Source organism: Melozone crissalis, unplaced genomic scaffold, assembly GCF_028551555.1.
Source record: "Melozone crissalis strain CALT ecotype California unplaced genomic scaffold, PUWL_Pcris_2 ptg000061l_1, whole genome shotgun sequence".
NCBI classification, from domain to species: Eukaryota; Metazoa; Chordata; class Aves; order Passeriformes; family Passerellidae; genus Melozone; species Melozone crissalis.
The window spans coordinates 16,805,585-16,948,450 of record NW_026535839.1 but is presented as its reverse complement, the minus strand read 5'-3'; positions in this window follow the sequence as shown (position 1 = coordinate 16,948,450).

The following is a 142,866-nucleotide window of genomic DNA, read 5'->3' as shown; positions in this document are numbered from 1 at the left end:
GCTGGGTTTTCCCAGAGAAAGGAGCTCTGCAGCCTGGCCATGGTTAGGAACTCATCAGTGATTTGGGAGGAGGGTGAAGGTGGTGCTGGCAAGGTTTGGGGTGACACAGAATCAGCTGGGACAATCCAGTGTGACCCTTGGAAGAGCAGCAGATGGTTCCTGTGGCTGTCAGGAGCAGCAGGTGGAAGTCAGAGCTAAGAAATGCAGAATAGTTTGTCTATTCAATTCTATTTTATACTTAATTTAAGAGCATTATTATCACTCAGAAATAGACCTGCTGTAGGAAAACTCCATGAAAACATTGGAGCAGTGGCCCCAGCACTAAAATATTCCAGCTGAATGAGAAAGAAAATTTCAGCAAAGGGGGAAAAAAAGGAAAACACGATTATGTGATCATGTCACTGTATAAATGTTTGGCAAACCCACCTATTGATTAATATCTGCAGTTCTCCTCATCCTGTCTCCATAAAGAATAAAACAGAGCTAAAACGGATGGGTGGGAGTTCTTTAGCTCAGAGATTGAGACTCCTAAATTTAGGTTTCTACCTGGAGGTGTCAATCTATGAGGTAGAGCAACTCCAAGAGGAAATCAAAGCTTTTTAATCTGAATTCCACCCACAGAAAATAGGTGAGGGCAGAATGGTTTTGGGAACAGGACAGGAAATAGTCAGGAATGGGACAGAAACCTTGAGGTCTCCTAGCTAGGAAAAAATAAGGGGGAATGGGAAAAGTTAAAATAAGAATAGGAAAAGTTCAGGATACCCCATGAAATTATGAGGCATCAGGTCTAAATCAGAAAGTCAGATGTTCTCATATAACTGATTAATAAATTGTACTGCCTCGGGCTGCTGTGTAGGTCAAAAGTAGAAATGAATTAGGAATTCCTGGGAGGCTGATGGGGACTCACTGTCCTGCCAGATAGAATTAGGGAGGCTCCTTCAGCTGCCAGAAGCCAAGCAGAGGGACCTGGGAAGGGCCTGGAGCAGGTGAGGAGGACAATAAAGGCAATTTTGGGGGTAGAAGAGGCACTGTGAGGGAGGAGCTGGGGAGCATCCCACCAGCAGTGGGGCACCAGGATGAGAGAAGCAGAGCTGGGATCTCGGGAGCAGAAGTGTGGGATGCTCCAGCATGGCCTTGGGGAAGAAGAGGGAAAAGCAGGGAGAGGAATCCCGTGGAGAGGTTTAAGAAAAGGAGGGAAGACCAATGGCAGCCATAAACCAGCATTCCTTGCAGAGGGAATGTCTGAATGTGGGATCAGGAGTGTTTGTAGCCGGGATTTCAGCACCTTGGGCTGCCTGGACTGACACCATCAGGAGCAGTGCAGCTCTTCCCAGGGATTCCCAGCCTGGAGATGGGAATGCAGCCCTGGAACTCACCTGCTAACTCTGGGCTGTGCCAGGTGCCTTTTGAGATTGCTCAAACCCATGTTCAGCCCAGTTTGTCTCTCTCTCTCCAAACTCCTTGGTTTCTCTGGAGAGCAGAGTTCCATTATCAGATGTGATGGTGGCCACAGGGTTTTCAGGTGAGGCAAGAGACGAGAATGTTGACTCCATGTTCAGAAGGCTTGATTTATTATTTTATGATATATATTACATTAAAACTATACCAAAAAGAATAGAAGGAGAAGTTTCATCTCAGAAGGCTGGCAAAGCTAAGAACAGAAAGGAATGAATAATAAAGGTTTGTGTCTCGGACAGAGAGTCCAAGCTAACTGGGCTGTGGTTGGCCATTAATTCTAAACATCCAAGATGGGCCAATCACAGATGCCCCTGTTCCATTCCACAGCAGCAGATAACCGTTGTTTACATTTTGTTCCTGAAGCCTCTCAGCTTCTCAGGAAGAAAAATCCTAAGAAAGGATTTTTAATGAAAAGATGTCTGCAACAATCAGAGAATCACACAATCATTAAGGTCAGAAGAGAGCCCACGGTCATCAAGTCCAGCCTTTGGTTGAACTCCCCCATGCCCACATCACCAAGTGCCACATCTCATTCTTTGAACCCTGCCAGGAACAGTGACCCCTGTCCCAAAGCTCCTGTCACTGAAGGGAACTTGAGTACAATCCAAAATGATCCAAGCACGGAGATTTTAGATGGATTGGCTCAGAGGAGCAGCTAACAAATTGTGCAGGGCTGTGGAGAGTAAGGCTGGAGAACATCTCCAGCTCCTCCACATGGGGGAGACCTGAATTATGGATGTGGCTGCAACCGTAGCTCAGTTGGTTCAGTCTAAAACTGCGTTTAGCGATCCCAAACTTTCCTCTCTCCATCCTGCTTTCATTTTCCATGTTGTTCGGCTGTATTTTCATCCTTCATTTCATGCTTTAGAGGAACACTTGTTCCTGTTTGGAGTTTCTGTGCCAGCTGTCCCCAGGGTGTTTCCACCTGCTCAGAAATGGTTGCAGGTATTTGCTGTGTGCTTGGGCAGCCACAGGTTTGGCTCGGGGAGCTGAGAAGGACATGGAGTGCTCTGGGAAGCAGAATTCCTCATCTGCAGGGTGCAAACTCAGGGAATGATGATTTAATTAGTTTGGGAGCACTACTTAAAAGCAAAATTGGGATCTAATGCAGCTGCCTTTAAACTGCACTCCAGTGTTACATAAGGAGCCCATTATAACATCAGAAGTGGAAACCTTTAAATGAAGGGAAATTGGATGGCAACTTTATTGTAAAGTAGGTCAAACTGCAACATGCTAAACCCACAGGATCAGGGAATATCCTCAGCTGGAAGGGACCCCAAGGATGATCCAACCCCAAGGATGGTCCAGTCCAACCCCTGGTTCTGCCCAGCAGTGCCCCCTGTGCATCCCTGGTGTCCAAAGGCTCCTGGAGCTCTGGCAGCCTCAGGGCTGTGCCCATTCCCTGGGCAGCCTGGGCAGTGCCAGCACCCTCTGGGGAGAGAACCTTCTTCCAAAATCCAGTCTGGCGCTGCCCTGGCCCACCTCCAGCCATCCCTGGGTGCTGTCCCTATCCCAGAGCAGAGCTCAGAGCTGTCCCTCTGCTTTTCCAAAATCCTTCAGTACTTCGAGGATTTCTTTTTTTCAAAATCAGGAATTATTCATCATGGGATTCTTGGGGTTGTCCTTTGCAGGGCCAGGAGCTGGACTTTGATGATCTTTGTGAGTCCTTTCTGACTCAGGATATTCTGGGATTCTGGGATCCTCCTATCCATCAGCTCAAAGGTGAAGTTCCTGTACACTGTGCTGCTGCTGATGGAGGAGGTACCAACCTCTCCCAGAACCCCCCTGGTAGGAAAGCACTGCAGCTTCCCTGTCACACAGGAAATTCCTGCTTTGGTAAGGAATATTTATTTATTTCTGTTTTATTTATCAGCCAAATTCCACCATTATAGATCCCTTTCTCCCACTGCAGGATGAGACTTAAGCAGTTTTCACTCTGTGCCCAGTCCCCTTTGACGACCACGAAGCTGCCCAGGAGCCTGGGACAGATGGAGCTGCCCAAAAAGTCCTTTTTCCCCCAAAAATGGGTGGGATCCACCCTGATCTGGTGTAGCCCCAACACAGCAGAACTGTCACAACCGTGGGGGTGTCGGGGAGCCTCTTACACTGAAGAATATTTCTTCTACAGCCTCTGAAAGGAAAAGATTTGTAATTACAGGGAAAAAAGGGAGTGCTGGGAGTAATCTCAGAGCTTTGCTATGCATATGGATGTGCTTCAGTCTCTGGGTAGGGATGATCTGCTTTACATGAGGACTTGTCACCAAAGCAGGACTCTGAGCTTACTGCCTGATGCTCCGTGTGAATCCTGGCACTGCAGGACCGTGCCTGGCATTTCTTGCCTTTCCTGACCTAGAAAATATTTACTTCTTTTTTTTTTTCTTTTCCTATAAATCAGAACTGCTATCCCTCGAAAAAATTTAATAAGGTATTTTGGTGCCTGCCAGGGAGTTGCCAATTGAAATCGGGGTCAAACTGGTAGCATGGTTCTGGACTTAATTAGATAGGCTGCTGCTTTTGGGGAGAAGTTATTTTAAAGAGTTGGACACTGGGGAATTTTCTGCATGGAGTTAAGAGGAAAACAGCTTTAAAATGTGTTTCTCCATTTCCTAGAAAATGAAGTTTCTACACGGTTTTGGATTGTTCAGCCAAATGTCTCTGCTTTTTCATGATATGTTTCACAACATATTTGTTACGTCCAGACATAGAAAGTTTGAATTAATCAAACCTGAAATATTTATGGAGAAAGCCATTTCACGTCCATCTCTGTCATGAGACTGGCTGCTCTGATAGGGATTAGAGGTTGTTACACTAATGACTTAGACTTTTGTCTCATTGCCAGAGCAGTTTCCCAATTTAGAACCTTTTCTTCTGATTAATATTTGTATTCCTCCCACAATTCCTCTTCTTATAGGAACTCGTACTGGGAATTATTCCAGACCTACATAATGTCTCTAAAATCTTTTTATCCCTCTGTTTGCTGATCAGTGGAAAGGATTTTAATGCCAGGTTAGGTAATCGAGATAAATCCGAACTTCATCTAACTTTATCCCTCGACCATGTCTTGGATATTCTGGAAACATTTTTTGTGATCCATAAATAAATTCATGTAGGGTTTTGATTAATCTTTTTTTTCTGCTCCTCTGTTTTTGGTGAAGCCTCATTACGTTAATGGGAGATCCAACAGTGTTTTACAACTTCCACTCTGCATAGCTTTGTTTAGGGCAACGCTTTTTGCGGGGGTTCAAAACATCAGGGACTTGCAAAGGGGAAGTTTTGTGCCCAAAATGTTTGGGTTTGGGGTGGTCTTTGGTGCTGCCCTGAAGCAGAAAAGGCTTCTGGTATCTCTTAAATCTTCCCAGCCCCCTCAGCTCTTTGGAGCTTACACAGGGGTGTAAAGTGAACAGTGATTTCATTCACTTCCCTTCTTGCAGAAGAGCACAGAGTTAAACTTGTTTAGAGCAGCTCTGGAGCTGGCACTTGGAGCCAGCAGAGGTGTGGGTTTGGGAGAGGGAGGGCTCCTGGCTCTGAGAGCCATGGCACAGCACTGCTGGCTCTCTGTGTGCCCATTTTGGGGCATTTCATGGCCACAAACCAGCTTTGCACAGTCACTGGGACCAGTGTGCAGCCAGGGAACAGCTTCACAAAAATCCTGGTTAGAAACTCCTGCTTTTGGGCAAGAACAGAGCACAGCTTGAGCCCACAGCTTTTTTTGTTTGACTCTTACCTCCAGCAGAAAGTTTTGAGCTGGCCAAGAGTTCAAGGTTTTGTCATGGAGAAGAAAACTTTGGTGTGAGTGAGTGCCAGGTGACATCCCTGTGCTACAGAGCCACCAGCCTGGGAAAGAGGGTGGCTCCAGTTTGTCCAGAACATTCTGGACTCAGTGCTGTGTGCTCTGGGGTGACCCTGCTGGAGCAGGGGATCAGCTGAGCCCTGTGGTCCCTCCCTGCCTTCCCCCTGATTCCGTGTGGCTCCAAGCTCCCCTTGCCCAGGCTAATGACAGACAGGCTGGAACAAACCCTCCCTTGCTGTGACCCAGAGCTGCTCCTTCCTCCCATGGTTCATTGATTCCTGCTGCTTCCCTTCTGCTTGAGCAGATTTTGATAAGTTGGGCATTTCCAGATCTGCTGCTGTTTCCATTCAGCATCAGCAGGGCCCGAGCTGCTCTGCCAGCGGTGCTGGTTTCACACTCCTCATTGCTGAGAGATCCTCACATCCCTCTCAGCTCCTAATAGACTGGAAAGTATTTCATCATCTTCCAGCAATGAAAGCAAATCATCCTTCTTTCCAAATACTGACTAAAAGTCTGTTTGAATCCTTCTGCATTTTCTGCATAATCCTTCCCAATTCTCCTGTCTGCACCGAGCAGTGACCCCGCACTGTTGCTAGGATTTCTTCTGCAAACACAACTTCCCTGTGCTAAGCTCTGTCAGCCATGGATTTTATTCTGAGGTTTCTTTGTTTCCTGCTTCTGTTCATGTAGGTCAGGAGTTTTTCCTGGCGATTGATTTACAACCAGCTCGATGTCATAGCAATGTTTGACATTTTGAGGCTTTGTTTTCCTTTGCTGATGTCACCACCAAACTTTGACCACGCCAGTCAATTTTTTTAAGGTTTCACATCGAGTGTTTGACTCTGTGATATTTTTTAAAGTGTCAGGTGAAATGGCAAGAGGATTAGGGAAAAGACACCATTTTCCCAGTGCTTTTGATACATATCTATCTCTGTATAATGTGTTATTATGTGTTATCCATCAGGAGCTGCAGTGGTAGGACAAGGGTTCAGCCTAAAAGAGGGGAAATTTTTTCGTTGGATATATGGAAGAAATTGTTCCCTGTGAGGGTGGGGAGAGAGAAGCTGTGGATGCCCCATCCCTGGAAGTGCCCAAGGCCAGGTTGGACATTGGGGCTTGGAAGCAACCTGGGACAGTGGCAGTGTCCCTGTACATGGCAGGGGTGGCACTGGATGGGCTTAAAGGTCCCTTCCACCCCAAACCATTCTGGGATTCTGTGATTCCCTTTTTAATAGATTTATTTATATTTATTATGTAAATAACTCCCCCAATATCAATGCCAAATTTGCCAAGCCAGTCTTAACATTTGAAGGCTTGACATTTAGGAAAGGAATAACCCCAGTGAAAAATGTGCATTTTTTTTTTCCTTTTCCTCTGAGATCTGCCTTGTTCTGAGGCTCTCTCCATGCCAGGCTGTGGATGTTCAGCTCTGGATGCACAGAGCCCCTGTGCAGCAGCAGCAGCCCCGTTCCTGGCTGAGGCAGGAGCAGCACTGCCCTGCAGGGCAGAGCACAGGAGCTGGGATGTGCCAGCAGAGCCCACAGCCAAGGCAGGAGGGAGCATTTAGAGGAGAAACAGATGTAAGGTAGGAAGAGAAACAGAAATAGCTGGAGAGGCACAGGTGGGACCAGGGAAAATCTGCAGCACAGAGGTGGAAAATTGGTGCTTTTCTATGTGTGATGCCTGTTGAGAATGTGGGATGGAGCCCAGAACCACCCTGTGCCTCCAGATTTGGCCAAGTGAAAGTCTTTCTCGAGGGTGACAACCTCCTGTTGATCTCAGAACCCCCTTTATTTGTACATCCCAGGCCACAGAAGAGGTTGAGGACACTGCAATGCCATTTTCCTCCTCAGCAGTGTGTGGGGAAGAGCTCAGGGCTACCTGTGCTCTGCCCTTGGCATCCTGATCCATCCCCAGCAGGGCTGCAGGTACAGGAGATCATCCCTGAAGTTCAGGTGATTCCTTTCCAAACCCTTCCACGCTCCCCAGGCTCTCCTGTGCCTTGTGCTCCATCCCCAGCTGGAGATTCTTTCTCACATCTCATTCCTTTATCAGAGCTCTTATCTCCTCCTCCCAGCAGCCTCCTCATGGAGTCACAGAATCCCAGACTGGTTTGGGTTGGAGGCACCTTAAAGCACTGGAGGAGCCATGGCAAGGACACCTCCCCTAGCCCAGGGTGCCCTGTCCCCCTGGCCTGGCTGGTTCCCTGTGCTGTCCCTGGGCTGGGTGGGCAGAATTCCTGCCTGGACAGATCCATGTGTGCAGCTGCTCCTCCATGGCCCAGCAGAGCCCTGTGCTCTCCCTCCCTTCGCTGCTGTTTGCTTTGGGCTGCAAATGTTGGTGGCCACAGGCCAGGAGCTGATACTGAGACAATTAGCCAGGAGCAGTGTGTTTATTTGTCCTCTCTGTCAGGCTTTCCCACAGCACTCACTACAGGCCACAAGATGTGAGCAGGGAGAGCCCCTGGTCCTTTGCTTTGTCTGAGCAGGAGGATTTTTGTGTTCTTTGCACCTGAAAGCCCCCGGCTTTCTTTTCTTACAGCTCCACTAGCAGCACTTCCAATCTACAGGGCTTTTCCTTAGTGAACCTTTGCTTGTTCTCCCACCACTGTGTCTCTTCATTTTCATTATTAGCAGATGGAGTGTGAGTCCCAGTTCTTCCCTCCCATCCTTCCTGCCAAGAGGTCTCTGGGTTTATTTTCTGGATATTTAATCTTGTGCTGCTTTTCTTCCACTGGTTTTGATTAATTTTATTCAGGTACATAAAATTATTTTGTGAGTGACACTCACCATTAAAAAATCCTGTGGAAAGCTAGAGATGCTCTAACCTGATTCCAGGGAGAACATTTCAGACATCCTTCTTCTCCAATCTGAACTCCATGATTATTTTTCTGTAATCCATTTTTAATTGCCAGTCCCCTGCACATGAGGTGGCTGCTGGGGAATATGGAAATTCCATGGAAACGTGAGGCCCATCCTGTGAAACAGCCTCTCCAGGCAAACCCATCTGGGGTGACACATCCTGCCACGTTCAGAGGGAGCTGCAGCGCTGCTGGGCTGGGGCTGTGCAGCTCTAATGAGCCATTGCAGCAGCCAGCAGCTTCCCACTGCATTTGCTGCATATTCATGTGCCTTCCTTCCCATTGCTCCAAAATTCTTTCCGGTAGATTAACCAGGAATTCTCAGTTGTTCTGTCAAGTGCTGTGGTGCCCAAGGATGGTCCTGTCCTCCCCAGCCTTGGCTGGAGAGTGGGGCTGGTGTTTGGAGAGCACCAAACACTTCTGTGGAGCCTGGGAGAGCTGGGGGCGCTCACCTGGAGAGGAGAAGGCTCCAGGGAGAGCTCAGAGATCCTCCAGGGCCTGAGGGGCTCCAGGAGAGCTGGAGAGGGACTGGGGACAAGGCATGGAGGGACAGGACACAGGGAATGGCTTCCCACTGGGATGGATGGGATATTGGGAATGAGGAATTGTTCCCTGTGAGGGTGGGCAGGCCCTGGCACAGGGTGCCCAGAGCAGCTGTGGCTGCCCCTGGATCCCTGGCAGTGCCCAAGGCCAGGCTGGACACTGGGGTTTGGAGCAGCCTGGGACAGTGGGAGGTGTCCCTGCCCATGGGATGGGATGGGATGGGCTGTAAGTTCCCTTCCAACCCAAAGCATTCCATGACTCCATGAAATTGGAATTCACTCCTGTCTCATCCTGCCCATCGCTCAGAGCTGCCTTCAGGCTGGTGCCCAGCTCCCACCATAGTTAATTGGGGCATTAATGAAGGGCCAGGCTGCCCCTGGGGCTCAGGCCTTTGGGATCCTTCTCACCCATCCAGAGCAGTGGGTTGAATACCCATTTTCCTTTTCTAGTGGTTCTGGCAGGAACAAACCTCTCTGTGCTGGAACCAGAGCCTGCTGAAGGTGCCTGTGGTGCCCCTGTGGCTGCCCTGGGCTTGGGGCTGAGCTTTGGCACAGATTTTGCCTTGCCCAGCTCTGTGTCCTGCTGAAGAAGGGAAGCCTGGGCTGGGCTGGGGCTGCTGGAGCAGAGGGGCACAAATCCACATTCACATCTTCCCCTGGCTGGCTGAAAACAGATCTTTCAGTCCTATTGTTTGGAAAGGAAAAGTTCCCAGAGTGTCTTTGCTGGTATTTCTCTTTTCCTAGGTGTTAAATTGATAGGAATAAGCTGCTGCTTCACCCCCTGCCCACCCTCCAAGCTGCTTGGGGCCAGCATTTCAGACTTTAGCTGGAGCTGCAGAGAGTGGGTGACCTTGTTTTCCAGAGAGCTTCCTCGAAGGAGCAGGAGCTGGGTTTTGCCTCCATTTCCCCTGAAGGAGCTGCCTCAGGGGGGAAAGGCAGCTCCTGGCTGGGGTGTCACACCCAGGAGGCCTGAGCAGGAGCCAGCCATGCTGGGATAGTTTTGCTCTTGGAAATCAAAAGTGGAGCGAGCCACAGGCTGAGACAAACTGATTTTTGATTTATTTAATGTGTTATTTGCTTGTAACAGATCTCTGGAGCAGGCCTTGCCCTCCTGCTCCTCATCCTCAGCCTGTCCCACAGCCTGATGCTAACAGACATCCAAAGCAAAGAAATGAGAAGCTGTGGAGGAGCTTTGGGAGAGCACAAACTCTGCTGGTTTGGGTCCTGCCCCAGCCTCGCTGCTGTGAGATGGGACTGAGGCTCCCAGGGGCCCACAGAGCACATGGGCAGAGCTCCTGAGGCCACCAAAGCACAGATTTCCAGGGAAAAGCAGCTTGAGAGCACTGGGACACCCTGAAAATCACATCAAGGCCTCTGTGGGCACTGCAGAAGAAACTGAGGGGCTCCAGGGGTACCCAAATCCTCTTGAGGGGCACAGTTGGAGCAGGACAAACAGCAGGGCTGGGGTCCCTCTTGTCTCTCCCTCTTGCCTCTTCCCTTTCCATCAAGGGAACACAAAAGCAAACCAAGAGCTGAGGGAAGCAGAGGGAGCCAGAGGGATTGAGAGCACAGAAAAGCAGATGGAGGGATTTGAGGGGCCCTGGTGGCACCAAAATCCATATGGAAGCCCAAGAGGGATCACCATCAAAGAGCAGGAGCCTCTGGGGACACGGGAGGGGCACCAAACCCAAATTAATTCCATATGTGAGAGACCTGGTGGGGTTTTTTCAGCCTGGATCTGTCCTCTTTCCTCCCTGTGCTGGCATCCAGGTTTCAGATGGATTTCACGGTGCGTGAGCGTCCCGGGAGAATTTCCTGCTTGTGGGAGAGCAGCACTCCCGTTCCCACCCGCATCTCACAATGCCTTGTCAGTGACAAAACATTCCCAAATCCTCTCATTTATCAAATGGCCAATCCTGTTAACAGCTTAAGAAACATAATTACCTGCAATCTCTTCTGCTATTCATTTTGTGCTTGTACTTCCCTTCCCTGGCAGCTTCCCAGGAGCCAGGCAGGAGCTGCAGCCTCAGCACTGCAATTCCCCCTCAATTCCCCCTGCAGTGGCAGCCAGGGTGCTCCCAGGGGCTCTGCCTCCCTGCTGGGGGCTGCAGGACCCAGGGAGGGGGGAAGGCAGCAGCTGGGAGCAGCTTTCCAGGCATTGGCTGCCTTGGAAGTGCTGATCTGATCCCTCTGGATGGTGGGAACATCATGGAGCAGGATCTACTTCTAGGGTGGGAGAAATCCCAGCCAGATTTCATGGAATCGTGGGGTGGTTTGGGTTGGAAGGGACATTAAAGATTAGTCCCATGGGCAGGGACGCCTTCCGCTATCCCAGGTTGCTCCAAGCCCCATCCACCCTGGCCTTGGACACTTCCAGGGATCCAGGGGCAGCCACAGCTGTGCTGGGAAATCCATTCCAGGGCCTCACCCCCTCACAGGGAGGAATTTCTTCCCAATATCCCATCCATCCCTGCCCTTTGGCAGTGGGAAGCCATTCCCTGTGTCCTGGCACTCCAGGCCCTCTCCATCCTTTTGGGGAGCTCCCTATAGGGACTGAAATGCTGCTACAAGGTCTCTCCAAATCCTTCTCTTCTCCAGGCTGAATTCCCTTGATCCCACCCTGATCTGTGGTGCAGGTGGCTCTCGCAGAAGCAGCAGGAGGGGCTGGGACACCTTTGGTGCTGGAAGGGGCTGTGGGAGCTCCAGCAGCAGCAGAGCCTGAACCATCAGGGGACTGTGAAACACCAGGGGAATGGTGAAAGGGGGAAATCAGGATCAGGTGGAGCCAGCACAAGCTCCTCATCATGGCACTGCTGAAAGGAGCTGGTTTCCTGATTTCCTGATTTTCCAGTGCATTTCCAACTCCTGAGAGACCTCCCAATGCCTGGTTTGGCCCAAATCTCAGGGAGGACTTAGAAGAGCAGTGTTTGCAGGCTGCAGATTTGCTGCCTTCCTAAAAGTTGGTTCTGCATGGAACAGCTTGATCCAAGGAGAGCCCTCCAGGACCTCAACAGCTTCTCCCAGAATCAGACAATCCCCAGCTCTGTCCTTGCCACACTTTTTGTGCCTTAAAATCTTGTAGGACCACTCTGGCATCCTCACTGTGCATGGAGTGGCCAGGACAAGCCCTGGCTCCTCTCTATGTTCAGACCTGCCTTGGGTTGGAGAGGATTTTTCTGATTCCTGCTCCCCTCCTCTCTCAGCTATTTTGGATCCTCAGTGTTTTGGATAAATGATACACATTCCTTCTGACACTTTCATATGTTATTTTAAAGCAGTTTTTAATGCTGCTTGCCAACATTTTCTCCTTGCAGTTCTTTGAATTTTGTATTAAAAACCCCATGAATAAACTGTGTACAAATCACAAGGTCTTTTAATACTTTTTTATTTTTTTAAAGTCGGGCGACATCTTAGGGGATTTGGGGCTTTTTGATCCTAAGATGCTGAATTCAAGAATATTTTGGTCAGTATTATAGAATAACCCTTTCTTAAGAACAGTTTGAACCTCGAATACTCTGTGTGGCCAGAAATGCCTAAAAAACTGTTTTTCCTTTTGGAAATAGTTTAATTCATATCTCAAAATTCAGCCACTCACAGACCAAACATCAGCCAGACCCAGAGATTTTGGATGGCTCTGGGTACCTGCCTGGAGCAGGGAAAGGAGTGGGATAAGAAAGTATCCAAATCTTGAGGAGTGATTGAAGCAAGCTGGATTCTTGTATTTAACAAGATATAATTTATATATAGGGAGATGAAGAACTGCAAGGGAATAAACTGTACCAAAAAAAAAAAAAACCAAAAGAGAAAACTGCCCCAATAATAATAATAAAAAAAAAGTAGGACAGCTGTGCTTTTCTAGCAGAACTTGCTATTTCTTTTATGACATTTATCTCAAATCATGCAAACCCTTCAGAGCAGCAGTAATGCCCAGTGGAGTTCTCCAACCTAAATGTCTCGTTGTCAGTGCAAGAAACAAAGATAATGGAATTTGAATGCTGGATGCAACAACAGGGGCTGCTTCTCCCTGCTCCAAGTGGGAATGATGGCTCCAAAGAGCCTCACCAGGGCAGGCTCAAGAATAGACACCCGATTTGGGAAGAAATGCCTGAGATCTCAGCTATTTTTCCCCATGATTTGTTTCTTCCTGGAAAGAAAAATAATAATAAAAAAAAACCCCACACAAAACAGTTGCATAAAGACGCTGTGATTTCAAAGCAAAATTTGAAAACATTTCTGATTTGCAAATGGCATCTCAGCATTTTCATGAGAATAAAATGCTGCTGTGATGCCATGGTTAAATATTTCATTCCAGCTCCCTGAACAAACTTAAAATCTTATTAGGAGGCTTTTTGACATAAAAGTGAGCTTCTCTGTGGTGCCCAGAGCTGAGACATCTCCAGCTCCAAGTGCAGCTGCAGGAGCCCTCGGTGCCAGGGAATGATCAAAGGTGCCACCGTGGGCCCCTACTTGTCCCCACACCCAGCCCAGGAGGAAAAACACATCCTGAACATCCCCAGGGCTGGGGAAACAGCATGGAAAATCCATGGAAAACACATGGAAAACACACACTGCTGTCAGAACCCTCCTGTGAAAAGGTTGGGTGAGTTTAGCAAACAGAAATGTTCTGCCTGGGTTCAAATTGTACTGCAACAAAACCTCAGCCAGAGCTGGCTGCTCCATTTCTTGTGCAGCTCTGGGAGAGGGAAATGCTGGAGAAAGGATTAGGAGAAGGAGACATTCCATGAGGGATTTTTCCAAAGCTCCCTGCAAACCCCACACGTGCTGCCCTCAGATTTAGGGGGTGGCTTGTGGCAGCTCCCAGGATGTCCCTGGGGTAATGGGGTGGGATAGAGGTGATTCCCAGGGGAATTACCTGTTGTGGGAGCAAGGAGCTGTTATTCCCCTCTCAGAGGCTGGAGCCCATCTCCCATGGGAGCTGCTGGCTTTGCTCTTCCCCATTGTGGGTGTTTAACCCCAAACTAGCCATTGCTGGCCTGCTGATGGGAGCAGGATGTGGGAGCTGCTCCATCCTGTGCCACTGCTGGAGCTGGAATGGGGATGTTGAGCAGAACTCCCAGTTTCCCATGTTTATTCCATTGTTCCTCATGGCTCTGTGCCACACTGCTCCTGCTGGGGCTGAGATCCCCAATGCCACCATGGCAGCTCTCCTGGAGGATCTGAGCACCTCTTTTGGGACTCTGAGCATCCCCATACCTCCTGGATGTTCCTTCTGGTGCCTGGCTGCCCTTGGCACGGCCTGGCCCATGGGGTGGCTGCAGGGCTGAGCCTGCAGAGCTGAATTTGTGGCTCTGGCTGTCCCAGAGCGGGATGTGCTGCAGGACACGCCACAGGAGGGGACAGGGCTGCTCTGCTGGCTCCTGCTCTTGGGGCACACAGCCCCAGAAGTGCTCCAGGCTGGGCCAGAGGGGCTGGGAACAGGTGAGGTCCCTCAAGGGCTGTGTCTTGTTCTGGGCCCTCATGGCCACAGAGCCCTGGAGGGGCTGGAGCCTGTCCAGGGCAGGGAACGGAGCTGGGAAGGGGCTGGAGCCCCAGGAGGGGCTGAGGGAGCTGGGCAGGAGCTCAGCCTGGAGCAAAGGAGGCTCAGGGGGCCCTTGTGGCTCTGCACAGCTCCTGACAGGAGGGGACAGCCGGGGGGGTTGGGCTGTGCTCCAGGAACAGGGACAGGAGCAGAGGGAACGGCCTCAGGCTGGGCCAGGGCAGGCCCAGGGTGGGCACAGCAGGAATTTCCCCATGGAAAGGGGGCTCAGGGATTGGCAGGGGCTGCCCAGGGGGGTTTGGAGTGCCCATCCCTGGAGGTGTCCCAGGAAGGGCTGGAGGTGGCACTGAGAGCTCTGGGCTGGGGACAAGGAGGGGATCAGGCTCAGCGTGGACTCGAGGCTCTGGGAGGGCTTTTCCAACCTCAGTGATTCTGAAATTCTCCCCCTAGGGCTCCACCCAGCCCCCAGGCAGCCTCACAGAGGCTCTGGAAGCACCAACGTGTCTCTGAGCAGCTTAACCAGCTCTTGCTGCGTGAGTGAGGCCCCATCCTCACGCAGGGAGGGTACGAGCAAGTGGAAATCAGGGCTTATGTTTGCCACTGATAAATGTATTAATCTTTAGAGCAGAATTTCAACTACAACCCTTTTCCAGGCACCTTAGCGCTCCCTTATTTTGCAGGCCTTGTAAGGGAATGTGATTTTGCCTTTTAACTGGAGTGTATCTTATGCTAAGCAGCGAGATTAAGCAGAGGGATCCAAAAGAAGTTGCTGAATGGCAGAATTGCCTTTATAAATAACATTAATAATTTATCCGATCCAGGGGTTTTTTGGGTAAATGAAATACCTGCCTCTGTATAAAGCCCACTGAATAGGAACACATCTCTGCTTTTATGAGGCTGGGATTAAAGAAGGGAAATGCTAAGGGGCTTATCTTCGCTTCAATTTGCAGCCCTTCCGGCTAATGGCAAACTCATTTAAGGAGCTGCTGTGTTTGTGCCAGCTCTGGCTTTGTTCTCGGTGCTGGAGCTTGGCTGCATTTCCCACCACGGCGCTGGGGAGAGCTGGGAGGAAGCACTTTGTTTTCCTGACCTCAGATTACCAGACAAAAGCCAGCAAGAATCGTTTTCCTCCGAGCCCTCCCTGCTCTGAGCTGGGCCAGGACCCCCTGTGTCAGCCCAAGGAGCATCTGCCAGAGTGTGCTGGGACACTGCCCCGAGTGCTCCTGCACCAACGGGCGTGAAATGGCAGCGTTCACCCTCCCCAAAGTCCACGAGCTGTCACTTCTCAGCTTTTCTTTCATGCCCGGTGAAAATCAATAGCTTCAAAGTTCACTGAAGGTGAAGGCAACGTTTGCGTTCCATTCAGGGCTGAGCCATCTTCAGGAGCAAAACTCTCGAAAAGGGAGAATAGCAAAAATCAGCAGAAAAAAAGAGCTCTGAATAATTCCAACTAGGCAAGGGAAAAGCAATTTGCTCCTAGTTATTCCTCAGACAAAAGTATGAATATAAAAAATCATCGGCTATTTACCCTGCCTGGACTGTTTGCATGAGGTTTGTGCCATTCCAGCTTTGCTTCACCGACCCTCAAAGACCTCATCACCAGATCCTCGAGGCATTTCAAGAAATCAAGGGGCTTGGGGGATTATTTTTTTTTTTTTTTTTGCATCAGCAGGGCCCAAAAGCAGAGAAAACAAAAAGGGTCCTAAAATCTGACCCAAGCTGCTGCTTGTGTGTGCACTGACCTGGATCAGGCTCTGACCGACTCTACCAGCAAGAAAATTTTATCCAAAATAATGTTACAAGCTCTGTGCTTTGCATTCGGAGAGTGAGGCTGTGGCAAAGGCAGGTGGGAATTTACAATCTGCTTTAGCAAAAGCTCAGATTGTCTTTAGCTGGGTGTTTAAAGGCAGTTTTATGTCACCCACATCTGCTACTGCCCAGACGGGCCCGCAATCCCCAGAGCTGTGCTGCTGCAGCAAGGAGAGGAAACAGAAAGGGAGATGAAGACCTCCTAAGCTTTATCAAACCCCACCAAAAAGTCAGGAGATTTGGGGATTATGCCGTGTAATTACATTACCTGCAGAAAAAAGTTGCCTGAGAATTTCCTGTCTTGTGCTGCCAGCGCTTTTCAGCCATTAGTAACACACAACTTCCCATTGTCTTCTCCTGAGGCACAGATGGGCTAATTTTCAGCTACCTGATAATTACACATTGTTTGAAACTATATCAAAAGCTTCCACTCCTGCCATCCTGCAGCAGCCATTCCTGCCGCTCCCAAAGTCCCTGGCTGGGGCGGGCAGGAGTCCCCATCCATCCCTCAGTCCATCTGTCCCTCCAGCACTGGAGCTCTGGAGCCTCCATGCTCCCACTCAGGTTCCCCAGGCTGCTTTTGTAGGCATTTGCACCTTCTCCAAACGGGTTGGAGTCACTGAAGCTCCACCAAAAGCGTCTTCCCTGCTCCTTGCCAGCATGCCAGGTTAATATGGGATAATGCCACATCAAGGTGGTTCTGCTGGAACGCTCGTGGGGATGCTGATGTTGTGGGGAAATGAAGGATAAACCAACATGAGAGGCTAAAAATCAGCACAACAAAGGTTCAGTCTCCATTTTCCTGGGCAAAGCTGGGGATTGCCTGGCTGGAGAAAGGCAGGATGGAGAGGGAGGGTGACAGCCTCTCCTCTAGAGCCAAGGTGGGGGCTGAGAATCTCCTTGTCCCCTGATCCCTCCTCTTCAGGAGTGGTTTCTCTGCCAGTTGTGCTCTGATTGGATTTTGAGGGTTTTTTTTTAGTGGGAAAATGCAGAAGTCCTCCTCACTCGTGTGTTTGCTGCTCCCCATCATCAGGTCCTCCTGTTCCCTTATCAAAGAAGGAAATTAAATGGGGTTGACATGACTGGCTCTTGACAAACCCATGTTCTTTGATTTTATTCATCCTTTTACAAGTTACTCATTTAAGCCTTTCCTCCAGCCTCTTTCAGGGAATTTAGACTAAGATGATTATTCAGATTTTTTTCTAACCTTTTTTTTTTAATTTTAAGTATCCTCTTCAAAGAGAGGCGTTTCTCTCATCTCCAGGGACCTCTGCACCTTCATCAGTTTTGAAGATAACCGCTGAGGGTTCAGTGTTTGTTCCAGGGTATTTTTCATCAGATCCTCTCATTTTGAATACATCTGACACATCCAAATGGCTCCAAACTCCTTCCCTTCCTCTGGCCTTCCCCACAATTCCCCTCAAAGCTGTTTCATTACCTTTCATCCACAATTAACCTTTGGATAAAGACTGAAGCAATGGAGATGGGACAAACCCTGCCTAGAATGCTCAGTCTGTTCTCCCTCCCCAGACATTCAGGGCTCTCCACATCTTCCTGTTCTTGTTTTACATCTGATTTATTTGTGGCCCCTTCTGGTTGCCTCCAAAACCTCATGAGCAGCTCTCACTGTGTGAACCTGTATTATCCTTTTTTTTTCCCCCAGGAATGTGCCTGCTCCCACTCTCCACATGATTTTTTTTTTCCAGCTCCCAGACGCTGCTGCTGCCATAATTCCATCTAATTATGCTCCTTATCAGCTTTCCCGGGAACCAGTTTGTTGTTGTGCACCATCTTTGGTGTCTTCTGGGAGCTGCCAGTTCTCCTGTGTTTCCTTCTTGCACATTCCCATCCAGGAGAGCTCCTCCAGCACAGCCCTGATCGCTGGCAGCTGCTCATTATTTTGTTATTTCTATCATCCTGCCTCGCTGTGCTGCTGGGAAGAGATGCTCAGGTGATCCAAAGCTTCTCCTATTCCCAAATCTCTTGGGATGAGAGTTAAGCACTGGCCTGATAACGCTGCAAAACTGAGGGGAGGGGATGGCTGAAAGCTTCTGAAATCCTGGTGGTGACCCTGAGAGGGGAAGGTGTTCCCTGGGGGAGAGAGATCCAGAATTGGCCGATTTTTCCATGTTGGATTGTGTGTGGGAAGTGCCAGAGCCTGGCATCTCCTGTTGTTCTCCCTGCACATGGGATGGGATGGAAAAGTAGCTCTGCCCATGCCCTGGATCTTCAGGACCTTCACATCCTCAGCTCAAGAGGCCAAAGATGTCCCCACCTCCACATCCCCATTTTTGGGGTCCCTGCCTCACTCTCCTGAGGTTCCACACTGGCCCAAACATCTCTTTGTGTTTCCTGTGGCCATTTGGAGTCAAGAGCCACTGGCAAGGCATCTCCTGGAGGGAGGAGTTCCAGATGCCCTGGAGATGTCCCACGCTGGGCTCTGGGTGTGATTTAGTCTCAGGTTTAAGGGGTGTGATTGAGTCTCAGGTTTAACAAGTCTCTCCCTCTCGCTTGCTTGCCTTGAGTAACGAAGCAGCGAGATAAAAGGCAGGGCCATGGAAGGTTGTCAAAAAATGACTTGCAAATTAACGTGAGGACAAAGTGTGTGAGTTAATATCATCTAAAGACCCTTGAAAGCGGCGTTGGCGCGTGCACCCTCCGAGCACCGACGTTCCCAGGCACAGCTACACTGGTAAACCGAGCCCAGGGGGCTTGATTAACAGGAAATTTTCAGAATGCCAATTAGAGCAAAGTTTACCGAACAAATTGTTTGCACTTGTACCCTAGAACCATCATGAATTTTAATTCTGCATGGATTTATGTGGCTGAAACAATAATTAAAGATACATGAACGCCTCACGTTCAGGAGAATCCCCCAGGGTTGTGCTGGAGTTTTGGGTGGGGAAGGGGGTGAGGAGTCTGTTTGGGCAGGAGCTGCTTTCTCCTGGGGGACGTGGGGTGGAGAAGGCTTTTCCTATGGGAATGAGCAGTTTTCCAAGTACTGAGCTCTCATATTTGTGCTGTGTTTTGTCTTTGATTTATTTTTTCACTCTTTTTTATTCCTTCATTTCTGTAACCTGACAAAGAATGATGCATGAGATGTTTTCCCAATAAACAGTGGCTTGTCTTTTCCTGCCTTCCACTTTTGGAGGCTGTGGGATCTTAAATCAGCTCCTTGTCTCCCCCAAAACTGGAGCCTTGCCCCTCCCTCCCTGCAGCCTGGGAGGGTACAGAGGAATCCCCTTTCTCTTTATTCCTGCTAAGTTTCTGCTAAGTTTTCTCCTAAGTTTTCCTGCTCAGGCACTTCCAGGTTTGGATATGGGGGACAGGTAAATGGGGATGGATCCCTTTTCTCCTTGTCCCTGCTCAGCTAGTCCCAGGTTTGGATGTGGAGGAAAGACAAATGGAGATGGATCCCTTTTCTCTTGATCCTTGCCCATCCATTCCCGGGTTTGGATGTGGGGGAAAGACCTGGAATGCACAGGGAGCAGCTTTGCCCCCAGGAGAAGTCACAACCAGCGGTGTGATGTCAATGTGTGTCTTCATTTGAATTCCTCTCCTCCTCTCCTGGTTGCTGGTAAATAAGTTACACATATTTTTAGAAGAAGTTATTTTCTGTCACTGCACTTTTAAATGTCAAGCTCCTGGAGAGGAGTCTTCAAGAGAATTTAAGGTCAGTCAGGCTTTAAGGAAGAGATACAGGTAGGGAAGAGCAGAAGTGGTTAGGCTTTGGTCCAGCTGAAGCCTGGCTGTGGTTTAAATGCTGGGCAAGCAGGAGCATCCCACACAGAAGTGACAGCCAGGGGCACAGCTCTCCCTATTCCTTTAGTTATGGAAAAGTGGAAAACTTTGACCAAAAAAATGGATGAAGCTGGATGAAGCTTCTGTGTTGTGTTGGTTGAAGAGCACTGATAAATAATTCATCCCCTCAAAGGTCGGTTGACAAATGATTAATTAACCTTAAGAGAAGTTGTCCTCATTGGCAACATGCACTGTCCTGAACAGCTTCATCATGGCTGCATGGGCTGTTTAAGCACAATTATTTGGGAACAGGCTCAAGGAACCTCCGGGCAAATGGAGAGGGGCCAGCAGCAGCCATGGGGGCCACAGCAGCTCCTCAGGCTTTGCTGGGCCCCTGTGGGGCAAACCCGGCCCAGGCACTGCTGTACCTGCTGAGATGTGGCTGAGAAGGTGCTGGAATCACACAGAGGACAGCTCAGCATTTGTTTTCCTGCTTTAATGTGGGAATGGGGCTCTCCTGGTGGGAACACCACCCCCGGAGCTCCCGCTGGGCCTAATGGCTGTGGGGGCACTGCCTGGGTCTAATGGCTGTGGGGGCACTGCCTGGGCCCGGCCGTCCCAGCGCTCGCTGCATTTGTCACCAGCCATTTCTCATGTGCATTCATTAACAAAGTGCTCCTTAAAAGCTCCTTCGGTGTCTGGAGTCATTCCTGGCTGATGCCTGGATGGCTCCGGTGAGCAGAGTCTCTGCTGGAGCTGCCTCAGCTCAGCAGGGTCCTGACAAACTGCAGCTGCTGGGGACCCCCCACCCCTCTGCCCCCTCATTCAGGCTCCAGGAGAGCCCTCAGCTCTTGCCAGGGTCACTTATGATGCTGATGTTGATTTATTTTAGCTAATGGATGTGTTTTATTTTGGCAGGGGCAGTGGCCGAAGGCTGGGCCCCCTCAGGACTTCTCTCAGGACAAGCGTATGGAAATCTTGTCTACATCAGAAAGTTGCTGTTCCTCCAGCTCCTTCTTCTTCCTTCCCCTCCCAAAATCAGCAGGACAACAGGTTCTTGCACTAAAACCTATTTACCCTCTCCCTTGACACAACTCCTACATTGCACAAAGTTAAGTTGATTTATTCTTGCCTTTTTTAATCCATAAAGTGGCAAAACCAGCACATTCACACCTGAGTGCTCCCTGTCCTAACCTGGGGGAGGTTTCCCAAATGTTTCAGCTCAACTCCACCGTTTCCAGGGGCAGAGGGATCACAGAAAGCACAGGAAGAGCCTGGGGAAGAACACGACAGAGATTCACATTCTGAGCAGTTGGGTTTAGCTTTGTTAAGAGGGGCTGGACACCAGAAGGGGCACCTAAAGTGCTGCTTTAGTGGAGTGTGGAGCCTAAGCTGGGTTCAGTGATTCGTACTGGTTATACTGGTCACTGAACTGGGAATTTGAGGTTCAAATTAAAAGGGAAAATTAAGTTGTATATATGGGAAGGAATTGTTCCCTGTGAGGGTGGGCAGGCCCTGGCACAGGGTGCCCAGAGCAGCTGTGGCTGCCCCTGGATCCCTGGCAGTGCCCAAGGCCAGGCTGGACACTGGGGCTGGAGCAGCCTGGGACAGTGGGAGGTGTCCCTGCCATGGCAGGGGTGGGATGAGAGGATTTGAAAGGTCCCTCCCAATCCAAACCATTCTGGGAGTCCCTGATTCTGCACAAGCATCTGTGGTATGCTGATGGACCCTCTGGATTTAGCCCAAAAAGATGGAGAACCCGTGCACAGCTTGATGTCACCACTCAGCTGCCAAACCACCAAGTTTTTCCCACCTGTTCGCTCCTCTCCCACATCTCCTGGCTGCCAAACCCTGCAAAATCCCTCTCAAAGTGCTGGAACTGGGAGCAGTGGGCTCATGGGGACCATCCAAGTGACGCTGGAGTTGCAGCACCCGCTGTGTCAGCTCTGCCTGGTGTTCCTCCAGCTCAGGCATCTCCTGGAGCTCCAGCTTTAATCCTCATATTTCTGCATTTGTAGGGCTTTTTTTTTTAGAAGCATGAAAATGATTTACAACATTTCACATTGCATTTTTTTTAATCCCTTGAAATGAAAACAAATCTTTTCCCTACTTCGCCCGATTTCAAGGCCTCGCTTTTGTTTGTCTCTCGCCAAAAAAAAAACTATGGGTGGGAGAAACTCCTAAAATCCCCAACCACTGGAAAGAAAATTGGTATTTTTCCAAGTTAAGTACTCTGACAGAGCGAACATACATGTTTAATTTGAAAATGTTGATTCCAAATGGATTTTTGTTTAAAAAAAGCTTTCCTCAAGCAAGTCAATATTTGTAATCAAATTGAAATTTCCTCTGGGAATTATTTATTTTCATGAGGTCTAATTTTTGCAAGGAAAAATTCTATGCAGGAAGGGTTTAAGGCGCTTTAAAGCAGCTTTAGGAATCTGGGAGATGGGAGGGGGCTGGGAAATCCCACTCAGGCTGAGCCCACTTGCCTTTGATGAGGGTGAGCTGATGAAAGAGTTTAAAGTGACTCTTTCTTCTTTGAAAAGGGAAAAGAGTGAGCAGGAGGAAAGGGGAGGAATTGGAAGGGAGGAGATATCCACCACCAGTTCCCTCCCAATCCCCTCCTTTATATTCCTCACAAATAAAGTATAAAAATCCATGTGGCCCTGGGATTCCCCTTGGAAATGTTGGACAGAAAAGTGAGGGACCTGAGCTGGGCTTGTGGGGTTTCTCCGTGGCCAGAGGGGACAAGGGGCACTCTGGGGAGGTGGGAGCTCTCCTGCCCTCACCTGGTACCTGCTGCAGGAGATGAGTTGGACAGAGTTCATCTGCCTCAAACAGATGAGCTGAGGGTGGCAGGTCCATGACCACCATGGTCCATGTCCACCACAGGTCCGTGGCCACCACTGGTTGCTGTAACCACAGATCCATGGCCACCACAGGTCTGTTGCCACCACAGGTCTGTATCCACCACTGGTTCCTGTCCACCATAGGTCCATGGCCACCACAGGTCCTTGGCCACCACTAGTTCCTGGCCACCACTAGTTCCTGTCTACCACAGGCTCCTGTCCACCACATCCTTCAGGGAAAATTGTCACAGCACAACCTCAATATGATTCCCCTGCAGAATCTCTGTCCATTTTAGAGCAACAGTTGGGGTTAATGATGTGCATAATTTACATTATTATGCCTTTATTTTTATTATTAAAAATTGCCTGCTTTCATGTTTCTCATCATGATGATGCTCTGGGAACACGATGGAGTGGTAGGAAACAACCAGAGAGCCCTGCAGTGTCAGCCTGGAGCCCAGAGCCAGCATTCCCGGGCTCCAGACACTCCCAGGAGCATGGAACCATGGCAGATCCACAGCCAACCTGCAGCTTTACTGGGAATGGAAACAAGGGAATTCAGGGTTTCTTTGCCCTCCAAGAAAGAGGCAGGACCAGCCCCCAGCATCTCCTGACACTGCTCTTCTGCCTGCACCCATGGGCTGGGGGTTTTGGGGACCTCTTCCAAAGGAGCAGGATTTCCCTCCTCATCCCCAGGTGTACGCAAGGAGATGGAGAGGGATTGACTCCAGTTTTGCTGTAGCTGGAGGGGGATAAGGAGACTCCAAGCTGTGGTGGCTGCAGGCACATCTCCTGGGGCATCGTGGGTGGCTCTTCACCACCATCCTCAAAGCTTTTCAAACATGCCCTGATTGCTTTCCAGCTCAAACTATTCCTTACCTTCCCAATCTTGCTGCTTCAGCCCCTTTTCCCACAGACTGGGGTGAACTGATCACCAAACAAAACCTTTTCCATCCACCAGCCTCTGTTTTTGTTGCTCTGCCCAAACACAATCCCTGCCTGGGCTTGGATACCTGTGTTGACAGGCCCTGCTGAAAACATTTAGGGACTGGCAGGAAAATCATCAGAATGATTGGGGTGATTAATTTGGAGTTGTTGAAGACTCTTTTAAAGATGCCCTAAATGTGTTCCTAAAACCCACACTGATCACAGAAGCAATGAAGAAATGCACCTTGATAAGATAGGAGGTGAAAGAAGCAATAAAACCAAATAAAGCAACCTATATAAGAAATGGGATAAGAGCAAGCTGACAGCAACAATCACTGGGCAGAAAAGAAGGGATGCAAACAGGGCCTGACAAGAACCTGGGCTGGCAAAAGAGCCTCAGTGGAGATGGAGAGGTGGTTTCCCAATCCAGTGTTTGGATTCTCAGGTGTCCTGCAATTCCTGCAAGGAGGGAGCACAGCAGGGCTGCTCCAGAGGGTCTGTGGTGGTTATTTTAAATGGAGAATTCCTGGTTTGGACAACACTGAACTGGAAATACTCCTGCCTCCCCTCAGACCAAACTCTTCAGCTGGAAAGGCTTCTGATCCATCTGCTTTAGCTCTGCTATCACTCCTGAGGACATGGAAAACCACCTAGTGGTGTTTTCCTGTCATCCAGAGCACTGACTCCCCTGGCAGGACCTAAACTTGTTGTTTTCAGGGTTTCAGGAACAAATCCAGCATTTCCCAGGGCTGGAAACATGATGGGAACATGCGGGACCATCGTGGCTGCTGAAAATCCCTTCCTCAGGGTGCTTGGGAGCTTTGGCTGCACATGCACAACCAGCCAGGCACCACGGAAGAGAGATGGGAGAAATTCCTGCTGCTTCAGGGCTCTGTCCATACAATGGGGTTTTCCTGTTTGTTTTAATTAGTTTTGCTCTATCTGAGGTTTGGATCCAGGTTTCTCCAGCCTGGAAGCCAGAGGGGCTGGGAAAGGCTTGGCTGGAGGTTCAGGGTCTCCTGTTTCCAGCCCTGGGCAGAGAGGTAGGAAGGATCCCCCTCAAAGAACCAAAATCCCAGGAACTTTTGGCTTCTGCTGACACTGGCACAAAACCCACGAAAACACAGACTTCCAGGGGGAGATGCAACCACAAGGAACTTCCAGTTGGCCAAAATCCCATCAAACCTGACCTGTGATGAGCTGCAGCCTCCATGCTCTCACACAGCCCCTGCTCAATATTGGCACTGCAATAATTTCCCTTGAAGGGCTGGAGGAGCAGCAAAGCCTGCAGGCCCCAGAGATGTTTCACTCCCAGGATTTCTGTGCCTGTTCCCAAATGCAAACCCCATGGGGAGAGCCCAGAACTGGGGGTTTGGGGTTATCAGAGCACCTGAACCTTGTCAATTAGAGAAAATCCAGAGTGAGACAGAAAGAAATGATCTTTCCCAGCAGGATGGACCTTTCCCTCAGGTTGGTTTTCAGTCTTGGAACCCCCCCCAAGGAAAAGCCTCCAGGAAAAACTTTTCCTGCCTTTGGAGCAGGGCGGATACCCTAGGGAATAAACACTGAGTTAGAAATAATGGGAAACCTTGGGGGAAAAAATAATATGAGTTTGATGATAACCACCAAGGAAGAAATGGGAGTTTCTCTGCAGGATTCCTCACCTCCCAAGCCAAGGATTTCACCAGACCTCAGCCCTGTTCAGCACTACAAATATATCAACAATTTATTACCTTGCTCCCTGGATTACTCCAAGCTTTTTGGAACCAGTCTAAAGCACAGGCAAATCCATTAAAAAATTGATTCCTTGTATTTCTTTATACCTGCCTCTAACCTGAGTCCCTTCTCTGTTAAACCCTGACTGCAGCAAATTCACCCTTTGCTTTCTCTCTCCCCAGCAAGGTCTTACTGACATTTTTGGGGTGTTTCCTTCATCCTGCCCTCAAGTGTCCTGCAGCCATGGGGTGGGAGATGCAGCTGCAGCTCCTGGGAATGGGAATGGGGGGATAAAGTTCCTCCTGCCTCCACTGCAGGATTGCTGTCAGCACTTCCAGACAGGCAGATTGTGCCTGACTCCACCTGCACCCCAAACCCCAGGCTGTGTAAGCTGCTGGGGCTTACACTGGACTGAAGCTACTTCTGCCAAATCTGAGCCTGGAGCAGAGCTCCTCTTGCTGTGGGGTTTATCCAGAGCTGTGGCAGAAGCTGCAGCTTCCCATCCCAACTCCACAACCTGAGATCTGCCTCCCTTGGTGCTTCAAATCCAGCAAATGGGAAGCACAGCCAGAGGTGGCTCAGGCTGGATCAGGCACTAAACTGTTCCCAAAAATCTGAGAGCAGCCTACAACAATCACCACTGCCAAACACCTTGAAAATCACAGAATTTCACACAGTTCCTGAGCAGCAGGAGCAGAGGGCAGAGTGTTCCCAGCTTAGAGCTCCCTCCTGCAGCCCTGGCTTTGCCCTGGGGGTGTTTGGTGTCCCTCCAGCCATCCCCATCATTCCATGGTATTCGGTTCCATTCCATGGTGTTCCATTCCATTCCATTCCATTCCCACCATTCCTGCCAGGCCACTGCTGTGCAAAGCCCTGGCACCACAGGGCAGCAATGCCAAATCCTCCAGCTCCAGGGTGTGCTGCCAGCAGGGTCAATCCCTTCTCCAGCAGAGCAGGGACCTTCCAGGCCAGGTCACTGCACAATTGGGCTGGGATTAAGCAAAGCTTAAATAACTCCTGCGAGCTGGGCTCCAGCTGATCCCACTGAGGTTGGCACAGGAAGGTCCAGGATTGCAAAATGTTCCTTCCCACCCAGATAAGCTCCCAACAAAGCAAATCCTGCCAGCAATTCCTCATCCCTCTCCTAGAGCAAAGCATTCCCAGCCTGGCCAAGGAATGATGGAAATGCTGTGCTGAGAGGAAGGACATGCTTGGAAAAGAGATCCCACCTGGATTCCTGCTTCCAGATCCGGGGGCTGCAGCACAGGAAGGACCTGGAGCTGCTGGAGCAAATCCAGAGAGGCCATGGAGGCCATGGAGGCAGGCTGGCAGAGCTGGGGGTGCTCACCTGGACAAAAGAAGGCTCCAGGGAGAGCTCAGAGCCCCTTCCAGGGCCTAAAGGGGCTCCAGGAGAGCTGGAGAGGGACTGGGCACAAGGGATGGAGGGACAGGACACAGGGAGTGGCTCCCACTGCCAGAGGGCAGGGATGGATGGGATATTGGGAATGAGGAATTGTTCCTGTGAGGGTGGGCAGGCCCTGGCACAGGGTGCCCAGAGCAGCTGTGGCTGCCCCTGGATCCCTGGCAGTGCCCAAGGCCAGGCTGGACACTGGGGCTTGGAGCACCTGGGATGGTGGGAGGTGTCCCTGCCATGGCAGGGGTGGATCTCAATGACTTTTATGGTCCCTTCCAACCCAAACCATTCTGTTGTTCCATGAAGGCTCAAGGGAGTTATTCCTCAAAAACAAAAAGTGGTTTTGAACCCAAATCCCCTGAATTTCCCTTTGGTTCCCTCTGGTTTCACAGACAGAGGCAGAATCATCATTTCCCTGATTAAACATCAATTCACTTGCAAGGTCTCAAGATTTATAATAAAATTAAGGGCACTTAATTAAGGACCCTGCAACTTTATTTTGCTGATATTCTGCTGGAGCTGTGGTGATTTCACTCAGAGCAAACCCCTGAACGTCTCAAATCACCCTTAATCCCACAAATCCAGCATCAAACCTTCCACCTGCTGGGAGCCAACAAATTAAACAGCTCCAAACTTTTCCTGGAATAACAAGGACAATCAACTTCAGCAGCACAGAGAACCCTCAGGATCACAAGATGCTTTTGGAAACAATTTTTATTCCCCAGCTTATAAAAAAATATGTTTGATGCCAAGGGGAAAACAAAGGAGGGGGGTTTATAGGAAAGGCCCAGCCTAAGATAAAGGGGAGGAGGGAGGAGAAGGAGAAGCTTTAGGGGACAGTGGCACTTCCTGCTGGGGGCTGGTAACAAATCCCAGCCCTATTTTTCACCCTCTTTTTCACCCTTTTTTTTTTTTTTTTTCACCCATTTTCACCACCACCTCGACACCAGCTTTATTCTTGTAAAATATTTAGTGATTTCCCTCCACAAATTTCCAAACAACTTGGCTGATCTTGCAGGTGAAAACTGGTTTAAAAATTAATTGCAAGCTTTTAAAAATTAATAATTATTTCGCTTAATTAAGCTTGCAGCCTCACAGATTTTTAAGCTGTGAACAATTTGGGAGCTGCTGCCGTTGGGATGGAAAATGTTGGGGGATGAGAGCTGGAAATCTGTTCCCTTCATTGTTTCCCAGAGCAGATTTTTGGGCTTTTCTGCATCATCTGCATCGTTATTGATGGCATTCCTGCCCCTATCAAAACCTGGATCTATAACACAGCAATTTTGCTGGAATTTCTTTTGTTCCAGCCTAATCTAAAATGTTTTCTTGTTGTCCATAACACATTTGGATATGGATTTTTTTTTAATGGATACTTTTACTTCTCATATCCATTGTTCTTTATTTCCCACTGTCTAATTTTTAATCACAGCCATTATCTTCCCCCTTTTCCTGATTTGTTACTTATTATCTGTAGGCTGGCTCTTTCCTCTGGCTTCTTTTTTTTTTTTTTTTCTGCCAGGATGTGTTGTGATCTTTCCTTTGTGATCACCATAAATACTCCTGTCAAGAAGGAAGGGAAACAAAAGCCAGCTATTTCAGGGAGAATCTGAGAAATTTCTGCTTTCCAGCAAGGCAGTGGAGAGAGCTTTAACAATTCCTCCGTGTGTGGGGATGGCCCAGCAGATTTTGCCATGGGCTTCAGCCTGATCCCTGCACCCAAATGGGGTTTTTAATCTTTGGGATCTCTGTGGCACATGGCAGGAGCTGCTCTGCACCCTGGCCTGCTCTCAGCCCCCAAAATCCCCTCAATTTCCTCCATCATGATTTAGAGTGGTTAGAAATCCATAAATCTGAATTAATATTGTCCTGCAAGGGTGGATGCATGACAGGACTCTGTATCTTTAATGGCTTTAAGCTGGAAAAAGAGAGATTCAGATGGAATATTGGGAATAAGGAATTCCTCCCTGGAAGGATGGAGAGGTCCTGGGATGGATTTCCCTGAGCAGCTGTGGCTGCTCCTGCATCCCAAACCAGGCTGGACGGGGCTTGGAGCAGCCTGGGGTGGTGGGAGATGTCCCTGCCCATGGATGGCTCTAAGATCCCTTCCATCCCAAGCTTTTCCATGATCTCCCTGCCTGGAGCAGGGATGGAACTGTGGGGGGTCAGGACAGGGGGTGAAATCTGGGAAAAATGTGTTTTTAGTGTCCCCAGGGCAGGAGGAGCAAGGAAGAGCTTTTCCCTGGAGCTCTGTGCCATCCCCAGCTGCAGTGCTGCTCTGGCTGCCCCTTGGTTTGTTTACACTGATTTTGGAATAATGACTTTTCATGAAATAAATTCACTGCAGAAAATAAATTATTTTCGGGCCTGGGCTGCTCCCGGCGCTGATTCCCCATTCCAGCCCCTCATTGGCAGCTCAGCATTTCCATTCCAATGCGAGGCGTTCACAACTTTATGTATTTCCCTTTTCATGCAGAAAATCTGCCTATTTCTACTCAGCACAAGAGGAACTTTTGCTGGGTTGTTTAACCTTGAACAAATGCTGCTTTAACCATTTTCAGGACAGTGGAATGACAAATTCTGCCTCTACCTTTCTGCTCCACTGCTCCGTGGTTTCAACCTGAACGTGGCAGAACACTGAAAGCAAAACACGAAATATATTTATTTTTTCCCCCCAGTGCTGCAGTGGAAATGTGCTTTGAGTCCTGCTGGGGTTTAGAAATGTTCTTTGAAGCTGTGGCCTGTTGTTTGCTGGCCCTGGCTGTGCTTGATGACCTGCCAGCCTTCTTCTCCACACGGGATCCCACGGTGGTGATCCCAGAGATGCCTCCTTGGGTGCAGCCCCAGCAGGGCTCCTCTGCTCCAGGCCTGAAGCTCTCCTGCAGCATGAGGTGAATTTGAAATCATTTTCCTCCAAGGCTGTTGAAGAATTTAAGCCATGAGCTCGTTTCTGCCCTCACAGTGATGGAAGGTGAGCTGATGTGCAGTGAGGAATGCTCTTGGAAAAGCAGATGAATGTCTGATCCATAAGGAAAATCCTTTTCCACCTCAGACTGAGGCAGATTCTGTTCCCAGTTGGTATTAGATAGACACAAACCTGTGCATGAGACCCCATCCTCACCCTCACAGAATTCACAAGCTCTAAATCTGTGTTAGTCCTGAAGTGGTCAGGAAGTTGGGCAGGATGGTGGTTGTAGGTCCCTTTGAACTGAAAATACAATATTTTATTCTATTATGCTCTATTAGGTCCCTCTGAACTGTAAACTATTCTATTCTATTCTATTCTATTCTATTCTATTCTATTCTATCCCATCCCATCCCATCCCATCCCATCCCATCCCATCCCAATTTATTTGTTTTGGGAAGCTGTGGGACAGGCTGGGAGGGCCATGCCTGTGCCAACATGAGCTGCTGGTTCACAGAATTCACAGAATCACAGAATTCACAGAATCACCAGGTTGGAAGAGACCTTCAGGATCATCAAGTCCAACCCAGCCCCAACACCTCAACTCAACCCTGGCACCCAGTGCCACATCCAGGCTTTGTTAAACACACCCAGGGTTGGGGACTCCACCACCTCCCTGGGCAGCCATTCCAGAACTTTATCACCTTTCTGTGAAAAGCTTTTTCCTGATATCCAACCTGAATTTCCCTTGGTGCAGCTTGAGGCTGTGTGCTCTGGTTGTGTCAGTGCTGCTGCAGAAAGAGCCCAGCTGATTGTAACCACTCGAATGAGAGCTTGGCCCAGCCCATTCCAGAAGATTCCTGAAGAATTCCCAGCTGAAGCTTCCAAACTTCAGATTCAAAATTCCAAAAGGAGAATTAAGGGAAGCAAACCTGGCTGGGTGTGGGGAGGCCAAGGAGGCCCAGACCAACCTCTCTGCATCCCCCTGGAGGTTTTGGTTATCCTGCACCCCGCACAGACCTGACCAAATCCTCTGGGGAAGAATTTTAGGGACACAAAATCTGAACAAGGCAGGTTCTTCCTGCCTGTGTGGAATGTCCTGATCCATGTGATATCCCAGTTTCTGAGCTGCAGGAACTGAATTATCTCCCCTGTGCCACCCCTGCCCATCACTCACACTTTGCTCAGAGTGAAGAGTCTCAATCCATGAAATCTCTCTGCCTGCAGAGACATTCCTCAACCCTTATCTTCCCCACTTCTCTCTCCATCTTTCCTTCTTCCTAGGGGTTTTTTTTTTCCCCGTCTTTTTTTTTCTCCTCCAGTGAAGGGAACAGATCTGCAAACAGTTAAGTAGCAGGTGAAATATTGATCTGTGCAATGACAAATTGATCTCTTCCGTTTTGTTTAACATTTTTCCCCCGAAAAATTTCCACACTCAATTTACTTTCAGGCTATCACAGATCACTGAGGCGATTTTTTTCCACCTAACTGTATCTGCAATGTGGACATGCAAGGGAAAAAAAAAAAATCCCATTTCCTGAGCAGTTATAACTTGGTTAAGGCTTGTGACTGGTTCAGCTCAAATCCCAGAATGGTTTGGGGTGGAAAGGACCTTAAAGATGATTTCATGGGATTATTTCATTCCACCCCATGGCAGGGACACCTCCCACTGTCCCAGTGTCCAGCCTGGCCTTGGGCACTGCCAGGGATCCAGGGGCAACCCCAGCTGCTCTGGGCACCCTGTGCCAGGGCCTGCCCACCCTCACAGGGAACAATTCCTCATTCCCAATATCCCATCTAAATTTCCCCTCTCTAATTTTTAACCCATTCTCATTGTCCTGGCTCTCCAATTTCTGACACAAATCCTTCTCCAGTTTCCCGTTAACCCATGCAGACACTGGCAGGGGCTCTGAGGTCTCCACACTCCCCTCTCTGCTCCAGGCTGGGCCGTCCCAGCCCTTCCCACAGGACTCTTTCACCCTCCCACAGGATCTGGCACATTCTGCTCCTGTTTTCCTTCCTGCTGGGAGCTCCTGCCCTGGCTTTACACCAGGAACTCAGAATATTGAAGAATTATCATTGAAGAATTATCAGTGGCTCCATGGTTGAACTGCTTTCCTTTCCTTCTCCTGACCTGGAGGTTCTGCTCCACCACAGGTCCCTGGTGCTTCTCTTCTCTTTGCAGATTTATTCCTGAATTGTGTTTCTTGCACAGTTATGAGATAGAGAATAATTTTCTCTTTAACACCCCACTTTCACACTGCACTTTTGACTTCTTGGAGAGTGTCTGTTGAGGACTTTCCCAAAGCTTTTCCCACATGCACCCCTGCTCTGGAAATTCATGGAGAAGAACTCTGGCTGAAGAAATCACCCAGAACTTCATGGAGAAGCAATCTGGAATAGTGGGGAAGAGTCAATCTCCAGTGACTCTTCCCCACTATTCCAGATTTATTCCTGTGCTCCTGAGGCCTCTGTTAGATTTTCCTGAGCTCAGAGCTGGGCTGGGCCATCCCTGGATTGCTGCTGCAAGCAACCCTGCATTTCCCACCTGCAACTCCTTCAGAACCACCTTATTTTAAATAATTCCTTGCTCAGCATCACTAAATGGCTCCTTCCTGTGCCACATCCTTCAAGCTCTGGGGTGAATTCCAGGTGCTCCTTGGAATATTTTCAATTTCCTCATTTTGCTCCTCCACCTCCTCAAAGACTGCTGATTTTGGGATGGACCCTGCACTGTGGGGGCTCCACAGCTGCTGAGGGGGTTGGCAAAAAGGGTTTATTCATTATTCATAATAGTATATATATTTTATATATATTTCTGAAATATATTTATATATTAAATACATATTAATTTAATATGTTAGTAAGATTTATTAAGGTTTGGTGTTAGATTTATTAGAGTTTTATATTAGATTTTTACAACTCCTCAAAAAACGGGTTTGTCTCTGCTGTCACAGCTTTGTCTTCTCACACTCCTTTTCTCATTTTTCTCCTCTGAACATGACTTCCACTTTTTGAAGGATACTGTTTTACCTCTGACAGCCTCCTTTGGTCTGCTCTTTAATGAGAACTGCTAATTTTTTGCCCTTTTAAGGTCTCTTTTGATAATTGTATAGGTTTGCTCTCATCCTCTAATAGAAGATCTTTAAACAATGTCTGTGTCCCCTGGAAAAATGTCACCCTTCTGGTGGCTGCTTTTAATTTCTTTTTAACAAGCCTCTCCCCTTTTATGTGGAGAGCCTTTTTGAAATGAAGTTGTGATGAACTTTTGTGGGTTTATTTTTAAATTCCTACAATGTTACAGAGTTTAAGTACATCAAGACACTTTTACAGAGCAACCCTTCAGTAACAGCATTTAAAATCAGCCCTGTGGCCTGCTCAGGATGAAATCTGGCACTGCTTCTCCTGGCTGTCCCAAGGAGGAATTCAGTTCTCTCCTGGGTTGTCTCCAGCCATTTTTCCATGGAGTTTTTGGAATTCTCCCCAGTTCTGGGCTGGTTTGCACCCCCTGGTCTCCAGATTCTTGATGAGTTTTATGGTTAAGAATCACCTGGGCAGGTGGGTGCTGGTGTGGCCTCAACCTTTTGCTTTGGTTTTGAATTTAAACTCACAGAGTGAGTTATTTTCCAATATTAATTGTTCATTAATTGTTCATTGCACTAATTAAAACCCAGCCCTCCCCTGCACTCGCCCCACTGCTGCTTTCTGTCCTGGCTCTCATGGGTTGGGGCTTGTCCCTCTGATTTCCACAGAAAACCCAGAAGCTGGGATAAAACCTCACTAGATCCCACTCTGGCCAAAAGGGACATCCAGGATCCCTCTTTCCCTGGACAATTTCCCACTCCAGCTGGGACTGCTGCTCCTGAGAATGGACACATCCAGCTTTACCTGCCTTCGTGTGTGCTGCCAAATAAATCTGCATGAGAAAACCACACCAAATAACTAATTTTAGCCATGGGAAGTTCATGCTGATAATGACAAAGTTTAAGGAGAGCTCCCAGCCTCCCTCATCCCCCAGAACTCTTTCCAAAGAAGGAAGTTATTCCAACATTTGCCATCCCAAAATCAGCAGCCTTTGAGGAGGTGAGGGAGCAAAATGGGGAAATTGAAAATATTCCAAGGAGCACCTGGAATTCACCCCAGAGCTTGAAGGATGTGGCACAGGAAGGAGCCATTTAGTGGTGCTGAGCAAGGCATTATTTAAAATCTGTGAACACCCCGAGGAAGGTGGTGACAATCCAGCATCTTCCCCTCTGGCAGGTTTTAGGCTGGGAGCAGGATTGTTCCCAATCCCATAATTTCCTCTGAGATTTTTAGCACAGCTGAAAACTGCCATGAACACTCAGCAAGGGGAGGAGAGGAAAGGGAGACCCAGGAGCAGCCACCCACCCTGGCTGGGTCTGCCTGAGAACATTTGGAAAGTGAGTCTGCTCTCCTTAAAGATAGCGGGAAAAGCCTTGTCCATGCCAGAAAAATCTGTCCTGAAGTTCAAGGTAGATGCCCTGAGCTCCAAAGGAAAGGCAGGGCTGGCTTTGTTCCTGTCCCAGGAGCAGCACAGGCTCTGCTGGATTCTCCTGTTTCCTCTTGGTCCTTTACATGTGTTGTAAACTGGTAGGAGGTCACTGCCCTATTTCTAAAAACCCCAAATCCTCAGCATCACCCCTAAATCAGGGGGGTTTCTCTGCTTGCCCAGAGCAGCTCTGGCTGCCCCTGGATCCCTGGAAGTGTCCAAGCCAGGCTGGATCACCCTGGGACAGTGGGATGTGTCCCTGCCCATGGCAGGGGTGGAATGGGATGAGCTTTAATGTCCCTTCCCAGCTGTACCTCTGTGATAAATCCAGGCTTACAAAACCCAGCAGGTTTCGCTCCAGGTGAGTGCAGACAACACTTCCCAACATTTCCCTGTTTCCCTGTTAAACCCCCAGCCTGTTTATGCATTCACAGCTGTCACAGTTTCATTTTCCCCCCCATTCTTGCCTCGAGCATCTCCTCTTCTGCCCTGCCCTGCTGCAATCAGGGGGCAGCCACAGCCACATCCCCACTTGGGTCTGCTCCATCCCCTCCTGGAGGCTCTGAGGATTCTGTTTGCACTGCACAGGCTCAGACCCTGGGCTTTAGGGATAAGCCAGATTTTCTTCTGATTAAAGACTTGTGGAAGATTAAAGATACACAGCCGGGGCCCAAGTCAAAGCTGCAAAGCAAAGATCACTCTGCAACTTTGCACTTGGCAATTTGATTATTTTTCTTTCAGTCTGTTCGCCTGCATTTTTAAACAGAGAAATTGGGAATGACAATCATCTGCCACAGAGCAGCACAGTGCCCAGCTCAGGAGCAGGGCTCAGCACGGAGAGCCAGAGTGGAGTCAGAACAATTCCCAGGGTTTTGGCACAGCCAGTCCAGCTCTGCTGGATGCTCTCCCACTCCCTGCACAGCCCCAGGCTCCTGCTTCAGTCTGCCTTTGTTCTGCTCTGCTCCACTTTCCCTTTCCCTGGCATTCCCAGCAATTGTCTCCATCCCACACAGCCAAACCTCTCAATCCATGGCTCTCCCATCCTCTCCCTCAGCCTGCAGGAAGCAGAGGTGCCTCCATCTCCTCCAGCAGGGCTTTCCCCCATCCCATGGGCAGAACAGGCTCTTCTCACACACCTGAAGCAGGAACACAGTGGGGCTGTGACATAGTTTGAAAAACCTACTTCACCTTTCTCCGAATCCTATCTTCCTATCTCACATCAAGAAGAATACATTAAGCAAAAAAAAAAATCTCAAAATTAACAAAAAAATCTCAAACCTAGTAAAATATTACAAAACCACAACACATAATTAGTGTTTCTACCCAGTTTCAAACTGAAACCTGCACAGGCTGGTTGGAAAAAGGGCAGGGGACACATCCACCACCCCCAGAGTGGGCACAGAGCGGTGTCCATGGGAGCCAGGACATCTCTGCAGTGCCAGGGACACAGCCTGGCACACGAGCAGCTCAACTGGATCAGGATCCACCACTGGAGCTGCAAACTCTGCCTCTCCCCCTCCTCCTCCTCCCCATCTCACTGGTGCCCCCTGAGCAGCATCTCCCCAGAGCATGACCTGTGCATCACCCCAAAAACCCTTCTCCAGCCAGGAAAGCTGTCCCCACGGAGCTTCTGCAGTGCCCAGTTTCTGTTTCTGTCATCAAACACACCCAGCAGCCTTTGGCACAAGGGATGGTGCCCTCTGTCCTGTGGGTGACAGGAAGTGTGGGTGACAATGGATTCAGGTGTTCCACCTGCCCAGTGCTGCTCCCAGGCAGGGGATCCCAGTGGGAACAGCAGCACCAGGAACTCAGGGGGAAAATTCCCCAGGTGCAGCCCAGGTGAGGGATGGGGGAAGGCTCTATTCTGCCAAAATAAAGGAGCAAATTGATGATGAAAAAAGATCCATCACCTACTTCCGTATTTCCAGTCTCCTTCTGGGGGGATCCAGCAGATTTGTGCCTCGCAAGGGGAAGATTCCTGCTCTGTCCTTCTGCAAGACCCCTGTGGGGTGGTCTGAGGATCCCCCTGTGCCATGGGGCGTTCAGGGGTACCCAGGAGCCACCTGAGCCACGTCAGTCTGTCCTGAGCTGGAAAAGGACAATCCTGGAGCAACCCAGACAGGGCTCCAGCTGACCCAGCAGCTGCTCTGGGACCTGAATCCCACCCGTGGGAGCTCCTGGTGGCTCTGTGTGACCATGGATTGTCCTGTCCTTCTGCCACCAAGCTCATCAGCAGCTGCCATAGCCCTGAGAAATCCACCCCATTTCCTCTGTGTCGGGAGCACTCCCAAAAGGCTTTTAGAGCAAAAAGGGCCCGTTTTGTTTGACTCTGTGTTAGGTTACTTCCTCTCCTTCTGGAACAAAGATAGCTCAAAGCGACAGTCAAACAGAGAGGAAATAAAGAGAGTTATGAGGAGAAATAAAAAAAGGGTTTATGATACTTTTCCCACCCACCACGTCCTTGCTGGCTGCTCCTTCCTCCCAGCCCAGCTTCCAGCTGCCAATAACTCACAGAGCATTTCCAGCATCACCCTGGGCTGTTCATCCTTCCGTGCCCTGCTCTGGCTGCACACTCCCAGCTGGGCTCAGCTCTCCCTGCACCTGAAGCTGCTCCAGGTCTGGGTTTCCCCTCGCAGGGGAAGGAGCCAGCTCCCTTCAGAGGCATCTCCTGACTCCAGCACTATTGTTGGAGAGACCTGCCACACACACACACAGAGCACCCGCAGATCAAACAGATGCTGTCTGTCACAGAGCTTAGAGCCTAATTACAGGAGATTACAGAAACTATTTATAAATATTTATACCCATTTAAATATATTTATAAACGTATCAGGATTGGATAAAAGTGTATATTGTTGTTTTAGCTTAAGACACACACAAGTATCTTTTATACAATGCTCATACAATAATCATATATTTGTATTAAGCTGCTTTTTGACGAACATGGACAGCAGCTGTTAACATTTGAATCGCTGTTAATACAAAGTAGGTTGGCACCAAGGAGCTGAGGAGGATGGGTGGATGCTCAGGAGCCTGGAGCAGCAGAGCAGGTGTGTGACAGAGCAGGAATCTTCCCCTTGCAAGGCACAAATCTGCTAGATTCACCCAGAAGGAGACTGGAAATATGGAAGTAGGTGATGGATCTTTTTTCATCATCAATTTGCTCCTTTATTTTGGCAGAATAGAGCCTTCCCCCATCCCTCACCTGGGCTGCACCTGGGGGAATTTTCCCCCTGAGTTCCTGGTGCTGCTGTTCCCGCTGGGATCCCCTGCCTGGGAGCAGCACTGGGCAGGTGGAACACCTGAATCCACTGTCACCCAAACTTCCCGTCACCGACAGGTCTCCCAAGTCCCCATTTTGTGGCTCACTTTGGGCCCCAGGAGTGTCCATGGCACCATGACCAGAGCCAGGGCAGGGCTGTGCTGCTCTCTGTGCAGCAGCTTCACTTCCCTGTCTGATGCTCAGAAAAGGCTCCAGCAAAAACATTTGGAAAATCCCCTGGGATTTCATCTTTCCTTTCGTTTGGCCTCCTGAGGGACACCATGTGTGTGCTGTGCAGAGGTGTGCCAGGTATTTGGGGCCACAGCTGGCAGAGGCTGTGCTCCCTGATCCAGATGTGGCCAGGAAGGTTGGGGCATGAACCTTTCAGTGAGTTCTTGTGGAAAACACAACTCAAACCTTGCCTTTGGCATGCAGGAGCAGCCCGTTATCCAGGGCATGTGGGCATGGGGGCCACCAGGCTGGCCAGAGGTCTGGGCTGGCCTGGATATGGGAATCTGGAGAAGGACATTGATGACTCAGGTTTCAGCTTTTATATTATTCAGATTCTGTGCTGCTTTAATGTGTAATTCTGAGCTTCATATGAGGGGATGGTGAGCTCTGTGCACAGAGCAGGGAGACAAAACAATTCCTGCTCCAGCTGGGCACCAAGGACAAATGATCCAAATCTCAGGCCCAGGAGCACAAACACCGTGGGCTGGAGAGAGAAAAACAAGCAGGATGGGACTGCATGGGCTAAAGCTGGAATGGGACAATGAACTGCAGGGTGCAAATGGAGCAGGACTGATAAAAGTGAGAGACCCTGTGACCAGTCGTGCATTTTGTGACCATTTTGGTTCATCTTGGGTGCCCAAGGTGTATCCATTGAGGCCTTTTAATAAATCCCTATTTTATTCTTTAACTTTGTCCAGCCTCTGTTCTAGGCCAGCCTTCACAAGGCATCCCCATGGGTGGAAGAGCAGGAGGAAGCAGCCAAGTGAGATTTGGGAAGCGCTGGAGAAGAGGCAGCTGGAGCAGCAGCAGCAGGGAGCTCCTGCAGTGAGCCGCCCCTCAGTTCCCCTCCTTAGGAGGATGCAGGAGGGCTCTGAGCAGCTCAGATGCTGCTCTCCATCCCAGGATGCTGCTGTGCAGGTCCAGCCCAGCCCTGCCTCCTCCCAGGCACCTTTTCCCCTCTCAGCACAGACCAAGGCAGGGAGGAGCTCGCTCTGTGCTCGGTTCTGAGCAGGACAACCCCCGGGTCAGCCATCAAACAGCAGCATGGGAACCATCTGCTTCTCGACTCCAACACCCCGAGAAAAGCTGCTGGATTGGAGAAAGGATATTAATCTGAAAAGCACACAACAAAGCAACTGCAGGGTGGTTCCCCCCTGAGCCAGAGCGGGCGAAGGAAAGCTGATTACCGTGACACACAGGAGCCCTGATCTAATATTCCACTTCAAGATTTGCAAATAATGTGCCCATTAACATTCATTAGCTCTTTAAATAATACCTGCCAGACCTTCCAGGCAAGGAGGAAAGGCCCCTTCGCCCAGGAATCAATCACCTAACAGCCTCTAATTGTGCGTTTTCCAGGGCTCCGGGAAGTTTCAATGGAAACAAGGCAGGACAGGAGAGCAAAGCTGGAGCTGTCACTGCAGGGAGCTGAGCCACCCTCGCTGCTCTGGGATCCTGGCTAATTAACAGCTCCTCTGCTACAGCTCTTCGTGGCTGGGAGAGGCTCCCTGCAGGAATGTGTCAAGGCACAGCACCCAGAATAGCTCCAGTCCTGCAGCTCCCAGGGCAGCCTGCAGACAGACACACACAATGCCAGGCCAGGGAGGAGCTGGTGCCAGGCCTGTGGGGCCCCACGAGGTGACATTTTGGGAGTCTCCCTTAATCCCAGACATGGATGGGTCTGAGGGGTCTCCTGCAGCCTCAATGGGAGTCGCACTCTGGCAGAGGTGGAAAACTCCAGGTTTGACATCCAGCATGGCCCTGGAGCTGTGGTGCTCCTAAAAACCCCAGTGCTGATTGTCAGTGGGGCTTTCTGCCCTCCCAGCCCTTCAGGGGAGGGAAATCCTCTGCCAAAGGAGAATCTGGGACAGGACCCTCACCACTCTCTGGTCATACAGGTCTTGGATGCCCAAACCAGCCCTCTGGATAAATCAAATTTTCCAGCTTGCATTGAAAACTGCTGTAGCTGAGAGTCTCTGTGTTCAGGCCCTGCCAGGGACCTTGTCCTGTCCCCTCTCTGTGTCCTGTGTCCCCTCTGTGGCCACATCCCAGGCAGCCTGAGGGCTGGCAGTGAGAGGCTCCAGCACAGGAGCGCACAGAGGTGAAGCCACAGGGCTGCTTTTATCCTTGTGGAGATGATTCCCAAACCTGAATCATGGGAAAAGGTCCTTGCAGGATTGTGACTTCTGGGAATTATGGAGTGAAGAGCCCTGGGGAACACAGGGCAGGTGAACCATGACTTTCCTGGGGAGGGTGGTGGGTGGAGAAGCAGCGCCACTGTCACCATTTCCCTGGATGGCCACAGCCCCTGGGGCCATCCACTGACCAGAGGGACCTGGCTCCATCCCCAGCCTGGCTCTGAGCTGTGCTGAGCTCTTTGGACACACTGAATCCAAAACAACCCAACCTGCCAAGGAGAGAAACCTGGGCACGATCAAAGGCTGGCCTAAGCCTGGTGACAGGGCTGTCACCACCCAGCCCAGCTCTGAGTCACTCTGCCAGCACTCAGAAGAACTCTTAGGCACTGTACAGCACAAATTAATTGTCCACACAAGCGCTCTGCATTTTCCTGGTGTGTTTTAGTGCTTTTAAAAGCAGCTACAGCTCCACATAAGTAGGTCCCTGTGCTGAAGGCCACGAGCAAGCCCCGAGGCATGGGGGGGGGGTCTGTGGCACATCCTCGTGTTCCTCAGGAAATGGCTCTGCTTGTCACAGATCTTACAGTCAGGGGGAAAACACTTTGGGAAAGGCACATTTTCCTGGAGAAGAGCTGTGCAGTTCTTCAGAGCTGCATTTAATCAGCCCCAAATGAGCTGAGGCTGTTAAGAGACAGCCCCGAGTGATTTGTGTGGTCTGGGGGCAGCAGGAGAAGGATGGGAACAGCCAAGGGGCTGTACCTGGGCAGGACTGGTGACAACTCTGCCCCAAACAAGAATATTCCAGAGCAAAGAGAGGACTGGAGAAATCCCTTCCAAGTGTGAAGGTGAAATACAAAGAGAGAAGGGGACAAACCCTTTTTGAATGTGCAGATGATCACAGAGCAGCGGGGAAGTGCTCAGGAAAAGGAAATAGTTTGGTCTAAGTGCCTCTCTCTGTAGATAGTGCAAAGAAATGCAAGAGCAGGATGAGTTTATGAGGGTGCTTAAAGGGCAGTGATCTGATGAAGAGGAGAAATGCAGAATTAATGTTCTCTCCTGGATTTCTCCATAAATTTACTATGCAAGATTTGGCTGGATCACTCCACACCTCTGAGGGAAATTAAAGGGAATTTCCAGTGGCAGAGTGAAGCAGTGGTTGTTACCATCACACTGATATGCAAAACACAGTGGCCATCATTGCTCATGGAGAAAAGAGATCATTTCTAGACTGGTCTTTCCCCAGTCCCAGTGTCAGGTCTGCCCTCTTGGAGCCAAGGTCCCCCCAGCTTCCAGGGTGACAGTTCCCACCCCAGACCTGCTCTCCATTATTGCTGAGCCCCCACTAATCCTCCCTGTTATCTCTCAGCAGCTCCCATCTCATTTATCCTACCAGCTTCCACCAACTTCTTTAATCTCAAACTCCTGTAAACTCGAGAAAAAATCCGATTTCTGTTATGTACTCCCCGTTCCCTCCTCCTGCACCTGTGTGAACATGGATAAAATCACTATTTAATAGTGCTGGTCAAGCCTGGCTGCTCCTTCTGGAGCCTCCTGCCAGCCCCTTTGGATCAGCTATTAAAAGTTGGTGTGAAACTTGGGAATATTAAGGAGAGGAGGGAAGGATGGGAATGCCTGGAGCAGCCTGAGGGCAGCCTTGTACCTGGAACTGCTGTGGGGGAGAGAACAGGAGATGGGATCCACCCAACAAGGTCTCAAAATCTCCATCTCAGGAGTCTCCCACATTCCAAAGGCCCTTGGACATGACCCAGCCCTTTCTGAGAGGGGCTGGAGGGGTCCCTTTATCAGGGACAAGGAAATGCCATCCCACGGGAGCTGCTGCCCACCAGGATCCCTCATCCAGCTGCCCCAGCTGGGAAAGCCAAGGAGGACAGAGCCTGGCCAAAGACAACCCTGTGGTGCCTCTCCAGAGTGGGAAATGCTCCACCTGGATCAGTTTCAGGAAGGTTAAATTTATCCCAGAACAAGCACTCGAGCAGTTTTCAGCTCCTTTTCCCCACAGGTTTGGTTTGTTCCCCGTTCCTTCTGCAGTGCCTTGACTCACCAGCCTCTAATTACTGCCTGCAGATATAAACATGCACTTCTCCCAGGAAAAAAGTCCATTATTTTTCCCTAAAATGGAGGGCAGTTTGCAGCTGCTCGGGTAATGTGAACACTTGCAATATGTTATCAAAACAAGCTCTCCCCTCTGTGCTCGCAGGGAGCCGCACACGGGGCTGTCTGCACCAATTTCGGGAGTTTTGTAATCCCAGCCCCCAGTCTGAGGAGCACCAGACTCTGTAATTTTCCAGCACTAAAATCAGGGAGCCGGGGACAATTCCAGAGCAGAGCTAATCCCTCCTGCAGCCATTTGGAGCAGGAGGGGAAGAGCAGAGGCGTCAGGGAGCCCTTTCAGATTTCACAATTATCGCAAATCGCTCGAGTTCGGTCCCTGCGGAGCATCAGCAAACTCAAAACCCAAAGGCAGAAGAACTTCAGACAAAAGGCAGTCCCCACACCTTTCAAACATCAGTACCCGCCACGTTTCAAAGCTGCAGTGATGACTGGATTAAACCACCTGCAACAAATCATCCTAAAGTAATTTCAGTATTAAAAAAGTCCTTGTGTCATTGTTGGCCACGAATAAAAAGTTATGAGAGGAAAGGTTATTTTGAAAGCAAAATTATCATTGTGGCTTTCCTTGATTAAATTCTTTCAGCATTGGAGGAGCCTACTCCAGGTTAAGGCTTAATTTTTGACAAAATAGCACTTTGATAGGAAAAAAAATCTTCTAAAAAGTAGCTGGCTCTAGTGTTGGAGAACCCATAAAAGTGCAGAAAATAAAGTGCTGGTATTAATTTTAATATATAACCTACTAAATGGAAGCAATAAAATGTTAAACAGAAATAAAATATTATATTTTATTATATTATATTATTATTAGCATAAGGAAGACCATCCAAAGTAGTGTTGGATATTCAGGAATGGGTAATCCCAGATTGGTTTGGGTTGGGAGGGACCTTCAAGCTCATCCAGTTCCATGGGTAGGGACACCTTCCACCTTCCACTATCCCAGGTTGCTCCAAGCTCTTTGCCAAATCCAATTCCATCCCAACCAGCCCTTCCCAATCATTTGTCCCTGAGGGTTGGTGGTGACCCCAGGGAAGGGAAGGGAAGGGTCCCTTGCAGCCACCCTGGTGACATTTTGGAGCTGCCATTGACCCTGGGGACACCCAGAGGTGTTTTCTGCCCCAGGATTGGCATCAGCACAAGGGTGAGACAGATCCCAGGGATTTTACGGCTCTGATATTGATGATCCATTTCCATATTAATTCCTAGCCCTGGTGTTATTGGAGCTGGGATAATAACAGTTTGTTACACTTGATTAGACTGTTCAGGCTCCAATCAGACCAACAGTAAATCCCTGGCTCACAGAAACGCTCCCATTCCAGCCCTGTGGAACAACTGGGGTGTGACAGCAACGGGGAAGGGGCAGCCACAGCTCCTGCTCCCTGCAGACAGGGAGACAGAAAATCCTCAGGGACCTTGTTATGGCTTTGAAATGGAGAATCCAGGGCAGGGAAGGGTGGCTGAGGACAGCCCGGGGTGGCTCCAGTCAGCAGGGCACGGATGCTGCCCCTCCTAGCAATCATTAATGGCCAGGGCCTCAATTAGCACCATTACAGCAGAACTTGAGCTGCACAGTTAATTAGAGGTCAGAGACAGCTGGAGTTGTCCCACCCAAACTGAGGGTGCTCCTCCTTTGCCAGGATGCAGCAGGGGCTTTGTTCCTGCTTCCAGGTGGGAATCTCCTCATTTTAACCCCTCTGATCAGTGAGTGCCAGGAGCCACAGGTGCTTCCCAGAAGGGGCTGACTAAACCCACATCTCTAGTCCTGCTCTCCTTTCCCTGGAGCACCAAACACCCCAGGCAGAGCTGGGGGAGCAGGCACCAGTCTTTAAATCACATCCACAAGCAGCATCCCGTTAACCTCCTCTGCAATCCTGTTCAGGGAGCGGCCTCAGAAGGTGTGGAGTAACAACAACGTGACTTTCCTATCACTTGGAGAGAAAATACTTGAATGCACTCCTGGTTTATCTTGGCAAGCAGCCCCTGCCAGTGCAGCAGGAGCTGGAGCTCTCCCTCCCCTGCTGGCTCAGGGTGATAAGCCCCACACGGAGCTGATCATTGTGTCTCCTTTACTCACTGACAAGATGCCTCTTGGTGTCCAAATTCTCCTCTGGAAGCTCCTACCTGAGTGAAAAGCTTGTGAGGGATTTGGGGCTGTCCTGGATTTACAAGGAGGGGAGTTGCTGCGGGGTGGGAGCAGATCTGAGGTGGAGAACAGCCTGGAGCCACCCCATCCTCTGTTTGCCTGCATTTCCCTGTTAATGGTTGTTCTGAGGTGGAGAACAGCCTGGAAGCCACCCCATCCTCAGTCTGCCTGCATTTCCCTGTTAATGGTCATTCAGAACCTCTGCTCTCAATGACAAAACCCTGCTGGCACAAAAAGCCCCAGCCTGTGGTCACAGGGGTGGTGCTGTGGCCACCATGGCCTGGATGAGAGGTCCTAGTTATCCCACTAGGATCCCACACCAGGAAAAATCCCTGGAGAGAGGCAAATCTTCAGTCCTGGGTGTGGGGGCTCTGTTAGGCACGGCCTGGGAGCTTGCTGGTAAAAAGTTCATCCAGGGAATGAGGAACTGCCTGAGCAGAGGGTGAGATTTGCTCCCTAAATTCCCCCAGGGTTATTGCAGGAAGTGTGGAGTGAAGAACTGAGGGATTCTCCAATCCCATGGGTCTGGGATGGAGCCTCCCCTGAGGTGTGTTCTGCAGGGCTTGATGGATCCCACTGGAAGAAGATTGATCCCACTGGGATGAGGCTCAGAGGGCACTGGGATGGAGCCCTGAGCCCTCAGTGCTGCTCCCACATCCAGGGGATGTGGGACAGGGCAGGCACAGCTGGAATGCTGCAGCCAGAAACAAATTCTGGGGTGATGGTGGGGCATCTGAACCCTCCCAGAGCTCCTTCAGCACTGCAGGTACAGCTCAGCCTGCCTGTGGAGCTGTGGGATAACGTGGATTAACTGATTTAATTCCTTATATCCATGTTTCAACAACCACAGTTAAACTCACATGTTCCAGGCATGTTTGGGTGGCCTGTGCTTTATTCATTGTAAGTTCTTATTTTCCTGGTTCATTCTGTTTTGCCTAATAAAGTGCTTTCATTTGCCTTCATTTCCATATTGTACTGTAGCTAAAGAACAGAGATAAAGAGAGCTACGAGAAACTAGGAATAGATAATTGGTTAATTAAAACAACTTCCCTGGTATGTGGTTTATAACATATTGTTCTCACGGAAGCAACAATCTGGTGAACTGCTCTGGATAGGTAATTCCAACTTCCAGCTGCCTTTAATGAGTGTATCCTGTAGAAGGGCTGGGAGTTATGGAATCTGGATAACCAGGCTCCCTTTCCCAAGCAGATTTGAGTGGCTTTGTATTAAATCTGTACCCAATTTTCTCTCCCCATCCGCTAATGACAATTTAGAGTTGTCATGGGAATTTATCCACTGCACACCCACCTACCCTCTGCTGTCACCAGGACTGTGGGAAGCACCTCGTGTGGAAAAGACACACTCCCAGCTGTCTCCCTTTCCTGAAAGAAGTTTGGATTAGGTGGGATACCATGGAGAGAGGGCAAATCCCTGCTCCAGGCAGCAGGAGCTGGAGGGGACAGGATGGGTGGGATCAGGGTTGGGATGCTGCAAACCGGTCAGAGATCCCACAATGAGGGACAGGGATCGAGGAGCCAGGCCTGAGATAGAGTGGGAAGATCTGGGATGAGAAGTGGCTGCAGCAGTCCCAAAATCCATTCATCACTTGCCTAAACCAAGTCTGGAATCAAGGATCTGCCTGCAGGGACACTCTGGGCATGGGAAGAGCTGTTAATAACCCTTTGGAACATTCCCTTCTGTCCCATCTGCTCCCTTTCCATCTCTCTTGGTGTGTTTTCCATCTAATATTTAGGGTGGGTCTTTTCAGAATGGTGGAAGTCTGGCCAAACCCATCCCAAAGCTCTGGACAGCTCTGGATCTGTGTGCCAGCAGCCTGGAGCAGGCAGAGGTGCCCCTGTGGGTCACTTTTTTAGTCTTTTGGGTCACTTTTCTAAACCTCTGGCTGTGACCTGCCCCCCCAAAAATGGGTCTGACAAATGCTGGAACATCCCCCTCTCCCCACAGGAGAAATCCAGCTCTGTTTGAGCTGGAGATGGGCTCTGAAATTCAGCTTCCTGATGTGTCCTTGTGCCCTGTGGACCATTGCAACATCCCTCCAGACACCTGGATCCCTGCAGGAATGTCCTGAATTTCAATTGGAGCCCACCTGTGATGGAGAGGGGGTGGGATGCACACCTGCAGCCAGGTAGCCCCCAGGAATCAGGCAGTGCTCTCTGCAGGGAGCAAAACAGGACCAAAAACTCCCCTCAAAACAAGCAGAAAAAAAGGAGAGAAATAACAGGGAGCTCTGGTTTATTCCTCAGTTCCAGGTGATTTAAGTAATTGGAAAATCATAGTTGTGAAACAACTCTTTGCAAAGCATCATAATCAGCAGCACAGCTCAGCGGGGCTAAGTGCAGCAGAGAGGCTTTAAAGACCCCCTGAGCAATGAGCTTTTGGGGGAGCTGTGTCATTTGGAGATGGCTTCTCTGGGAACAGCAGTTCCCAGCAAAAATATCGAGTCTGCAGGACCAGAAGGAAGCAGAGACTCAGGGAAAGCTTGGGAGACGTTGCCAGCTTGCTGGCAGCCCCCGTCCTGCCCGGGTCCTGCTGCTGCAGGAACACAAACTGCAAATTATCCCTGACATTTCCACGGTGCAAAGAAAACTGTGAGCACGTGGCTGCTCGTCCCCAGCACTTTGGGAAAGCTCTGTGGGCTCGGAGGAGGGAGCTGGCTGCTCCCAGGAGTGCAGCTCAAGTGCCACCTCCATCAGGGCCGTGTGTCCCCGAGCGCGGCATTTGGATCACGCAAAGAACCCTGCACATTATTAATTTTGACTCAGTGCTTTGAGTTCTGCTCTGAGCAATCCATAATCTCCAACCAAATAATCATAAAGGCCCTGCTGGCCTTGAAACATATGTCTCTGACAAGAGCAATAAACCTATTTATTGCTATTGTGGCCACTGCAGAAGAGCTCGTGTGATGTGAGTGTGAGATTTCCTCCTCGGAAAGGGAGCCAGGCCTGGCATTAACTAAATAAAAATATTACTCCAAAGATCTACTGATCATGTATGTGGGCATTTAAATATCAGAGATAGTTACAGCCGTGAAGGCTGGGAGAGGAGGAAAGAAAAAAGACATAAAATGAGATTAAGACAGAAGGATAGAAGATGCTGCCATAAAAGTAACTCAATAAACGAGGCGCCGAGCTCGAGCCTGCACATCCACGAGCATAAACCCAGGGATACTGCAGGATCAGGACACAAAAGCTCCAGGAAGAGGAAAATGTTTCTTTAGCAGGCACAGGTTTGGCCGAAATGGCCCAGCCAGTGGAGCAGGGCACCAATTTGAGAGCTTTAGGAGCAGCCAGGGTCTATCTGTGGTGCTCAGTGGAGCAGAGCAGGCACTGCCCCAGAGGTTCTCAAGCAATAAATGGATTGGAGCAGTGATGATAACGTGTTTGCAGGAGAAAATTGCCTATATTGAGGCAGTGTCATGCTAGAACTCCCCAACAATAACAGGCAGGCTCAGAAAGAGGCAAAGAAACAGATTGGGGGAGATTTTCTGGCTTTTAAAGGAAATTAAACAAGATGGAAACACACTGAAAGAGAGCTGCACAAAAAGAGAGGAGCAGCATGGGCTCCACTGGGGTGTCCTGAGATATTTAAGAACACGAATGTGGACAGGATCAAACAAGTTTTATGGCCTGAGCTCCTCTCCACTGCTACATAAAAATCAAGAGTCTTGTGGAAATGGAGTTAATTCACCATTGCATATGCAGACAGAACAGCTGTAATAAAAGGGAATGTGCTCCTTGGCTGCTATTTATTTTTCAAATGTTCCCACTAAAATCCTGGGGACAGCAGCAGCAGGAGTGCATGAGGACACTCCAGACTTTAGTGGGGGGGAGGGATGAAATCAGAAGTGGAGGGAGAACAGAAGAAATTAAAGGATGGCATTGCCCTGGGTAAAAAATGTACAGGGTCAATGCCAGGCTGAGATTATTACAGATTATAAGAGCAGTTCTAGGATTTTCCCCCTTCTTCACATCATCTGTGGAGGTCATAATCTGCCTGCAGCTGGAATAGGCTCCTGTGGATACCTCAGAGCAGTGGATGCCAGTGAATATTGCTCAGCTGGGGGTACTCAAATCCCAGATTTCCCCTCAACCCTCACTTCATGGCGAGGATAAACACACTGCCATATAAAAATATTGAATCCTAAAGTCAGGGATAGCTCTGACAGATGGAATAACACCAGATTCTGCCCTTAAAAATATCTATTTATTGGCTAGCAAATAACCTTTACGACAGAGTTAATTCCATTCGCTCACTTCCTGCCATAAAAAAAAAGTTTATTCTGCCTAAACCACTTCCCATGAGCTTCTCAAGGGGGATAATATTGATGGGATGAGACAAGAGAGGGTCTGGGGTGCTCCAGGCTCCCCCAATTGCCCCCAAAGGCAGAGGGGGAGCAGAGATTTCCAGAGGAGCCTGGGGCACAGCAGGAATGAAGCACAGGAGGGAGGTGCAGCCCTTTCCCAGCAGTGTTTGGGATGTTAAGAGTGACTCCTCAGCATCAAAGCTGTCCTACTTCCCGAGCCTTATCATGTTTGCCAGAGCACAATTCAGGGAACAGGACTCCAGCACAAATCACATTCCACTGGAAGCCTCGGTGATAAATAAATTACATCCCTCTTCTGGAAACAATTTCCCATGATCAATAATGAATAAAAAAAGTCAGGTCCAAAGCAGTGTTGTGACAGCCCCGCACAGAAGTGAGTGGCAGCCAGGATTTTGCTTCAGCAGCAAAATCAGGGCCTGATAAAACATCACATTTCCCCAGGACTCCAAAGATACTGGAAAATAGGGAGAAAAACTCACATTCCACCCCCTCCAAAGAGCCTGGCAACACGTTTTGTATAAAAAGCCTTCTCCTGCACAGAGCATTGCACAGACAGGGGTGGGTGGGGTAAACTCTGTGTCCTGAGGGCCAGGGCAGCTCCATGTGGGCACAAAAGCTGCTGGCATAGGGGTGCAAGGCCAGGAGAATGTTCCCTGCCAGTCCCACATTCCCTGGAAGCAGCCTCAGCTCAGTACTGGTGAAGCGTGGCTCACAACATGCAGAATTTGGGGCTGGGAGAAGAGATGGGATGTCCTGGTACCCTGGTCCTTCACCATCTCAATCCTCCTGTGTGCAGCCCCTCCTCCTCTCTGCATTTCGGGGACATTCCAAGGTTTAATTGTCTCTTGGTCAAGGCATTTTCAACTCACAGATCCTGCACTTCTAAATTTCAACTCCTCCACCCATCCTGAATACCTCAGTCCAGCAACACATAATGTTTATTGTCTGAAAGAGATGAGGAGAAGAGATGGGAAATAGGAGTCCCAAAACTTGTGTGGAACACACAGTATAAAAGGGTTGCAGCCTGGGGAGGAGCTGCTCCAGTTTACAGCTGGATGACCTGTAAATAAATTGTATGGGGATCAAAAAAGATCATGGAATCCCAGAATGGTTTGGGTTGGTGTTGGGGAAGATGAAACAGGAAAGCCTTATAAATATGATTGTCTGACAAAAGATTTTGAGAATATGGAAACTATAAGTGAGATTGAAATGAAAGCAAGCTTTGAGATCCCTCAGTTACTGAACAACTGGAAAACAATGGTGTGGCCAGCTGAAGGTGATCCCCTTTTGATGGAACAACACCCTCTGCTTGCAGACAGGCCCAAGGGTCAGAGCAGACCCTACAGCTTGGCAGAAGGGCCCAAAGAGGAGTTTTTAGGGTTTAAAATGTAACACAGTATGGTAATGTAATGATTCTTATAGGCTGTATGTAAATGCTATAGGATTTGTAGCTTGTACTGGATTGGTTAGTGAGAATCAGAATATTTAACACAGAAGAAGATTTATTGTATTGTAATGGGAACCTCGCTTATTTACCCTTTTACTCTCTTACCCTCTCATCCTCTCTCCCCCTCTCTTCTCTCAGCCTGCTCTGAGCTGTGTTTGGCAGCTCCCAGCAGGGCCCTGCACCCAGGCCCTTTGCAATAAACCCCAAATTCCTGACCTGGCTGCAGAGATCTCTTGTCTCCATCCATCCCCACCGTCCTACCCCTGTCGCTCCTACAGGTTGGAAGGAAGATTAAAGCTGATTTCATCCAACTCCTGCCATGGCAGGGACACCTCCCACTGTCCCAGGCTGCTCCAGCCCCAGTGTCCAGCCTGGCCTTGGGCACTGCCAGGGATCCAGGGGCAGCCCCAGCTGCTCTGGGCACCCTGTGCCAGGGCCTGCCCACCCTGCCAGGGAACAATTCCTCATTCCCAATATCCCATCCATCCCTGTCTCTGGCAGTGGGAGCCATTCCCTGTGTCCTGTCCCTCCATCCCTTGTAAATATTCCCTCTCAATTTTTCTTGTTGGCCCCTTCAGGCCCTGCAAGGCCACACTGAGGTCACCCCAAAGCTTCTCCTCTCCAGCTGAACATTCCCAATTCTCCCAGCCTTTCCTAACAGCAGAGCTGCTCCAGATCTCTGTGGAGCCATCAGCACAGAGTGATCCTGCAGGGGCTGTTCCTCCTCTAGAAAATTCCTGTGATTTTCTGAGGACAATCTTGGGCCTAACCTAATTCTGACCAGTAGAAACATGGAGCACAATTCCTGGAGCAGCCACATCCATGAGCTGAGACCTCTCTGTCCTGCTCATCTTTGAGCTCTAGGGCTCAGCTAATCACAGAACTCCCAGTTATTATGGTCTTTACTTAAAGAGTGCCATTCCCAACTCTAAAGCAGGCATCAGCTTCACAGATAAAAACAGAATCACCAATGCAAATGTCTGTGCTGACCACAGTCTGCAGCTCCAGTGACTCAGCTCCAAGCAGAAGGAGAAAGTGCAAATCCATCTGGTGAGGATTGCCTTAAAAGCCTCCTAAGGACCCACTGCACAAAGCTGAGAACTCCTGTGCCTGGTGTAGCCGAGAAAAACAACACATTTTAAAAAAGCAAACCTTGATGAGAAGGGGGAGAACTGGGAGCTGTCTCAGGAGCAGTTGCCATGATTCCAGAACCCCCCAATCCCACAGGTTTGGAATGAGCTGTGCTGCTCTGACAGCATTCCTGAGGGCTTCTAGAGCTGCCTCTGTGTGTGGGGGGCTCAGCAGACCCTCAGCTCTCAGCCCCAGGAACCAGAATAACAAAAAAAATTCCACAGATACTGAAAGATTTGATTTACAACCTTAGAAGAAGCTTGGATTGATGTAAAAATACAATAACAGATATTAAGCAAAAAAAAAAAAATAAACTTATGCTTCTGTAGTTGTAGGTGAGAATGTGCCTTAAGTAAGTGAGAAACTGCATTGATAAGATGGTGAAGGTTTATAATGTAAGGGTATAGCTGAATAGAATAAGTTAAGAGTTTAAAAGTTTTAACAGAAGCATATGTGTGGATGTGAGTTAGAAGCCCATTAGATAAAAGTATCCACAGTGCAGTCAAAGTAAGTAAAGGTGATAAGTTAGAAAAACAAAATAAATCCTATGGCAACTGTCTGTTGGTTCAGAAAGTTATATATTACCTTGTAATGAAAAAACTTGTGACTGCTCTTGAGCTATGGCTGACTGCTTGCTCCTCTAAAATCTCATGGCCTCTGAGATTGATGTTTATCTAAACAATAAATCATTCTTAACTTGAAAATAGTCCCATCCCTTCATTTCCCGCAGTGACAATAATACCCCATGGCCAGTTTGGTGTCTGGCCTTCCCCACATACCAAACCCTGAATTAAATCTCAGCTGTGTCTGGGGGATCAGGCCAGGGTGGACTGTCCTGCTCTGCCCTGGGCTGAGGGGGCTTTACCTGGAATATTGTAGGCAGTTTGGGCACCATGGTGGAAGAAAAACCATCAGGGAGTGTCCACAGGAGGCTGTGAGGGTGGGAAGGGCCTTGTGAGGAGCAGGGTCACTGTTAGGTTCAGATGTGACACACACACACATGATCAGGGTCCAAGAAGAAAATGTTTTTATTCTGTGTGTTCTCCAAAACAAAGCGTGATCTTAAGTCATTAATTACATTGGTGCAAAGCAATTAGCATCAATATAACTGGCAAAATTTTACAGAAATTTAATAAGGCACCTATACACATCTACTTATGCATGTAGTGAGCTTACAAAATTTTTCATGTATCTTTTCTATTCTGTTTCCATGCTGATGGCCTTGTCCTCTTCCTGTTATGGATACACTTGAAAATCATCAATTGTTATTTCTTCTACTAACTCAGCTTTGCTTGCAGGCCAGCTGTCAAGCCCCTCCAAAGAGCAGCTGAGGGGAGTTGGTTTGTTCAGCTGGAGAGGAGGAGGCTGAGGGCAGACAGGGCAGTGCCAGCTCCTCGTGAGGGGACAGCAGGGACAGCTCTGAGCTCTGCTCTGGGACAGGGACAGCACCCAGGTGTGCAGTCACATTCTTTGGACAGAGAGAGATAATTCTCTCTCACAGGATGTTTCCTGGAGAAGCACAGAGAGAAGAGAAACAATTCTTATCTCTACTTGTTGCTCCTGTTGTTTTTGCACATGTGGAATGTGTTAGGAAGATTATTTACCTGAAGTGATTTGGCAATTAGATTCTGCTGAGGATTGTTTTATTTCCTTGCCCAATTGGCTTAAAGCTGTGTCTCAGCCAGTCACGAGTTTTTCTTTAGTATTCTTTAGTATTCTTTGCAGTATAGTATCTCTTTAATATAGTATAGTATTAATGCAACATAATGTAGTTTAATAAAGCAATTATTCAGCATTTTGAATCAATGGAGTCAGATGCCAATTTTTCCCTATGTGGGAGGCTCACAGTATTCTATACCCAGGAATGGCTGGAGCTGGGCCAGGGCAGGGCCAGGCTGATTTTGGGAGAAGTTTCTTCCCCCAGAGGGTGCTGGCACTGCCCCCAGGGAATGGGCACAGCCCCGAGGCTGCCAGAGCTCCAGGAGCCTTTGGACACCAGAGATGCACAGGGAGGATTGCTGGGGTGTCAGGAGCTGGATCATGATCCTTGTGGATCTCTTCCAGCTCAGGATATTCTGGGATTCTGTGATTACTCAGGATATTGTGTGATTACAGTGCTGGAGCTCACAGCCAGCTCCACTTTCCCTCACAGGCTGAGTCAGAGCACTCTGAGAGCAGATCAGGGAGGGAGGGAAACAGGAGGAGGAAGCAGCTGCTCCTCTCCCGGCACAGAGCACGAAGCTTTTCAAGTCCCTGTGTCTGGTTTCCTGCTGAAAGCAGCCCTGGTTCCATCTGAGCCAGCCCAGCTCCCTCACAGGGTGCTGTGGCTGCAGGTGGGGCTGGCAGAGCTGCCCAGCCCTTCCCCAGGACAGGCACCCCCAAATCCATGACACCTCACTGCAGACACCTCAGGGCATCCCACACCAGCCCTGGTCCTCCTCCAGACAGGAACCAGTGAGGAATTGTCACCTGCATGCTGTGCCTGGGCTGATCCCCTCCTGCTGCAGAGCCCACAGCAGTGACACATTCACAGCCTCTCCTTTCTTCCTCTGACTCACTGGGTTTTGTACAATTTGGTATTTTAGAGTTGGAATGAAGAGCTTTAAAGTACCTTGGAGGATTATCTGTGGCTTGTGAAGCTCCTGAATGTTCCTCTGAACCTCTGGGTCGAACATGAGGGCTTGAGGGGACATCTGGGTCTATCTAAAGTGGACACAAGGACATGTATTTATTATTCCATAGTAGGCTCCATATAATCCTGAGGGCTCAGGGATCAGGAAGAATTCCTATTTCTGCCACTGGATGTATTACTGGGAGTTTGAGGTTGGTTTTTTTTCCCTTCTGTAACACCAACAAGCAGCTGCAGGTAAAGGCAGATTTGGTTTGCGAAGATGCATCTTGACCTGATCACCAGATCTGGGATCAAGAAGGAGATTTTCCTTAAATCAAGGATCATAGGGATGCCTTTCTGCTTCCCACTTTCTTTATGACATGGGATTGCACTCTCAAAGGCCTCCTGGATGTTTTCGTCAGACCAAGACCCTCCTGTTGCAGGAGCCCACAGCAGTGGCACATTCACAATCTCCCTCTCCTTGTTTTTGAAGTCTTTGATATTTTAGACTTGGACTAAAGAGCTTTGAAGCACCTTGGAGGATTTTCTGTGGCTTGTGAAGCTCCAGGATGCTCCTCTGAAGGCCTGGATTCATTCCTGTGTTGGAGTTGCTGTTGTCCATCCTCCAGCTCCGGGTGTGATCCAGGGAGGCACCCAGGCAAGTCCCTCCCAGGGTTATCCTGCCTGATCCTCAACAATTCACCAGAAACACTCAGAAAATCCTGCTGAGTGGCTGTAATAAACTGTTCTAATAATGTTCTCAATTAATTATCAGCTCTATCTTTTTAGCAGCTGTCCTGCTATTTTATGGAGGAACAGTGTGGAGCAAACTCACTTCAGCAATGTGGTTCTGGTCTGTGTTTCAGCCCTCTCACTGAAGCTTTCCCAATATTCCACATTTTCACAGGATGTGTCATTAAACCCCAAGTTCCCCAGTCGTTTCTCCAAAGCCCAGTGCACAGCATCTCTAATTTAAATGCATTTGCCTCAATAATACAATTTAATAACTACCACAGTTACAGTTTAGAATGAAAAATAACTCCTTAGCTCCTTAAACTTGCAATATTCTGTCCTTTTGGCTTCTTTTAATTACTAAGCAGAAATATTTTTGGAACATATTTAACTTTTCAGCAACACTTCCATCAATTTTATCATTCCCATTTAGCAGCAGGCTTTACACCAGCATTAGATCCCTTTTAATTCCTATTATCAGATTTCTTTGAGTCCTAACACTTGGCTATTTTCTTCTTTTGTTCTTTACTTCCCTAACTAGACTTTCAAATAATGTAATAGCTCAGCTTAAAAGGTAAAGCCCAGATAATTGGGGCTGGATTAATTAATTTCTCTTCCCTCCTTTCCAGAGGTGTCTGCACTCACAGCCACTGCCTGTCACCTGCATTTAAAGGACTATCTTTACCTGGAGCAAGATTGTATAAATGCAGAGATCCTTCATGTACATTTACTGTGGAGGCACTGGTGGCCATCCAGCTGCCAAATTTATCCATAAGAACAGAGGAACTGGAGAGGGGACAAGCAGAAGTTCCAGTGTGATGGCACTCACACATCAGTTCATTAATTTTTTTTAAATGTAGAGACTTTGCAGTACTACAACAAGGCAAATAATCTGTGTTTATTTCTCTATTTTGCACAGCAGAGCTGGGGGTAGGTGTCTGATTGATCAGGCAAGGAAAGCCCTCCTGGGAACCGGCAAGTTCTCCTTCACCGCAGCCTGTGGCAAAACCATCTCCCCAGCCTGCTCCTCCTGTCCCTGCCAGGCCATTCCCATCCCTCTCCCTGCAAAAATGAGGGAACCACTTGAATTTCTGTCTTGGTTTGAAAAGCCAGGTGTCTGCTTTGGAAGGCAGGATCCCCCCTTGAAATGGAAAATGTAAAACTCCTCCTTCTGAATGATAATAATTTTGAAATTAAGGGGCTCTTAGGCAAATATATGGGAATAGGAATGACAGTTCTTTACTAGGAAAATTAAAAATACAAATGCAATAGTACAAACAGAAACCAAACCCCTGCCAGAGTGAGAGCAGTCCCTGCCCGCTGTGTGTCAGGGTGGTGTCCCAGCCCCATCCCATGGGGGCTCAGCCCTCCTGCAGTGCCAGCTGTGGCTCTGCTGCAGCAGGGATCCTGCGCAAGGGGGGAGTTTTCCTCTGCAGCTCCAGGGCTGCTGCAGATGGGCCTGGGCTCCCTCTGGCCATGCAGGGCAGCAGAAAGCTGCTCCTCTGGCAATGCAGGGGGCAAAGGCTGCTGTGCTGTGCCAGGCCCAGATTGGATCCAGGTAGGAATGCTTGGCTCCTCCCCTGGGCGCAGCATCTCCCCATGGGATGCTGGAACTGGATCAGCCCTGCAGGGACACTCAGTGGCCATGGACAGCAGAGATCTCCTGGAGGGAGGATTGGCTGTGGGAGAGAGAAAGAAAAAACTGCCCCAGGAACAGCAGAGAACTGCCCCAGCTCTGACAGATGGGATTAGAATACACACCCCCAGCCTAAGACAATTCCCTAGGAGAATGTGGGGTCTGGATCAACACCAGGCTGTGACCAGCCCCTCACCACATCCCCATCAGCCTTTTGCTGGTGTCACCCTCCCAGCTGTGCCCCCAGGGAGGCTCCAGCCACTCTGTGGCCGGGAATTGTGTCCTGGCTGGAGGAAGGGGATGCTCCTGGACTGAGCAAGGAGAGCTTTCAAAGGCAGCAGAGGTGTCACAGCTCTGGCCACCAAAGGGGCCTTGGCAGCTCCTCCAACACTTGTGCTTCACCAACAGCCCCAGGGTTCAGCTCAGCATCTGCTGCTGCTGGGGTGGGCAGATCCCCCTGGGGTCTGTCCTGCCCTGGCCCTCTGAGCCTGGAGGGGAGGTGGGACTGATCCCCAGGGGGATGTGGGGCTGCAGTGCCTGCTGGAGAAGCCAGGCTGGAGCAGCGCAGTGGCTTTGCCCGTGCCACAGCCTTTGGAAAAGCAGCAGCGTTTCCTGGCATGATGAAGGACTTCCCTGCATCTGTGCAGGCACGTTGAGGCATTGATTTAATAAACGCTGGTGTTATTTGGAGGAGCTCCCTCATGATCCTCTCCATCCTCCCCCACTGCTGTGCCCCCCGAGCCTGATCCCAGAGTGGGGCCTGAGGAGTGCAGGGGGTTGGAGAGGACAGGCCAGGAGGTGGCCAGGAGTGGCCAGGCAGTACCAGGCAGTAGCCAGCATGGCCAGGCAGGCTGGGAGAGCCCTTGAGGAGGCTGAGCCAGCCCTGGGAGCTGCTCTCCCCTCCCCGGTGCCTCCCCCCAGCTCTCCCCACGCTCCCTCCCCTGCCCTGCGGTTCTACGGCTATAATCAAATCATAACTTTTATTAAATTTGAGATTACTTTTTAATGGAATCAATTTCTTGTGTGGTGCTTTTCTCTTCTGCCCCACGGCTCAGCCACGCTCTGCACTTTTGTGGTTTTACTCGGGTTTTTATCTCTGCTGCTGCCTTAATGCCAGGCCCTGGGTGAGCACCCTGACCCTGTCCTGCCTGAGAGGGACACTTGTCCCGTGGCCTGGTGTCCCCAGAGCAGCAATTCCTGCTGAGGGACACCTCAGGGCCAGCAGGATTTGTACCACATTCCAGCTGGCAGTGGGGATGGAACGAGCAAGAAATTTTCCCCTGGAGGGAAGGGAGCCCTCCCCTTTCCCTTTGGATTTGGGGCTGCATTGGATCCAGTGGCTGTGGAGCTCCTGGAGGCATCTCAGGGGATCCATCCTCTTCATCATCCCTTGTAGGAAGACAGAAATTCATCCTCTTCATCATTCCCTGTAGGAAAACAGAAATTCATCCTCTTCCTCATCCCCTGTAGGAAATAGAAATCATCATTCCCTATAGGAAGACAGAAATTCATCCTCTTCCTCATCCCCTGTAGGAAATAGAAATTCACACTCTTCCTCATTCTCTGTAGGAAATCAGAAATTCATACTCTTCCTCATTCTTTGTAGGAAGTCAGAAATTCATCCACTTCATCATCCACTGAAGGAAAGAGAAATTCATCCTCTTCCTCATCCACTGAAGGAAATAGAAATTCATCCTCTTCCTCACCCCCTGGGGAAGTCAGAAATTCAGCCTGCACTGGACACGATGCCTGTGGCTCTGTGAGAATTCCCACATCAGGACAGCCCCACATGGACATCCCCAAGCACAGCAGCTCAAACCTTCCCACCTTTGTGGCCTTTCAGTTTCCTGAGAACCTTCTTGCCCAAAATGGCTTCATCTTTGCAGTTTTATGTAACTTTCCCCTCATCCTCCCCTCCTCCCCTCGTGCTGCTTCCTTTCTTTTTCTTCCCCAACACCTACAGACTGTATTATATCCTCTGATGCAAAAGCCCCATCCTGCTTTCACTTGTAACCATATAATGACAACAAGAAAAATAACAGTGACAGCTTTTATTTGGTCGTCCTCCTGCTGATGTTCTTGAAAAGGAATTTCAGATCCTAGCCTCGGATCTCACACTGAAACCTTTTGGATTCTGCAGCTTTCTCGGTGAGGATTTTCTAAATCCTGTACTTTCTAAAGCCTTATTTAGGAGCCACAGGTCAGGCTGTGTCCTTGTTGGTTCAAGACCTGGCTTTAATCCAGGCATCCCTCTCCCAAAAAGTTCCCCTCAGTTTGGAATTACCCGAGTGCTGCAAAGATGGATCTTGTGCTCTGAAGGCACGCGGAGCGTGGGCTCGTGGGCTTTGTGCTGTCTATTACAAAGGAGTTTCATTGAATTTCTGGAGGAATTTAAATCTAATTCCTCCAAAACAAATAAAGATGCATTATCTGGAGTGGTTTCTTCAGATGAAGCTGGAGCAGCAAGTACTGAGCCCAGGGATGTGCAGAGGAATCCTGAGGCTGCAGAAGCACCACATGGAGCAGGGAAGGGGAGTCAGGGAGTACAGACCCCACTGAGGGATTAATAATGTGGGACAACCACCCCAAAAAAATCCATATGCTGACTTTTTCCTTTTTTCAGCCTGTTTGATGCTCATGTTCCCACCAAGAGCACCCTGAATGTTTGTCCTGACCATAATCCCTGTGTTCATCCCACTGCAGGAGCTGGAGCTGCTGGGCCAGGCCAGAGGAGGCTCCAGGATGATCCCAGGGATGGAGCAGCTCTGCTGGCAGGAAAGGCTGGCACAGCTGCCATTGTTCACCTGCACAGGAGAAGCTTTGGGGGGAGCTCAGGGCGGCCTTGCAGGGCCTGAAGGAGCCCCAGGAAAGCTGGAGAGAGACAATTGACAAGGGATGGAGGGACAGGACACAGGGAATGGCTCCCACTGCCAGGGGCAGGGATGGATGGGATATTGGGAATGAGGAATTGTTCCCTGTGAGGGTGGGCAGGCCCTGGCACAGGGTGCCCAGAGCAGCTGGGGCTGCCCCTGGATCCCTGGCAGTGCCCAAGGCCAGGCTGGACACTGGGACAGTGGGAGGTGTCCCTGCCATGGCAGGGGTGGCACTGGGTGAGCTTTGAGATTCCTTCCAACCAAAAGCATTTTGGGGTTTTCTCAACCTTCTCTCCTGCAGAAATAAAGTTGAACTCTGCTGTTTGATTTATTCAGGACAAACCAATATAACCTTTTCCCTCAAATACTGGCTCTATCTTTAAGTTTAATAAAGGATCCACCTATTTATTAGAGCTGGAATGTGTCTGCCTTGCTGTACCTGAAATATCTTCCATGGCTGAGCATCCATGAGGCCAGAATTGGGTTGTCCATAATTAACACATCTCCAGAGGCCTTCACAGCATTAAACCACTTCCAAAAGAGCATCAAATGCTTCTTTTGGGAATTTGAAGGAGACTTTTTATTGTTCTTTGTGTCCCTCCTAAGATGGAACCCAGAGCTTTCTCCAAACTCAAGAAATCTCTCATGCAGTGACAGGGAGATGAGAAGTTCTGAGTCTGCAGCTATTCAGGTAACTTTGCTCTGTCTCCTCCTCTCAAAGTCTGATTTTATTTCTCAGCCAAGTCCATTCTGGCTGTATCTGTTCCTGGGAACAAAAGGATGTTATTCTTTGAGCTTCATTTGAAATGCTCTTCCATGGTCATTTATGAAAAGCATAAAAATAGCTCCAGTCCTGAAGCATGAGACACATCACCAAAAGCTATATAGAAATAAATAAATATATATATTTATCTGAATAGATATTTGTGTGTGTTTGGGTGTAGTTTTTAAGGATGACATTCCTTTTTTTTTCTTTTTTTTCTTTTTTTTTTTTTTGCCTGGGCATGTGTGGTTTATTTCTGCAAAGGGTGAAGTTTTTTTTTCCCAGTCTCACACAAATCACCAGGACTGGGGGAGCTGCAGCTCTGCCGTAACTCTGCCTGTAATTAATAAATCATCTGAAGAGCAGAGAGTAACAGGTCCACTTTGAGGGCCAACAAGAGACTTCTAAGTATAGACGTCTTTGAAAAATTAAAATCAGAGTCCATTTTGGTGTCCTCTCTCAGCTCCTGGATTTCTGTGGCTCCAATCCATGGGGAAACTGGAGTTTTGTCCATCTGAGTCCCCCTGCAGGTCCAGCAGATGGGAGTGGGGACTGGGCACGGCTCCAGTCCCATGGAGCTCAGGGATGGACGTGCCCCTTTCCCAAGGATGGGGCTGGTGGCATTCCCATGGCTTTTCCCACGCTTTGCTGGTGAGAGCAGCATTTCAAACCCTGATTTCTGGCTGGTTTTTGAGCCTCAGGTTGCAATCAGTAATTAACTCTCTCTGTTTCACTCCTCAATCAAACTGTGACATTCTGGCTGCTTCTCTCCAGTTTTATTAACTAAAACTGGATCAAAAGATCATTTCCTACAAAAGCCACATGCTCCCAAGCTTGGCCATCCTTGGTGACCTGTGCAAGCTTTTCAAGTGCTCCAACACTTCCCTGACACCTCCTGCCTGTCTCCCTGCTCCCAACACTCAGCTGGAAAATACCTTTCCTGCCCTATACAGGGATAGCTTGGAAATACCCATTTCATTCTCCAAGGCACCTGAGCTACCTGTCCCCATGTACCTGCCTGGGCTGGTGGCTCCTGATTGCCACCTCATGCTCCCCTGTGTCTGGGTTTGAACAGACAGGTGTCTGTTAAGGAAGGCAGGAGCCTCCCCTGAAATGGAAAATGCAAACCCCCTCCCTCTGAATTACTATAATTTTGAAATTAAGGGGCTTTCAGGCAAAGATATGGGAATAGCAATAACAGTTATTTACTAGGAAAATTAAAAATATAAATGCAATAGTGCAAACAAAAACCAAACTAGTGCCAGAGTGAGAGCAGGAGCTGTCCCCCTGTGTGTCAGGGTGGTGGCACAGTCCCATCCTGTGGGGGCTCAGCCCTCCTGCATTGCCAGCTGTGGTTCTGCTGCAGCAGGGATCCTGGACTGTCAGGACCCAGGACATCCCTCTGGCTGTCCTGAGCAGCCCAGACCCCTGCCAGGGGGCTCAGAGACCCTGGCACAGAGCCCAAGATGCCCCTGTGGGTTTGATTATGACCCGTGGAGCAAGTTACCAACCTTAGATGAAGATCTGCAAGCCATAACAAATTAAGTAGAATGATAGTGAATTCATCATGAGGTGGAAAAGTAGATTTTGGGCATTTTAGAATGGGGATTCAGGGGGGCAAGATGGAGGGATCTGGGTGTGTCCAGCCTTTCTTCTCCTTTTTCTTGGCCTCCATCTTCTGCTGTGATGGTGGCACTTTGGGATTGGTTTAGAGTAGAAGCTCACTGTCTAACATAGGTGATAGGTATTGGGAAGTAATTGTAAACATTGTAAATGTAGTTTTTAGTATAAAGACATAACACCGCCCTGGGGGCAGGCAGAGTGCCTGGAACTGTCCTGCTGGATGGACCTCAGCTGGACAGGAGAAAGAATTTTAAAGATAAGATACAATAAACAACCTTGAGATTGAGAAATGAAGAGCTCTGACTCCTTCTTCAAGAGCTGGGCTGGGAAAAGAGACTTTGGAACTCATCTCGGGGTCACTCTGACTAACTAGAGGCCCCGACACTGCACAAGGGGGGAGTTTTCCTCTGCAGCTCCAGGGCTGCTGCAGATGGGCCTGGGCTCCCTCTGGCCATGCAGGGCAGCAGAAAGCTGCTCCTCTGGCAATGCAGGGGGCAAAGGCTGCTGTGCTGTGCCAGGCCCAGATTGGATCCAGGTAGGAATGCTTGGCTCCTCCCCTGGGCGGGGCATCTCCCCATGGGATGCTGGAACTGGATCAGCCCTGCAGGGACACTCAGTGGCCACGGACAGCAGAGATCTCCTGGAGGGAGGATTGGCTGTGGGAGAGATAAAGGAAACTGCCCCAGGAACAGCAGAGAACTGCCCCAGCTCTGACAGATGGTGACAGAACACACACCCAGCCACATCTTCCAACCTAAGACACCCTGGCACAGTGATCCCGCTCATTCCAGGCTGGAATGTGCCTGGGAAGGTGCTGGGTGTCTCCTGCCCCTCCCTGCTGGCCCAAGGCACGGGGACCTGAGCAGTGTCTCCCCAGGCTGCCCATTTCCCTGGGAACAAGGAATACAAATGCTGTCCCCCAGCCTCGGAGGGAAGCACATTTTTCAGTGCCACCTCCAGGAGGACAGCCTGTCCTTCCTGCAGAGCCATCCCGGCGTAGCAGCCGGGCTGCAGACAAACATTATGTAAATGTCTGTTCCACAGCCACGCTCACAAACCTTCTTGTGCTTCATTAGGTCATTGGCAGAGAACGGCAACGCAGCCTCTCACATTTGCATCCTCTCCATCACAGGCTGCTTCCAGCTGGTGCCTGTTGTCCTGGCTAGATTTTTTAGGAAAAGGGCTTGTTCCTGCTGCTGAGGATGCCACTGGAGGCCTGGATCTCCATGTGAGGTGTTTACCTGCTCTGTCTCCTCATCCACACCTCCAGTGAAGCTGCACTGGAAGAGAAGAGGGGAAAAATTATTGCAAAGGACAAATGGGGTCACCCAGGCTGTCCTGGGGGTCACAACACCCTTGGACTCCTCCTTTTGTCCCTGTGCTCATGGGCTGCTCCAGGGCTCCAGGACAGGATGAGAATGCAGTTCCCAGCAGGAACAGACCACAGCCCCTGGGAAAGGGCTCATTTTCCAAACAATCAATGCACACAGAACACTCCTTGCAGCAACAACAATTTTCTTAAAAATGAAGTTTCTCTGCCAAAAGTCCTTGAATTTTGCTCTGATGACCCCGAGTCCTGCTGTGCATTGCTGGTTTCCAGGGATGCTCACAGGACAGGAGGTTTTAGGTTTGTGTTCTGATTTATGGTGTTGTCCATCGTTTATGGAGCTGCTCTTTTGTGCTGTCTCTGCACAGTCCTGTGGCCGTTCCTATATGGATTTCCCAGAGCTCAGCTCCTGCCCTGCCTGCTCTGGAGCTCTTCCTCCCAGTCTGCCCAGTCTAAACCAGCCCCATCTGCATGTGCTCTGTCCTTGTACTGCTCCCCTTCAGCTGGTCACCTTCTGTCTCAGGAGATTCCTTCCCTGATCCTTAGTGCAGGACATTTGCACTGCCAATCCACCTGGGATTGAGAAGGATATCCAGCACTTCCTGGCATGGAAGGTTTTACTCAGAAGGAACATAGGATTTCCTTTCCTGTTCCAGGGAAGGAAAATGACAGAAATAATAAATTCTGGCCAAGGAGGACAAAGGGATCCTGGAGTGCCTCAGGAAGAGCATTCCCAGCAGGACAGGCAGGGATCCTGTCCTTGTGCCCAGCCCTGGGGACACCTCTGGGCTGATCCTGCCCCTGTGCCCAGCCCTGGGGACACCTCTGGCTGCTGTGTCCAGCTCTGGATCCTCAGCACAGCAGGGCCAGGAGCTCCTGGAGCTGAGCAAGGGCTGGAGCATCTCAGTGCCCAGGAAAGGCTGAGGGAGCTGGGGCTGCTCAGCCTGGAGAGGAGCCCAGGGAGAGAGAGGGGCCTCAGCCCTGAGTGTGCCTGGGTGTCCCTGTGTCCCCAGTCTGTCCCTGTGTGTCCCTGTGTCCCCAGTGTGTCCCAGTGTCCCCAGTGTGTCCCTGTGTCCCCAGTCTGTCCCAGTGTGTCCCTGTGTCCCCAGTCTGTCCCTGTGTCCCCAGTCTGTTCCAGTCTGTCCCAGTCTGTCCCTGTGTCCCCAGTCTGTCCCTGTGTCCCCAGTCTGTCCCAGTGTGTCCCTGTGTCCCCAGTCTGTCCCTGTGTCCCAGTGTGTCCCTGTGTCCCAGTCTGTCCCTGTGTCCCCAGTCTGTCCCAGTGTGTCCCAGTGTCCCCAGTCTGTCCCTGTGTCCCCAGTCTGTCCCAGTCTGTCCCTGTGTCCCAGTCTGTCCCTGCGTCCCAGTCTGTCCCTATGTCCCCAGTCTGTCCCAGTGTGTCCCAGTGTCCCCAGTCTGTCCCAGTGTCCCCAGTCTGTCCCAGTGTCCCCAGTGTGTCCCTGTGTCCCCACTCTGTCCCAGTGTCCCCAGTCTGTCCCTGTGTCCCCAGTCTGTCCCAGTCTGTCCCAGTCTGTCCCAGTCTGTCCCAGTGTCCCCAGTGTGTCCCTGTGTCCCCAGTCTGTCCCTATGTCCCCAGTCTGTCCCAGTGTGTCCCTGTGTCCCCAGTCTGTCCCAGTGTCCCCAGTGTGTCCCTGTGTCCCCAGTCTGTCCCAGTCTGTCCCTGTGTCCCCAGTCTGTCCCTATGTCCCCAGTCTGTCCCAGTGTGTCCCTGTGTCCCCAGTCTGTCCCAGTGTCCCCAGTGTGTCCCTGTGTCCCCAGTCTGTCCCAGTCTGTCCCAGTCTGTCCCTGTGTCCCCAGTCTGTCCCAGTGTCCCCACTGTGTCCCTGTGTGCAGGCCCAGCGCACCCCAGGCTCTGCTCCAGGCCCAGCCATGGCCCCAGAGCCACGGGCAGGGCCTGAGCCCAGGAGCTGCCCCTGCCCAGGAGGCAGAACTGCTGCCCTGGCAGTGCCAGCCCTGAGCAGATGGTGCAGGGGCTGTGCAGTGTCCCTGCCTGGGGACATTGCAGAGCTGTGAGCACACCCTGCTGTGCCCTGAGCTCTGGGATGGCCCTGCTGGGGCACGAGGTGACACAGCTGAGCCCTGGGGTCCCTCAGGGATTCTGACCCACTCTGGGATCTGTGACTCCTCAGTATTTGTAAGAACTTACCCAATTCCTTCTCCTGTGCCTGAAAACCTCTCCTCTCTTCTCCCTCTGACTTCCCACACATTCAGGTGGGGGAGCTGATCCAAACCCTTGGATTTTCCTGCCTGAGTTCCCTCCCTCGGGCAGGAGATCTTCACCCTGTGCTCCCAGCATGAGGAGAACCTTGAATATTCCAAATAATGCCCCTCCATCCCCATATTTAATGCACCTGTAATGCCATTCCCTTAAAATATAAAAAGCAGGGGGAATATAGAAGTAGATATAGTGCCTCCATAGCATTCTAGAAGTAAATATAGTGCTTACCTGGAAGAAAGCACTGCAGGAATACTAAAAGTGAGTTGTTTGGTTTGACAGAGCACAATGAGTACCTGCCTTCATTACTCTGCTGAAATATGGGCTGCTCCAAGGCATTTGGATAATTATTTGTGTCATACACTTATTTATTTATTTTGCCTTTAACCCAGCCTCGGTGTGCCAAGGATTTTGTGGAGAAATCCTCACACTCTGTGTGTGTGTGTAGGAAGCTGCAACAGTTTCCTAATTCTTTGTGGAATGACAAGAATCGTTTGTTTGTTGTTATTATTTTAATCCTGAAAATGAACATTGGTAATCACTGTTCTATGGAGAAGCAGCTCAACACATTCTTGCAAACTCTGCTGAAAGCAAGCACGGGAAATTTCACCCTTGGAAAATATTTTGCAAAATATAAGGCGTGAATTTGAACACACAAAATCAATTTTTTTTGCATCCTTGGCAGCAAGAGCCTCACTCAAATTTCTATTAAACTCTGGGAAGGCTGTTTTGTGTCAGGAAAGACAAAGTCTTCCTTGGATTTTCATCCACAGATGCCAGGCTTCTAATGAAAAACACAGATAGGAGCAAAACTAGTGGGGTTCAATGTTCCTTCTGTACCAAGTTGATAATTAAAAATTGGGAAAAGGAATCCAAAACCCTAAAAATGGATGTAGGCCAAAAAATTGAGTTGGGAATGGACAATCTCTGCAGTGTTTAACAGCCCTGTCCCTCGTGGTGTCTCTGCAAAGCTGGGATTTTCAGGAGGGGATGCAGGAGGTTGTAGGGTGTGCATGGAAATCAGCAGGTCCTGGATCAGCAGAAGGAATCAGGGCAGGGAATTTGTGTTAATAAAGCTCCTGAATCCAAGCCCTGTGTCAGCATCAGGGTTTGAAGGACACAAGGAGGAATGTGGGATGCAGCTGGAGCACCTTTTCTTTAAAAAATATACATAATTCCTTTTACAGTTTGGCTGATGGAAGATATTCCTGAGTCAGGAGGGGACAGGAGGGATGCACTGACCAGTGCTGTGTTTGTGTGTGTGAGTGAGCTGGGAAAGCACCAAATCCTTGGATATACAGGTTTTCCATAGGCAGCAAATCCCCAGGGTCCAAGTGTCTGAAGGAGAACTACAAGGAAGGTGGAGAGAGATGATTTCCAAGGGATGGAGGGACAGGACACAGGGAATGGCTCCCACTGCCAGGAGCAGGGATGGATGGGAGATTGGGAATTAGGAATTGTTCCCTGTGAGGGTGGGCAGGCCCTGGCACAGGTGCCCAGAGCAGCTGTGGCTGCCCCTGGATCCCTGGCAGTGCCCAAGGCCAGGCTGGACACTGGGGCTGGAGCAGCCTGGGACAGTGGGAGGTGTCCCTGCCATGGCAGGGGTGGGATGAGATATTTAAGTTCTCTTCCAGCCCAAGTTTTCTGTGATCTTGTGATGTTAAGTGCAAAGCTCCCAGAGTCTGTGGGAGGCTGAGGATGGGTCCTGTGGGAGCTGTGGGTGCTCTGGCCTCACACCACCCCTCATTCCTGGGCGATGAGCCCCTCCAGACTTGTTCTCCTGCTGCTCTGAGCATTGTCCCAGGATTCTCAAGGCAGGGAGAGCCTTCCCCTCCATCCTGTCCCCATGGGGCAGCACAGACCCTGCTGGCAGAGTGCCTGTAGCTCTGGCTGCCCTGCCTGTGATGCCCCAGGGCTCCAGGGCACCCTGGTATTGCCTGTCAAGGAGATTGGTGGCATCTGAGCTGCCAAACTTCCCAAGCCATTTACAAAGCGCTGCTCGCCCGGCCCCGCTCGCTGGTGATGAATGGAGTTATTATATCTGCACAATCTTATCCTGCCCCCCAGCAAAACTCCCTGCTGGCTGCAGCGGGGCTGGGGAGGGCTGGGCAGGCTCACGGAGCACTGATCACATTTGTCTTGCAGGGAGAGGGAGAATTGAGGGCTGCAATAAGCAGCGTTAAATAGCCAAGGGTGTGGGATTACAGCTGGGCTGCTCTCCCCCTGCTGCCTCTCCCAGCAGCTTCCCGTGGCCTCCCCATCATCCCTGGGCATCAGGAATGGTTCCTGGAGCTCTCCTCCCATCTTCTGGTGTGCCTCAGGTGGGAAAATCAGCTTGGGTGCTCCTGGTCTGAGGTGGGGTCACCTGATGCCCCAGGCAGGACTCTCCTGGACGGGGCACCAGTGGATGCTGTCCCCAGGCTCTTTTCTCTCCACCCTCCTCTTCCCTGCCTTAGGAATGTTGTGTGTCCACTGCAAAGCCCAGGTGTAAGGGCACCTCCAGGAAATGACCTTTCTTCCGTGCCTGCTGCAGCATGTGTGCTGCCCAGACAGGACTAATTAACGAGTAAGAATTCATTAATCCTGCCAGGCTTTGGGAATGGTGACCCATCAGTGGCTGAACCCTCATGCCCGGTGTTCCCTCTGCAGCTGCAGCCAGGATGGGCATTTCTGTGGCACAGGGGTTACCCAGGCAGCAGGAGGGTGCAGGCCTGGAGAAGGACTTGCAGAGAGTGGTCTGGAGCCCCAAACGCTGGGGCAGGAGCTCCTGGGCTCCACCAGCTTCTGTAGGGGTGGTGTCACCCATGGAAGGGGTGATGCAGGCCAGGACTGGTGTTCAGGTGTCTTAATGGGCACAGGAACAGTGACCTGGCAGTGACCAGGCTGTGACACTGGCACAGGGTGTCAGGAACAGTGACCTGGCTGTAACAGGCTGTGACACTGGCACAGGGTGCCCAGAGCAGCTGTGGCTGCCCCTGGATCCCTGGAAGTGTCCCAGGCCAGGCAGGACAGGGCTTGGATCACCCGGGGACAGTAGAAAGTGTCCCTGCCATGGCATGAGGTGGACTGAGATGAGCTTTTATGCCCCTTCCATTTCATTCTACAATTCCATGATCCCAGGATTCCATGATTTGATTTTTCCATAGCAGTGATCAGGACAGGTGCTGCTGCCCCAGCCCTGGCTGTGCACCCAGGCAGTGCCCCTGTCACAAAGGGCATGAGCAGTGTCCCAGCAGTGTGGGCTGCTTGGGGCAGGATGAGGATGGAATTCCATGGAAAAGGCACAGGGTCACTCTCCCCCGTGTGCATTTACACACAGGGGGAGCTGCTATTGTGCCCGGAGTGCAGCAGCGTGTCACAGACATATTTTCTGAAAAATCCTTTTGTCAGGATTTTTCTCCTGAGAAGCTGAGAGGCTTCAGAAATGAAATGTAAACAGTAATTATCTGCTGCTGTGGAATGTAACAGGTGCATCTTTGATTGGGCCACATGTGAGTTGTTTCTATTTGATGACCAATCACAGGTCCAGCTGTGTTGGGACTCTGGTTCTCGAAGGTTGCAGTTTATTGCAGCCCCGTGAACAGTCTCTGCTTTGGCCCACACATTCGAAGAATGAGTCGGAGTTCTTCAGTTCTCGGTCTCAGAGTTGTTTATTATTTCCTATCCATAAAAATTTTTCTCCTGTCCAGCCAAGGTCCATCCAGCAGGACAGACAGAGGCACTCTGACCGCCCCTGGGGTGGTGTTATCTCTTTATACTACAAACTACATATAACATGTTTACAATTACTTTCCAATACCTATCACCTATGTCAGACAGTGAGCTTCTACTCTGAACCAATCCCAAAGTGCCAACATCACAGCAGAAGATGGAGGTAGGGAAGAAGAAGAAGAAGAAAGGTTGGACACGCCCAAGTTCCTCCATCTTGTCCCCAAACCTCCTATTCTAAAAACCTCAAAATCTACTTTTTCACCTAGTGATAATTTTATTATTACACTACTTAAACTTCTGTGGCTTTCAGGTCTTCATACAAAGCTGGCAATTTGCTCCACGGGTCATAATCAAATGCACAGGTGCTCTGGGCTGTGTACCAGGGTCTCTGAGCGCCCTGGCAGGGGCCCTGGCAACTCTGGACACCCAGAGGGATGAACTGAGTTCCGACACTGGTCAGTCACAAGATTTTATTATCATTCTTTGCTAGCCTTTTGATGTCTCCTTTTCTTCCTTTAGTGTAGTTTTAATATATAATTTTCTTTTAATATAATGTATATTAAAAAAATAATAAATCAGCCTTCTGAAACAGGGTGTCAAGATTTGTTGGAACTCAATACATCCCTCTGGGTGTCCAGAGCTGCTGAGGACCCCACTAGGGAGCTCAGAGACCCTGGCACACAACCCAGAGCACCTGTGGATTTGATTTTGACCCATGGAGCAAATTACCAGCTTTGTATGAGGACCTGAAAGTCACAGAAGTTTGAATAATATAATAATACAGTTATCACAGGGTGAAAATGTAGATTTTAGGATTTTTGGTATGAGGGTTTTGGGGACAAGATGGAGGGACTTGGGCGTGTCCAGCCTTTCTTCTTCTTCTTCTTGGTCTCCGTTTTCTGCTGTGATGTTGGCACTTTCGGATTGGTTTAGAGTAGAAGTGCACTGTCTAACATAAGTGATAGGTATTGGAAACTTATAGTATAATATATATAGTATAAAATAACTTATAGTATAATAACAAAATTATCACAGGGTGAAAATGCAGATTTTAGGATTTTTGGTATGAGGGTTATGGGGACAAGATGGAGGAACTTGGGCGTGTCCAGCCTTTCTTCTTGTTCTCCATTTTCTGCAGTGATGTTGGCACTTTGGGATTGGTTTAGAGTAGAAGTGCACTGTCTAACATGGGTGATAGGTATTGGGAATTAAGTATAAATATGATATACGTTGTCGCAGACATCTTTTTATGAAAAATCCTTTCTTAGGATTTTTCCTTCTGAGAAGCTGAGAGGCCTCAGAAACAAAATGTAAACAACGGTTATCTGCTGCTGTGGAATGCAACAGGTGGATCTGTGATTGGTCTCATGTGGATGTTTAGAATTAGTGACCAGTCATGGCAGAGCTGGCTCTCTCTCTCTGTCCAAGCCACAGACCTTTGTTTTTCATTCTTTTCTATTCTTAGCTTAGCTAGCCTTCTGAGATGAAACTTTTCCATCTATTCTTTTTAGTATAGTTATAATGTAATATATATATCATAAAATAATAAATCCAGCCTTCTGAACATGGAGTTAACATTCTCATCTCTTCCCTCATCCTAAGACCCCTGTGAACACTGTCACAATACGTAGTTTGTAGTATAAAAAGACAACACCGCCTCGGGGGCGGTCAGAGTGCCTTTGGCTGCTCTGCTGAGCAGATCTCGGCTGGGCAGAAAGAAAATTTTATAGATAAGAATTAATAAACAACTTCAAGACTGAAAACTGAAGAGCTCTGACTTGTTCTTCGGATGCGCAAGCCGGAACAGAGACATCCTGCACATCTCGGGGCAGCAAGGCCGAAACAGAGACATCTGCACATCTCGGGGCAGCAATTAACAACCAAACTCCGAGAAAGATTCTCATCTCTTCCCTGGTCCTGGGAGCCCTTCGAACCCCACCCCAGCCACGGGCACAGCATCCCCAGGATTCTGTGGGGAATCTGTGGTGCCATCACTGTGAGAGTGCTTCTGTGGGCAGGCCTAGCAAAGTGCCCCTTGCACAGAGTGTGCCCAGTGCCCCTTGCACAGGCAGGGGTGGGCAGAGGGGTCTCCAGTGTCCCTTTCTTGGGTAGGGATGGACAGAGGTGTCCCCAGTGCCCCTTGCACAGGCAGGGGTGGGCAGAGGGGTCCCCAGTGTCCCTTTCTTGGGTAGGGATGGACAGAGGTGTCCAGCAGGGCCTGTGCCGAGCTGTGGCTCCCAGGGCCGGCCCAGGGCCTGCGCTTCCGCCGCTCCCCCGCGGGCTGTGGGAACCTCCGCCCTGCACCGGGAATGTGTGGGAAGGAGGGCTGGGAAGGAGGGCTGGGAACGGCACGGCCGGGTCCCCCCGGAGCAGGGACGGGGGCAGGGCCGCGGCTCCAGCTCAGTTCCCAGCCCCGGGCAGAGCAGAGCAGAGCAGAGCGGGTTTAACCCTTTGCGAGCTGGGGAGGAGGCACTGAGGGTGCGGGACGCGACTCAGAGCGTGCCCTACACAATCCAGGGGCACGGGAACACCTCTACCTGCTCCTACACAAGAGAGGGGGCACTGGGGACATCTTTGTCCACCCCTGTCAAAGAAAGGGACACTTGGGACCCTCTGTCCATCCCTACCCAAGAATGGGGCGCTGGGGACAACCTTGCCCAAGAAAAGGGCACTGGGGACACCTCTGCCCATCCCTATGCAAGCAAGGACACACTGGCGACATCTTTGTCCACTCCTGCTCAAGAAAGGAACACTGGGGACACCCCTGCTCACCCAAGGAAAAGACACTGGGACACCCCTGCCCACCCCTAACTGAGAAAGGGGCACTGGGGACACCTTTGTCCATCACTACCCAAGAGGGGGGCACTGGGGACACCTCTGTCCATCCCTACCCAAGAAAGGAGCACTGGGACGCCTCTGCTCACCCCTGCCCACCCAAACAAGGGACAGTGGGGACACCTTTGTCCATCCCTACCCAAACCAGGGACACTGGGACACCTCTGCCCACCCAAACAAGGGACACTGGGGACACCTCTGCCCACCCCTACCTGTGCAAGGGACACTGGGGACACCTTTGTCCATCCCTACCCAAACCAGGGACACTGGGGACACCTCTGCCCACCCCTGCCTGTTCGAGGGGCACCGAGACACTTTTGTCCATCCCTACCCAAGAAAGGGACACTGGAACACCTCTGTCCACCCCTACCCAGAAAAGGGAGACTGGAGACACCTCTGTCCACCCCTACCTGTGCAAGGGGCACTGGGGACACCTTTGCCCATCCCTGCCCAAACAAGGGACACTGGGGACACCTCTGTCCATCCCTACCTAAACCAGGGACACTAGAGCACCTTTGTCCGTCCCTCCCCGAGAAAGGGACGCTGGGACACTTCCGTCCACCCTTGCCCAAGAAAGGGGCACTGGGGACACCTCTGTGCACCTCTTCCCAAGAATGGGGCACTGAGATGCCTCTACCCATTTCTACCCAAACCAGAGACACTGGGACACCTCTGTCCACCCCTGCCTGTGCAAGGGGCACTGGGGACGCCTCTGTGCAAGGGGTACTTTGCCAGCCCTGCCCACCGGTGCACCCTCACAGTGATGCCACCAGCACCAGCTTTGTCCACTCATTAAAATCTCTCAATGTCTGAGCAGCGAGCCCCGGGGAGGGCTGGAAAAAGCTTTTGCTGCCGTGTCCAGGTGGGATCAGAGGCTGGAAACCCAACAAGGCACTTTCTCATCCTGAAAAGCATCGCAGGCCCCTGTTCCTCCCGAGTGACAGCCCTGCCAAGGCACTGTCACACATTCCCAGGCAGCATTAGAGGAGAGGGGAGAGATGGCAGCGAATTTGCATTAAAAATGGTCACGTTGGCATTTGCTTCGTGCTGAACATCGCTGCTCTTCAAAGCAGCACACATTTTCACAGGGAAGAGGGGAGGAAGGAGCACACTGTCCCAGGTATGAGACCGATGCCTTTGTCCTGAGCAATTTTCATCTTAAGAATAAAAGAACTGCATAAAGGAAAATACTGCTGAGCACATTGGTTTGCAATTTTCCAGCCTTTAAAGGCTGGTCCCATCACTTTCCTCCCAGAGAGGTTTGTTCTCTGGCCCCTGAGGACACTGTTTCCTTGCCAGATCCTAATTTTCAAACCTCAGCTCTTTCAGCCCGTTCCAATAAACATCACAAGAATGTTGCTAAATAGGGAAAGCGATTTTTCTTTTTTTTTTCCTTTCTTTTTTTTTTTTTTTTTTTTTTGTTCTCCTTAAGCCTTAAGAAGGAGAGAAAGATTTTGTTAAATGTTAGAAAAGGATTACTGGGGGCTGAGGCGCTGTTTATCTAAGCAGGGAGGGTTTGGAGAAGGCAAGGAAGGGTTAAACCTTTTGGAGCTGGGGAAGTGGGCCTGAGTGGGGCTGGAAAATCAAGGAATGTTGCCTTGGCAGTGGAAGTAGTGGGATGTTTGCAGTGCCCCTCTGTATCCCAGCTCTTCCCAAGGATGGGATGAAGATGACCATGATGGGATGAAGATGGCCACGCTCATCAGGCTGTTTCAGGCAGTTTAAAGACTCTTGCTTGTCCTTTTCCTCATTCCATCCCTGGTCCATCCCCACCAGGCCAAGGCCGCGGCTTTGGGCACAGGGAGCAGACTCTGAGCCTGCCTGAAGAATGCCACCGTTATTAGCGATTGTTTTAATGAAGTGAAAGCTCATCAATGGCTCTGGGAACAAAGAAGCTGCTGGAAAGCTCTGACTGTGCCATGCTGGGCACTCTGGGTTGGCTGAGTGACCCTTGGTGGCATCACCGGGGGTCTGGGGAAGCCCAGCTTCATTCCCTGTGTCTGGGAACGTTCCAGCAGCTCCAGGGGTGAGAAAAACCCCAAAAGGAGCCGCTAAAGCATTGAGAGAAACAAAAAAACCTTCGAGCAGAAGATGCTGCAGGAGCTGCTTTGCCCTCTCAGGGGGAGGGGAGAGCTGAGTTGATTGGGGTGGAAAATTCCCGAGATTTGCAAGTCAAAGAGAGACAAATGAGTTGTAAGAGGTTGATGCTTTTCTGGGTCAGGGGCTTTATCCAGCGACAAACTCCCTGCTTGTTCCCAGGATGAGGAAATTTGGGGGTTGCTACCTGAGCTGATGAGGTTTCCTGGCTCGAAGCGTGGCCTGGGAATGCCTGGAAATGCTGGGATGGGAGAAGTTTTAGTCCAGGGGTGACACCCACATGGAGGGTAACCACACATCCTGAATTTTGTGTAATTCCATATGTAACACAGCAACGATTTAATGTCTCACACATCTAATAAAAATAATTTGAATTTAATGCAAAAATGAGGAAGAGATATGTGGCCATTTTGATCCCTAATCCTGAGCCTGGAATTCTGTTCCTGAATTCTCCAGCCTAATTTTCACTTCCTTGTGGTTTTCTTTTTCTTTTCCCTGCTCCTCTATTTGCAATTTCAGTCAGCCGAGCGAGCCTTGCCACGCATTGAGACATCCCTTTAACTCCCTTTCCTGGATGTAATTTCTCGGAATTTTTGTGAAATCCATCTGCATGGATCCCAGTGCATACAAATCCAATGACACCATTCTAATCAGCCTTAAATGCTGCAGCAGCCCGCTCCCATTTAAGCTAATAGCTCCCAGCAGGCAAAGGTTGTTATCCTTTATGGACCAGCCCTCTGGGGAGCCACAGGGAACAGCTTGGAACAACAGGGAATGCATTTGGAAGTTGCCAAACTTTACTTACTGCCTCGCAGGGCTTTGGGATTTGGTGATTTTTTATTTTTTCTTAATTTTTTTTTTCCTCCTTCCCTACATGCACAGCAAAGGTTTCTGAGCCTTGATGTGCTCGTCTAAACCAGAAATTTCAGTTTGTAATCGCTCTCTCAAATTCCCAGGATTATTGGCTCTCACCTGCGTGGGCATCTGGAAGATTTTGGATTATCTGTTTTTTAACAGAGGAGAAAACTCGAGGGAGCTCCAGCCCGAGAAATCCCAGCGAGTTCTGGGGATTAACACGTGGCCTTCCAGGCGGGGATGTTGGAGGCAAAATCCTTGGGAAATGCCAGAGCTCTGCTAACAGGTTTGTAAATGGAGGTGCTTTGGTTTAAAAGGGGATATTTATTAGGTGTGCCGGTGGAAGGAAAACAAGCACAGATGGGGGATAAATCTCCCTGAGCAGCAGTGCAGCACTCCCGGATCGTTCAATAAGCAGATTTTAGCACCTTCAGGCTTCCCCAGCAGCTCTGGGGGGGGGGACAGGAGCCTCACCCAGCACGGGAGGAGCGGCCAGTCCAGCTCCTGTCCACCACTGGCCTCTTCCAGCAGCTCGGAATTCTCCAGGCGCTGGCTCTGAGGTTTTCTCACATTGGTCTCTGCTCAAAGGGTGGGTCTGAACTGAGGAGAGGGGTTTGGATGAAAGGAAAGCATTTCACAGAATTCCAGAATCACTGAGGCTGGAAAGACCTCCAGTATCATCGAGTCCAAGCTGTGCCTGTTCCCCACCTTGTCCCCAGCCCAGAGCACTCAGTGCCACCTCCAGTCCTTCCTGGGACGCCTCCAGGGATAGGCACTCCAAACCCCCCTGGGCAGCCCCTGCCAAGGCCTGAGCCCCCTTTCTATGGGGAAGAGCCTGTAGGCGATTTCCTCTTGTTCCTCGTTCCCAACTCCAACCTGGCTCCTCCCTCCTGGAGGGCTGGATGGGATCTTGGGAATGAGGAATTGTTCCATGGCAGGGCGGGCAGGCCCTGGCACAGGGTGCCCAGAGCAGCTGTGGCTGCCCCTGGATCCCTGGCAGTGCCCCAGGCCAGGACACTGGGGCTGGGAGCAGCCTGGGACAGTGGGAGTTGTTCCTGCCGTGGCAGGGGTGGCACTGGGTGATTTTTAAGGACCATTCCAACCCAACCCAGTCCATGATACTCTGGGGATCCTTTGGGATTGTGATTTGCACTCCATTCCTCCTGGGAGAGCCGGGCCTGGGCTGGAGTCCTGGCACACAAGCCATGAACCATCCCTCACATCCTGCTCCAACCTGATTGTTTGGGATGGGCCCTTGTCTTCTGTACTCCCCACTGTACAAATCTGCTGCTGGGGATGGAATTATTCATCTCCCTGGCCCAGAGAGCATTAATGGGACACAAATAATGGGCTGATTTTCCACAGCACTCCTGAAGATGAATGGGCTTCCTAATCCTTATTTTATCTGGGAAGAGTTGAAGCGTAGTGAATTGAAGGTCTGAAGATCCCTCTCTGTGCACTCCCAGGCCTTGCTTGAGGTGCTGCTTAGCATTCCATGGGCAGATTCCTGAAGATTGGATGAGCTGATCCCTCCTGTCAGTGGCAGCTGTGGGATGTGCAATCTCCAGGGGTGCAGCCAGGGCCCCTCAGGAGAGCCCAGAGATGGTGCCAGTGGCTTCTCTGGATGCCACTGCCACCTTCCCCTCAACCAGCCAGGGAAGAGCCCAGCAGGAGAGAAGGAAAGAGCAGAACCATGCACAGAACATTCCCTGAATCCTCCCTGCAGGTGCTGCTGGTTGATTTTTATGTTCCCTGGGTTCCCTGTGGATGGGCTGCGCCAGCCTCAGCGATGATCCCAGGTAAGGAGATCTCCTGAGGAGCTGTGGCTGTCCCAGAAATGGGAAAATGTTCATCCTAGGAAGAGGAGGACAGTGCTGGCAGCAGGTTCTGCTTGGTCCTGAAAGGAGACAGATCCCAATTGTTTAGGGTGGAAAAGACCTTTAAGGTCAGCAAATCCAAGCATTAAAGAGATGTAGGTGTGGAAATGTTCCTGGGTGGTGTTTAATGGTGAGAGTATGGAATTCCCACAGGGATCAGCCAGGTTGTGCCATGGGATGGGGTTGGATCCCTGCCCAGTGCGTGCCCTGGCAGATCTTCTCCCAAAAAACCAAAGGTGATCGACAGGATGCTGGACCTGGATCAGCTGATCCAGAGCAGTTCTTCCCCACAATCCTCTCTGGTTTCTCTTCTGCTTGTGTGGAGGTCCCTGGGGAGGTGGAAACTCTCCTGGGGGTCCTTTTCCTCTAGAAGTCACTCTCCAAGGTTATTCCCATGCCCCTGGAGAATGTTCCCTCCTCCTCTCCTCTGTTCTCTGGCCATCTCCCTGCCCCCAAGGTTGGCCTTCTCAGCCCTCAAACTTCTGCTCCAAAAGAAGCTCCAATCCTCTCCTAGACTTCATTTTTTGAGGACAGAGGCTCTTTTTCCACATATCCACACATATTTTCTCCCTCTATCCCATCCAGTTCTGCCCTCCAGGCTCCCAGACTTCCCTCGTGCTTTTCCCAGGGAGTGTTGGACTCTCCAGGAGGTGGAGCAGCACAGGATGGAATGTCCATCTCCTGGTGGCACTTCCCAGCTCCCTGAGGGGCCTGGGAGCAGGGAGGGATCTCCCAAAGGCCCAACAGTTCCAAGCTCATGGCTTGTCCTCTCCCCTGCCACCAATCCCTATAAACCTGGCCGTATTTCAACCTTCTGTGCCCACCTCAACTCTGTGGCTTTATTTTCACCACAGGCTCTTTGTTCCTGGATGCTCTGGAAAGGGAATTAGTGTCTAATCCTTCTATATGTGACTCCATGCTTTGCATATCATCCTTGTGTCCCTTGTCCCCAACATCTTCTCTTTTGTGACGAGCTGAGCTCGTGTCTGAACTCTCTTCCCTGATCCTAGAAGATTTTTTCCTCCCATCCTGGGAGATTACAACTAATTCAGTGCCCAGCCATGCATGCCAAAATTTAAATAATAAATCATCTCTCCCTGCCAGCAAACACCCCTGGACACGAAGGCAAAGCCCCATTCCTTCCCTGGAAAATGGGGCTCAGCCTCAGCCCGAAAATTCGGGGAATTGTGGATTGGGGGTGCTGCCCACCTGCCTGCACATCCCCCCTCCCTGCCCCGCCTGCCTTGGCTCTGCTCTGAAGGAAATGATTGCGTTGGGATCCTGCAAATGCCAGGGAAGGGAGCAGGGGAGCCCAGAGGAGCCGGTGTGGGGCGGGGATGGAAGGGAAGACACGGCAGAAAATGAGAGCAGGGAACAGAACCTGGGGTGCAGGAGGATGAGAGTGGGTGTGTGACCCACGTGCCAGTGTGCTAAATTCCCCTCTCCACCACCCTAAAAGGGTTTTATCCTTTAACCAACACCGTGGTGAGAGGTTTATTCAAGTAGAAAATTTTTAATTGCATTCTCTTGTAGTCAAATATTAATGGAAGGACCTTGTACAAATAAAAGTGAATAATGCAACAGCTTAGCTGACAGCATTGTTTCACATTCATTGCAGATTGTGAACCTTCATTAAAATGGATTATTTTTGCTTTGGAGATTTAACCAGCAACATGACTTTCCCCTCTCGCTGGCCCTGTTCTGCCTGAGCCCACAGAGAGCCCGGGCCAAGGAGGAGCTTGCAAAATTAATTCCGAAAGAAGAGGCTGAAACTTCCAGGACGTGAATTCTCCTCATCCCCTCGGCTCAGAGGAGAGCTCAGCACAGAAATCATCAGACAAGGGGTTGGAGCAGACCCCTGCCATGGAGGAGGGCTCGGGGGGGCTGGGCAAGGCTTGGGAAAGGCAGGGAAGGATCTAAGCAGTGACCTCTTGGAAAGGAATCTGAGGGGATCCCACACTCAAGGGGGCCAGAGGGGAGCCTTTGCTTTAGGGCAACAACTCCACCAGCTGGGAGGGTCAGCTGCTCCCTCAGAGCCAACCAGGACAGTGTGAGCGGCCTGAGGGCAGCTCTGGCTCAGCCCAGCCCAGAGCAATCCTGGTCAGAGAATCCCAGAATGGTTTGGGTTGAAAGGGAGTTTAAACCTCATCCCATCCCACCCCTGCCACGGCAGGGACACCTCCCACTGTCCCAGTGTCCAGCCTGGCCTTGGGCACTGCCAGGGATCCAGGGGCAGCCACAGCTGCTCTGGGCACCCTGTGCCAGGGCCTGCCCACCCTCACAGGGAACAATTCCTCATTCCCAATATCCCATCCATCCCTGCCCTCTGGCAGTGGGAGCCATTCCCTGTGTCCTGTCCCTCCATCCCTTGTCAATTGTCTCTCTCCAGCTTTCCTGGGGCTCCTTCAAGGCCACCTTGAGCTGCCCCCAAAGCTTCTCCTGTGCAGGTGAACAATGGCAGCTGTGCCAGCCTTTCCTCCCAGCAGAGCTGCTCCATCCCTGGGATCGTCCTGGAGCCTCCTCTGGCCTGGCCCCAGCAGCTCCAGCTCTTCCCTGTGCCCTGCTTGTCCAGCAGCCCCATCCCAGCTCCACTGTCCCCACTGAATGTCCCAGGCAGCTCCAGCAAAGCCCCTGTGCAGGAAGGGATCCAATACCCACAGGAGATACTTAAACCTCTCTAGGATTTTGCCCCAAGCCATGGTAGCTCCCTCACATGAGTAGCAGGAGGCAGGAGGCTCCTGTGAGGAGCAGGAGTGCAGCTCTGCTGTCCCAAGGCTGTGCTTTCCTCCTGAGAATGGAGAGGGAATAAACCCAGGCACTGAGCTGGCCTCAGCATTGCCGTGTTTGGGGACACAAAGGAGCTCCAACCAATTTTCCCCCAAATCCCCTGCTCCTCACTCATCTGCATATTGCTTGGCTCGGAGGTGGAACTGGTTCCCAATCTTCCCAGCCACGTTTTCCTGTGCCTAACCCGGGATTAATTGGGTTTGGAGCTGTGGCTGTGGGGAGGCTCTGATGTCCTCCAGTACAGTTTGACTCCCGAGTTCCTTGGCAATTCTAATTCCTCGTTCACATTTCGAACAGCAATTCCTTGTTATTTTTAGTCCTAAAACATTATGAACATAGAGGAAACGAGACACCTACAGAAGTTGCCCCTGTGCAAAATTATGAATGATTCAAAAGTGCTGTCGCAATTGCCAAGCTCTCCTGTTCTAAAAAGCTTTGTAATATTCACAGTATGGGCTTGGCTGGCTCCTGAGCAGTGCAAAACACCCAGCAGAAATTAATTGTCGAGCCCTGAATTTACCCTCAGGGAATCAAAGATAAAAGCAGTGAGATTGAGGGGTGATAAGGGAACCCCACCCTCCACCTCGTGCAAAGGGAAACTGCTCCTGCCTCAGTTCCCCCTGCTCCGGCATCGCTCTGGGGGAGGGAGAGAGGGAATATCAGCACCGGGGGATCCCTGAAAGCAGCTTTAAGGGGTTGGATCAATTCATTCGCCGCTGGTATCTCGTGGTGCAGGTGTTCAGTGTCCCCGTGGAAGTCACTGTGGGGCCACTCGCTGTCACTGCGAGCCGTGGGGTGACCGGGGGATTTAAATTTGTACAATGGCCTCACTGTCGAGGCGGAGAGCCCCTGACACGGCAGCACTTATAGTCCATAAAGCAGCAATTATCCCTGTTATTAGATCATCCCATTTCCAGCCGGAATCCTTCGCCTGTGGAGCATGCAAAGCGAGCCGTGCCTCTCCCAGTGCCGGGCTAATCTGTGCTAATCCATTATGTAAATCACCCGGACAATAACCAGAGACAAACGTTCCATGTCTTCCAAGCATCCGGCCCTCCTTAATGAAATCTGACCCACAAACGCGGTGGTTTGGGCTGCAGGGTGCTGGGAGAGCTGGGTGGGAAGAACATCTGCACTTGGCAATTTGGAGGCGCAGTTTGGAGCCCTGGGGCACCTCCTGAGCTCAGCTTTTTCATGGGGCTGCGGCTGAACTGGTCCATGAACATTCCGTGGCCCTTTGAAACGGGACCCCTGCCCCCAAAGCAGGTCATTTTGGAGCAGCTGCTGCTGCCTGGGGCAATGCTCTGCACATGGAGTCGCTCCAAAATGCAGCTTTTGTGACCAGGACCTTGGGGAGTCTCAGGGACAGTAAAACTTCACTGGGTCAGGAGAGAGAGTGTCTATTTTTCTTACTTAAAGCCACCATGATGGTGACATCTCCATGTGACAGCAGTGAGGCACTGGATGAGATCCCAAAGGGATCCCAAAACAGAGCAGGCAGGGGATGGAATTCCTGACCTCAGGAACAGCAAGTCCATTGCTGGAGAGCTTCTCCTGCATATCCATCCTGCCCCTGAACACTGAAGGTGCCCAGGTGACTCTGAAGTGTCACTAAGGGGCTCTGCCCACACTGCTGGCTGTTGTTCTTGTGCAGCTTGTGTGGCTGTTCCTTATCAGCCCCCTTGTTATGGATCTCTCATCACTGATTCCTTATCCCCTTGGTATGGATCCTTCATCACTGATCCTTTATCCCCTTCTTATGGATTCCTCATGACTGATTCCTTATCCCTGGTCCCTCATCACTGATTCTTCATCCCCCTTGTTATGGATCCCTCATCACTGATTCCTTATTCCTTGTTATGGATCCCTCACCACTGATTCCTTACAGCCCCCTTGTTATGGATTCCTCATGACTGATTCCTTATCCATGGTTATAGATCCCTCATCACTGATTCTTCATCCCCCTTGTTATGGATCCCTCATCACTGATTCCTTTATCCCCTTGTTATGGATCCCTCATCAGTGATTCCTTATCCCCTTGTTATGGATCCCTCATCACTGCTTCCTTATTCCTTGTTAGGGATCCCTCATCACTGATTACTTATCCCCCTTTTATGTGTTCCTCATGACTGGTTCCTCATCCCAGACTCCGTGGTGCAGATATTGAGGGTATAACTACGTGAGGACACTCTGGTGTCTGCCCCAAGGCCTGGCAGCAATCCAGGCAGACCTGGGTTGTGCCGTGCTTGAGCTCCTCGCTCTCCCATCGCAGCAGGGAGAAGCAAAGCCACAAGGGGATGCCAGATAGATTCTCGTCTCTGCCTGCATTTCTGCTCTTTGGGAGGGAATCTGGGCTGTGGCAATGAATATTTTAGAAATGTGGGGCTTGGGAATCTCGATGGCAACATGTTTTAGCAGCACTCGGCAAAGCAAACACAGCCCTGGCTGTGTCTGTGCTCCCGCTGTCTATCGGCATCTCCGAGCCGAGCTGCGAGACTCCGCCGGAGCCGCTCCACGGAGCCGGCTCTGCCTCCCCCCGCCAGCCTTTTATTCAAATAAACCTTGGGATAATGACATGCAGAAATCCTCTGCTCCCGCAATGTTGATATTGCACATTCGGGAGGCACTGCAGAGGGGGTGCATGTGGGCAGAGCCATACGGGCGGTGGCAGCTGCTGCCAGGCTGGCACAGCGGAGCCGCCGCCGCTCCAGACGCTTCCCACAGTCTCACACTTCGCTCGAGCACCGAATTCCCTGCCGAGCTTGAGGTGCTGAGCCCCTCCACACATCCCGGGAGGGAGGAGCCGCCAGCGGCAGCTCTGGGAGTTATTTCGGGAGAAACCGCTTGGCTCCGGTGCTCGGGCAGTGCCAGGGGCTGCTCCGGGCTCGTCCCGGCTGGAATCGCTCGGGGATGGGGCACCTGAGAGGTGCATCCAGTGCAGGGGCCTGCAGGTGGCTGTGCCCTGGCTGGAGGTCAGAGCCTGAGGAAAAGCCCTGGGCACGAGGGGTGTTGGGATGGAAGAGACAAACGGGATGCTGGCTCCTGGAGCTGGACACCCGGACACGTCCAGCAGCTCTGCTGCAACTGTGGGAGCCCCTGCATGCAGCACCGGGCACTGCTGGCCCTCAGGACAGCCCTGTCCCCAAACTGACAGTGGGGACAGTGACACTGCGGGCTCTGCAGCCATCACGGAGCCCAAAGTGCCAAGGACACCTCCCTAAGCTGCATCCCGTGTCCCCCCTCCTCATCCTCATCCTCATCCTCATCCCCATCCCCATGCCCATCCCCATCCTCATCCTCATCCCCATCCCCCTCCTCCTCATCCTTGTTCTCATCCTCATCCCCATCCTCCTTCTCCTCCTCATTCCCATCCCCATTCCCATCCCCATCCTCCTTCTCCTCATCCCCATCCCCATCCCCCTCCTCCACATCCTCATTCCCATTCCCATTCCCATCCCCATCCTACTTCTCCTCCTCCTCATCCTTCTCTTCCTCCTCCTCCTCTACATCCTCATCCCCATCCCCATCCCCATGCTCCTACATCCCTCTGCAGCCCACATGGACACTTGAATTTATGTTTGGTGGATGCCCATTGGAAAAACTCCTCAGGAGCCCCAAGAGCAGCCCCGGGCAGGGAGGTTGGAGGGGAACCCAGCCAGGCTGGACTTTGGGATGGAAGCAGGAGAAGGGTGGGACAGGAGGGAACCCCAGGGCTGGAGAGGAGGGAGGGGGGAGCATGACTCAGAAAACCCCTGGATATTTTCCTGTATTTCCAGCACTGATGAAAAGCCCGGGAAAGGCAGGAATCCTGCTGTGCCCCAGGAGTGGGAACAGCCCAGCCTCCAGTCCCACCTGCAGCTCTCCTGCTGGGATGAGGCTGCTCCCCCAAGGGGTTGTGCCTTCATCATATCCAGGCTGGATTTTGCCAGGAAAAGGAACTTTCATGCCAGGCAGGGCTCCTGTGATTCTGCTTTTTTCACCCCAGCCAAATTTTCAAATAGTTCTCCTAAAAAAATATGAAAAAGGAAGGGAATAAAACATGAAGAACCTCTTGGATATAATGCTGGAGGCTTTGGAGTTTTGAACAAAACAGGATTTCTTCAGAAAAAACCACCACAAAAACCCACACAAGCAACCTAGAACTGCTTTAAAATCTGGACATGCGGTTTTTTTCATGCAGAACCCTGCAATTTTGGGCCCAAATAAATTTTTTTTTTTAATTAAATGAAACCTGTATTTTTTAATCACTCACCAATGAAACAAAAGATCCAAAGGAATTTGTGATAAATTATCCTGGAAATTGGCATTTGCCATATGCTGACTGGTTATGGAGTATCTTCCACCAGAAAGACAGGATTTTCCTGGGATATCTGCATGGGCCCAGCTTGAGCTGGTCCAGTTTGTCCTGTCTGGGTGATGAATTGATTAGAAAACCCCAAATATTGGCATTCAGACCAAGCTGGTGCCTTGATGCAGCTGCACCAACATTCCTCATCTCCCTTCCCTCTGCTGGGATTTTTTCCTGCTGTCCCAGCTTTGGTTTTTCCCTTGTGCCTTCATCAAAACCAGGGGAAATTCCTTAAAAATAAAATCAAATAAATCTACCTGTAATGTTAATAACAAAATGAATGCAGGGAGGATTTTTTTGGAAGCTTGAAGACTTTCTCTTCCCCAAATAACCCATAAATAGGGGAGGGGAGAAGGATAGGAGAAACTTTGGGGTGCACCATTCCCATTTCAATAACTGCAGTCTTTTCCCAGCCCATTTTACCTATTCCCACCCCTCTGGGGCAGGAACTTGCACTATTTTTGAATTATTATTATTATGAAGAATCCATTCATTTGGTTGGGAGGAACCTTTAAAGGCATCCAGTGCAATCCCAGTGAGCAGGGACAGCTCCCACCACTCTGGAATTATTTGGCTTGGAAGGGACCTTAAGGATCCAGCTCCCTTGGAAGGCAAATTCTGCATTTGGGAGGATCATACAGAGCAGGGAGGGACATGGGGGAAGCCCAGGAAAGGGATTTGGGGTGGATTTTCCAAGTGTGACATCCAGCCAGGAGCTCATCCTGGTGCTCCAAGCTCCTGTGAAGATATTCCTGCTCCATACATGGGGTGGGAGCCCAGGAATGGCTCTGATCAATGCTTTCCAGAATGTGTCAATCATAATCAATAATTGTTATGATCATTTTGCAGCTTTCTGGGTTGACTGTGGAAGTTCCATCGCTCCTGCTGGTGCCGTTCCCAAAGTCCTGCTCGTGCTTCCCCATTTGTTGCCTGCAATTAGCTGTGAGGAGATAAGACAGGTGTCACTAACGTTCAGACAGAGGAGAAGGAAGCAGCAATTTGCATAAATTAATTAAGAAACTGACCTCGTTCCCCAGCACTCCTCGGAGACAGAGCCAAACCCCCCAGTTTATCAAACCAATACCAGCTTTGACACCTGAATTGAGCTCTCCCCAAACCACACAACAAAATTAATCCCCAGCAGAAGCCACCACAATCCCCTCCCTTCAGTCATTTATTTTTTCAGCCGTCCCAGCGATTTATTTTTAAACATATCAGGACGTTATGTTCCGTGACATTTCCCATCCACACAACACCATATGTATTGGCAAGTGATTCCTCCTGGAAACTGCGGGCTTGTGGATGCAGGAAGAGCTGGCAGCTCCCTGCTCCCACCCCTTTTGGGGCTGTGCCCTCATTGTTTCACGGCCATGCTTTGATTGGAGAGAGCTGAGTGGCTGCTTTGGAAAATCAGAGAGATTAGGTTTTTCTGGGAGTGTTGGAGGCCACACCTTCCCTCCGAGAGCCTTGCAGGGTGCTGGGCATGGAATGCTGCATTCCAGAGCTGCCTTTGGGGTTGGAGGAGTCGCTGGAAGGTGCAGAGAGCAGGTTCTGTGTGAGCCCTGCCACCCCCACTAAGAGAATTCTGTGCTCCTCCAACCAGTGCAGCCTGGGGACAGCAGTCACCAGCTCAGGGGGCATCTCATGGAATGGTTTGGATTGGAAGGGTCCTTAAAGCCCATCCAGTGCCACCCTTGCCATGGCAGGGACACCTCCCACTGTCCCAGGCTGCTCCAGCCCCAATGTCCAGCCCGGCCTTGGGCACTACCAGGGATCCAGGGGCAGCCACAGCTGCTCTGGGCACCCTGTGCCAGGGCCTGCCCACCCTCACAGGGAACAATTCCTCATTCCCAATATCCCATCCATCCCTGCTCCTGGCAGTGGGAGCCATTCCCTGTGTCCTGTCCCTCCATCCCTTGTCAATTGTCTCTCTCCAGCTTTCCTGGGGCTCCTTCAGGCCCTTCAAGGCCACCCTGAGCTCCCCCCAAAGCTTCTCCTGTGCAGGTGAACAATGGCAGCTGTGCCAGCCTTTCCTCCCAGCAGAGCTGCTCCATCCCTGGGATCATCCTGGAGCCTCCTCTGGCCTGGCCCCAGCAGCTCCAGCTCCTGCCTGTGCTGGGGCAGGGCTGGGGCAGCTCTGCAGGTGGGGTCTCACTGGGCACAGGGGCACAGGGGCAGAATTTCCCATCCAGATCTCCCTCCTCCTTGGGAAGCTGCTCTGAACCCTTTTCTCTCACAAATCATTTACCCAAATAAGTCCCTCAGAAAATTATTCCAGAGATAAACCTGGGAATGCTCATGGAATTGGCTCCCACACTGAGAAGTGGCTGAGCAAGAAGTGTCCTCACGTCCTGCACACTTTGACCTCTTCCCATCTCTGTTCCTGGCCCAGCTGCTGCAGGGAAGAACACAAAGTGGAATTAAGGCACTTTTTAGCAAATCCCCATCAATAATTGACAGGAGGAAAAAACGAATCCAGGTGCTTGAAGACAGAGTGTAAACCATAATTAAAACCTCCCAGTGCTGCTCTGACAGATGGCACAATGCAGACCCTGAAAATTGTCCATGAACGTTTATTTGCTATCTGAGAACTGCCAGCAGGCTGGGGTGCTGGGACTGCACCACCACTGAATCCCTGACATCCAGGGAGAAATTCTCTGCATTACCTCACCATTCCCATAAAACCATCCTGGGAATGATGTAAGGAAGACCAGGATCCTCACAAATACCCTGTTGTGGATGCAAACCCTCCGTTCAGAGATACCAAACCTCAGCACACAAATGTGGCCAGAAACACGACCCAAGGTGGGGTTGTTTTGTTGTAGGAACAAACTGTGGTGTTTTGAGGTGGGAATTGTAGTCCTGGAGCAGGTTCTGCATCCCAGGTGGGAAAAGGTTGTTGAAAAGGTTGTTGAACCTGTTTCAGCTTTCCAAAGGCAGCACCAGCAGCACTCCTGCACACCCATCCCTCTGCGAGGCTGCAGAGAGACCCAAATTTGCTTCCCCACTAATTGCTGGTGCATATTTCAGCTCCATCCCTTCCTGCCACCCTGTGAGGTGATTTCCCCTGCCTTGGAGAGCAGCTCATGGACAGAGCTCCAGGAGCTGGACAATCCCTGGGGAGCAGCCGGGCTCTGCTGCCAAGGAGCCTCCTGCGTGGGCCTGGCTCTGCAGTGCTCTGCAAATGTTCCTGCTATTTGTAATCAGCCCTGCTTGTCACACTTTGATATTTGTTCTCTCCAAGCACTCCTGCAGAGCCTGCCAACAGGAATGTTTTCCTCACAAAGATGCAGCAGCATGTGTTTCAGACAGGAATTTTGAACTTATGAGCGCTCGCCTCGGAAACCTGAGGAGTCTGATGTGATTAAGAAGCAGATCCACATCACCTGGCTTGTTTGCAGTCAAAACATTCCCAGGTCGGAATCAGGAACATCATGAAGCCCCAGAGGGATCATCCAGCAGCTCCTGGCTGAGGGGAGTGTCCCAATTCCCAAATTCAGCCTGGCATTAATCCACCCAGCACGCAGGGCCAGGCAGGCAGTGCTGGGAGCACAGAGCTAGCCGGCACAGCCAGGGAGGTTCACAAAGCCCCAGACTGAGGAGAGGAAAGCTTTAAAGTGAAAAAACCCTGCAGAAGAGATGATCCGGGCCCTGTGGGATGCTGAGCCTGGAGGAAATGCTGGGAGAGGCCCAGGCGGGTGGTGATGGTTGCCTGCTCTTGGCCTGGCCCACCCTGCAAACTCTGATCCAGCTCTGGAGCCCAGCACAACCCTTCTCAGAGCTTTTCTCAGCTATGCTGCAGCAAAGGCACCATCAGCTCTGAACACCTGGGTGTGGAAGCCCTCAGAGCAGGATAAATGGCACCATTCTGGGCAGAAATGGTGGGGAGGAGGAGGAGGATGCTCAGCAGCACAGCAGAAAATAGAAAATAACCCTGCTGTGCTGGTACTACTCAGGAAATGCCGGCTGTCCCCTGGTCACATTGACAGGTGACAATGTTTTGGCAGAGGAAAGTGTCCTTGTGAAGGATTCCCATGAATCCAGAACTTTCTAGCACCATGGATAGGATCCCTGGGTGCTTCAGCCATGCCAGCCCTGTTTCTGTATCCCACCCCTGTGCAGGTGCTGCTCCCCTGCCTGTCCCTGCTGCAGGGCGTTTGTGCTCTGCCACTGTCCCCAGTGCCACCCCTGGCATGGGACACTCTGGAGCAGAAGCCAGGGGCAGGGATTGCAGGGAAGGGTTTCACTCCATGGATGCACAGGGATGGGAGCAGGGAATCCAGCTGGAATTCCAGCAGCACTTCAGGAGCTGCTCTGTTCTGCTGGAGGCAGCTCAGGAGCTGCTTCTCCATCCATTTCGTGGCAAAGCAGGATGGAAAAGGTGAGGGAGGAGTCAAATCCCCAGCTCAGCTCAGCAGCTCCAGTGAGGGTTTGGAGGTGCTGCTGCCTCCCCCTGCCCATCCCCAGCCCCAAACAGAGGGGGCTGAGCTTGGCCACCTTATCTGATCACTGCTATCCCTTGGAGAGTCACAGGATCCAGGATCACTGAGGCTGGAAAACATTTCCAGGATCATCAAGACCCCACCTTGTCCCCAGCCCAAAGCTCTGAGTGCCACCTCCAGCCCTTCCTGGGACACCTCCAGGGATGAGGACTCCAAACCCCTCTGGGCAGCTCCTCCCAATCCCTGAGCACCTTTCCACGGGGAAATTCCTGCTGTGCCCACCCTGAGCCTGCCCTGGCCCAGCCTGACCCCGTTCCCTCCCACCCTTAGGCACATTCCAAGCCTGCAGCCACATGGGACACCCCAGCCTGTGGGGTTTGTCAGCACCTGGGATGCTGGGGACATCCCTCAGTGTTCTATCTCGTTATTCTGCTGGCACCAGGAGTGATGGGCTCTTTGCCTCCTGCCCACGAGTTCTCAGGTGCCCTCCAGCCCCACAGAGGGAGCTCAGAGCACCCCAGCATCCCCAGGCAGCCTTTCCCTGCACACCCCCACTCCCATCCCTCTGCTCCTCGCTCAGGAGCATTGGAAACGCTGGGATGGCCACAGAGGACAAATCAGGGGCCATCATGGAGTCATTTCTCTTCTCCTGACTACTCAACAAACGCTGCCTTCTGCTGTCTGCCACCCATGCAGGACCCGTGAAGCTCCAGAGAGCGAGGCAGCAGCACTCCTCTCATCTGCTCAGCTCCAGCAGCTCAAAGACAGGTTGGCTCTGCAGAGCTGCAGAGACAGAGCCTTGGAAACAGCACCCCAGCCTTGCAGCCAGCTTAATTCCGCATTTCAGCCCCTGGAAACACCTTTAGGAAGGGAAATGTGTGGGAAAAGCTGACAGGGTTGCTGTGTTTGACTGCTGGCACATCCTTCTAATTAATTTCTTTGCTGCTCTTCCAAAGCAAAGCTCCTGTCCAGGATCAGAGCTGCTTTCTGCTGGAGCTGCTCAGCCCTGGGATTTGTGCCATGCTTTCCCTCAGCTGGGGCTCCAGCACCTCCTGCACCTCCAACCTGCAGCTCCCAGAGGGATCTGAGGGCTCTGGATGAGCCAGGGTTGGGTGCTGCCTTTGGGGCCAGCCTGGGGCCACCAAGGGCCAGCCTGGCCTCCCACAGGTCACAGCAGGGCCAGCTGAGGGCTGGCGGCCCTACCCAGACCCACAGAGGTCACTGAGGGTCCAGTCTCAGGCCCAAGAGAAGAAACAACATGGACTGAAGAGAGAAAAACAAGAAGGATGGGACTGCATGGGCTAAAGCTGTAACCAGACAAAACTCCAATATGCAAATGGAGCACAACTGATAAAAGTGAGAGACCTTATGACTGATTGTGCATTTTGTGACCATTTTTGTTCATCTTGGGTGCTTAAGGTGTATCCATTGAGGCCTTTTAATACATCCTTCAGCTCTGTCCAGTCCTCTGCTGGACACAGCACATCCCTCACCCCAGGGACAGATCCCAGAGGGGCAGGGTGGGTGCTGCCCTGGCACAGCTGCACAGGCACGGCCTGAGGGTCTGTCCCAGCTCAGAGCTGGCAGCAGCTGCTGGGTCACTGTTGGGATCCTGTGCCTGTGATGACCCCCGAGGTATTAAAGTCTCTTTCCTCCCAGCCCCACGACCAAAGAAGTCAAGACTCGTTGGTTCTGCATTTCAAGGTTGTTTATTTTCTCTGATCTGTTCCATTCTTTCTCTGACCTGCTGAGATCTGTCCAGCAGGTTGGGTTGAGGCACAGTCCCTGCCCTTGGGGTGGTGTTAGCTTTTTGTACTAAGAACTACGTATGCTTTATTTACAATAATTTTCCAATACCTATCACCTATGTTAGACACTCTGTCCGTACTCTAAGCTGTGGGAACCCAGGACATCCCTCTGGCTGTCCTGAGCAGCCAAGACCCCTGCCAGGGGGCTCAGAAGCCCTGACACAGAACTCAAGATGCTTGTGGGTTTGATTATGACCCATGGAGCAAATTACCAACCTTAGATGAAGTTCTGCAAGCCACAACAGTTTAGGTAGAATAATAGTGAAGTTATTATGGGGCGGAAAAAGTTGATTTGGGATTTTTGGAATGGGGGTTCAGGAGGCAAGATGGAGGGATCTGTGTGTGTCTAGCCTTTCTCCTTCTTCTTCTTGGCCTCCATCTTCTGCTGTGATGTTGGCATTTACACATTGGCTTAGAGTAGAAGCTCACTGTCTAACATAGGTGATAGGTATTGGAAAGTAATTGTAAACATTGTACACGTAGTTTTTAGTATAAAGATATAACACCGCCCCGGGGGCAGGCAGAGTGCCTGGAACTGTCCTGCTGGATGGACCTCGGCAGGGCAGGAGACAATTTTTTATAGATAAGATACAATAAACAACCTTGAGACCAAAAACTGAAGAGCTCCGACTCATTCTTCAAGTGCCCGGGCTGGGAAGAGAGACTTTCTAACATCTCTCGGGGTCACAGTGACCAGCAAAAGATCCTGAGACTAAACCAATCGAAAAGTGTCACCATCTCAGCAGAAGACGGAGGACAAGAAGGAGAAAAAGAAGGACAGGACATGCCCAGATTCTTCCATCTTGCCTCTTGAACCCCCATTCTAAATCCCCAAAATTCTACTTTTTCACCCTGTGACAAATTCACTATCACTCTACTCAAACTCTTGTGGCTTGGAAATCTTCACACAAAGTTGGTAATTGTTTCCATGGGCTAAAATCAAAGGCACAGGCGTTTGTGACTCCATGCCAAGGTCTCTGAGCCCCTTGCCAGGGTCTCGAGTCATCCAGGGCAGTCAGAGGAATGTCCTGGGTCCTGACAGGTTATCCAATTATTGAGGAACAACCTGTTGGAGATTGATCACCCAAACTCAGGGGGAATGTGAGTCCCTTGCTGTGGCTTTGTGACCCCCCCTCATACACTGTGACAGCAAAGTCAGCCCGGCCCCTCCTCTGGGCTCTCCTGAGGGACACTGAGGAGGATCATGGAGCAAATCTCAGCATCCTGAGGAGCAAAAGCCTTTTCCCACTCTGGGAAAAGCCTCAGTGTGGGAGGCATCAGGTGCTGAGAAACCTCCTCCTCACAGTGGAGGCTGCAAGGGAGATTTGTTATTCTGGGATCCTCTACCTGATGGGTTCCAGCATGAATCCCACTGAAAAATTACTGTAGAGGCTACAAAGCTCCTGGCTGCTCTGACTGTTCCTTGTTTTCCTGCTACAGGAACTCTCTGCCTGGAACTCTGTAATAAAATCCAATTTTTCCTTCTCCATTTTGCTTTTTTTTTTTACTTCAAATGAGTGGAGCTTTCAGTGGAGCTGCCCAGAGAAGGAGACTCCCTATTTTTCTCCATTAGCTTTGCAGTGTGTGGGAGCCAGCCTGGAGTGAGGCATCACCTCAGCTTCTCCCCACTGGGAATGAGTGGAGAGGGGACAGCTGGAGCTTTGCTCTCTGCACACACCCAATCCTTCATTTTGCATGCTCCTTCACAAAGGCAACGGGGCACAACAAACGAGGCTTGATGGCCTCACCCAAACGAGCTCTCATCCTGGAGCCTCATCCCCTGTTCCTTCATGGAAAGCTGCTTCCCTCAGGGGGAGGGAGGGAGGAAAATCGGAATTCGGGCAGTGCTGGGTGAACCCTGTGACGAACAACTGGGGGAGCTGGGGGTGCTCAGCCTGGAGAAAAGGAGACTCAGGGGTGCCCCCATCACTCTGCACAGCTCCTGAAATGTGCCTGTGCTCAGCTGGGGCTGGGCTCTCTCTGCAGCAGCACTGACACAACCAGAGCACACAGCCTCCAGCTGCACCAAGGGAAATTCAGGTTGGATAGCAGGAAAATGTTTTTCACAGAAAGAGTGATAAAGTTCTGGAATGGCTGCCCAGGGAGGTGGTGGAGTCTCCATCCTTGGGTGTGTTTAACAAAGCCTGGATGTGGCACTGGGTGCCAGGGTTGAGTTGAGGGGTTGAGGTTGGGTTGGACTCAATGATCTTGGAGGTCTCTTCCAACCTGGTCATTCTGTGAATTCTGTGAATTCTGTGAATTCTGTGAACCTGCAGCTCATGGTGACACAGGCAGGGCCCTCCCAGCCTGTCCCACAGCTTCCCACAGCCACGACTCTCCATGAGGGAAAACTGCTTGGATGCTGTGCCCACAGCCCCGCTGAGGGACAGCTCTGAGGAGGAGCTGCCCAGATCCTTTCCCTTCCCTCCAGAGAGGGAAAAGAACATTCAGAGCATTAAACCTGGCTCCTGGAGAACTACAATTGGTTGTTCCAATGGAAAAGAGTCCAAATTCCTGGGCCAGCCAGAGCACGAATTACACAAGGTTTGTCCCTGTCCATCCCTGCCCATCCATGGGTGATTCTCCAGCCAAGACTTCCCAGTCCCTTCCCTGGGAATGGTGCTCAGAAATGGGACCCAAACTCTTCCCAGCCATGCTCCCACAGCTTCCTGCCACAGGTGGATCCTGCAGACACCTCTCCCTGGGCACAGGGATGGTCCCCCAGCTCCAAGGAGCTCATGGAATGTGGGAACGCCCATTATCCACCCCTTACCCATGAGGGAGCTGCCTCTGCCTGGAATCCCACATGGACTGGCTCTGTTTGGATGTGGCTGGAGCTAAGGAAAGGTGGAAGCCCTGCAGAAGGTCAAGCTAAACGTGGTCAGTTGGCTCTGCATGAAGCCCTGGGAATGCTGTAATTCCCGTGGGGTCCTGGCGGAAGTTTTGGGATAGAACAAGGAAGGGATGTGAGCTGTGAGTCAGCTCCCAGTGTGGATCCGTGGATCCTGGAAGGTGGGAGAGAGAGACAGTCTCTCCTGCTCAGATTTGGGCTTGCAGCACAAACTCCTGGTGGTTCTGTTGATGCCACATCTTGGACACACCAGTGCCAGCCTGGGATGGGGATAATGGTGGGGGCCACTGGGTGAGGAGGGGGGCACCAAGAAGCACATCCCTGGCAGAGGAACCAAGGGCACAGCCTGGCCCTGCCACTTTGCCTGGAGCCTGCAAAAACAGCCAAGGGCACCAGCAGGACCAGAGCCAGGCCCTGGGGGCTCTGAAACACTTCTGACTCCAACAGGGAGCAAATCCTGCATGGAAAATGTGACTCTGGAGTGAAAACCTGAACTGACCCTGATGATATGGATAAGAACACACACCTATCTGGCCCCACAACCTTCTCCTATTCCTCCTTTCCCTCCTCTCCCTGCTCCATCCCAGCCCTGGCTGCAGCAGGAGCGGCAGCAGCTCTCTGGAACGAGGCGCCGGAGCAGCAGGGAGCTGCCACATCCATCACGGCTCTGCTGTTGGAATTAATGAGAGCGCCACAGGTTCGGGCTGTCACTCACTCCCCTCACTTTGCTGCTTCCATATGGCTGCCAGCCGCCAGCTCCGCTTCCCGAGCCCTGCCAATTACAGCCGCAGCTTCCCCACCCTCCTCCCATTACACTCACAGCTTCATTATTCTAATTAAGCCCAACAAGCTGAGCCCTCCCTTTTGCACTGGTGCTGCACGGCTCTCCATGCAGTGCTGCAGCAAAGCCCTGCCTGGGGCAGCTCTGCTGGGTGATGGCATCGTGGGGATGTCCTCACTCCCAGCCCCAATGCCCGTTTGGCAGCAAACCATCCAGGGGGCTGATCTGCAGGCCAGGCTGGCTCTGATCAGCTCCCTCAGCTCCCAAAATTATTAGTCAGGGGGTCCTTCAAAGCTGCATTGCATTTCCACCGTTTTTTTTTTCTTTTTAATATTTGTTTTAGGCTCTGCCTTCTGCCCCAAAGAGAGGGGGCAGGTGGCAGGAACCCCTTGGGAAAGAAGGGATTTGCCTCTCTCCTGAAGGGAGCTGTGCTGAGGTAGGGTTGTATTTTGCACATCCCTGTATCCCTAAGTAATAACCCTGGCCTCTCAAATTTTCCTCTTGATAGTCTTTGACTTGATGTTTTGGGCAACAAGTGGTCACCACTCCAAAGAAAGGTCAGAGCAGCACCTCAGCCATGGATTGGGAGGTGAGGCAGAGCAATCCATGCTGGAATTAATGCACTTCATAACAGCTTGGGAGTTCTGTGCCCTTAAATTATTTTTTTTTTTTTTTTTTGGCACAGCAGGAGTGGGTTAATCCCTCTTTTTCCTGGAAGGGATGGATGAGGGGATGCAGGGGACATTGGGAACAGGACACTGATCCCTGCACTGAGGCACAGATCCCTCTCCTTCCCCAGCACCTCCTGCTCCAGAGCTGGCACACAGGACATGGCCAGCAGCGTCCGAGCCAAGCCCAAACAGCTGGGTCTGCTGCAAGGGCTGGCAGGGAGGAGGCTCAGGGCATGGCTGTGACAGCCACGGCTATCCCAGAGCCCTGACTGGGATCTCTGACCCCACCAAACTGTGGCAGAAACAGCATCTCCCAGGAATCCCACCAACAGCATCTCCCAGGAATTCCGCAGGAACGGGGCTCGGGGGGCTGCAGATCCAGCCGGGAAGGGAAGGGAAGGGAAGGGAAGGGAAGGGAAGGGAAGGGAAGGCTCCTCTGCAGATCCTGGTGCCGCAGCCCTGCTCTCACTCGGGATTTGCTGCCCTTTGAATCCCTGGAATTGGTTGCTTTCAGCATTGCTCTGACAGCTCAGCCAAGAGATGGAAGTGCTGGGAGGGAGCCAGAGCAGAGGCTGCTCCTGCTCGGCGTGGAGAAACAGCAGGGATATTTATCCATCTCTCCTCCCTCTCAGAGCTCCATGACACTGAGCAGCCTCTGGAAAAGCCTTTGGAAACCAGGGGCTGCTCTCTGCCTTGACATAGGCTTTAATTTTTTCATCTCTCCCCAAATTTTAAGTTACATTTCTCAAAAAATTCAGTCTCTAATTCAGTTTTTAATTTTCTAAACAGTCCTGATTAGTTTTTTTTGGTTATTTCCCCAGTGTCTCCTCTCCCACCATAGCTTGGAGTAGAAGCAGGAGGCTTCCAGGCAAACTGGGAATGGTTTGTGTGACTTAAATTCAGAATATCTTGAAAAAAATCCCAAAATTTCCCCCAATCAGCTGCTGCCCAGTTCTCTCAGATGCCTTCACTGAGTGCTCTGGGCTTGAAGTTCCACTTTCCTTGACTCCTCATGTTCCCCATTCCCTGCTCTTCCCTGCCATCACTTTGGAATCATCCCTGCACCTCTCCTGGTCCCTCCCTGAGTTGTGCCCACACCCCCAGGGGGCTCCTGGTGTAAATCCCTGCCTGGGAGTGGGACACTTGGGCCTGGGGGTGGGACCCTGGGGTCTCAGGGTGGGACACTGGGGTTACAAGGTGGGACACTGGGGTCACAGGGTGGGACAATGGGGTCTCAGGATGGAACCTGGCACCTGCCTGGCCAGGTGACCCCCCAGAATTGCAGCTGCCTGGCAGGTGGGAGAGGGAGGCAGCAGCAAAGCCACTTTGGCTCTGCCATTGGGAGCATTTTCCCCATGAGTTATTGCCAGGTTAAAGGGTTGTGATAGTGCCAATATCCCGAGCTGGGTTATTGTGTTATTAATGTGTGCCTGTCGCTGGCCATTAGCGCTGTGATCAATCCCCGCTGACAGGGGCTGCTTAGGCTGTCACACTTTGTTTTATCTGCCATCCTTAGACTTTTACTAACTCAGAAATTGCTAATCCAATCTCCTCTAACCCAGTTAGGGGAGGACATTGTCTCTGTGCTGCTCAGACGCCGGAGCTGGGCCCGGGCAAGGACGTGCTGCTGGCAGGGGGGTGGCTCAGGGGTGAAAGAGCCAGCTCCTGCTCCTCATGGAGTTATGGAATGGCCTGGGCTGGAAGGACCTTAGAGATCATGTCATCCCACCCCTGTCATGGCAGGGACACCTCCCACTGTCCAAGGGTGCTCCCAGCCCCAGTGTCCAACCTGGCCTTGGGCACTGCCAGGGATCCAGGGGCAGCCCCAGCTGTGCCAGGGCCTGCCTACCCTGCCAGGGAACAATTCCTGCCCAATATCCCATCCAGCCCTGCCCTCTGGCAGTGAGAAGCCATTCCCAGTATCCTGGCACTCCAGGCCCTTGTCAGTTCTTTCTCTCCATCTTTTTTGTTGAGGCTCCTTCATGGTCTCACTTCCCTCACAGGGAAGAATTCCCTCCTGATGAGGAGAACTTCTTGCTTTACCCTTTGGTAATGACTTAACTCCAGGTGTGAGTGGCCAGGGAGGGGAAGCACAGGGTGGGCAGGCTGGGGGTATCCAGGAGCTGGGAATGGTGTGGATGAGGTTGGAATAATGGAATAACCCTCTGCAGTGGGTGGGAGGAGCCTGGGGTGCTTCCCGAGGGCCCTGCTGTCAGCCACGAGAATGTGTGCCATTCCCACACATCCCTGTGTGTGCCATTCCCACACATCCCCGTGAGTGCCATTCCCACACATCCCTGTGTGTGTGCCATTCCCACACATCCCTGTGTGTGCCATTCCTACACATCCCTGTGAGTGCCATTCCCACACATCCCTGTGTGTGTGCCATTCCTACACATCCCTGTGTGTGCCATTCCCACACATCCCTGTGTGTGTGCCATTCCCACACATCCCTGTGAGTGCCATTCCCACACATCCCTGTGTGTGTGCCATTCCCACACATCCCTGTGTGTGCCATTCCTACACATCCCTGTGAGTGCCATTCCCACACATCGCTGTGTGTGCCATTCCCACACATCCGTGTGTGTGCCATTCCTACACATCCCTGTGTGTGTGTGCCATTCCCACACATCCCTGTGTGTGTGCCATTCCTACACATCCCTGTGTGTGTGCCATTCCCACACATTCCTGTGTGTGCCATTCCCACACATCCCTGTGTGTGCCATTCCTACACATCCCTGTGTGTGTGCCATTCCCACACATTCCTGTGTGTGCCATTCCTACACATCTGTGTGTATGCCATTCCCACACATCCCTGTGTGTGTGCCATTCCCACACATCCCTGTGTGTGCCATTCCCACACATCCCTGTGAGTGCCATTCCCACACATCTGTGTGTGTGCCATTCCTACACATCCATGTGTGCCATTCCTACACATCTGTGTGTGCCATTCCCACACATCCCTGTGTGTGCCATTCCCACACATCCCTGTGAGTGCCATTCCCACACATCTGTGTGTGTGCCATTCCTACACATCCATGTGTGCCATTCCTACACATCTGTGTGTGCCATTCCCACACATCCCTGTGTGTGTGCCATTCCCACACATCCTTCTGCGTGCCATTCCTACACATCTGTGTGTGTGCCATTCCTACACATCCCTGTGTGTGCCATTCCTACACATCTGTGTGTGCCATTCCCACACATTCCTGTGTGCCATTCCCACACACATCCAGGTGCTGATCCAGGAGTTCTGCTGCAGTTCCATCCTGTTATAGATACATACTATAATATTGGCTTTTTGCAAATTATAAAATTGTTTTTTATGTGTTGTTAAAGTAACTTTGTTATAAAGATATAGCTTTTATTTCTGTTTTTCATTAGGCTCAGTGCAATAGCTGATATCAGTGTGCTTGTTTTACAGTGCCTGCTTGGATGGGATAATACCCAATGCACACAGGATAAGCACACCTGGACAGATCTGAACACTCACTGGCTGAAGGCAGTGTGGACCAAGGCCCAGAACTGGAGGGGATAAGAGTGGACTAAACCTCAACCAAGGAATCCGCATGCTTTAAAAGGTAGATCCAAGCAGAAGCCAGGCTAAACAATTCTTGGAACATGTAAACTGGTTTGGGGAAAAGTTTACTATGCATAAGGGTCTATGAATATGCAAAGGGCTAATGTAATTAAAAGGTATTTAAGGGGTATCCCTGAGGATAACAGTGTGCTCTTGGCTGAGTGCCAGGATGCACCCTGCTGTAATAACCTTTGCTCTGTGCTCCTTGTCTCCTATTGTCATTTATTAAACTTTTAAAATGTTCCCAGGAGAATGGCTGTGTTTCTCCCAGGGCTCACTGTCAGCTGCTCTCTCCATGGCCTTTCCTGGCCAGGCCAGTTTTGTCCCCTGTGCTCTTGCAGCCAGGCCCGGGCTGCTCCCCTGTGCTCAGCCCCAGAGTGTCCCGAGGCTTGCAAAAGGCAGCTTATCAATAAATGATAACAATTCCCAAGGCAGCTTATCAATAAATGATAACAACTCCCAAGCCAGAAAAGCAGGAGCAAGTTCCTGAGTCGCTGGTACAGCCGGGAGAGCTCCCAGAGGGTGGCAGGGAGGGATGAGGGATGGGGTCGTGCTGGGGCTGTGGGTCTGGCGGGCAGGGTCCCATGGAGCAGAGAATTCTCGAATTCCTGGCAGACAAGAGCTTTGTGTGTGTGCCAGCAGGGATGGTGTGAGGGGAGGGCAGCAGGGCGGGATCGGCTCCGGGCCGGCTGTCAGCAGCACCAGGGACAGCGCGGCCTTTCCTGCAGGCCTCCCTGCCGATCCCCAGCCCTGGTTTAGATTTCCTAATCTCAGCTTTGGGCGCTGCCAGGGACAGCCCCTGCCCTTTGTCATTCCCAGCCCTGGTGGCATTTCACAGCCTTTGCTGGTGGGACAATTCCCCTCAGCAGTGGTGGCTTGGTGACCCTGCCCGTGTCTGGTGACACTGTGTGAGGAGCCAGCACAATCCAGGGGGCTGCTGCATGGGCACAGCACAGGAGGGACAATGTGGAGCTGCTGGATGAGTCCAGAGAGGCCATGGAGATGTCTCCAGGGCTGGAGCCCCTCTGCCATGGAGCCAGGCTGGGAGAGGAGAAGGATCCAGGCAGAGCTCAGAACCCCTTCCAGGGCCTCAAGGGGCTCCAGGAGAGCTGGAGAGGGACTGGGGACAAGGGATGGAGGGACAGGACACAGGGAATGGCTTTAAGCTGAAGAAGGAGATATTTAGATGGGTTATTGGGCAGAAATTGTTCCCTGGGAGAGTGGGGAGACCCTGGAACAGATTTCCCAGAGCAGCTGTGCCTGCCCCTGGATCCCTGGCAGTGTCCTAGGCCAGGCTGGACAGGGCTTGGAACAACCTGGAATAGTGGGAAATATCCCTGCCATGGCAGGGATTTGGAACTAAAGGATCCTTAAGATCATTTGGGACTTAATGATCCTTCTATCCCAGACCGTTCTATGGTCCTGTGGTGATATTCCAGTGAATTATTAAGAAATGGATAATGCCCCAGGAGCACAGAGACCCTGCAGGTCTGCCACAGCCTCAGCAGGAGGAACAGGCCTGGAATGACATCCATGAGGGAAACAAACCAACAGGCACATTCCATTTCAGCTCCCTGAGTGATAAATCTGTCAAAATAGTTACAGCTTGTGCCCTCTCAGGTTGTCAAAGTCTCACGTGGAGGAAAAGGTGCAAATCCCTTTGAAATTTGTGCAGTCTCTGCCATCAACAGCCACATCCAGGCACAGAAATGTTAAATATTCCAGAGGGGAGCAATTACAGCACAAGGTGGGGGTTTACAGCCTCCCACCAGTGCTTGCAACAGCTGAGAAGGTAATTCTTTGCGTTTTGGTGTTTTTTAATGTCATGATGTTGTGAAAACTGGGAATTTCATGTGAAAGGCCCACATCATCACCAGTATATGAACTGAACTCATCCACGAGGCAAAACATCAGCTGAGCATGATATAATAAAATACAAAATATAATTGTATTTTGGGCAACATTTACCCATTTTCTCAAACCTGGACAGGGAGAATTCCCTCATTTCCCCAAGCCAGTGCACAATTCCTTTGCTGCATCATGGGTGTAAACAGAGAAAAACCAAAGAAATGGTAAAATCAGAATATATTTTAAAAATCCCAGACAAACAATGGGATTTCTCTGGGAGAGTGGGGAAAAAATGAACTTTTTGGGGGAGATATTCACAGGATTGAGATGAGCCAGGGAAGGTTTGGATGTGGCTTCATCCTGCTCAGGGACGGAGCTGGAGACTACAGCAATTCCTCATTTTAGGGAGACAAAGGTGCCAACCTTCTGTCCTGCTGGGCTGTGCAGGGGAGCACCATTAATAATCCAACTCCTGAGCTCTTTTCCCTGCAAAACTCCTCTATAATGACCAAACAGGCACCAGGTGACAATTCCCAGGTGCCCTCCCTGGCTGGGGCCATTGTGCCTCTCCCTGGGGAGCTGAGGGAAGGATGAGCACACCTGCACTGCTCAGAAGGGACAACAAAAGGTCCTTTTCCCCCTGGAATGCGCAAGGTCTGTTCAGGAGAGCAGCTCTGGTGTCACTTTGGGTGTGACAGAGCCAACCCCGTGCTTCAGTCAACACCCAGGGCTAAGCACAGCTCAAGCCCCTGTTCCTGCCAGCTTTGAGAGCAGCTTAAACTGTTTAAGCAGCTGCTCTGCAGTTTAAGATTAAGCTGGTCTTTTGAGCAGCCTAAGCAGTTTAAAATACCCCAAAGGCTTAACATTAGAGCCAGTTTAAGTTGCTGTAGGGGCTTAAAGCAGGGATGTGCAGCCTATATCTTCACAGGGTCTGCCACAGGACGGGGCTTTGTAGGCTCTGAGGAGCCCTGGGGATCAGGGCAGGAGTGTTTGCAGAGGGCACAGTCCTCTGCCAGCCTCTCCTGCCCTTCCTGCCCTTGCCAGCCCGGATTTCTGGGGCTGTGCCAGCTGGAGAACACTCTGCCTTTATCCTGCAGCATCCCAGGACTTGCTCCTTCAGCCTCCCAGCCAAGGAAAGGGGGAAAACCAGCCCCAGAAACCTTTTTGTCTTAAACCTGGGGAAGGAAGGAGAGACCTCCTGCACTGAGCCCAGCCAGGATGGAACAGGAGACTTTGGAGCAGCCTGGAAGGAAGTGCCACTCTCTGAGAGCCTGGCTTTGGGAGACCTTTACAGCAGGAGCCCTTGGGATGCTGCAGGACTGCCCTTCAAGGAGCAGGGAGGCTGAAGGAGGCTTAAGCTGCTTTAGCTGCCTCAGGAGTCACTGCAGCCTTAAGGCCTTTAAGCCCTTGGGTGACACCGAGGGTTTAAGGTCTTACCCAGCTTTAAATGGGGCTTAAAGCCCTCTCACCTTCACGTGGGACAATTCCCTCCCTCCTGGACAGCTCCTCCCTCCTGCAGGGAGGGCCTGGATCCAGCAGTGCCAGCCTTGGGGTGTCATTCCCACTCCTACAGCTCCAGGGATTGGCACTGGGGCAAGAGTGGCACCTCCAGCTCCCCAAAAGCTTTTGGTGAAAGGCAAAGCTCTGGGCATGAGGAGATAAGGGCAGTGGTGTCACCTGGGAGACCTTCCCCTCACTGCTGCTGCTGATTGAGAGCATCACAGGGTGTTTTTGGTGTCAAACACATTCCCAGAGGGTTCTGTCCCCATTCCTGCAGGATCAGTGCTGGGATAACCTCCTGCTACTGACAAGAACCTGTCTTGTTCATTTAATACTTTCCTTCCTGTAGGACACTTGCCCAAAGTGCAGCTCCCAGTTTGGGGTTTGTGATGCTGGCCTTGGTCCTGCCCGGGCTCAGATGGGAGGGAAAAGCCCTCAGGGATATTTTAGTGTTCCTAACTCCTTGTGGGATGGCTGCAGAGCTCAGGAGCCCCCCGTGCCCTGGCTGTGCTCTGCACCTGCCTGTCCCCTGAGCCAGAACCATCCAGGGCACGGGCTGAGCTTCAGAGCCTCGTCTCCTGCACTGGAGATGGGCAATGCCAGCCTGGAGCCATCACTCTCCAGACTCCTCTGATGTGGAAGGAGCACCTTCAGTCCTCGGGACAGCCCTGGTGCCTGTCACCTCTGCGGGTGACCAGGGGTCTACTGCAAGGAATTTATAATTCCATGGATGTGCGGCCCCTGCCAGACCTTCCCGAGGATGCAGCATCATGGAAAGTTGGATTCATGCCACTGATAATGCTGTGCACACAAAAATCATGGAACCACAGAGGCTGGAAAGCCCTCCAGGATCAAAGAGTCCAAGCTGTGCCCCATCCCCACCTTGTCCCCAGCTCAGAGTACTCAGTGCCATCTCCAGCCCTTCCTGGACACCTCCAGGGATGGGCACTTCAAACCTCCCTGGGCAGCTCCTCCCAATCCCTGAGCAGCTTTTCCATGGGGAAATTCCTGCTGTGCCCACCCTGGGCCTGCCCTGGCCCAGCTGGAGGCTGTTTCCTGTCACTTGGACATCTCTGAGTGGCATGAGGAGCAGCAGGATCCATAAAAATCCCTTTTGTCTGGGCATCTGGGAGGCTCCTTTTGGAGGCTGAGATGAGAATTCCTCCTGGTTGGGTTCCTCCTCTCTTAAAATCTCAGGTGAGAACTTCAGGCTAAGTTACAAATTCACCCCTTGGTGAGGGTGTGTCCCCAGCTCGGTGACATCCATCAGAGCCTCATTCCACAATTCCCACCCTGGCAAGGAGCAGAGGGAATCAAAGCAGGGAATGTGGTAGGGAGTGTTTGGGTTTGCAGGTGCAGAGGGCTCCCTGCACTGTCCCATTGGACCTGAAGGGCTGCAAACCCCACAAACAGCCTGGGGTGTGGAAATTGGGACACGCAGCCTGGCCAGCCCTCAGGGTGGAAACCCCATGGACAAAAGGACCTCACTGGATTGCTGGATGTTGCTTTCCTTCATTTTACAGACTTTGAAAAGGTTGTACCATTTTCCTCAGCAAAGGAGCCCCTCCAGTCTCCTCTGAAAATGCTGTGGGAAATGGGGATGTGCATTCTGTCACCATCTGTCAGAGCTGGGGCAGTTCTCTGCTGTTCCTGGGGCAGTTTTTTCTTTCTCTCTCCCACAGCCAACCCTCCCTCCAGCAGATCTCTGCTGTCCATGGCCACTGAGTGTCCCTGCAGGGCTGATCCCATCCCAGCATCCCATGGGGAGATACTGCGCCCAGGGGAGGAGCCAAGCATTCCTACCTGGATCCAATCTGGGCCTGGCACAGCACAGCAGCCTTTGCCCCCTGCATTGCCAGAGGAGCAGCTTTCTGCTGCCCTGCATGGCCAGAGGGAGCCCAGGCCCATCTGCAGCAGCCCTGGAGCTGCAGAGGAAAACTCCCCCCTTGTGCAGGATCCCTGCTGCAGCAGAGCCACAGCTGGCACTGCAGGAGGGCTGAGCCCCCATGGGATGGGGCTGGGACACCCCCTGACACACAGGGGGCAGGGACTGCTCTCACTCTGGCACGGCTTTGTTTGTACTATTACATTTGTATTTTAATTTTCCTAATAAACAACTGTTATTGCTATTCCCACATCTTTGCCTGAGAACACCTTAATATCAAAATGATAACAATTCATAGGGAGGGGGTTTGCATTTTCCATTTCAGGGGAGGCTCCTGCCTTCCTCAGCACACACCTGTCTGTTCAAACCAAGACATCGTGGTTTTCCAAAGGCACTGGAAGAGTTTGTGAATTCTGCAATCCTGTGTCCTTGCCACCCAAAGAGAAACAAATCAGAGCAGCTGTGAACCAAAATTGCTTCAAAAGCATTCCCAGAGCCCCCCTTTTTTTAGATGGGAACACAAAAACTGGGGCTTGCAAATCTGCACCTGGCAGGGGCCTTGTTTGCTGCTGCAGCAGGTGAGGCCAGAGGACCCCTCTGACAAATGCCATGTTGGATTTTTCCAACCCATCTCCTTCTCCTGCCTATGGAATTTGAGCGTGGAGCTCTCAGCCCAGCTGTGCCATTGCAGAGTCCTGAGAGAAGCAGCTGAGTCAGGTCCAGATTGATTAGAGCTGGTTTTAAATTAATTTGACTGGGAGGGGCATGGAGGACCTCAGAGTCACTTCTATATTTTGATTTTTCACGCTGGCATTGTGCTCTTGATGTCACTGTTCCAACTGCTACACTTGAAAGTGCCCATAATATCTAAAAATGTCTTTGTTATCTAAATAAAAGGTTGCATTTCAGGTAAAAGAGGGGTTTAATAACCGTAATTTTCCCTTCACTCTGCTAATTTGGCCAGCTGAAAGGAACATCTTTTGTGCTGTGGGGCTGCACAGGAACATTGGGAGCTCCTGCCTCGCTCCCTATTTTTGCAATCCAAATTTCTCATTCAGGTGCCTTGGTGTGGATGGAATTTGGACTCCCAGGATTTTAATTCCTGTACTTTTAGCAGATCTAGCTGCACCTAATGGATTTTTGAGGCAGGAGCATGCTGTCCATTCTCCACATGATTTGTGGGGTTTCTCAGCAGGATCTGCACCATTTTCACCTCTGGAATCCCCCTTGGAGGGGGTGGTGAGGTGTCCCTGACACCTCCTCAACAAAGAGACTTTATTAGTATTGAAATCCTTCATCTGTTCTGTTCTGTTCTGTTCACACCAATTTAAACCCAGACCTTGAGGAATACCGGGAAAAACAAGAGATTTGTCAGGGATTTTGCACCCATCCACCGTGGGCAGAGAAAGCTCGTTAGCTGCTCCCTAATGAGCCAGCCAGCAAGTCCAGGAAACCTGAGACTAAAAAGATGCCAAGATGGAGCAGAATGAAACATTCCCCTTTTCAAAGAGGGAAAATTGGGAAGGGTTCAACAGCACAGACACAGAAGGGCTCCGTGTGATCGGCCCCACAAAATCTCCTCCTGTTTTCCCATTTTCCAGCTGCTCCCCAAGAGCTGCCACCAGCCCAGCTGCCCTCCTGCCAGGCAGGAGGTGGGAGAGGGAAAAAAAAGCGGAAAATTGGGTTCTGTGGCTTCCTGGGGTAGTTTCAGCCTGTTCTGGGTTGTTTTTAGGGTGAGGGTGGAAATGAGGTGCTCTGAGGGGCAGTTCCTGTCTCCTGCTGGGGAGGAGGGAGATGTGGACTGGGCTGAATGGGGTGAAGTTTTTCCAGGTGCCTGGGTTCTCCCACAGAAATCCCATCGATTTTTCACCCTGGACTCTCCTTGATCCACAGAGGTGCCTTTGGGAGCACCTGGAGCTTGAAACACCGTTAGGAGGGTCCAGCTCCAGCACATTTGGGGTTTGCCCAGAGGAGCCACAGCCTCTGCTGGACCTCTCTCCTCAGCTGAGCTGCCCACTCTGCTCTGCACCCTTTTGGCTCCTCCAACCCTTTTTTCCCATTTTCTTTCCCACCTCTGATCCCCAGCCAGCACTACAGACCTGATCCCCCCAAAACCTGCACAGATGTCCAGCCTGGAGCAGGGCAGGAATGTGAGATCCATTGTGAGAAAAACCATGCTCACTTCCAGGAATTTAAAAGGTTTATTAAAACCTTATCAAAAACACAACAGCAGACTGAATAGAGAAAATATTACAGCACTGGGAGCAGAGGATTTTCCCCACCATGTGCCCACCCACACAATGGAGGTTTCACCTTTTAACCCTTTAGCCCCCCCAAAGTTCTGTCCATCGACCCCTCCTTCCCTGCCCAGGGCTGGAGACCCCTTCCTGACACCTTGAGTGGGGTCAGTGCTGCCACAGGAACGAGTGACCCTCCCAAATGTCCCAAACCCAGGGCACCCCTGGAAACAACACAAGGGGGGTAAAACACAGCTATAAATCTATAAAACTTCTCCTGACACACACACAGGATATTTGCCTTTTAACTGTGAGAGTCAGCCATGGCATTGCTCATCTGTCACACTGTTCCTGCCCTGCCTGTGGTGTCAGAATACCCATTCCAAGCTGGCTTTGGGGTCAGATGGGTTTCCCACCATCCCTGCTGCCCTGGGATGTGGTTGCCATGGCAATCCATGCCCGAGGTCCTGTGGGTAGCAGCTCCTTCCCTGCTCCTGCTGGACAATTCCTGCATCCCAGGCTGAGGGACAACCCTCAGGATGTGCTCCCTGCAGCCCCTCACACTTTTGTCTCCTCCAGGTTGCTGCAAACCTGACACTGGATGAGCCAAGGAGGGGCATTTTTGGCTTCCCAGAAATGTTATGGAGATATTATCTGACAACATTACAAAAAAAACCCTCACCCATGCAAGCTGTGTGTGAAAAGAGTTTCTGAACCCATTTTCTAATTGCTCCCTGTCATTAAGAGGGATCAAAGTGAGCCTGAACCATTTAAAAATGTGTCTGGAGCCAGAGCCCACGAGCTTTGTCTCCTAACAGACATTTAATAGGTGGCTGATTAATATGAAAGTGCTGCTTCCTTCAAATATCAATATTAACTTGAACTTTGCCTTAAGTAAGCCGGAGCCTATATTTGAAAAAGTAATGTGTTAAATAAAAACCAGTCATCCCCCACTGGAATCTTTTCCTTGGGCTCCTTTTCATTCCTGGCCCTCAGGTGAGGACCTGAGCCCGTTTTTCTGCCCAGAGATGTACAAAGGGAGCTGTAAGCCCTGGGAAGCTGTAAATCCTGGGAAGCTGGATTTCCAGTTCCTGAGGCCAAAAGTGGGATAAAAACACACAGGAGTGGTTGGGCATGAGTGATTAACAGAGCTGCTTCATCACCAACCACTCTGGGTCCAAAATACCCACAGCAGATATTTCATCAGGAGAGAAATTACCCCAATAAAGGGTTTGAAAGCTGCATTTCTGTGGCCCAAAGTGCCTGGATTTATTCCCTTTTCCTGCCCCATCTCAGGATCCTTGCTGAGTGCTGCTGATTCCTTGGTTGTGGGATATTTTTCTCTGTTATTAATGAACTGCCAAGCCTGACAATAAAACTGAAGCTGAGTGCATCTGCATGGAAAAGAGCTGCTTTTAATTGCCTTTAGGTTGGTCAGTTTGTTGGAGGACAAACTCCAAGACTTCAAGGAAAAGAGCTGCAGCAGCAGAGAATTGGGGGAAATATGGGAAGAGGGGAAGGAAAATGAGCTTGGATCACTTCAAGGGGGTGAAATGAATCCCTGTGTGGGAATGAATCCCCCAGGGCTGGATCCAGGCCTTGGTGGCCGAGGTGTGGGCAGAGGAGCCTGGGCAGGTTCCTGCAGGGTTTAGGGGTGGCAGCTGAATCCCAAGGCTGGGACAGCTCAGCAGTGGCAGCACTTCCCAGAAAACAGGGATTGCACTTCCAGAATACATCCTGCAGGGAATGAACAACTCAGTCCTGACTCCTGGGGAACCCTGGCTGAGGGGAACGGCAGGGTGGGTCTGCAGCCTCTCAGGAGCAAATGCTCAATTTGCTGCCAAAATGGACATCAGCTTAATTTGGGAAGGAACTGGGAGTTCTGCTTTAAGGATCTGAGGGGCAAGAAGAGGTTTTGTTCCATTTCCTTCGATGCTTCCACAGCAAAGCAAGGAAAATACCTGGAGAGGGAACATCTTGCTCAGATGGGAGGGCAAGGCCAGCTCCAGCTGTCCCAGGACAGCAGATCCATCACTCCAAACTCCCTCCAGCTCTGCACAAGGATACTGGGATGCTACCAGATAAATTCCCAGCACAGGGAAGTTGGGAAAAGCTTTTCTCCCATCAGGGGCCTGGGGAGGGCAGCCACAAACAGGGGCTCAATATTCCCAAATCCCAGAGCGGCTGAGCTTGGAGGACTCCCCTGGAGATCACCTGAGGCAGAGGTGATCCCCTGCACAGGCAGAGTCACCCAGAGCAGGTTTCCCACATCTAGGTGGAGTTTGGGAATCTCCAGGCATGGGAACATCACAACCTCTCATGGCCACCTGTGAACTCCAAGTGTTCAATGCCCTTCCCAATAAAATCTTGTCCCATGAGCGAACATTCCTGTATTTCTGTGTGTGCCTGCTGCCTCTTGGCCTGCCACTGGGAACACTGGGAACACAAAGCTCCCACCAGCCTGTGGATGTCTCTTCTGAGGAACAATTTGTCCATCAGGTGTTTTATGGAATCATGGAATAGTTTGGGTTGGAAGGGACCTTAAAGCCCATCCAGTGCCACCCCTGCCATGGCAGGGACACCTCCCACTGTCCCAGGCTGCTCCAGCCCCAGTGTCCAGCCTGGCCTGGGACACTGCCAGGGATCCAGGGGCAGCCCCAGCTGCTCTGGGCACCCTGTACCAGGGCCTGCCCACCCTGCCAGGGAACAATTCCTAATTCCCAATATCCCATTTAAATCTCCCATTTTCCAGCTTAAATCCATACCCTTTCCCTGAGGAACAGGACCCTCTGTTCCACCTGCTGCCCCCAAAGCTCCTCCCAGTCACAGACAGGACACAGTGACCTCACTGGAGGTGTTTTCCCCCTGCACAACAATTCCAGGGCTTCCAGTGGTGCTTTCCTACTGGAGCTAGGAGCAGTGTGATGCCCCTCAAAGGAGCTGGGATATTTATTCAGGTTTGCTGGGTTAAAAACCACAGGGAGCAGCTGCCTGGAGCTGGAAGCCGCAGAGTCCAGCGTGTGATTCCCACAGGAATTTTGGGACAAACCCAGCCAGTCTGGCCATAAACCAGTCTGGTGACACACTTATGGGATCTCCAGAGCCTGGGAAATCTCATGGCTGCCATGCAAAGGTAGAAGATGCAAATCCATGGCCAGAGGAGCAGGAGATGGAGTCAAATGAGGGATTCCTGTGCCTGGAGAAGGAAATCAGCAGGTCTGGAGCCTCTCCTGCACTCAGGGGATGGATTGAGCCCTGGTGTCTCTCCTGGGCTCCAAGGTGGGAAGAGCCTGGGACAGGATGTGATTCCTCATGGGAATAGTCCTGGATGAAGCAGCACAAGAGTGCTCAGGAATCTGGAGGGAGTCTTCTGCACCCAGGATGCATCAAGGGATTCCACAGGAATCCCTCCAGGCTGGATTCCAGCCCCTGGAGCCGTGGGGGCACAAATGCCAGTGGAGGATGAGGGGAAGGTGCCCTGGGTGCTGTGTGCTGGCACGGGGCCGCTGCGAGTGCAGCAATTGAAGCGTGTCAATAACAAACCAACAGAGCACTGCCAGCAGAAAATGGCATTTCAATGGCATTTTGTTGTAATAAAGAATTTCCATGGGAATACATTGATTTCAAGGAAAATTTAATTTAGGGAAAAGAAAGGGGGAAAAAAAGAGAGAAGACATTTTGTGAGCGGTGAAAGCTCGAGCACCTCTCTTGCAGTGAATATTTCATCTGTTGCTCCACAATTGACTTTATTTCCCAGCTCGTTCACATCCTGCAATTATGGATTTTGATGGGAGTACTTAGCTCTGATCCAGCCTCGACTTTTGGCAGCTCTTGCCAGATTGGAGTGAGCTTGCAGCAGAGCCAGGTGTTTCTGGTGGAGCTCATTCCTGATGGAAAACATTGCTGGGAATGGCACTTCCTTTGGGCTGAGCTGTGCTGTGGCAGCAGATCGAGGCCTCCAGACCTCCTGAGGCTTTTTCCAGTCACAGAAAGATGGAATGATCCAGGTTGGAAAAGACCTTTGAGATCATCAAGTCCAACCTCTGACCCCACACCACCTTCTCAACTAAACCATGGCAGCCAGTGCCACATCCAGGCTTTCTTTAAACACCTCCAGGGATGGGGACTCCACCACCTCCCTGGGCAGCCCATCCCAACCTTGCTGCCTCCTCTGAACAAAGCATTGCTTTGGCGACCTTGAGCTTCCTGATTATTCCGGATTTTCTTCCTGCCCTCAGAGAAGCCCCCAGACCCCTCTGACAAATCCCCATCCCTGCAGCTTTTCCAAGTGCTTCCCTCAGCTCTTTGTTTGTTCTCTGTCTTGATTTGAATGGACAGGTGTCCACTAAGGAAGGCAGGAGCCTCCCCTGAAATGGAAAATGTAAACCCCCTCCCTATGAATTGTTATCATTTTGAAATTAAGGGGCTCTCAGGCAAAGAGATGGGAATAGAAATAACAGTCCTTTACTAGGAAAATTAAAAATACAAATGCAATAGTACAAACAAAAACCAAACCAGTGCCAGAGTGAGAGCAGTCCCTGCCCCCTGTGTGTCAGGGGGGTGTCCCAGCCCCATCCCATGGGGGCTCAGCCCTCCTGCAGTGCCAGCTGTGGCTCTGCTGCAGCAGGGATCCTGCACAAGGGGGGAGTTTTCCTCTGCAGCTCCAGGGCTGCTGCAGATGGGCCTGGGCTCCCTCTGGCCATGCAGGGCAGCAGAAAGCTGCTCCTCTGGCAATGCAGGGGGCAAAGGCTGCTGTGCTGTGCCAGGCCCAGATTGGATCCAGGTAGGAATGCTTGGCTCCTCCCCTGGGCGCAGCATCTCCCCATGGGATGCTGGGATGGGATCAGCCCTGCAGGGACACTCAGTGGCCATGGACAGCAGAGATCTCCTGGAGGGAGGATTGGCTGTGGGAGAGAGAAAGAAAAAACTGCCCCAGGAACAGCAGAGAACTGCCCCAGCTCTGAAGATGATACCAGAATTCATACCCAGCCACATCTTACAGCCCAGGACATTCTGCTTTAGGCGATGCCATCGCTCCCGTTGGTTGTGGAAGAGGAATTCCTTCTTTCCCTGCTCTCTCTGGCTGAAAGATGGCAGCAACCCCCAGCCTTTGGGATGTCCTCCTGGCCTCTCCCAGAGCCACAGAGTCCTTGTAACTCCACATGCCCCAGGATGCAGCCCTCAACCCACTCCAGCCATTTCCAGGGATGGATCGAGTGTTTCTCCACCGCCTGGCATGGAAACAGCTGGAAAACCACCCACTGCCCTCCTGGATGCTCCCATGAGATTTTAGGGAGATATAAATAAGCACCAACCAAGCTAAGGTCTCCATAAACACCAGGCAGATCAACAGGATTCCAAATCTCATCCCAGGAAAGCAGACAAAGACTGCAGATTTTAACCCTTGACCAGGAGAAAGGGCAGGCAGTGCATCTTTGCCATCAGGATTAGGGTAAGGGGATTACAGCACCTGCTCCATCTCTCTGAACTTCAAAGACTCATGGCACTCCTAGTCCCAGATGTATCCCAGAGTAATTAAGGAAAGCAACTGTAAAAGAATTGAATTTGGGCAGCCTGAGGAGCTCCTGGGGGGCTTCCTTGCTGGAAAAGCCCAGCCACCATCCCTGATGAGGGATTCAGGCTCCTGCTCCAGCCTGGTGCCTCATCCTCCTGGGTCTCCTCCCAGCCCTGCAGGTGGGGGGGTGAGGAAGGGGCCAGAATTCCTGCAGGGATGGCAGCTGGGTGGGTCAGTGATGCTGGAGCCCCTCTGGCCACATCCAAACCTGCCAGGAGCAGTCACTGGTCATGGAAAAGCACATTTTGGGAATCCCTAGGAGCAGGAAGGTGGCAATGCCAGGAGCTGTGGGACCTGCTGCTCTCCTGAAGCCTCTCCAGTGGTTTCTGGGGTTCAGGATTCATCCCTGGGCTGGGAAAGCAGCTTTTTCTGGATGGTTCCTGCTCTCCAGGCTGGCTTGCAGCAGGTAGAGGCAGCGTCCTGCTGGGCTCTCTGTGACTCACTGTGCCACCCACCTCGCCTGGAACAATGGGAATGTTTGGGCTTTAACGAGCCCTGGAAATTGCTTGTGGAGTATTGATTGGTGTCCAGGCTGCAAGGAAAAGGGATTTTCAGTCATTAGCTGGGAGATGGCAGGACTGTGGGACTGATCTGAAAGCAGCACAGAAATAGGAATTATTCCTCTTGTTTTGTTTGGGGGTTTTATTTCCTTTCCATTGAGTCTCAGCTAACATTTACAGGAGCCCAGCCTGGATTGCTGCTGCTGAGGGGGAGGTGTGGAAAAGCAGCACAGCCACACCTGAAACAGGAAAAATGGGAATTTTCCCACCTCATTCTCATCCAAATGACATCTGTGGGTGCCTGGAGATAACAGGTTCCTCCTTCAATGCCCAGTAAGAGCAGACTGGTGCAATGGTACCCCAGGGAGTGTCCCTGTGTCCCTCCTTCCCTCCCTCCCTCAGGAATGAGTCATGGAGGGATCGTGTCCGGCTCCTTCCCAAGCTCTCACCTCGCTCCAATTAGGCAGGAAAAATGTGTGGAAATGAAAGGAGCTGTGTGTAATTTCCAGCAGCTGGAACTTCCCTGCTCTGCTCCCAAGATGGTTGAATTCCAATCGATCTGGGCTTGTGGAGCTCACTCTCGCTCTGCACATCTTCACTTAATGCCTCCCAAAATATTTTGGTGCTGTCTGTGTGCCCGTGGGGAATGGCAGGGGTACATGAAGGGGTTCAGGGTCCCCAGAGGAAACATTCCCAGCTCCTGTTGGCATTTTCAGCCGAGCATTCCCAGCTCTGCCTGGCCATTTTGTGCTTTTTTTAGGATCTGCTTTGGATTCCCAGCAGCAATTCTCCTCCAATATTGACTGGAGCTTGGCATCTCATCCCAGAGCCATGGAAAAACACAGGGACACAGAGCTGGTCTTCAGGACAAACCCAAATCTGCCATGAACAGGAAATTCCCAAGCCCACAGGCAGCAGCTCTTCCTTAGGATCTGAATTAGGGTGTTCAGGCAGAGTCAGGCAGTTTTCCCTTCAAGCCTTCTCCCACAGGACCCTGTGGGATTTCAGGGTCCCTTTGGAGCTCTGATCCAGCTCTGTGCCCCCTGGAACCCCTCAGAACTATCAGCAGGGATGGGCTGAAGGATCCAGAGCAGCTTTGCTCCTGCAGTTTCTGATATTCCCAGAAAATCTGAGCTCTCTGAAGCGCCTCCAGTGCTGTCCTGGAAATCCCACCCCTCAAATTTCCAATATTTCTCCTGGAATATCCAGGACACCATCCCTTGGTAGTGACTCGGGGTGGCTCCTCCACCTACAAGAGCCTTTCCCCAGAGCACCCTGGGCTCTTTTGGGAAGGTGATTCCTCTTTCCTGGTGCTGCTGGGCAGATTTGCTGCTCACACCTCCAGGCAGGTGCATTTCCAGCCTCTGAAGCACCCAAACCCTTCCCAGGGTCCCTGCCAGCCATCCCTGGGATGGATGCACAGGCAGGTGCAGGGAAGGGAGGAAGCCTGGGAGCTCCTCTCCCTCCCTGAACCACGCTGCCAGGGCAGCCTTCAGTGAAATATCAATAACTCCTGGCTATCAAAAAAATAAATCCAGCCCAAAAGTGCCAATTCCAGGCCTGCACGTGCTCCCCCCCAGCTCCCCCTCAGCCCCACGATCGATCTCTGTTTAATTAAACCCTGGCAATGACTCTCACGTGGGGGCAATTCTGCTGACTCGGCCACTCGGGGATTTTTATGCATCTCTTTCTGCTTTGCTTTTCCATTAACTTATTTTTCCCTTTGTAATAAGGGCTTGTCAGTGTAATTTATCCAGCAGTGCAGGAAGCACGGCCAGCCCGGGGAGCCATTCACAGCTTGCCAGGGATAAACACAATTACACATTTTTAAATGTCAGCCTTCAGGAAAAGGAATGAAAAAAGGTAAACTCTATAAATTGCAGAGAGAGGCACAGAGAGAGAGAGAGAGAGCTGCTCTCTCTGTGAGGAACTTCCACGTCCCTGGGCATGTCCTGCATCTCTGGGATGCAGAGGAACAAAGGGAAGGCCTCGAGGAATCCATAGAAAGTGGCAGCAGCTCTTGTGCTTTGCTATGGAGGGTTTTCAAAAGCAGCTGCTGAAGTGTGGTGGCCTGGCAAGTGTCCCCTCCTTGTCACCCAGAGCAGGCCAGATGCACGGGGAGAGCCCTGCTGCACTCTGCTCATCTCCCAGCAGCTGCTTTGATCTCCCTGCCACGAAAAGAGGAGAGTTCAGCTGGATTAAATGAGAGCCACTTACATAATCTGTTTAAAATTCCAGCAGCACATAGCCAGGGGAAGGAGGAGAGCAGCCAGCTCGTGGTGCTGGCCAGGGGGGAACTCTGCTGCTGCTGCCCCACTCCTGCTGGGCTGGGCTGGGTGGGGAGCACCCCAGGGGACAGGTGACAGCCACTGAACCATCCTGGGTAGCTGCTGGAATGGGAGGAAAGCTGGCATGGAGAGGGGAAGGTTGGAAATTACCAGGCCCTACCAGGGAACAGCAGTTTGGGTTCTATTAAAGCCATTTTTGGGAGGGTGTTGTTTTGGGGCATGCTGTGCCAGTGGCTTTTGGCTGGGATAATTCTACTGCTCTGAGCCTGGAGCAGGTGGAATCCAGAGCAGCTTTGCTCCTGCAGTTCCCATCAGTAGAACTAGCCTACTCCTAGGAACAACCATTACAATCTCAAGTAACCACTGAGTTATGGCCTGGACCGGCCTTGAAATCAACACACTTGCCATCCTCCCATTAATCTCAAAATCCCACCACCCATGAGCCATTGAAGCTGCCACTAAATCCCCAGAAAATCTGAGCTCCCTGAAGCTCCTCCTGGGCTGGCCTGGAGATCCCACCCCTCACATGGTGTTTCTCCCTGAACATCCTCATGCCATGGGACTGGCTCAGGGTGGCTGCCCCTCATGGCTCCTCCACCTAAATGTGCCTTTCCCAAAGCATCCAGGTGCCAAGGTGTCACAGACATCTTTTATGGAAAATCCTTTCCTTGGGATTTTTCCTCCTGAGAAGCTGACAGGCCTCAGGAACAAAATGTAAACATTGGTTATCTGCTGCTGTGGAATGCAACAGGTGCATCTGTGATTGGCCCATGTTGGTTGTTTCTAATTAATGGCCAACCACAGTCAGCTGGCTTGGACAGAGAGCCGAGCCACAAACCTTTGTTATCATTCTTTGCTATTCTATTCTTAGCCAGCCTTCTGATGAAATCCTTTCTTCTATTCTTTTAGTACAGTTTTAATGTTATATATATCATAAAATAATAAATCAAGCCTTCTGAAACATGGAGTCAGATCCTCATCTCTTCCCTCATCCAAAAACCCCTGTGAACACTGTTATGCCAAGGGGATTCCCTTTCCTCTCCCTCTGTGATTTCCCACCTTCCTTGGCTGGGGAAATGGATTTGTGGGGTCTCCTCATCTGGCTCCTTGCAGCTGAGGGGCAAGGAAGGAAAAGGATGGGGCTGGAATTCTTTGCAGGGCTGGGAGAGAAGCTGGAATTTCTTGTTGAGGATCCTGCCCCACCGTGCTGGAAGCTGTCAGGGTTTAGGCTGGGGAGGAAGAAGGAGCAACTAGTGGGCTCAGAGGGCTCCAGAAAGATGGTGTTTGGGAAAAGAGGGACTTTTCCCATGGGACTGGGAGGATGCAGGGGCAGAACAAGGTGAGGGAGAGGCAGGGAGCACCTCTTGGTGCAGGAGCATGAGGGAACCCGGAGAGCACCGTTTGGGGTCTCCCTGCAGCTCTTGGGTGGGGCTGGAAATGGGAAACCACCAAAACAGGCCCAGCCAGCACTGGAGGATGGATTTGGGGTGGCTGTGGATGTGAGGAGCATTCCAGGGCACTGTTTTGGGCTGAGGGGGTTGGGATTCACCAGGAGGAGCTCAGGAGATGTTCCTGATCTGGAGCCATGGGATGGAAGTGCCACTGGTGTGTCAGCCCTTGGTGGAGGGTGAGCAGGGTGTGCTGGGGATGGGAACAGCACAGGGGTGGATCCAAGGCCAGGAGAGCAGGAGCAGCCTTTGCCAGAGGGAGCAGGTGCCTGGGGAGGGCTGGAAACACTGGGAAGGGTGGCCTGGGGCAGGGAGCACGGGGTGGATGAAGAGGTGAGGAGGCTCCTTGGCCTTTGCAGAGGCTGTGAAACCTTTCCACAGGAATGCTGCTGGACATGAGAAGGGATGAACTTGCAGCTCTGTGAACCTCTGTGCTGGGCTGTGCTGCCCTGGCAGCCCCAGATCTCTAACCTGGCACTGGAAAGGGGGCACCAGGGGCACTGTGGCTGCTCTACTCCCTCCTTCTCTGCAGGATCCATTTGCAGGGGGGTTCCTCACTCAGGCCAGGCTAATGAGCTGCTCAGAGCCTGCCTGCCTTCCAGGGGTTTCAAAGGGAGAGGGCCAGGCAGGAATAAGCAGAGCATCTCCCAGAGGTGCCCAGAATTCATTCATCTGACGGTTTCATGCAAGGCCAGGGAGATGAAACAGCCCAGAGGCAACATTCCACAGCAAACTCAAATTATTTACTGAGTTATAAAGGCTTTAACACAGCTCCTGATGTGCTGGGCTAAGTTTCTAGTTCTTTCTAGCACTTGTTTCTAGTTCCATTTCTCTCTCAGCAATGTCTGTCCTCTTCCATGGCATTTCTAAGTCAGCATTTCTCATCTCAAGGTTTGCATACAGATGCACATCATGTGAGCATTCTGTCAAACTTCTAAATTTTCTATAAATCCATTTCCCGCACTGATGCAGCCACGCTTCAGTTTACATCCTAGGGCAGCTCCTGCTTGGACAGGGGCAGCTGGGGATGGCACAAGAGGCTGCTCTGAGGGGACAGGGCATGGCCTGGGCTCTGCAGGGGCTGCAGGAGCCCTCCTGAGGTGCCAGGGCTGAGGGGTGGAATTGCACTGAGCTCTCCTGGGGCCCTCCAGCCCAGATCTCAGGGGGATGAAAACCACTGAGCACAGAGATCATCAGGAGTTTAGGGACAGAACAAGAGGGAGTGGCTCAAAATGGCAGAGTTTAGGTTGGATTTATGGAATGAATTGTTCCCTGGGAGGGTGGGGATGCCCTGATGTTGCCTAGAGCAGCTATGGCTGCCCCTGGATCCCTGGAATTGTCCAAGGCCACATCGGACAGGGCTTGGAGCACCCTGGGATGGTGGAAGGTGTCCCTGCCCATGGCAGGGAGTGGAACAAGACCAACTTTGAGGTCCCTTCCAGCCCAAACCATTCCAAGAGCAGCACAAGATGTTTTGAGCAAAGCAGAGGAGTGGTGTAAGAAGTGCAGCTGGGACAGCAGCTCTGAAAATAAATTGATTTAACATCATTGAGAGTAAAAAACCCAAACCTCTTTCTCCTTCAGAGCTGCCTGAACAGCCAGCCCTGCTCTCCTGGCTGCCTCTCCAGGTACAAGCACCTCTTGTGCTGGATGCTTTCCCTGAGTCTCCTGTTTAGCCTCCAGAAAAAACTCCCCAGTCATTAAGTTTAGGGCCCTGCTGGCAAAGAAGAAAGTGCTGTGGGATCACAGCAGAGAGCAGAGTGTCTTTAATGAACAAACAAAGCAGCAACTGAGACCAGAGAAAACAAAATACTGGTCCCAGACAGACAAGGCTGCCAGACAAAGAGTTTGGAGGAGGAGGCAGCAAGGAAGTTGTTTGCAGAGCTAATGCCAGGATGAAAGGGAGAAAATGAAACCAGAGCTTTTTATGGCATTGCTGGGGGAAAAGACAAGGAAACAACACTGGCAGAAATCAACTTTGAAACACAAACAGCTAGTACTGCACCCATCAGAGCTGGACACAAAGAGGCTGCAGAGATGGCTGGGACTGGGGCTGTTTGAGGGCTCTGACAGCTCTGTGAGCACAGAAGGGCTCACAGCCCTTGATCCCTCCCTGCTGCAATGAACAGAGCCTGGGGAGGGCGCCCAGGGAAGGATGGAAGCACTGGGACACCAGAGCAGGCAGTGCAGGGAACACAGGCATGTCCTGGGCCAGGAAGGGAAGCAGCTCCAAACACTGGAATTGTTTGGAATTGTGGCTGCAGTGGAGGCTCCTGAAAAGCTCATGGGGCTGTCCCTGCCTTCCTGGAGAGCAGCCTGGACCTCCCCAGGCTGAACCCCTGATCCCCTCTGGGGTGCTGTCATCAGCTGCTTTCCCTGCACTGAGCTGCTTTAGCCTTCTTTATTACCATGGCATGGCAAAAGTCACTGCAAAGTGCCTTTGGTTTGGGGTGGCAGTGAGCAAAACCAGCCTGGAATCTCCTTTAAACCCAAAGAGTTAAATCTGGATATCCTTTAAACCAAGGAGTTAAATCTGGCCTCTCCTCTAAACCCAAGGAGTTAAATCTGGAATCTCCTCTAAAACTCAGGAGTAAATCTGGCCTCTCCTCTAAACCAAAAGAGTTAAATCTGGCAGGTCCTCAAAACCTCAGGAGTTAAATCTGGCATCTCCTCTGAACCCAAGGAGTTAAATCTGGCACCTCCTTTAAACCCAAGAGTTAAATCTGGCACCTCCTTTAAACCTCAGGAGTTAAATCTGGCATCTCCTCTGAACTCAAGGAGTTAAACCTGGCAGCTCCCTTAAACCCAAGGGATTAAATCTGGCATCTCCTCTGAACCCAAGGAGTTAAATCTGGCATCTACCATAAACCCGAGGAGTTAAATCTGGCACCTCCTCTAAACCCAAGTACTTCAATCTGGCATCTCCTCTGAACCTTGGGGTAATCATTGGTCTCTCCAAGGAACATGTTCCTCCCTTTGGCTCCTCTCTAGCTGTCAAACACATTGAGGTCCCTGGTTTTTGCCCCCTGCAATCCCAAGGAAAGCCCAATCACATCCTGCTTTTTGGGACTTCCCCCTCTCCCAGTAAAAATGAGAAGTTCTGCTCAAGAGGCTCCTGCTGCTCTGTGACTCATGTGGCTCCAGAACCATGAGCAGCAATTTCAGGCTGAGGGAAGGAATCAATAATTGAGATCACACCAAAATCCACCCTGGATTCACCAGGCAAATGCAGGCTGGCCCTTCAGAACCTCAGGGATGTGGCTGCTCCTCCCCAGCAGGAAAAGCAGGGAACAACTTCTCCTAAAACTCATCCAGAGGCCAGCTCAGACTTCACTGCCCCAAACAAGAAATGCCTTTGGCTGCCCCAGGAAAGGCCTGTGTGTGCTCAGACGTGCTGCACTGCTGAGGAGAGGCACAGGAATTGTGTCTGGGGGCTCCTTCCAGGCCCTGGATCCAAATGTTCCATGTCCACAAGCCCGAGCCATGCCCAGATGCCCTCCCCAGGCTGTTCCTGCCAGGATGATTGAATTCCCAGCCATGCCACAGGGCTGCAGGTGCCTGGCAGCTCCTGCTGCTGCTTTCCAAGGCCTTGTGGCAGCTCCACCTTTGATCCTGGAGTTAATTCTGGTGGCTCTGCTGCTCCAGCTGTTCCTGGCTTGCCTCATGCCCCTGGTGTTTTGTATTCCTACAAAATCCTGGGCCTGGCTTGGAACCTTGTCACTGGAGCTGGCAGGTTTAGGAGCCTGATTAGCTTTCCCTTCCTGTTTCCTGAAGGGTTTTTTTCCCCTTTATGACCACCAGGTTCTCAAGGTCTGTTGGAAGTCAGCAGATGTTTGCTGGAATGGGCTCCAGCTCCTGCCTGTGCTCCCATTATCCAGCATTTCCTTTGGAGTGAGTGCAGTCATGGAGGAGATCTCCCCTCATCCCACTGGATGGTGTCATTTTAATAACAAATAAGCCTTTTCAGGCTTATTTTGGGCTCTAATCCCATCCTCCAAGATGTCTGCAGCTCCTTCCACACTAAACCAGCCTGTTTAATGAGCATCTCCACGGGGCAGCAGCCAGGTCCCTAATGAAGAATGGAATAACATTGGACAGATGTGCTTTGGAAAAGCCTCCTTGGGGCCTTTCCCTCTGACACCATCACTCACAGCTCCTCTGAAAACCCCAAGTTTGCAGCAACTTTTGTGCTCATGCTGGATGAAATTCTCCCCAAATGTTTTCCACCTCTGTAGATTTCCATGCTTGAGTTTGCTGCAAGATGGCCCAAACTCCCTCTAAAATTGGTGTACAAGGTCTCATCTGCTGGCACTCTCACCCTGCTGCCTGGAACAGCTGTGATAATCAGGAAAAATGAGATTCAAAGCCTTCAAGATGGAAAAAGTCCATAGTTGACTCTTTTTTTTTTTTTTTGGAGCAGCATCTGCATCAGACTGTTTAAAAAACGAGTCTAACTCTGAAAGGAGAATTCCTACAAAATACCTCATTTTATTTGACCAAGAAATCCCAGGAGACCTCTCCTAAGAAACCTTCAAATATCAGCACTGGGCATTTAGTGGTTACACATCCTCTCAGCTCTGCCACTAAAGTAATTTTCTTTTCTCCAAATTTCATCTTAATGGTGGTTTATAGCATATGTTCACCGTGTTATTCATTAGCTCGGGGTAAATAAACCTAAAAATGAGGCGAAAACCTACAATAAATATGAACAGCAAAAGAGTGGCTCAAGAAAAATCCGAGGAGAAGTGAAGCAGGAGGATTTTTTTCCCTACTTTGGCCATTAGTGTGTTGTTTGGAAATCACTCAGCCATCCCTGTTTACTTTTCCTGACAGGAATTATGTGATTACAGCACATTACGATCCCAATTTCTGGCAGAAGGGCTGGCTGGAGGACACTTAGGTGAGGATTAGGAGGGGAAACTGGCTGGGTTTTGAAAGCTGGGATGATGGGTGAGCAGGGGGGGCCTCAGGGGTGCCCACAATAGTGATGGAAAACCTCTGAAATTTCCACCTGAACTGAGGGCTTGGGGAGGTGCTGCTGAGGAGCTCCTGGTCAAATGGAGTGAGTGCTTGGAGCAGATTAGGCCATGCTGTTGTCCAGCCAAGCCCTGGGAAGCTCCAGAGGGAATTCCCACTGCTCCTCTGAGGAGCCCAGAATCTCCTGAGGTCCAGCCTGTGCCTGCAGAGCTGCTCTGACCCCCTCGGGGGGGTCCCCATGGTCCTGTTTGGCCTGCAGGAAGGTGAAGGACACAGCTAGGTCACCCCTGAGCCCACTGGTGCCCACTCTGATGTGTGTCCCCTGGCCTGTCCCCATGGAAATGAGAGGTTATGGAACAGAAAAGTGTTTGGACTCTCTGGATTAGAATCCACAGACCCCAAGCACCTTGGTGGCCTCTGTTGTCTCATCCCTGCTTTTCCCACGTCACCCTTGAACTAAGGGGCCCAAAACTGGCGTTGCCCAAACTATGACAACCCCCCAGCCCTGGGAATGGGAATTCCTCCCCTCTCCTGGCCCTGCTTCTCCCATGCAGGATGAGGTTTGAATTTTTCAGGGCTGGGGGCTGGTCCCAGCCTGGAATGGTGCCAGGAACTTCTTGTGGAGCAGCTGTTGGCCCCATCTCAGGTTCCCCAGGTCCCTGAGGAGTGGAGCTCTCCTGTTTGCTGAGTCCATCATCACCCTCTCTAATTCCATAATGCCCCAAAGCTGCTGAGGGCATGGGGACTGTCCCCATCCGTGTTTCCCCAGCACAGGATGGAGTTTGAATCATTCAGGATGGCTTTGTGCTGGTTTTCCTCGCCAACCTGTCATTCCCAGCCTGGAATGGAGCCAGGCATGAGGACAACCCACATTTTTTGTGGAATTCCTGTTGACCCCGAGCTCAGGCTCCTCCAGGCCCATCAGGAGAGGAGCTGTGTCCATCATCCCCTAATCCCATGGTGCCCACAGAGCTGCTGAGGGATGGGGACCATCCCTGTCCATGTTTCCCCCAGTGCAGGGTGGGGTTTGGATTATCAGGATGACTTTTTGCTCGTTTTCATGCCTCATTCCCAGCCTGGAATGAACCCAGGAATGAGGAATATCCACAGCCCCTGCTGAATTCCTGTCAGTCCCAGCCTCAGGCTCCTCCAGGCCCCTGTTGAAGATTGCAATGCAAGATGTTTTCCATTGCCATCTGTATGGCAGATTACCTTTGTCAAGCGGGCAGTTTGCCTTATCTCTGTCTTTGAGTGACCACATTCACACTTCCCTGGGGAGGGGACATTGGTGATAACAGCTATTGAATGTCACTGCATGGCTGATAAGAACTATAACATCCCATTGGGAGATGCTCCGCCCAGAGGGAGGAGCCAAGCATTGCTACCCAGATATAATCCAGAGGTTTTTGAGACACCGGCACGGCTTTCTCCACGGGATTCCTCAGAGGAACAGCAGCTGTCTCTTCTCCCACTGGATCTTCAGAGGAAAAATACATCCTTCTCTACAGGACTCCCTTGCTCCAGCAGAACCACCCCTGACACTGCAGGAGGGCTGAGCCACAATTCCAATGGGACTGCCGCCAACACCCTGACCCACAGGGTGTCAGGTTGGGTTCTGACTCTGCCAGTGTTGTTCCAGTGTACTGCATTGTTTATTTTATCCTTTATTTTTTTCCTTTCCCTATTAAAGAACTGTTATTTCCTGCTCCCATATTTTTGCCTGAGAGCCCCTTAATTTAAAATTGATAGCAATTGGGAGGGGTGGGGAGGGTTTACATTCTGCATTTCAGGGGGGCCTCCTGCCTTCCTGAGCAGACTCCTGTCTTTCCAAACCATGACAGCCCCTCAGGATGGATGGAGTTGTGTCCATCACACCCCCTGACCCCGTGGTGCCCACAGAGCTGCTGAGGGTGGTTCTGCCTGCTGCTGATGAGGATATTGACCCACACCAGCTCCACTATTGAACCCTGAGGCTCTGCTGCTGCCTGGCTGCCAAGCAGAGGTGCAGCCATCGATCCCTGGCCGCTTCTCCAGCGCTTTCATCCAGCCTGAACTTCCCCAGCTCCCAAATGAGAACGCTGAGGGACACAGCATCCAAATCCTGATCAGGCTGTGCAGAAGGAAGGCCAAGAGTGGTTTATTAAATGCCAGCCCTGCTCCAGCAGCCCAGGCTCAGGGATTGCAGTTTGCTGCAGAGCCACGCTGGCTGCAGGCCATGGCAGCAGCAGCACCACGGGGTGAGCTCCTGCTGACAGCTCCTGAGCAATCCCACCGGGTTCCACATTCCCAGCAGCAGCCCCTCCTGCCTGGCAGGCTGTGGGGCAGGGATGGACAGGCAGCAGCAGCAGCAGCCTCTGTTTTGCTGTGTAATCACCCCCAATTTTGTGCTGACAGCGCTGGCTTCTCAGGGCCACAGAAAAGCAATTAAAAACGGTGTTTAAAATCATTACAGAAGCCAAGCCTTGCACCTAAAGCTGCTGCAAGGCCCCGGGAGTGAGCAAAGCACTGGGGAGAGGAGGAATTCAGCTGGGAACGTGAGGCTTTTGGTGCTTATCCACTTGTTTGTGATTTGCAAGCTCCCATCCATTATGGATGTGGTGGCCTCCTCTTCAGATGGACTCGTGCTGCCAGATGTATTATTAAGACTTATGGTGATAAACAAAGAAGAAAACATTTAATTGACCCCAAATGACTGTTGCTGTTGGTGTCAAACGGATGAGAACAGAGCTGGTCAAGGCGAATCACAAATCTGCAGCTGCTGCAGGCATTTTCCTAAAGACCTGAGACAGCTGCACAGTGCAATTTCTCTCACTAATGATTCCTAAATTAAGAAATTAACCCCCTTCCACCAGCATTTGGATGGTGCTGGAGTGGGAGACAGGAACAGAAATTGGAGCGGAGTGCGTGGCAATAGCAGCCGTGGACAGTGCCAAAAATACTTCTCATTTCTGAGCCCCAGTGCCTGCAGAAATCAAAGCACTCCACTGCCAGCTGTGGCCCTGGGAGGGAGGGGACAGTCCCCAAAGGCTGGGGAGCCCTAGGGTGGGGGTGGTGGGGAGAGCTGGACCAGCCCCAGAGCCCTGGGCTGAGCCCACAGCAGGGCAGGGATTGGGATTCTGCCCCTGTGCTCAGGTGATTTCCCACCTGCAGAGCTGCCCCAGAACAGGCAGGAGCTGGAGCTGCTGGGGCCAGGCCAGAGGAGGCTCCAGGATGATCCCAGGGATGGAGCAGCTCTGCTGGCAGGAAAGGCTGGCACAGCTGCCATTGTTCACCTGCACAGGAGAAGCTTTGGGGGGAGCTCAGGGCGGCCTTGCAGGGCCTGAAGGAGCCCCAGGAAAGCTGGAGAGAGACAATTGACAAGGGATGGAGGGACAGGACACAGGGAATGGCTCCCACTGCCAGAGGGCAGGGATGGATGGGATATTGGGAATGAGGAATTGTTCCCTGTGAGGGTGGGCAGGCCCTGGCACAGGGTGCCCAGAGCAGCTGTGGCTGCCCCTGCATCCCTGGCAGTGCCCAAGGCCAGGCTGGACACTGGGGCTGGAGCAGCCTGGGACAGTGGGAGGTGTCCCTGCCACGGCAGGTGTGGCACTGGATGGGCTTTAAGGTCCCTCCATTCTAAACTCTGATTCTACAATCCTGAGATCAGCTCAGGACACCCTCTCAGTGTTTCTCCTGGGGCTGGTGAGGATGTTTGGTGCTATTTCAGTTCAGCTGCATGTTCCCAAGAACTGCAGAGGGATCCAGGCTGTTGAGGAACCTCAGGCTGGATTTTCTCCATGCCTTGACCATCCCAGGCTGCTCCAAACCATGGAACTGCTGGGAGGGAGGGAGCACCAAAGCAGCAGCAGCAGGGCTGGGATGGAACTGCTGAGGGATGAAGGCCCTGCAGTGATTCCCCTTCCATGAAAAATTCCTGCACTGGGAGGCGAGGCAGGAGCAAAGGGAATTCTTTATCTCTCTCCTGAGTGAGTCCATTCCTGGTGGAACTGAGCTGAGCTTTTTGATCCCTGTGATTCCAGTCACTGCCCCTGGTGGTGCCCCAGCCTCGCCTTTGGTTTGGCCACCTTTGAATGTGACTCCAGAGCAGCAGGGTCGGGATGTGACAACATGACAGGAAACTTCCCAGCTCTTGGAGAATCAGGGAACGCTGCTGGGGCTTGCGCTGTGTCCTCAGAGTGCCCACAAAATGCTGCTTTTCCTGCTCCTTCTCAAGGCACTGGGAATGGGGGATGCCTGGCGATATTTTTTTAGCTCTCGCTCAGTGTTCATCCCCCATCACCAAGAACTGTCTGATGTGTTTATTTTCGGGTGTGTGATCTTCCAAGAGATTGCTTTTACCCCTCTAAAGGGAAAGTCATGGGCTTTTGCAGAGTTCAGGCTCCTTTCCCCCATCCTCCCCCCCAGATCTTTGTTTCCATCATCTGCACATTTGCATCATTCCTTTCCTTCATGCCTTTCCCAAGAATTCTCACTTATTTGCCAGTTTTAACAGTTCTGTGGTGCTCTGAGAGATTTGGAAAGAGCAGAAGTTCCCTGAACACAAAACCTTTGATATTTCCAGCGATTTCCTCATTTCTATTTAGGTCAACACCTGGTTGTGGTGGGAAGCTCAGGGCAGGGTGAGTTTCTTTTGTGGTCATTTCACTCAGCCTTTGGATTCTTCTGGAGTCCAGCACATTCTGTGCTGTGTCAGATGTGCCCAAATGCCAAAATGTATTAATTACCTTGCAAAAAGCTTACACAGAGCTTTGATTTCCTCAGTGCACATAAATCTTGTTTGCTGTGAGTTCTTCTTTCCAGGTGCCTGGTGCTGAGGTGAGGCTTTGGATATCATTGGAGTCTTGGATCTCTCCTTCCCAGGAATTGTGAAATTGGAGACTTGTATGAGTGATGCTCCCACAGGCACCTTCCTCTAACCCATAGTGCCCATGGGAATCCTTTGGGATGCAGGAGATGGTGACAGTTTTACTGGAGATGGTGACAGTTTAACTCTGCTTTCCACAAGGAACCTGTGACCGTGTTCACATGGGTTCTTGGATTGGGGAAGAGATGAGGATCTGACTCCATGTTTCAGAAGGCTGATTTATTATTTTATGATTATATTATATTAAAACTATACTAAAAGAACAGAAGAAAGGATTTCCTCAGAAGGCCAGCTAAGAATAGAATAGCAAAGAATGATAACAAAGGTTTGTGGCTCGGACTCTCTCTCCGAGCCAACTAGGCTGTGATTGCCCATTAATTACAAACAACCACATGAGACCAATCACAGATCCACCTGTTGCATTCCACAGCAGCAGATAACCATTGTTTACATTTTGTTCCTGAGGCTTCTCAGCTTCTCAGGAGGAAAAATCCTAAGGAAAGGATTTTCCATAAAAGATGTCTGTGACAGGAACCTTTGGCTCATTTTTCCCTGCAAAAATTCCTCTGCTCCAGGGATGTGCCTGGTGATGTGGTCAGGCTGATTCATTCTCTGGAAGGGATAATCAAAGAGAGGGGTGGGATATTAGGATGAAATTTCCCCTGGGAGGGAGAGAGGCCCAGAGCAGCTGGGGCTGCCCCTGGATCCCTGGCAGTGCCCAAGGCCAGGCTGGACATTGGGGCTGGAGCAGCCTGGGACAGTGGAAGGTGTCCCTGCCATGGCAGGGGGTAATTAAGTGATCTTTATGCTGTTTTCCACCCCACCTCAGTCTGGGATTCTGTGACAATAAAAATCTTTGTGGTGGGGCACTTTAGGGGTGCCTTCGCTCTGTACTCAGAGATTTCTTTTCCCCTTGATCCAATGATCCAAGAAAGCCAGAAATGAGGATGTTTGGTGCTTTTCTCATCGGGAGCCTGGGATGGATCTGAAATTCCCTTTGTAGTCTGCTGCACTCAGCACTCTCCAGTGCTTTCCTAGGCTTGGAAACCTCCTTGTTCTGCTTCCCTATTGAGTTTTTCCTGCCTCCTCTGTGAAAAGCACAGAGAGGGTCCTGCACAGATCCTGGGGCTTCCTGTGTCACCAAGGCCTGCCACAGACACACCTGCAGCACCAAGCACCAATTCCCCTGGATCCCTTCCCTTCCCTTCCCTTCCCTTCCCTTCCCTTCCCTTCCCTTCCCGGAACCTTCCCTTCCCGGAACCTTCCCTTCCCTTCCCTTTCCCCTTCCCTTTATCTCTTCTCCTTCTCCCCTTCCCTCAACGCTTTTCCCTTTCCTTTATTTTCCTCTCCCCTTTTCCTTTCCCCTTTCTCTCTCCCCTTTTCCCTTTCCTTTCTGTTCCTCTCCCCTTTTCCTCTCCCATTTTCCTCTCCCCTTTCCCTTTCCCTCCACCCCTTCCCAGACTCACATTTCCCTATTCCAGGCCCTTTCCCACCCCTCTCGGGTTCTGCCCCGCTGTTTTTGAGGCAGCCCATGCCCCACAGTCTCCCTGCAGCTCCTCCATCTCTCCGGGGCTGCCCAGGTGAGGCTGCTGTGACTGACTGAGGCTGCCCTGCCTGCCTGCATTCCCTCTTTTTTATTATTATTATTATTATGATTCCTGCTAGGAATGATATGTTGTCTTTAAATCCTTGCTGACTGCTTAAAATTCTCCCACATCTTTGGAGTGTTTAATTATTCCCCTTCAGGAGCGGGTTTAAATTGACTGACTTCCTTTCAGGCTCTCATTTCACACGGAACGGCAGCGCTGCTGAAATTATTCCAGGCTCCCTCCCCCGTGCTGCTGGCTGACCTGGGAACAGCAGCATTTCCAAAGCACCCTTCCCTCCTCATCGGGCTGGATTTCCCTGCCTTTCCCCTTTTCCAGCCGCGGATGGGACACGGAGCATCCCCCGCAGCCAGGCGCGCCTTTAGGCCGGCTCAAAGCGTGGGTGGCATTTTGGTCCCGGTTTTGTCTCCATCTCCCTTCTCCAGGGGGATTGCTGATGTTCATTAGCTGCTAATTGGTGCTGGAGAGCTGCGACTTCCCCCCCCCCCCCCCCCCACCCCCAGCCGGTGTTTAATTGCTAAGTCTGAGTGAAGCTGGGGCTGCCGAGCCTGCCCGACTTGTGCTCCGCGCCTGACAATTACCGCGCCTTTCATTAGCGCCGTTCTGATGGGTTTTACTCTTCCAGCGCTTTGATGTTCCGAGGGAGCTTTAGCTGCACCGCTGAGCTGCTCCTGGAAAAACGTGCCACAGCATTCCTGAGGCACGGGAAAATGGGGAATGCCCGAGCAGGGCCTTTGGAGTGGCCTTTGGTGGCCGCATCCCTGCTCCTCCTGCTCACTGGCCCTGGTGCAAACAGGGGCTGCCGGTTTTTACCCCAAAAACCACTTTGAATTTGTTGGTTTGCCTGATTGAATCGAATTTGACTGGGAAATGCCCCAATTTTGACTCCCTAAGCTGTTTTTGAGTGGATCTCTGGGTAAACATGGAAAACGGGGAGGTTGGGATAACTCAAATGGGGGAGCAGGCTCAGGGTTGAATCAGATTTTGTCCCTGTTCCTGAGACACAGTTCAGCCACTTTATCTGACCCAAATCTTGTGGGCAGGAATCCAGACCCTCAAACCCAGGAGCTCTGGGCATGTGAAAGTATCCATTTCTTAGGGAATTTTACAATTGGCATGTCCAAGACCATGAGTTTTGTGGATTCCTTGATTTAATCAAATTTACCTGGAAAATGCCCTAATTTTGACTGTCTAATCTGTTTTTGAGTGGCTCTCTGGGTAAACATGGAAAACAGGGGGAGGCTGGGGAAACTCAAATGGGGGAGCAGGCTCAATGTTTAACCTGGTCCATTTTGTCCCCGTTCCTGAGACACCATTCAGCCTCTTTATCTGACCCAAATCTTCTGTGCAAGGATCCAGACCCTCAAACCCAGGAGCTCTGGGCACGTGAAAATGTACATTTCTTAGGGAATTGGCATGTCCAAGACCATGAGTTTTGTGGGCTCCCCTGATTGAACAAAATTTGCCTGGGAAATGCCCCAATTTTGACTCCCTGAGCTGTTTTTGAGTGGCTCTCTGGGTAAACATGGAAAACAGGGGCAGGTTGAGATAACTCAAATGGAGGAACAGGCTCAGGGTTGAACCTGGCCCATTTTGTCCCTGTTCCTGAGACACCATTCAGCCTCTTTATCTGACCCAAAATTGCTGTTCAAGGAACCAGACCCTCCAATCCAGGAGCTCTGGGCATGAGAAAATGTAAGTTTTTTAGGGAATTTTGCAATTGGCATGTCCAAGACCTTGATTTTTATGGTTTCCCTGCTTGAATCAAATTTGCCTGGAAAATGCCCCAATTTTGACTCCCTAATCTGTTTTTGAGTGGATCTCTCTGGATGAAGATGGAAAACAGGGGCAGGCTGGTTCCTGATTCCTGGCGGGAATAACTCAAACTGGGGGAGCATTCTCAGGGTCCATCCTGACCCTGCAGCTCTCACTGTCCCAGTGCTTGAGACCCTTCCAGACCCAAAAATTCTGTGTAAGGATCCAGAATCTCCAATCGAGGAGCTCTGGGCACTTGAAAATATGTTTTTTAGGGAATTTTGTGACTGGCACATCCCAAACCCATAGTATTTGTTGGTTTGCCTGCTTGAATCAAATTAATGGATGGGGTGGCAGAGGCCTTGAGCCCACAGGTTGGATTTTTGTGGATTTTTTTTTTCTCTTTAAGAAGGAATTCCCTCATTCCTGTGCTCTGTGGATTTGTTATGCTGCTCTCCCAGCACCTCTATGCAAGGCCAGGTCTTGTCCTCTGCAACATTTCACAGCCTAAGCCTTGAGCGCAGTGTTTTAAACCTAAAGCTTGGCTTTATTTCATGTTAAATTTGTGAACTCCAGCTGCCAGGCACTGAACTTCTTGCACTGGAGAAGGGATTTTTGATAATCATGGGAGTTTTTCTGCTTTGCAAATTCCAAAAGCCTCTCATTGCACCATTTATGGCCTAAACCATTGCAAAGCTGAGCTGCTTTTTATTTTACACCCAGGGCTGGTTCCTTCCCATGGTCCTAATATTCCATAGGATTTTTGTGGTTCCTAATATTCCATAGGGTTTTTGTGGTTCCTAATATTACATAGCGTTTCTGACAGGTCCAGGGACCTCATATAAACCAAATAAAAGGGGAAAAACCAAGGAAAGGCCATCACTGTCCCCAAATCCAGCCGTGATTCAGCCACGGAGGGATGTGAGATCCAAAGGAAGGATCAGGATAAATCCTCCTGTCAGGGTTGAGAAAAGCAATTTTTAAACCCAAAATAATCCTAATGTTTTCTCCACCTGGATTTTGGCCCTTGAAGGTGCTGCACCACTGTTTTGGGGTGCTAAAAATCATCCCAGAGCAGGTTCCCCCACACTTTTGGGGCTCAGCACAGACAGGAGATCCCCAGGGCAGCTTCTGCACCTGGAATGGTCCTGCAGGGAGGAATTTCAGGAAATCAGGAGAGGAGGAACAACATTGCAGTGCCAGGTGTGATTCCCCCTCCCTGCTGGGATTGTTTGGAGCTATTTTAATAAATCCCTTCCAGCAGCTCCCACTGGCACCCAGGTAAGGGCTCACCTGGAGCACTGCAGGGATGTGGAGGCTCCTGGATGCTGCTGAGGTCCTCCCCCTCAGGGAATAACGTGTTTCCTTCCCAGCCAAGGCTCAGGAATCCAATTGTGCTCTTCCCCCTAATTGAAATGAAAAATGCTGCCATATCAAGCTATTGAAAATATTACAAGCTTATAACTTATTAATTTACTGTGGGAGCTGTGCCCTGAAATGTGAATCAAATCCTGAATGAGATTGTTGGAGGTAATTCACAGGTTTGGATGTGCAGTGTCCTCCCCTCTCGCTGGGATTTGTTGTTGCTGGGCAGGATGACAGCCTGAGATGAGCCCTCATTTCAGATTTTACAGATGCTGCGAGTGTGAAAATGAATGAAAACTGAGAGTGTAATGTTGCATGTTATTCAATTATTATCCTTCAGCTGGGGCCAGGGAGCTTCTCCAGCACCAAATCCAGGCTGGAGAAGCAGGAGACAGCACAGAGTGAAACTCCAGCATGGAAACTCTGATTTTTTCAGATTTTCTAAGCCTTCTGATGTTTACATTCTTGTAACGAACTTTCTCACACACTTTATGTAAATAACTCATTGCTTTGCATTCTTTTATGGAGGAGGGGAAATTGGATGGACTGTTGGTTTGTCCAGTGTCATTGGAGAGGTGGCACTGTCAACCTCCAGTCCACTGTCACTTTTGAAAATCTATAAATATTGGAGTCAGAAAATAAAAAGCCTTTTTTACCTTGGAATGAGCAGTAAGTCCGTATCGAGTTATTTCATGTCCTACAGTGACAGCAGGGATGGGATGGGATGGGATGGGATGGGATGGGATGGGATGGGATGGGATGGGATGGGCTTGGAGGTCCCTTCCAACCCAAACTGTGATTCCATGATTTGGATATCAGCTCGTGCCACCTTCTTGGTGTTCCCTGGAGCTGGTGAGGATGTTTGTGCTGGCTGCACTTCCCCTGCCTGCAGAACAGCCTCATTCCCTGCTCCCATCCCATCCCATCCCATCCCATCCCATCTCAGAGCTGAGCTCTGCCTTTGGGGGCACACAGAGTAGTTTGCTTGATGAAATTTCATTTTTCCTGAGCTCTGCTCCATTTCTCTGTCCCAAACCCTCCTGTGCCTTTGGAGCCCGTTTGTCCCTGAGCTCCCTGGTGCTGCTCCCAGCCCTGCAGGGATGGATGGATGGAGCCTGCCAGGATCACTGTGGCAGAAAAGGGAGGATGGAACCTCCAGCCCAGGCTGAGAGAGAAGAGCTGCTGAGGGAAGGAGGTCCTGGAGCTGGGAGAGCCACCAGCACAGCCAGCCTGGCCCCGGGAGCCTCTCCCACATCCCAGACAGGGATGGCAGCACCCAGGGGGAGCAGCCAGGGCTCAGGGAGCAGCCTGAGATGGGGGAGCACAGGCTCCTCAGTGAGGGCTCAGAAACGGCCTGAAAACCCCCAGGAGTGGCACAGGGGAGGCCAAAACACCCCCAGTGTGTGCTGGTGCCTCTGGGAGCTCCTCCATCACTCTGACAGAGCTGTGCTTGGCTGCCCAGAGCCCTCAGAGGGGCATTTTTGCTGGGTCCCCTCTCCCAGGGATCAGTGCCAGGGGCAGCCGTGGCTGTGGGGTCACACTGGCAGGGCAGGAGCTGAGTCTGAGTTGCTTCTCCTTTCCCCAGCCTTTGCTGCCTGCCAGGCCACTGCTGCAGGGACACTCTGGACCAGTTTTCATGGTAAAATTTCCCAAACCTGTGGATTTGATGCTTTTTATCCAGGATAATGGGAAGGATGTGCTGCTGGGGCCGTTTTTGTTGTGGGGCATACAGTTTGGACATGGGCACCCCCCTCTTTGCTGCTCTGTAGCCCAGCCCAGCAGCTCATCCTGCTAATTATAAATATAAATAATGATCATTTGCTGCATACCTGCCTCTTGGGTGGCCAGCAGGTCTCCCAAAATCAGGGATGTGAGCCCCATCCATCCATCCATCCATGCATGCATCCATGCATGCATCCATCCATGCATCCATCCATCCATCCATCCATCCATCCATCCATCCATCCATCCATCCCTGGCTGGGTGTTCCCTCTCTGCCTGCAGCCCTGGCTGCCCCACCATGGCTCCAGCTCTGCTCCCTTCCAGCATCTCTGACTCCTGGGAGCACCTGCACCCCTCCAGCACCCTTGGGTGCCGTGCTGAGCACCCAGGAGCTGCTGCAGGGGGCTGTTAACAGCAGGATCCATTTCCTGCCTCCCTGTTGGCAGCAGGAGCACAAGGATGGCTGGGAAGGTCAACCTGGGGTTGGAGTGAAGATTGTGCTCTCACAAAGGGAAAAAAGGAGGAATAGGGAAGCCCTGAAGGGGTTCTGGCCCAGCTTTCACTCCACACAAGTTGTCACCATGCACTGAGAGATGCCACAAAGGCGTTCTGGGCTTTTCCTGCTCAGAAAATCCTCCTCTGGCTTTTCCCCCTCCTGTTGCCACATTTCTCTTCACAGAGAAAAGCAAGGCACAATTCTTCCCAAGGATTTTTGGGCTCCACATTCTCTGAACCTCAGAGAAAGGGAAAACACAACTCTTATCATTTGCTGGGTCTGTATTGTGCCAAAGTAGATGCAATATGGAGATTGTTTATCCAAAGTGATGATGTTTTGTTCCCTTGGCCTGTCAGGGCCAGCTGTGTGTGTGTTGGGAACTGTTGGGTGACATTCACGAGATTCAGGGCAGTGTGACCAGTTGTGTGCAGAGTGAGAGCTTGGCAGGTTCAGTTTAGATGAAATGTATATAATATAGTATAATAAAGTAATTAATTAGCCTTCTAAGATACATGTAGTCCTCCTCATCATTTTCTCCCTTTCCTCAGAAACACCTTGGATTTACAATACCCTCCTGCTGCCCCTTGTCCAGAGATGCTTTCCAGGCACAGTACCCAGAGAGCAAAATCCAGTTTGGACACAAAGAGAGACCCCAGGAGATGTGAACTGCAGGCTGAGGCTCCAGGAGGAGAAGGATGCAGTAGCCATGATATTTTAGGAAAAATCCTTTCCTTAGGATTTTTTTTCTCCTGAGAAGCTGAGGGCCTCAGGAACAAAATGTAAACATTGGTTATCTGCTGCTGTGGAATACAACAGGTGCATCTGTGATTGGTCTCACGCAGTTGTTTCTAATTAATGGCCAATCACAGTCAGCTGGCTCAGACTTTCTGTCCGAGCCACAAGCCTTTGTTATTCATTCTTTCTTTTTCTATTCTTAGCCAGCCTTCTGATGAAATCCTTTCTTCTATTCTTTTAGTATAGTTTTAATATAATATATATCATAAAAATAATAAATCAAACCTTCTAAAATGTGGAGTCAGATCCTCGTCTCTTTCCTCAGCCTGAGACTCCTGTGAACACGGTCACAGGGTGGAGCCCTGTGGGGCTGGGGAAGGTCCAGGGCTCCATCGAGGCTGGAGAGGGATGAGCAGAGCCTGGAGCTGTCCAGGGGCTGGAGGAAGGGCTCGGATGCAGGGAATGGGGATGTGTGGATGGGGATGGAGGGGATGGGCATGCAGGGGCTGTGGATGCAGGGCTGAGCCCTCCCAGCAGCAGCAGCCCTGGATTGTGCAGCACTCCTGGCCCTTTCCCGGTGCCCTGCCCAACTCCTGCCCCCTAGCTGGGATGGGAGCTCCCCCTCCAGCCCCTGCCCAGCTGTTTGCCCCATTCCTGCTCTGTGCTGCCCCTCAGGCCAGCCCTGCCCATGGATGCCCATCCCAGCCGTGTGCCCTGACTGCTGCCCACTGCTGCTTCCCCAGCAGAGAGAGCTGCCCTGGGCACCCTGGGATGGGGCACAGCAGGGTGAGGGCAGGCAGCTCCTGTTCTGGCTCTGGCAGGGGTTTGTTTTCTGTTTGTACTATTGCATTTGTATTTTTAATGTTCCTAATAAAGAAACACAGTAGTGTTATTCCTACTCCCATCTCTTTGCCTGAGAGCCCCTTAATTTCAAAATTATAACAATTCATAGGGAGGGGGCTTGCATTTTCCATTTCAGGGGACGCTCCTGCCTTCCTCAGCAGATACCTGGGTTTTCAAACCCAGAAAATGTTCATCCTTCAGGGAGCTCTGCAATCCCTGCAAAGGGCAGTACAGAGAGAGAGAACCCGAGCCCAGTGTGCCAAGGAGGGGATGGAGACATCAAGGCTGGTGCCACAAGCCACGGGGCTGGAGGAGGAGCTGCTCTGGGCTGGCCACAGGGCTGGCCCAGCATGTGGGACCCATCCAGGGCTGGCAATCCCATTCCACCCAGCAGCTCTGGGCTTTCAGCTGGCACCTGCAGCCCCGAGCCGATTCAGCATGAAAACGCTCGGTGTAAACAGCGTAAACTCCGTCCTTGCCGTGACATTCAGCGCTCCACAACACTTGCAAGGCTTTTGGCACCGCAGCAGGGAAGCACATGGATGGCTCTGGAATCAGAGCTGGACAGCACTCGGGTGTCCAAAGCAGCCATTTCTGCTCTGATAATGTTGGACAAATATTGACTCCTGGCCGCTGCAAGGCCAGCCCTTCACCGCTCAGCGCTCAAGGCTACTTGGATAAACAAATGCTTTCTCATGAATATTCTTATTCTAACACATCCCCGGCATAATAATGGCTGGGATGGAGGCTCATTATGCTTCTTCTCTGCTGGCACTTGGAGGTGACATTGGTGGCACAGGAAAGGAGTGTCCCACTGGGGAGGGTCACTTGTCCAGGGCACAGGGCACCTGTACAATCCTTGGTCTCTGCTTGACCCTGAGCAATGCAAAAATAAATGGCAATTCCTGCTCTGGCATGAGGGAGGGAGGAGCAGCCAGCAGAGCCCTGTCCATGGCACAGCTGCCACCCTGCACTCAGGGCTGCTGATGCTGCTGCTGGCCACGGCCCAGGGGTGCAGTGAGGAGAACCTGGATTGCTCCCCAAAATCTCCTCCCCAGCAGCTGGGGTTCAGCCTGGGACACCTCCCTGGGCTGCAGGAGCCCTGTGACCCTTCCTGCCTTGGCCAGAGACTGAGGGGTGACTGTGCTGTGTCAGCAGTGCCACATCCTCACTGAGCTGGGACACACCAGGAGCTCCCTGGAGAGCTGGCAGGAGAGAATCATGGAAATGTGGAAAGCTTTGGGGTGGAAGGGAGCTTAAAAACACTGATACTGTTCCACCCCCTGCCATGGCAGGGACACCTCCCACTGTCCCAGTGTCCAGCCTGGCCTTGGGCACTGCCAGGGATCCAGGGGCAGCCACAGCTGCTCTGGGCACCCTGTGCCAGGGCCTGCCCACCCTCACAGGGAACAATTCCTCATTCCCAATCTCCCATCCATCCCTGCCCCTGGCAGTGGGAGCCATTCCCTGTGTCCTGTCCCTCCATGCCTTGTCAATTGTCTCTCTCCAGCTTTCCTGGGGCTCCTTCAGGCCCTGCAAGGCCGCCCTGAGCTCCCCCCAAAGCTTCTCCTGTGCAGGTGAACAATGGCAGCTGTGCCAGCCTTTCCTGCCAGCAGAGCTGCTCCATCCCTGGGATCACCCTGGAGCCTCCTCTGGCCTGGCTCCAGCAGCTCCAGCTCCTGCCTGTGCTGGGGCAGCTCTGCAGGTGGGGTCTCTGAGCACAGGAACAGGATCAGCCCAGGCCAAGGGGCGTTCTGGAGTGGGAAAACATCCTGGCTTCCAAATGTTCTTCAGCTCCCTAAAATATTCCTGATCCACACCCTGGGTCAGAATAGACCCCACAGATCCTGGTCCGGCTGTCCCAGAGCCCATTGCTGTTTCCCACGTTTGGAATGGGGATGCAGCTCATGGTCAGCTGGCTTTGGAGTCAATGATTCCCCTTAAGGTGACCTTGCTGAGCACCTGGGGACACCTCCTGCTCCTTCTGGTGCCAGCAGGCCCCTCGTGGTGCTGCCATCCATCCCCCAGTGTGGCTGGGAACAGCAGCATCCCACCTGGCACTGCCCCAGGGGCATTTTCCTTGGACCCAAACAGCTCCACAGGGCTGGGCTGACAGCAGGGGAGGCTCTGGAAATGATTTGGGATAAACCAGAAGCAGAGGGAACAGAGGATGAGGTTTTCCAGAATAACTCCCCCTGCGAACATTCAGGTCCAGAATAAAAATTTACCCTATTAATTCTGGACTAATTACTCTAATTATTTCCAATGAGTCCTTGCTCAGATTCTGTAGAGGATCTTAAATTTGTGCCCGTCCTGTCCCCTCGATGAGATCACCCCAAATCCCGAGGAGATGAATTCCTGACTCTCCCAGGCATCCTGCTTATTCCTTAATCCATTTACAGTGCTTTGATTCCATGGTGATAAGGACGTTATAAATGCTAATTGATAAATGAGATCGGCTTTAGATTGGCTCATGCAGGGCAGAAATAGTCAATTGCATACAAAATTGGTATTATTTCCACCTCAACAAGGCTTCCCAGTCCTGGGAAACTTGTCCTTCCTTCCTTCCTTGTGTCATGGCTGGATGCTGGGAGCTCCCAGGCTCTCCAGGATGGCTGGGAAAGCTCTGAGGGGCTGAGGAACATCTGTCAAATGTCTCAGATTCAGGATGGGCAGTGCCGGGGCTTTAATCTGCCCTTTCCCTCTCTTTGCTCCCTTCCCTGGGGAGGATCAGCCCAGCCCAGCCCAGCCAGACACTGGCTTGGGAAGGGGAAAATTGGTTCAGCTCATCTTAAGGACGAGCCGGAGGGGTCTGGGCCTTTGCATCGAGGCCCTCAAAGGGGTTTTGTTCACAGCAGCAGCAGAAAGGGGCCTGTATTAGGCTGCAAGATGTGGCTGGGTATGAATTCTATTTCTATCTGTCAGAGCTGGGGCAGTTCTCTGCTGTTCCTGGGGCAGTTTTTTCTTTCTCTCTCCCACAGCCAACCCTCCCTCCCGGAGATCTCTGCTGTCCATGGCCACTGAGTGTCCCTGCAGGGCTGATCCAGTTCCAGCATCCCATGGGGAGATGCTCCGCCCAGGGGAGGAGCCAAGCATTCCTACCTGGATCCAATCTGGGCCTGGCACAGCACAGCAGCCTTTGCCCCCTGCATTGCCAGAGGAGCAGCTTTCTGCTGCCCTGCATGGCCAGAGGGAGCCCAGGCCCATCTGCAGCAGCCCTGGAGCTGCAGAGGAAAACTCCCCCCTTGTGCAGGATCCCTGCTGCAGCAGAGCCACAGCTGGCACTGCAGGAGGGCTGAGCCCCCATGGGATGGGGCTGGGACACCCCCTGACACACAGGGGGCAGGGACTGCTCTCACTCTGGCACTGGTTTGGTTTTTGTTTGTACTATTGCATTTGTATTTTTAATTTTCCTAGTAAAGGACTGTTATTCCTGTTCCCATCTCTTTGCCTGAGAACCCCTTAATTTCAAGATTACAGTAATTCAGAGAGAGAGGGTTTGCATTTTCCATTTCAAGGGAGGCTCCTGCCCTCCTCAGTAGACTCCTGTCTGTTCAAACCCAGACAGGGCTCCAGAGAGAGCTCAGAGCCAGGCCAGGGCCTGAAGGGGCTCCAGGAGAGCTGGAGAGGGACTGGGGACAAGGGATGGAGGGACAGAACACAGGGAATGGCTCCCACTGCCAGGGGCAGGGATGGATGGGATATTGGGAATGAGGAATTGTTCCCTGTGAGGGTGGGCAGGCCCTGGCACAGGGTGCCCAGAGCAGCTGTGGCTGCCCCTGGATCCCTGGCAGTGCCCAAGGCCAGGCTGGACACTGGGGCTGGAGCAGCCTGGGGCAGCTGGAGGTGTCCCTGCAAGAGGTGGAACATAATGAGCTTTAAGGATCTTTCCAACCCAAACCATTCCACATTTCTATGAATACAAAACATAATTTCAGGATTTTACAATTACTTTTACTTCTCTGCTGTTTATTTTTCTGGAGCACACAGACAGGTTTGACTCCTGCTCTGTCCATCGTCACCCTGGAAGTGTCCTGGATGTGTCCTCTTCATTCCTGGAGGGAATGGTGGCTCTCCTTGCTGGCTCACCACAAACAAAGTTTACAATCAGAAAAACATCTCAAATTCATACAAACCATCACAGACTTGCTCAAAATGGAAGATTCACAATCTCCTCTGTCCCAGCTGGAGGCTCTGGCTCCAGCTTTTCCAGCGACTGATGGCCTCTCCTCCCAGACCTGCCCCGAGGCTGCAGTCCCTGCTCCTTGCAGTGATGCTCTGGCACTGCTGAGCCCCACACCCAGGGCTGCTCCCATCCCCAGAGCCCTGGGGCACCCTGGGGAGCCTGTGGGGCCTTGTGCAGGCTGCCCTAGAACAGAGACCAGACAGAGCTAAAGAATAAAGCAGGGATTTATTAGGAGGCCTCAATGGATCCACCTTGGGCAGCACAAGAGCCCAACCAGGGCTGCACCCAAGATGAACCAAAATGTTCACAAAATGCACGACTGGTCACAGGGTCTCTCACTTTTATCAGTCCTGCTCCATTTGCACCCTGCAGTTCATTGTCCCATTCCAGCTTTAGCCCATGCAGTCCCATCCTGCTTGGTTTTCTCTCTCCAGCCCACGGTGTTTGTGCTCTTGGGGCTGAGATTTGGATCATTTGTCCTTGGTGCCCAGCTGGAGCAGGAATTGTTTTGTCTCCCTGCTCTGTGCACAGAGCTCACCATCCCCTCATGTGAACCTCAGAATTACATACTAAATCAGCACAGAATGTGAAAAATATAAAATCTAAACCTGAGGCATCACCGGCAGAGCCTTCCCAAGGTCTCCCTTCCCTTTTCCATGCAAGGAGAGGCTCAGAGGTGCCGGAGTCATCCTGAGCTCACACCAGCACATCCCATTCTCTCTGTGCCTCCCCTCCTGGTCCTGCCCAGGTGACGCACCAGGAATTCATTGCCTCGGTGGCTGTTTCAGCTGCAGTCTCACATGAAAAGCAGCAGGGAAGTTCCCGGCTCAGCCAAGCCCCTCCTGGCTCCAGCCAGAGCGGCTCTTCTGCTGTTTCTGCCAAACGCTGACACGAGCCTCAGCAAAAGGAGCTGCAAATCATCCTCGGGATGCTGCTCCCTGCCTCTGACCACAGCACCCCCCAAAAAGCCACTTCCCACTCACTGGAAGTGGGACTGTGCTCCCCAACCCACTGGGAATGGGGAGAGGTGGCAGCTCCATGGGGAGGGCACCTGAGGAGCAGCAAGGCTGGTGTCTTGGTTTGGAAAGACAGGAGTCTGCTAAGGAAGGCAGGAGCCTCCCCTGAAATGGAGAATGCAAACCCTCTCCGCCCCTCCCAATTGCTATACATTTTAAATTAAGGGGCTCTCAGGCAAAAATATGGGAGCAGGAAATAACAGTTCTTTAATAGGGAAGGAAAAAAAAAAAAAAGGATAAAATAACCAATGCAGTACACTAGGACAACAGTGACAGAGTCAGAACCCAACCTGACACGCTGTGGGTCAGGGTGTTGGCGGCAGTCCCATTGGAATTGTGGCTGCAGCCCTCCTGCAGTGTCAGGGGTGGTTCTGATGGAGCAGGGATCCTGTAGAGAAGGATGCATTCTTCCTCTGAAGATCCAGTGGAAGAAGAGGCAGCTGCTGTTCTTCTGGGGAATCCAGTGGAGAAAGCCGTGCTGGTGTCTCAAACACCTCTGGATTATATCTGGGTAGCAATGCTTGGCTCCTCCCTCTGGGCGGAGCATCTCCCAATGGGATGTTATAGTTCTTATCAGCCATGCAGTGACATTCAATAGCTGTTATCAGCAATGTCCCGTCCCGAGGGAGGTGTGAATTTGGTCACTCAAAGAGAGAGATAAGGCAAACTGCCCACTTGACCAAGGTAATCTGCCATACAGATGGTAATTTAAAACATCTTGCTTTGCAACGTGGAACAGCTGGAATGGCATCCTGAGGGGCATGGAATGAGACCTCATATTGCCAAAAATCCAGGGTTTCACCTCCCCTGATTTAGTCTATGGGGAAGTCTAGCAAATATTTTATATAGAACCATAAGCACAGCAATAAAATATTTTGTATGAGCTCCAAGACATCGGAATAAACAACCCTGAGGATCTACCGGTCCAAAAGATAAATAATAAATCCATCAGGGTTCATTAAAACTTCTGTTAATCATTACAACTTTGGCAAATCATCGCTCCTGGACCTGAAAAGCTGCAAGCAGAAAGCTTTGAACTAAAAGGCAGCACAAGAATTCCATGTTGGGAGGGTGATTTGTGACCACCAGTCACCAGCAAAGGCCCAGGTGGATTTTAGGGGGATTGCTCTAAAAGGTTTTTGGAGGGGCTGTGATGGGGATAAGGGAGAAGCAGCCCCAGATTGTTCAGAGAAGGTCTCAGTGTCCACCCCACAGCCCCCAACAGCTGCAGGCCCAGCGGAACTGGACATCTCCACCTTGTTTGCTTGTAGGAGTTGCCAAAATTCCTGCTGCTAATGGGATCAGGGAAGAGCCAAACACAGCAATTATCCCAGCTTACTGCAATTAAATGGAGTTGTCCAAAAATCACCAAGACCAAGCAAATGAATCCTCCTGAAAAGCAGGACAGGATCTCCCCAAGAATGCTCCCATGGCTGGGCTGTCACTCACACATTGGGTCATTCTCCAGCCCATCAAATCCCAGATTATTCCCCTTCCCAGGGGGTTTTATGCTGTTTGTGCTGAAAGGAGAGACACTCCAGGCACAAAATATCAACTGGGACCAGGCCTTGGCCCAGAGTCCTTCCAGTGGCACCAGTGCTCAGAGCAAGCAAATTTTCTGTCCAGGAAAACAGACTGGAAAAACAGGAAAATCATGGACAATTTGGTCCAGGAGCACTCTTTGGCAAAGAGACACTGAAATTTGGCGATGGCAGTGATAAAACAAAGCCTGGTGCTTCGGAATACGGGGAAATAGTCTGCAGGAAAAAAGGTTTGGCCTGGCAAAGGGAATGTTGGGTTTTGGCAGGAGGTTTGGTCAGCACAGAACTCCCAGAACTCCCCTAAATGAGGGAATATTTGTTGGGAAAAGCAGATTAGAGGCAAATCAGCCTCTCCACTGCTTTTCCCTGGCCATCCCAGATGGAGAGCAGCAGTTCCAATATTGATTTAGCAGGATGGAGTCACATGGACTGAAAACTTTGCTTGGCAAAGGATTTTTCCCTGGATTTTACCATGATCTGTGCTCCAGTGCAAACAGCCTGCACCAGGCAGGGTCTGGCTGCTCCCTGCACTCCTCCACTCCCAAAAGCTGATTTTTGCCAGGATCTGGTGGCTCCTAGATAGAAAAACAGAGGCTGCTCTGGGATCCTGTGCACACATTCCACACAGGCTCGGTCCCAAATGCCACCCGAGGCTTCCTTCTACCCAGAGCTGCTGGAATGGGAGGTCATGGAGAGCCAGGGACACCTTCAACCATCCCAATGGAAAAGCAGGGACACCTCCCACCATCCCAGGCTGCTCCAGCCCCAGTGTCCAGCCTGGCCTTGGGCACTGCCAGGGATGCAGGGGCAGCCACAGCTGCTCTGGGCACCCTGTGCCAGGGCCTGCCCACCCTCACAGGGAACAATTCCTCATTCCCAATATCCCCAATATCCATCCCTGCCCCTGGCAGTGGGAGCCATTCCCTGTGTCCTGTCCTTCCATCCCTTGTTCCCTGTTCCTCTCCAGCTCTCCTGGAGCCCCTTTGGGCACTGGAAAGTGTTAAAGGATTCTGCTTCATCACTTTAAATCTGCTTCCTTGTACCTTCCACCGTCCCAGGCTGCTCCAAGCCCTGTCCAGCCTGGCCTTGGACACTCCCAGGGGCAGCTACAGCTGCTCTGGTCAACCCTGAAGTGAATTTTGGATGTCCCAGCGCTGCCACTGCTGATGGGGACAGGTCTGTGCATCACTGCTGGGTGTGCAGAGCAGGATTTGGGCTGTTTGGGAGGTTCATCCCAGGCTTTGAACAGGAACAAAAGTGATGGAAAAAGGCAGCAAAGCCTTTGGGATGCAGAAGCAACAAAGCCTTTGGGATGCAGCAGAGCCAAACAGGAATTTCAGATGCAGGCAGCTGAGATATCCAGGCTCAGGCATCTCCCTGAGCTCCCTGTGGGCACCATTCCGTGTCTGGAATGTCAGAGAATCCGTGCCCAGCTCGGGGGGAAGCGAGGTGGCAGCCCAGGAGTGCAGAGAGCAGCAGAGCTCCCCGTGCACTGAGGAACTCCTGGTGCTGGCTATGGATGTATTTGTGGATTCCTTGTGACATTTTTATTAGGATGAGATAGTTCCCCTGAAGGGGGATGAATAATGGAGAGGCAGCCTTTGGATGCAGGGAAGGAGGGAGGCAGGGATTGCTCTGCCTGGAGACACCTCAGAGTGCACCTCCCTCCCCATCCCCCTTCTGCATCCCACCTGCCCTCCCTTCACATTCCCAGAGCCTCTCCCTCCTAACAGAGGGATCTCCATGCTCTCCTCCACTGCACGAGCAGCTGGTGCTGGATCAAGGATGTGGAGCAGGGAAAGGAGCAGCAAGATTCTGCCAAGGGAGGGTTTTGAAGGCAAGGAGTGGAGGTGGGATGAGAAATTCCACCAGGGTATCCTGGGAATCTTGGAAAGCTGAGAGTGTGAGGGCAGCGTGGCTGGGCTCGCACTCAGGGCCTGGGGGGCTCTGCTGCACTGGTGGGGTGAGTAGGGAAGTGAATCTGCTGGGTTGGGAGGAATCTCCCCCTGGACACTGTGGATGGGAGCTCTGATGCCACGGGCTGGCTGGCTTTGGAGATGGGAAGAAACTCAACAGGATCGGTTTCCATGGCAACCCTGCTCTGGAGCTGGAAGCAGCACCATGGCCCCATCCCTGCAGCCATGTGGGAAGGCCCTGCGAGCGTGGGGGCTTCCAGACAAAATCCTGTTCCATCCCAGCCTGGCACCAGGACAGAGCCTGGAGTTGGATCTGCAGAGGATGGGGTGTGGGGATGGAGCCACTCATTCATTCCATCCCATCCCATCCCACCCCATCCCATCCCATCATATCCCATCCCATCCCAGAGGGCAGGACGATGCTTCTTTTTCTGGGGATCCCCTTTCCTCACCCCAAGGAAAAATCCCATGGGGATTTGAAGCTGTAACCTTCCCAGGATATCAGGGATGGATGGATGGATGGATGGATGGATGGATGGATGGATGGAGGGATGGATGGAGGCATGATGGATGGATGGATGGATGGATGGATGGATGGATGGATGCAGGAATGGATGGAGGCATGATGGATGGATGGATGGATGGATGGATGGATGGATGGATGGATGGATGCAGGAATGGATGGAGGCATGATGGATGGATGGATGGATGGATGGATGGATGGATGGATGGATGGATGGAGAGAATTGCTGTGGAGTGCTGTGGCCTCAGGGATCAATAGCACCATGTCAGGCCATTTATATCCCTCCAAAGAGAGCATCCTGCCTGGAATTAGTTACATTAAAATGTCTGTCGCTGAGTATTAATTGGGATATTAATGTGTCACTGGAAAGGACTTTATGGGCACCATAAATCCCAGGATTAATCAGGAGCATTCCTGGGCCTGGCTGTGGCTGCTCTGCAGGCTCAGGGCTGTCCTGGAGGGTGGCACGAGGCACCTGCTGCTGGTGTCCCTTGTGCCACATCCCTGCCAAACCCATCCTGTGGTGTCCTGATGGGAGCGGAGGAACAGCCCAGCCCCAGGAGGGCTGGAAGGACAGAATTCATCCTGTGCTCAGTGGGGTGGGGAAGGAGGGCTCGGGGTGAGAATCCAGCTCGGCTTTGGAGGGGAAGAGAGTGCACAGGGGATCTGGAGGGCCTTTGATGTTTCCCCATGGGACAGTGCTGGCGCTGCAGGGGACACCCACCCAGTGGGACTGGGCACAGGGCTGGTCCC